The sequence below is a fragment of the Eretmochelys imbricata genome, chromosome 2 (assembly GCF_965152235.1).
Source record: "Eretmochelys imbricata isolate rEreImb1 chromosome 2, rEreImb1.hap1, whole genome shotgun sequence".
NCBI lineage: Eukaryota > Metazoa > Chordata > Testudines > Cheloniidae > Eretmochelys > Eretmochelys imbricata.
In genome coordinates this window covers 56,563,797-56,682,030 of record NC_135573.1, presented here as the reverse complement: position 1 = coordinate 56,682,030, position 118,234 = coordinate 56,563,797, and the positions used below count along the sequence as shown (strand labels likewise).

General features: G+C 41.8%; 3 protein-coding genes across 7 annotated transcripts; 1 reads left to right on the top strand and 2 right to left on the bottom strand.

Moving 5' to 3' along the window:
- Positions 1-32,705: 32,705 nt before the first annotated feature.
- On the bottom strand, positions 32,706-58,447 carry UBE2W (ubiquitin conjugating enzyme E2 W). Of its 4 annotated transcripts, none has more exons than XM_077810139.1 (7): positions 58,361-58,447; positions 49,300-49,391; positions 47,185-47,287; positions 44,218-44,373; positions 43,062-43,155; positions 34,873-35,001; positions 32,706-34,213 (listed from the first exon to the last, which is right to left on the bottom strand). In XM_077810139.1, exons 1-7 carry the CDS (start codon positions 58,373-58,375, stop codon positions 34,200-34,202), a joined length of 603 nt encoding a protein of 200 aa, XP_077666265.1. In that variant the 5' UTR covers positions 58,376-58,447; the 3' UTR covers positions 32,706-34,199. The 4 variants fall into 4 exon arrangements, with proteins under 4 accessions (XP_077666265.1, XP_077666267.1, XP_077666268.1 ...); XM_077810141.1 differs by having other exon boundaries at positions 43,062-43,137; XM_077810142.1 differs by lacking the exon at positions 34,873-35,001.
- A 15,213-nt stretch (positions 58,448-73,660) lies between these two features.
- On the bottom strand, positions 73,661-100,859 carry ELOC (elongin C). 2 transcript variants are annotated; one of them, XM_077810126.1, is made up of 5 exons: positions 100,708-100,776; positions 90,911-90,978; positions 83,601-83,660; positions 81,494-81,637; positions 73,661-75,521 (listed from the first exon to the last, which is right to left on the bottom strand). In XM_077810126.1, exons 3-5 carry the CDS (start codon positions 83,602-83,604, stop codon positions 75,331-75,333), a joined length of 339 nt encoding a protein of 112 aa, XP_077666252.1. In that variant the 5' UTR covers positions 83,605-83,660; positions 90,911-90,978; positions 100,708-100,776; the 3' UTR covers positions 73,661-75,330. The 2 variants fall into 2 exon arrangements, with proteins under 2 accessions (XP_077666252.1, XP_077666250.1); XM_077810124.1 differs by lacking the exon at positions 90,911-90,978 and having other exon boundaries at positions 100,708-100,859.
- Positions 100,860-105,098: 4,239 nt separating this feature from the next.
- Positions 105,099-108,037, top strand: TMEM70 (transmembrane protein 70). The gene is made up of 3 exons (XM_077808962.1): positions 105,099-105,398; positions 106,331-106,442; positions 107,376-108,037. The coding sequence occupies exons 1-3, from the start codon at positions 105,150-105,152 to the stop codon at positions 107,804-107,806; spliced, it is 792 nt and encodes a 263-aa protein (XP_077665088.1). The 5' UTR covers positions 105,099-105,149; the 3' UTR covers positions 107,807-108,037.
- Positions 108,038-118,234: the final 10,197 nt, after the last annotated feature.

Here is a 118,234-nt window from a genome sequence, read left to right as displayed (position 1 = left end):
ATGTTAGCTTACCTTAAACAAAACACATTTTCTAGTCAGTTTTCCTTTTTTGGTCTTTGAGCACCAGCACAGACCTGCTATGTTTAGAATCAACGGTTCTGGGGAATATTTAAACACTTTCCAATTATATTTTTAAAAGTTCATAAAAACATTTATGCTTGTTATGTTTTGTAAATTCCTTTTTCAAACATCCTAAGTGTTGGGCCTAAACTTTCTCCCTTTTATGTTTTTCTGATGTTAGCATACCTTTTTAGAATGTTTGAAACAAAACACAGTACAAGAACTTTTTGTTCACTGCATTCTGCAAAGACAGACTTTGAAAAAGAAACTCTTGACGCAGGTGATTGTCAGCTTGTAAAATCTCTGTTCTGTACCAAATTAGGAAATAGTTTTGGAGAGGCTATGTCTAACACAATACTTTACTTAAAGTCCCTCAACTATTGCCACTCCACAATGGTATGATGAAAGAGCTAACAGACATTGAAAGTGTTGTGGTGGTCTATTTTTTTTATGTAAACTATGTCTTAATTTAGAAAGTTTTAATAGGGTTACAATCTTGGCCATATAAATATCAGAAACAATACAATACAATAATCATTAGAGAAACAAACAGCGATACAATCATTGGATCTTTCTACTTAACAGGGTGTTACCATGTTACAGAATGAGCATGTTTATAGTACCCATGACATGTTATTTCTAGTGATTTTATTAAATTGAGTGAATTCTGATTACACATTTAACAAACCAGGCATGTCTATCAAATGTGAATATTCAAAAAATTGGATAGGTTTGCTTGGTTGTGGTGGGTTGTTGTTGTTCGGTTTTTTTGGTGGGGGGGAGGGAGAAGAGGAGGGAATGTACTTTGGGTATTGAATAAATGGTAACCAAATATCTAAGTATCTGTTTGTACTCAGTTTTTCCCATAACAACCACTTCCATATTTTTTTCAGCTATTCCTCTACATTGGACTATTTGTCTTTTTCCAGTAGGAGGCTATCACTAGCCTACCTGTTAGTGTTTTAATCACTCTCTTCGCTCGACCAAGTCTCAGCGAGGTTACATGACACTGGGTAAAAACACCAGCCATAGCACAGGATGTTGGACTTGGTGACTTCCTGAGGTCCCTTCCAGGCCTACATTTCTGTTATTCAGAAGCCAGATCACACTGGCGCTCTCACTGTGTACCTGCACAGGCAATATCCACAGCGGGAAATTTCAAGAGTTAAAAAAAAAAAGTAGGGCTGTCAAGCAATTAAAAAAATTAATCGCGGTTAATCGCACTGTTAAACAACAATAGAATACCATTTATTTTAAAAATTTTTGGATGTTTACTACATTTTCAAATACATTACTTTCAATTACAACAATATAAAGTGTACAGTGCTCACTTAATATTTATTTTTGATTACAAATATTTGTACTGTAAAACCCCCCAAAATTGTATTTTTCAGCTCACCTCATACAAGAACTGTAGTGCAATCTCTTTATCATGAAAGTTGAACTTACAAATGTAGAATTATGTAAAAAACAAAAATGCATTCAAAAACAAAACAATGTAAAACCTTAGAGCCTACAAGTCCACTTAGTCCTACTTCTTGGTCAGCCAATCACTCAGACAAACAAGGCTGGTTACAATTTGCAGGAGATAATGCTGCCCGCTTCTTGTTTACAATGTCACCTGAAAGTGAGAATAGGCATTCGCATGGCACTGTTGTAGCTGGCATTGCAAGATATTTACATGCCAGATGCGCTAAAGATTCATATGTCCCTTCATGCTTCAACCACCATTCCAGAGGACATGCTTCCATACTGATGATGGGTTCTGCTTGATAACAATCCAAAGTAGTGTGGATGCATGTTCATTTTCATCATCTGAGTCAGATGCCACCAGCAGAAGGTTGATTTTCTTTTTTGGTAGTTTCAGTTCTGTAGTTTCCGCATCAGTGTGTTGCTCTTTTAAGACTTTAAAAGCATGCTCCACACCTCATCCCTCTCAGATTTTGGACAGCACTTCAGATTCTTAAACCTTGGGTTGAGTGCTGTAGCTATTTTTAGAAATCTCACATTCGTACATTCTTTACATTTTGTGAAATCTGTTGTGAAAGTGTTCTTAAAACTAACATGTGCTAGGTCATCATCCGAGACTGCTGTAACATGAAATATATGCAGAATGCAGGTAAAACAGAGGAGACATACAGTTCCTCTCCCTCCCCCCAAGGAGTACAGTCACAAATTTAATTGATGCATTGTTGTTTTAATGAGCATGGAAGCACGTCTTCCAGAATGGTGGCCGAAGCTTGAAGGGGCATACGAATGTTTAGCATATCTGGCATGTAAATACCTTGCAACACCAGCTAAAAGTGCCATGCGAACGCCTGTTCTCACTTTCAGGTGACATTGTAAATAAGAAGCAGACAGCAGTATCTCCCGTGAATGTAAACAAACTTGTTTGTCTTAGCAATTGTCTGAACAAAAAGAAAGACTGAGTGGACTTGTAGGCTCTAAAGTTTTACAGTGTTTTGTTTTGAGTGCAGTTATGTAACCAAAAAGATCTGCATTTTTAAGTTACACTTTCACAATAAAGAGATTGCACTTCATTACTTGTATGAGGTGAATTGAAAAATACTATTTCTTTTGTTTATCTTTTTACAGTGCATATATTTGTAATCAAAAATAATATAAAGTGAGCATTGTGCACTACATATTCTATATTGTAATTGAAATCAATATTGAAAATGTAGAGAAACATCCAAAAAGATTTTTAAAATTTCAATTTGTATTCTATTGTTATAAGTGAGATTAATCGCGATTAATTTTTTTTGAGTTAATTGTGTGAGTTAATTGCGATTAATTGATAGCCCTAAAAAAAAAACAAAAAAACCCCTATTGTTGAAGGCCAAAATATCTTGTTTGCACCTTTCAGATTCTTGCCCATGTCATCTATGAAGGACAACGGTAAAAGGAAAAAAAGAAACCTGATCAGGAAGAGAACCACATATGTGATTTAGCATGGCCTAGAATCTGGTTTGGTTGCTTAACATGACCACTCAGCTCCTAGGAAACATGAAGTCTTTGCTTTTCAGGACTAGGTGACTTCAAATTGTAGTCTTCTACTGGAAAGAAAAAATGCAATGGAGAAAGTAAATCACTGTGGGAACTGGGAAATGATTAGATGGGGATGCCATTTAGGCAATGTCTGGACTGGCTGGGAGAAACCTATTAGCTCATTTTTACCACAAAATCCCAAATCAAATTTAAAGCACAGGAGGGTGCCAACAGTTTTTCCTTGGGCAGAGTAGACAGGGCTGAGAGACACAAGGCAAATTGCTGGAGAAACATCCAAGGTTGTAATAACCTTGCTCTTGGGGTATGTCTACACTACGGAATAAGGTCGAATTTATAGAAGTCGGTTTTTTAGAAATCGGTTTTATATATTCGAGTGTGTGTGTCCCCACAGAAAATGCTCTAAGTGCATTAAGTGCATTAACTCGGCGGAGTGCTTCCACAGTACCGAAGCTAGAGTCGACTTCCGGAGCATTGCACTGTGGATAGCTATCCCACAGTTCCTGCAGTCTCCGCTGCCCATTGGAATTCTGGGTTGAGATCCCAATGCCTGATGGGGCTAAAACATTGTCGCGGGTGGTTCTGGGTACATATCGTCAGGCCCCCGTTCCCTCCCTCCGTCCGTGAAAGCAAGGGCAGACAATCGTTTCGCGCCTTTTTTCCTGAGTTACCTGTGCAGACGCCATACCACGGCAAGCATGGAGCCCGCTCAGGTAACCGTCACCCTATGTCTCCTGGGTGCTGGCAGACGCGGTACGGCTTTGCTACACAGTAGCAGCAATCCCTTGCTTTGTGGCAGCAGACGGTGCAATACGACTGGTAGCCGTCATCGTCATGTCCGAGGTGCTCCTGGCCACATCGGCTGGGAGCGCCTGGGCAGACATGGGCACAGGGACTAAATTTGGAGTGACTTGACCAGGTCATTCTCTTTAGTCCTGCAGTCAGTCCTATTGAACCGTCTTATGGTGAGCAGGCAGGCGATATGGATTGCTAGCAGTCGTACTGTACCATCTTCTGCCGGGCAGGCAAGAGATGAGGATGGCTAGCAGTCGTACTGTACCATCTTCTGCTGGGCAGCCATGAGATGTGGATGGCATGCAGTCCTTCTGCACCGTCTGCTGCCAGCCAAAGATGTAAAAGATCGATGGAGTGGATCAAAACAAGAAATAGACCAGATTTGTTTTGTACTCATTTGCCTCCTCCCCTGTCTAGGGGACTCATTCCTCTAGGTCACACTGCAGTCACTCACAGAGAAGGTGCAGCGAGGTAAATCTAGCCATGTATCAATCAGAGGCCAGGCTAACCTCCTTGTTCCAACAAGAACAATAACTTAGGTGCACCATTTCTTATTGGAACCCTCCGTGAAGTCCTGCCTGAAATACTCCTTGATGTAAAGACACCCCTTTTGTTGATTTTAGCTCCCTGAGGCCAACCCTGTAAGCCGTGTCGTCAGTCGCTCCTCCCTCCGTCAGAGCAATGGCAGACAATCGTTCTGCGCCTTTTTTCTGTGCAGACGCCATACCAAGGCAAGCATGGAGGCCGCTCAGCTCACTTTGGCAATTAGGAGCACATTAAACACCACATGCATTATCCAGCAGTATATGCAGCACCAGAACCTGGCAAAGCGATACCGGGCGAGGAGGCGACGTCAGCGCGGTCACGTGAGTGATCAGGACATGGACACAGATTTCTCTGAAAGCATGGGCCCTGCCAATGCATGCATCATGGTGCTAATGGGGCAGGTTCATGCTGTGGAACACCGATTCTGGGCTCGGGAAACAAGCACAGACTGGTGGGACCGCATAGTGTTGCGGGTCTGGGACGATTCCCAGTGGCTGCGAAACTTTCGCATGCGTAAGGGCACTTTCATGGAACTTTGTGACTTGCTTTCCCCTGCCCTGAGGCGCATGAATACCAAGATGAGAGCAGCCCTCACAGTTGAGAAGCGAGTGGCGATAGCCCTGTGGAAGCTTGCAACGCCAGACAGCTACCTGTCACTTGGGAATCATTTTGGAGTGGGTAAATCTACTGTGGGGGCTGCTGTGATGCAAGTAGCCCATGCAATCAAAGATCTGCTGATATCAAGGGTAGTGACCCTGGGAAATGTGCAGGTCATAGTGGATGGCTTTGCTGCAATGGGATTCCCTAACTGTGGTGGGGCCATAGACAGAACCCATATCCCTATCTTGGCACCGGAGCACCAAGCCGCCGAGTACATAAACCACAAGGGGTACTTTTTGATAGTGCTGCAAGCTCTGGTGGATCACAAGGGACGTTTCACCAACATCAGCGTGGGATGGCCGGGAAAGGTACATGACGCTCGCATCTTCAGGAACTCTGGTCTGTTTCAAAAGCTGCAGGAAGGGACTTTATTCCCAGACCAGAAAATAACTGTTGGGGATGTTGAAATGCCTATATGTATCCTTGGGGACCCAGCCTACCCCTTAATGCCATGGCTCATGAAGCCGTACACAGAGAGCCTGGACAGTAGTCAGGAGCTGTTCAACTACAGGCTGAGCAAGTGCAGAATGGTGGTAGAATGTGCATTTGGACGTTTAAAGGCGCGCTGGTGCAGTTTACTGACTCGCTTAGACCTCAGCGAAACCAATATTCCCACTGTTATTACTGCTTGCTGTGTGCTCCACAATATCTGTGAGAGTAAGGGGGAGACGTTTATGGCGGGGTGGGAGGTTGAGGCAAATCGCCTGGCTGCTAGTTACGCGCAGCCAGACACCAGGGCGGTTAGAAGAGCACAGGAGGGTGCGGTACGCATCAGAGAAGCTTTGAAAACCAGTTTCATGACTGGACAGGCTACGGTGTGAAAGTTCTGTTTGTTTCTCCTTGATGAAACCCCCCGCCCCTTGGTTCACTCTACTTCCCTGTAAGCTAACCACCCGCCCCTCCTCCCTTCAATCACCGCTTGCAGAGGCAATAAAGTCATTGTTGCTTCACATTCATGCATTCTTTATTCATTCATCACACAAATAGGGGGATGACTACCAAGGTAGCCCAGGAGGGGTGGTGGAGGAGGGAAGGAAAATGCCACACAGCACTTTAAGCACAGCACTTTAAAAGTTTACAACTTTAAAATTTATTGAATGACAGCCTTCTTTTTTTTGGGCAATCCTCTGTGGTGGAGTGGCTGGTTGGCCGGAGGCCCCCGCACCGCGTTCTTGGGCGTCTGGGTGTGGAGGCTATGGAACTTGGGGAGGAGGGCGGTTGGTTACAAAGGGGCTGCAGTGGCAGTCTGTGCTCCAGCTGCCTTTGCTGCAGCTCAACCATACACTGGAGCATACTGGTTTGGTCCTGCAGCAGCCTCAGCATTGAATCTTGCCTCCTCTCATCACGCTGCCGCCACATTTGAGCTTCAGCCGTGTCTTCAGCCCGCCACTTACTCTCTTCAGCCCGCCACCTCTCCTCCCGGTCATTTTGTGCTTTCCTGCACTCTGACATTATTTGCCTCCACACATTCGTCTGTGCTCTGTCAGTGTGGGAGGACAGCATGAGCTCAGAGAACATTTCATCGCGAGTGCATTTTTTTTTCTTTCTAAGCTTCACTAGCCTCTGGGAAGGAGAAGATCCTGTGATCATTGAAACAGATGCAGCTGGTGGAGAAAAAAAAAGGGACAGCGGTATTTAAAAAGACACATTTTATAAAACAGTGGCTACACTCTTTCAGGGTAAACCTTGCTGTTAACATTACATACATAGCACGTGCTTTCGTTACAAGGTCGCATTTTGCCTCCCCCCACCGCGTGACTACTCCCTCAACCTTCCCCCCTCCCTGTGGCTAACAGCGGGGAACATTTCTGTTTAGCCACAGGCAAACAGCCCAGCAGGAATGGGCTCCTCTGAGTGTCCCCTTAAGAAAAGCACTCTATTTCAACCAGGTGACCATGAATTATATCTCACTCTCCTGAGGATAACACAGAGAGAGAAAGAATGGATGTTGTTTGAATGCCAGCAAACATACACTGCAATGCTTTGTTCTACAATGATTCCCGAGTACGTGTTACTGGCCTGGAGTGGTAAAGTGTCCTACCATGAAGGACGCAATAGGGCTGCCCTCCCCAGAAACCTTTTGCAAAGGCTTTAGGACTACATCTAGGAGAACCGCGAATGCCAGGGCAAAGTAATCCTTTCACATGCTTGCTTTTAAACCATGTATAGTATTTTAAAAGGTACACGCACCAGAGGTCCCTTCTCCGCCTGCTGGGTCCAGGAGGCAGCCTTGGGTGGGTTCGGGGGGTACTGGCTCCAGGTCCAGGGTGAGAAACAGTTCCTGGCTGTCGGGAAAACAGGTTTCTCCGCTTGCTTGCTGTGAGCTAGCTACAACTTCATCATCATCATCATCATCATCTTCTTCTTCGTCCCCAAAACCTGCTTCCGTATTGCCTCCATCTCCATTGATGGAGTCAAACAACACGGCTGGGGTAGTGGTGGCTGAACCCCCTAAAATGGCATGCAGCTCATCATAGAAGCGGCATGTTTGGGGCTCTGACCCGGAGCGGCCGTTCGCCTCTCTGGTTTTCTGGTAGGCTTGCCTCAGCTCCTTCAGTTTCACGCGGCACTGCTTCGGGTCCCTGTTATGGCCTCTGTCCTTCATGCCCTGGGAGATTTTGACAAAGGTTTTGGCATTTTGAAAACTGGAACGGAGTTCTGATAGCACGGATTCCTCTCCCCAAACAGCGATCAGATCCCGTACCTCCCGTTCGGTCCATGGTGGAGCTCTTTTGTGATTCTGGGACTCCATCATGGTCACCTTTGCTGATGAGCTCTTTATGGTCACCTGCAGCTTGCCACGCTGGCCAAACAGGAAATGAGATTTAAAAGTTCGCAGTTCTTTTCCTGTCTACCTGGCCAGTGCATCTGAGTTGAGAGTGCTGTCCAGAGTAGTCACAATGGAGATAGCTCCCAGAGGCCAATACCATCTAATTGTGTCCACAGTACCCCAAATTCGAGCCGGCAAGGTCGATTTAAGCGCTAATCCACTTGTCAGGGGTGGAGTAAGGAAATCGATTTTAAGAGCCCTTTAAGTCGAAATAAAGGGCTTCATTGTGTGGACGGGTGCAGGTTTACATCGATTTAATGCTGCTAAATTCGACCTAAAGTCCTAGTGTAGACCAGGGCTTGATGAGGAGCAGAACTAAGGAGAAATTAAATGAGGGTGAACAATTCCTGGGAAACTTTTGTAGTGAGAGACAAGATATATATGTATATATATATAGAGAGAGAGAGAGATCACTTTGAATAAAAGAATTAACTTTTTTATATCATGTAATAGAAAAAGTCATTCACTCGTTAATAGTGCTAAATAGCATTACATTTTGAAAAATCACCAAATGTATTAACCATTAGTCCAGACTTGCAGTAACTTAGGAGAGAATTAAAGAATCAACAATATTTTACTTATCAATGATCATGACAAAGCATGGATAATAGATTGCATGCCTAAGCCAGTAAATTTTCATAACAGCTTTGCAAGGCTGCAGTAGCTCAGCTGCTTGGAATTTCAAATAAATAAATAAATAAATAAAACTTTGAAAATGTCTAACTTCATATAGAATCACTTGCTACTTAATCATTTTATTTGGAACTTTTTAGCATCCATTCTTTGAATTAACACATTAGATCTAGAGGGCTGTGGTTTAAAAGCAATTTAAATACTATTTACCTGAAACCACAATTAGTCCACAGACTCCACAATTCTTTGAGAACAGGTTGGTTGGAAATAGATATTTTACAACTCCATGAGAATTTTTAAAATCATAACTTGAACGAGTAGTAGATTTCTATAACTGCCAACAGCAAGAAAGTACAAAATGCCATCTCTATCAGGCTTTCCAAGTACTAATGACATAACTGCATACCACTTTGATAGTATCTGGGGGAGGACACTATCAAAAGTTGCCTAGGTGTTCTGTATATTACAGGGAATAATTTAACACCCGTTATACAACTCTACATAATAGAATCTTATCCAGGCATCTTAGTGAGAGCAAATTTTTGTTCATATTGACAGAACACCAAGATGATTTTTGTAACTGGTTTAAATACACTTTGGGAACATGGCATTTAATACAATTGCGTGGTTACATACCCACTAACCCTTAAATCTTGGTGAGATGTCATCTTAGACTCCTTATCTCCACCCCTTCACACTTGTCATTCTCCCTCCATAGCTTAGTTTGTTTGAAAAAATTGTTCACAAAAGTACATAATACAATTTTCAATGTAGTTTTCCGCTATCACTTGAAATTAGCATGTTTGATAATACAAATACTCATTTTTATAAGCCTATTACAAGTATTCATATATTATAAATAGGGTTCATTCAGTTACTGAATCAACACCCTTTTATTAATACTGTTAGAGGATTTATAGTTAATCTAATATTGTAGAAACATGTACTACCCATTTTCTGAATTATGTCAGATTACAAGGAAATAGCATTCTACAACATCCTATAATATAGGATGACAAAGTTCCAGTGTCACTAAGATTCTCAGTGTGTGAATTTTAATAGTTTTATACATTTTTGTATTTAATAGTACAATTTTTATAAATATTTGCACATCTTTAAGATTGGTAAAATGTAAAACAAAAAATGGTGTCTTGTACCGATTACAAACCTGTTCTCTGGTAACCAAAAGACAATTTCCATGTGATACTTTGCTATATAAAGTTATATTTTAATAATCTGAACTTTTCTTCAGTAAATATTAAGGAAACCTAGCACACCAGTGACATGATGAGCTTCATCATGGCTGACCAAAGAAAATGTTAAGAACATGTGCTTTATTAATTTTAAATACCATTATCACACTATCTGGGTGCCCACCCCATGGCAGACTCCCCTGAACTGGTAGTATGTTCTATAATTGAATTTTACCAAGCCAGGAACAGATGTGAACTCCTGGATCACTGTAACAATTTTACAATGGAGTCGCAGATGGTCCCCTTAGATTCTCTAGTCTACTTTGCTATCCAGACAAAATGGACTTAGTGATTGTGATATATGAAGGGGTGGGGGGGAAACACACCTTTTTATGGACACCCAGCCAGCCAATTAGCTATAAAGTCCCTCTTGGAGGCTGCTTCCTTTATCTGTAAAGGGCTAAAAAGTCCCCAGCTAAAGAAAAGGGAGTGGGCACCTGATCAAAAGAGCCAATGTGAAGGCTAGAACTTTTTAAAATGGGAGAAAAGCTTTCCCTTTGTCTCTCTGGGCTGCAGGGACAGAGCAGCAATGGTGTCAGCAGTTTTAAGCCAGGTATGATCATAAATCATCAGATCATACCTTGAACTACTTATCTGAAACCCCAAATGTGTAAGTAGATCAGACACAGTTGGAGTTTCAGAGAAGTAGTTCTAGGTATGGCCTAACAGTGCAATCCTTGCTGATCTTAAACACAAAAAAGAAGCTTACAAGAAGTGGAAGATTGGACAAATGACCAGGGAAGAGTATAAAAATATTGCTCGGGCATGCAGGAGTGAAATCAGGAAGGCCAAATCACACCTGGAGTTTGTAGCTAATGAGAGATGTTAAGAGTAACAAGAAGGGTTTCTTCAAGTATGTTAGCAACAAGAAGAAAGTCAAGGAAAGTGTGGGCCCCATACTGAATGAGGGAGGCAACCTAGTGACAGAGGATGTGGAAAAAGCTAATGTACTCAATGCTTTTTTTGCCTCTGTCTTCGTGAACAAGATCAGCTCCCAGACTACTGCACTGGGCAGCAGAGCATGGGGAGGAGGTGACCAGCCCCCTGTGGAGAAAGAAGTGGTTCGGGATTATTTAGAAAAGCTGGATGAGCACAAGTCCATGGGGCCAGATGCACTGATCCGAGAGTGCTAAAGGAGTTGGCGGATGTGATTGCAGAGCCATTGGCCATTATCTTTGAAAACTCATGGCGATCGGGGGAAGTCCCGGATGACTTGAAAAAGGCTAATGTAGTGCCCATCTTTAAAAAAAGGAAAGGAGGAGGATTCTGGGAACTACAGGCCAGTCAGCCTCACCTCAGTCCCTGGAAAAATCATGGAGCTGGTCCTCAAGGAATCAATTCTGAAGCACTTAGAGGAGAGGAAAGTGATCAGGAACAGTCAGCATGGATTCACCAAGGGCAAGTCATGCCTGACTAATCTAATTGCCTTCTATGACAAGATAACTGGCTCTGTGGATGAGGGGAAAGCAGTGGACGTGTTGTTCCTTGACTTTAGCAAAGCTTTTGACATGATCTCCCACAGTATTCTTGCCAGCAAGTTAAAGAAGTATGGGCTGGATGAATGGACTATAAGGTGGATAGAAAGTTAGCTAGATTGTCGGGCTCAATGGGTATTGATCAATGGCTCCATGTCTAGTTGGCAGCCGGTATCAAGTGGAGTGCCCCAAGGGTCAGTCCTCAGGCCAATTTTGTTCAATATCTTCATAAATGATCTGGAGGATGGTGTGGATTGCACCCTCAGCAAGTTTGCAGATGACACTAAACTGGGAGGAGAGGTAGATACGCTGGAGGGTAGGGATAGGATACAGAGGGACCTAGGCAAATTAGAGGATTGGGCCAAAAGAAATCTGATGAGGTTCAACAAGGACAAGTGCAGAGTCCCATGCACCACTACAGACTAGGGACCAAATGGCTAGGCAGCAGTTCTGCAGAAAAGGACCTAGGGGTTACAGTGGATGAGAAGCTGGATATGAGTCAACAGTGTGCCCTTGTTGCCAAGAAGGCCAATGGCATTTTGGGATGTATAAGTAGGGGCATTGCCAGCGGATCTAGGGACATGATCGTTCCCCTCTATTTGACATTGGTGAGGCCTCATCTGGAGTACTGTGTCCAGTTTTGGGTCCCACACTACAAGAAGGATGTGGAAAAATTGAAAAGTGTCCAGCAGAGGGCATTTTACCCAACAATTTGCTGATACAAAAATATTAATACAACTGGGTGCTCTGGATCTAATGCTGTCACAGATACAATATACACATGTATCAAATGTTTCGCGGCCATTATAAATTAATGTTAAATAATACTCATCTACTTTGACAGACATTTTCTGTGCCATTAGTGCTTCTTATATGTGAACAATTAACAGACTACTGGACAGTCTTTAGTTATAGCATGCTTTTACTGTTTTAGCGTTTTGCTCTTGAGGTCTGGGGTTCAGAATTTAGTCATTCCAGTAAGACCTAGAACATGCTTCCAAGATCTTAATTTTTCAAGAAAGCACACTTCCAATATACATATATATGTTCAACTGAAGTTGTGGCTAGAACCTTCTTTGAAGAAGAACCTGCAGTCCTCCCCTCTCAACACCACAGTACGTGGGTTACACAATAAACATTGTTAAGGTTTTAGTGAGTTTTGTTTGTTTTAATAATCATACAATGTATTCAGTTAAATGTATCAATGAGCAAGTGTCAAATACAAGTATTAACCGTTTTGACTTTTCTTAATTAACACAGCATCAAGCATTTTATTTATACAATATCCAAGTGCACCTATTATTTGAAGTCACTTGGCCTTTTGAGCTCTACTCTCAGGCTTGACAGAAATAGATGTCAATGAATGTTGGTGTTTGTTGATTTGACGTGATAAAACCTACAGTGCCTTTCCATTCCCATTAATCAAATTTTAAAACTGTGACAAGGTTTTAAAAGCCCATCATGGAGTGTCCATACATAAACGTATATTGGTCTAATGAGTGAGTCTAGAAAAACACGGTACCTTGATATCACTGATAAGCAGGAGACTGAGGCAACTGCTTATTTCCAACAGCACTATAGCAGGAGATTGCTTGTAATCAGTTTAGTGATCATGTGTTTTTCTTGGCCATACATTTAAAAACATTTACAGTCATAAAAATCAGTTAATAAATTACAAATGTTGATATTAAAATTAAAACAAAGTTGAATCTAGCTGAGTCTGTTCATAATACACCAATGGAAAATGTATCCTTAGTGTTAACATACATCATTATTGCTTATATTTCATAAACAGTTCAGAGAGACAATACTCTGAAACCTGTAAATCTGCTAACATTAGAAGGAAAAGTTATTTAAATAAAAAAATAGTGGTCTCTAACAAACAATTAAAGGTGGAGAAGGAAAGCCAGGTGTTTGGAATCATGCCTAATTAAAAACTGCAATTATTAAAATAAATCTAAATCATCTCATTAATCTGCTATTTCTTTCAGTTATGGGGGCTGCACAGTAATAACTACGAAATATGATAAAGTGTGAGTGGAAAAGTAGATTTTTGATTTTGGGATGTTTTATACAGTTAACTAAAATATTACTGTGAACAGGATATAGGATGAGAGATGCTTTGACATACTATACATACCATAAGCTGCGTAGTTTACAAGTAAATACACGATCTCTAATGCAAGATCTCTTCCAGTTAATTGAGAGAATTTGTTTCTTATATTCCTATGAAAGAGTTGTGAACAGTAAACTTAAAAAATTCTCAACATTGAATTATTTTAAAAGATTCACAACTAAAAGAATGTAGGCTTCCTAACCCAGATGTATGTTACTGTATGTTCAGCTCTTCCTGGTTCTTCCCTAACCTACATTGAATGGAGAAACTGTTATTATGGATCTTGTATCTTAAAAAATATGCAAGTTCCTACCAGGTCTCAATCTCAGTTGCCTAAGAAAATTCAATTTGTACATTTTTTTAAAATATCGTGAGTTACAGAACTATTTAATCCAGCGGTTCTCAAACTGAGGGTCAGGACCCTTCAGGGGGTTCCGAGATTATGACCTGGGGGATCGTGAGCTGTCAGCCTCCACCCCAAACCCTGCTTCACCTCCAGCATTTATAACAGTGTTAAATATTTTAAAAGTGTTTTTAATTTATAATGGGGGTCGCACTCAGAGGCTTGCTGTATGAAAAGTTTGAGAACCACTGATTTAATCTAACCAAGATGAGCTGATTTTATAGTCACAGGCTTTTATCTACGCTCCTTGTTCTTCAAGTGTATCGAACTTGAGTGGCCTGATGGCTCAAATTCAACACTTTCTTCTGCGGAGTCAAACATTCTACTGTAATAATTTTCTCTTATCACCCATCTACTGAAGTGGTAGAAAACAGTATTTACAAGTGCTGCAATGAAAACATGATGGCCCTGTCTGCCCATAAAAGGTATACCACTTCAATTATACCTAGTGTAGTTCAACTGTACTATCTACAGTTATATTGGCATAAAAATGCTTGTAGTGGTATAACTTACTCCCATACAGGCAGGGGAGTAAACTTTGCCAGAGATATTAAAATATCTACTCCTATCTTATTTATTTCAGATCTTATCATCATTTACACTAAGACCACTTGACATCTCTCTGGCTATGAAAAGGGGCCTTTAAAATGAGTGTAAATGTACTTTGAGGTGACAAACTGCCAGAGTGGGGTGAAAGGGCTTTAGGGTATGTCTAAACCAGGAATATTTACTGGTAGAGCTGGATGCTATACAAGCAAAGCACTCCTAGCATGGATGCAGCTTATTATACCAGTAGAGTGCACTTTTACTGATATAGCTTATTCCCACCCACCTCACCCGAGCAAAACATGCTATACTGGGAAAAGTGCAATTTTGCTGGTATAAATTCTCTATGTTAGAGGCTTTTGCTGGCATAGCTAAATCAGTTAGAGGTCACACCTTATCACACCCTGATTGAAGACTAGTGAAGATATAATCAGTGTAAATTAGGAGTTGATTTTTTGATTTGTTTTTTTTTTTAAAGCCAAAACAGTTATACAGTACAACCCCTAGCATGGGGAGTTATATTGATATAAAGGTGCCTTAGAGTGGTATAACTTATTCCCCTTTCCATATGGGAATAAGCACTTTTATAAAGACATAACTACTCCCCCACTATGGGATTGTGCCTCTTTAATTAAAGCAGTACAACTTGTGTACAGACAAGACCAAGCGTTCATAGAATATTGTTCCTGCTAACATAGGACATGGTGTGCGGAATGTTCAAAGAAATACAAATCCCTTGCATCAGGGGTGATCTCGTTGAGTCGTTTTCTAGAAGTATGAAAGTCCCTTAAGGGCAACTGCACAAGATTTGTCCTACTTAAGTGATAATATTTGAAATGGAATGGTCTTATGATAGATTTCTTTGTCTTGTACAAGACAAAGAATAGTAGGTATTAAACAGGGAGGACTTCTTCATCAAGAGGTGTATTTATTAATGACTCCGGCACTACTGAGCTTTATTTTCTGCAAAGAGCTTCACAAAACATCAGCTGATGATGCTACAAAGTGGATATAGTGATAGAGGCAGCATTATTAAGTTATGCATAGCCTGCACCTACAAGCAGGCTAAGTATGATGAATGAGGAGACCTATACAAGGATTACTGACTGCCATACACCAAAATCTGAACAGTTCTACTACTGTAAGCCACAGCAATAATGACCTGGGGAGGTCACCTTCTTCTGGAGCATATAGCATGGGCACTTGACACAACTACATAAGTAGATCTCACTTAATCATTTCCTTGCCACTGCACTGGAACACCTCACTCCCTCATATTCTATTATGTGCCACAGGCAGACCCTTGGCTCCTGTGGGCTGTAATACTTCGGTATAATTTCAGCTGTTGGGTTTAGTATGTGGTGCTATCAGTGGCCTGTGATATAGGTCAGATAGATGATTGAGTGGTCCCTTCTGGCATTAAATGCTATGATTTATTGCAATAAGCCCCCACTCCTGAATGAAAATTTTGGATGCTAATAATTTACTACAGCTAAGTCCCTATTTTCTTCACTAAATGGCTGGCCTAAATTCCACAGCAAGATTTTTGGATGATGTGGTGCTTTAATGTTGCAGACTGGAAATTCTGCAGCAGCTTAAGTAAAGGTTTAAAAGGGAGATTTTTAATGAACACCACACTCAGTACAATAGTCCCCATTACTAATTTTGATATTCAGTTCCATTTTATACTGTCACTACATTTAATTTTCAATATGCAGTTATGGATTGGCTACACTTGTCAATACAGCCACATCCTGAAAGTTGGAGGCTTTGACCGGGGGGAAGAGAGGAAGAGTTGGAACTTTTGTGATCAGGTGAGTTTGAGGATATGAGGTAAGCACAGTAGTTGGATGTTTTTGCTAAAATAGCAGCAAAGTAATCCATGTTAGCACTTAAATTGTCACCTTGAGGTTTTGGATTTTTAAAATTTAAGACCAACAGGGCAACTCTCATCTTTCAGAACTCTTGTTTCAGGTTATCTGCTGGTGCAGAATGATAAACTGTCAGGGTTCCCTCCCCAATCTGAACTCGAGGGTACAGATGTGGGCACCGGCATGAGAGACCCCCTAAGCTTATTTCTACCAGCCTAGGTTAAAACTTCCCCAAGGCACAAATTCTTTGCCCTTGGCGGGTATGCTGCCACCACAAAGTGATTTAACAAAGAATCAGGGAAAGGACCACTTGGAGCTCTTATTCCCCCAAAATCTTACACCCCCTTTCCTGAGGAGGTTTGAGAAAATATCCTAACCAATTGGTTACAAAGTGATCACGGACCCAAGCCCCTGGGTCTTAGGACAATAGAGAAATGAGTCAGGTTCTTAAAAGAAGGATTTTATTTTAGAAAAAGGTAAAAACCACCTCTGTAAAATTAGGATGGAAAATAACTTTACAGGGTAACAAAAGATTCAAAAACACAGCAGAACTTTCTCTAGGCTTAGTTTCAAAGTTACAAAAAATGGGAATAAACCTCCCTCCAGCAAAGGAAAAATTCACAAGCAGAACAAAAGATAATCTAACATGCCTTGCCTGGCTTTTACTTACAATTTTTGTAATATGAGAGACTTTTAGGATGGTTTATAGGAGAAGGAGTTTTCTCACCTGAGGCTTCTCTGCTTCCCAAGAAAACACACAAAAACAAAGCCTCTCCTCCCCGCCCCCCACAAGATTTGAAAGTATCTTCGTTCCTCATTTGTCCTTTTGGTCAGGTGCCAACCAGGTTATTTGAGCTTCTTAACCCCTTACAGGTAAAGAGGAATTCTAGGCTACCCTTAGCTGTATGGTTATGACAATAACATTGCATTGATTTACATTCAAGATTTTCTTTGCAGATGTAACAGCTTTCTCTCTCTCTCTCTCTATATATATGTGCACGCGCAAAGAAAATCTTGAATGTAAACCAGTGCAATGCTGTCATCCTGTGCCAGCAGACAACCTGAAACAAGGGCTCTGAATGATGTGAGCTGTCCTGTTCATCTGAGGTTCATACATGTATAAATAATAAAAAAAATAATAAAAATAAAAAACTTAAGTCTAGAACAGGGGTGGTTATTTTTTGCCAATGTCCAAATTTCTTGGCCAAGGTATAGTCAAGGTCCTGACTCCAAAGTAACATTTTTCACACCGCAATAATGATGATAATAATCAGTAAATAAAAAGGTTTTGTAGTCCATTCAAAAGCAACCGGCAGTCGAGATTTAGCCCACAGTCTGCCTATTGAGTACCTCTGGACTAGAGCATGATGCTATAGCAAATTTTGTGTCTGCAGAATACATGGTATTATAATGTCCAAAATTAGGTAACATGAGACTTGTAAGAGGTATTATGCCACGCTACTACACAGAACAATAGTAAACAAATGCTATTAAGTTATTCCTTTAATAAGGGAAACTTATCTACCTTATCTTTCTGCCTCCCAGAAGGAGAAAAAAAACAGGATTCTAACTCCTGGATCTGATCCTTTGTGAAAGATTGCAAAACTCCTTTTCTTAAGCTGTTTTGAACCTTCAAGGCCACGGCAGGAGTAGAGCATGAGTTTGGCCTCTTTTAGCCATTTTAGTGCAGGAGGGGAGGTTGGCAAGTATAAATGCTGCCCTAGCATTTTCGAGTCATCTCCTTCAACTGCACCTGAAGTGAAGCTCCCAGAGAAAAATACCAGTTCAAAATAAACGTAAGATCATAACAGCCTCGAAGAAGAGAAATGAAAAGATTAAAGAGAAATTTGCAAAACAGTAACTTCCAAACTCTGAAGTGAGACATGTAGGCAAGTGGAATCCTGCAAGGTGATATCTTGAAGCAGAATTACAAGGTAAGTAATTTTCCCTTCTCTAGAGAGTCCATATTTGCATGATTCTAAGAGTGAACTCTTAGAAGAAAAGCTTAAAAGGATGTCTCAAAAGATAGAAAGAATAAGGTTGAAACCATAAGTAAACAAAGCCAATACCAACAGTGTACAAAAAAGGGTTTTAAATATTTTACACTCCCCCCTCCAAACTCATTAAGTGCAACGTACAAGCTGTAAAATGAGGTCATAAACAAAACACACCTGTAAAGACTGATCAGCTGAAAATAAGGAATATTGTAAAATTAAACTTTCTAGGAAACAACATCACATGCTTCCATGTAAGGGAAGGCCAAATCCTGGGGCACAGAAGTCAAAGCAGGATTCCCTCCAGCGGGGTCAAATCAAAGCAGTAGCGCTTTGCACATATACATAAAGATGATGTAACTGCTTTGCAAGAGTCTGCAATGGAAACATCCGAGGTATGCCCATTAACAGCCTTACCTCAAACTAAATGCGGTATAATGACCTAGTTTCAGGCCAGCCATATTAAAGCTATGAGATATGCAGTCAGACAACAATCTGTACAAAATCCTTTTAATATTACTCAACAAATTGTCAAGAAAAAATTTGAACAGGTTTTAGTTCACTCCACTCTATGGAGAAGGGCTGCTCATCATGGACCTGTTGGAATAAGACGACTTGCCCGGATAACAGACTCATTGATGTGTATCTCTGAACTCACATTAGACAGAAGTTTCAGATCAGTCTGTCACTGGGACCTAAAGCTCACTTACTCTGCAAGCTGAAGTCACCGTCACAAGAAAAAATGGTTACTAACTTTTCTGTAACTGTTGTTCGAGATGTGCTGCACATGTCCTTTCCAATGCAGGTATTTGTGCCCCCCAAGCACAGTTGCCAGAAATTTTTCCCTTATTGGTATCCATTGGGTCAGCTCTAGCGCCCTCTGGCATTGCACGCTCTTAACGTCAGTATAAAGGGCCCCACCGGCTCTGCCCTCCTTCAGTTTCTTCTTACCAACCACTTCTGAAGAGGGGACAGAGGGTGGGTTTTGGAATGAACATATGCAACACATCTCAAAGAACAGTTACAGAAATGTTAACCACCATTTAATTCTTCGAGTGCTTGCACTTGTCCATTCCAATGTAGGTGACTCACAAGCAGTTCACCCAGAGGCAGGTCTGGAGATCAAATACAGTCTGCAAAGGTGTCTCCACAGACATGCCCAGGAAGGTGGAGAACCAGTGCTGCCTGGGCCATGCTGAGTCTATGAGGATGACCTGTGCTCAGTCCTGCTTAATCTTCATCAGAACTTTGTGAATCAGTGGGATAGGCAGGAAAGTGTAGTGCCGGTGCCTTGTCCACGGTAATAGGAACGCATCTCCAAGGGACCCCAGGCTGTGGCCCCCGAGGGAGCAAAACCAACGGCATTTCCTGTTGAATCGGGTGGCAAACGGGTCTTTCAGGGGAGTCACCCACCGTCAGAAGATGTCCCTTACAATGTCGGGACAGAGACCACTTGTTGTGAGAAGAGAAAGACCTGCTGAGGTGATCTACTAGCTGGTTCCGAGCCCCAGGAAGGTAGGATCCTTCGAGTGTGATGTCATGATCGATGCATAGTAATCACAGGAAGATTACTTCCTGACATGGAGGAAAGAACATGTACCACCCTGCCTGTTTACATAGAACATGGCCATCGTATTGTCTATAAGGACTGAAATAGATTTGCCAGTCAAGTGGGATAGAAACATCTGGTATGCTAGACGTACTACCCTGAGTTCCTGGACATTGAGTGTACAGGAAGAGTTCATCTTGGGTCCACAGGCCTTAGGTTCTGATGGGGCCCAAGTGGGCTCCCCAGCTGAGGTCTGATGCATTGCATACTAGAGGCGGGGATGGGTGAGGTCTCAAGGCTACTCCTGTGCATACCACGTGTCTGTCCAGCCACCACTACAGTGAGACTAGAACCTGCCAGGACCATAAGAACTGAGTCCAGAAGATGCCAAGAGGGAGAGTAGACTGTGGCTAGCCAGGCTTGTAGAGGTCTGAGTTGTAGCCTTGAGTGTTGTACTACATATGTGCACAATGCCGTGTGGCCCAAGAGGCTCAGGCACTTTTGTGTGGTCATGATCTTTGGAGAGATTTTATCATGGACGCAATCACAAGGAACCAGTTGGGTGGAAGTAGAGATCTCACTTACACCAAGTCCAGTACTGTCTAGTACTAGTACTATGAACTCTATCATTTGGACGGGGATCAGAGTGAACTTCTGAAAATTCAGTAAGTCCAATGCATTGAAGGTTGATTGTATGAGCTGGATGTCGGCCTCTACTTGAGCTCTGGACCGGCCCCTGATCAGCCAGTCATCAAGATATGGGAACACATGGACCCCCTCTTTTCCTTAGGAAGGCTGCTACTACCGCCATACATTTCATGAAACCCTGCAAGGTGGCTGACAGGCTGAATGGGAGCACCGTGAACTGATAGTGACTTTGGTTCACTATGAACCTCAGGAAACATCTGTAGCCAAGGAAGACCGAAATATGGAGGTAAGCGTCCTTTAGATCAAGGGCGGCAGAGCAATCCCCGGGATCTAGTGAGGGAATGATGAAGGCCAAGGAGACCACGTGGAACTTCAGGTTCTTGAGATACTGGTTGAGACCACAGGAGGGAAGTGGGAAGGTGAGGTGGACAGGAATTGGATGGTGTAACCTAGTGTTGAGGACCCATCAGTCTGAAGTAATCTGGGTCCAGGCATCCAGGAAATAGTAAAGGCGGTTGGAAAACATGGGGGTAGCAGGATCCAATATAGCAGGGATTGTGATGTCACCCTTGAGTGTCTCATCAAAACAAGTGTTTTGACAACCCAGGGAGTCTGGAAACTGGCTGTGTAGGGCCTGTTGAGGATGACTGAGGTGGTGGCCTGTGCCTAAATCCTCTGTTCCTTCTCCTCTGTTGATCCTGCGTGATTGTTTGAGGGAAGTAACAGGTGGACTACTGTGGTCTATATCGTTTCTTTGTAGTTGCCAGTATGTAGAGCCCATAGGATTTCAAAGTTGCCTTGGAATCCTTAAGGCTCTGCTGCCTAGCATCCGTCTGTTTTGAGAAGAGCGACGATCCCTCAAAATGGAAGATCCTAGATGGTGTGCCCCGGGGATTGCAACCAGGAGGTCCCATGCATCATCACCACTGATCTGGCTGCGGAGTCATAGGCGTCCAGGGCTGCTTGTAGGGAAGCTCAGGCTACAGTTTTCCCTTCCTTAGTAAGGGAGGAAAACTCCTGTCTGGAGTCCTGGGGGAGTAGGTACTTGAATTTAAGCAACAACTCCCACATATTAAAGTCATAGCGCTCCAGGAGGACCTGCTGGTTTGCTATCTGAAGTTGCAGGCCCCCTGAAGAGTAGGCCTTGAGTCCAAATCTTGGATCATATTAAAGAAGTTCTGTATTAAAATCACAAATGAGTTTGATTCCCCATAGTTTAAATTCCAGGGTATTACTAATTAAGAGGTCTCTTGGTTTTTGGTACTGTTTCTCTCCCTCTATGTGTGAAACTTGTAAGCTGCTAATTGAGTTAGTACATTCTAAGACAGAGTCTGTTCTCAAAGCAGTTCTTTGTAACAACCACTCAGACAGAGAGAGACTCAAAGCAATACCCTGTAACAACAGAAACAGCACCCAGAGTCTCCCCGCCCTTTTGTTGTATTAACAATTGAGATTAAAATAGAGATAGAGGATGTATGTGGATGGATGTTTGGTGTGGATAATAAACTGAATGATCAGGGAAGTGCCAGCCTAAGAATCCAGTGTCCATCGGCTGAAGAAGCCGTCAAGTGGAAATAACCAGAGGACCCCCAGAGGGCAGACTGGAATCCACCCAACAGCCCCAAGAATGGGAGAATCATAGAATCATATAATATCAGGGTTGGAAGGGACCCCTGAAGGTCATCTAGTCCAACCCCCTGCTCGAAGCAGGACCAATTCCCAGTTAAATCATCTCAGCCAGGGCTTTGTCAAGCCTGACCTTAAAAACCTCTAAGGACAGAGATTCTACCACCTCCCTAGGTAACGCATTCCAGTGTTTCACCACCCTCTTAGTGAAAAAGTTTTTCCTAATATCCAATCTAAACCTCCCCCACCAAAGAACCAAAGAACAAGATAACATCTAGCAGCACGGAGCCGTCAGGAATGTGCTATCTGCTGATTGATTCAGCAACAGCATGATGAAGCAATTCCCATAGACTGGCATAGGAAGAAATTCCTATAAAAATGGACTCTAGAAAGTGAGAACTTTGTGGGGTCTGATTCTGCAAACCAACTTCCAGGAGCATCAGATGAGCATCTAACAAGGCCCTGCTCCCTCCTCATGTCCAGGCCACCTGGCCAGTGGCTTGGCATGAGCAACTTTAGGGCTGGTAACTATGATAACAACCTTGCAGAACCTGTGTGTGTGTGTGTGTGTGTGTGTGTGTGTGTGTGTGTGTGTGTGTGTGTGTGTGTATATATGAATGAATGTGTGAATAAATATGAAATTGAATGGAATGTTATAGCTATAACTAACTGCTTACTATGATTCTTTCTGTATTCACAATAAATGTGGTATTTCGCCTTTTCCCCTTTAATAAGATCCTGCTGGTTTTTGTTTTTATTGGTACAACACAAAGAGGTTCAGGTTTTTAGGGTCCTTTGGCTTGGGCATAGAGCTCAGTTGTCCCTGGCGCTCTCACTCACTAGCCACTGCAACCAACAATGATCCGGGGAGAGGGGGGGTAAAGAGGAACTCCTTAGTCAGAACCAGATATTTACACCCTCAGCATTTTGCCATTGCTGGAAGGGAAGCAGGGGTTTGACACAGGGTCTTAAGGTCCATGATGGCATTGTGTAGTGGCAGAGCCACTCTGGATAGACCCTCTGGTAACAGAATATCCAGAAGGTCATGTGTCCTCAATCACCTCCGCTTGGACCCCTAGGTTTGAAGCTACCTGCTTCAGTAGGTCCTGATACACCTTATGGTTGTCTGGAGGTGGAGAGGCTTCAGGTGCCAGTGCCTCATCTGGAGAGGACAACAAGGAGGCTAGAACCAGATGGGGAGCCTCAGTTGGTGCCTCGCCATGAGCAGGAGCCTGTGAGTCTTCTTTTTGGGGTTTGAAGCCCCATGTTTGGTACTGGAGTCCGGTTCTAGGGTGCCTTTACACGGTACTGGGAGTGCTCTAGCCTCCAAGACAACCAAATCAGATAGTCTTAAAAGGATCCCTTCAAATGGTGAAAACCCCCATGGGCTCCAAAAAGGGCACTAGATGATGGTTGGGCCACAGGGGTACTGTGGCCTGGCCCCCCGGAGGTGCCAACAAGCTCAGTGCCATAATAGAGTGGGAGCAGTCAGAGGAGCAGTGTGGTCGACTGCTTTGATGGTGGGAATACGGTTCCCCCTCCAATTCCTATGAGGACAAAGAGGTGCGCTGCAGAGACCAGAGCGGTGCCGTGCCACTGGGTGCCAGAGAAGGTCACGTAGGGGACATTGAGGCTGTCAGCACAGGTGTCCCCTTGGACAGCTGATGAGGTGCTGGCACCAATTCCCTGTCATTTGGGGCCACCAGTTGTGCCGAGTCCTGATCCTCCAGGGAGCCCAGTACTGGCAGGGTCATAAGATTTCTTGCAGCCACAAAAGCTTTTGAGACTGAAAATTGATGACTATGCTAGTTTTGAATGGGCACTGTAGAACACTGCAGTGCTGGGGCTGTGGGGACCTGGCGATGCAGCTCTGGGGATGAAGAGCAGCCTGACAAGGGTCTTGCTCTGTGTCCCCTCTGTCACCACAGACTGGCTCTTCTCTTGCTGTTCGCGGTGTTTCTTCTTAGTCACCAGCAAAGATGATTGGTGCTGAGGGACTCTTGTTGATGGAGGACCACTCTGAACCAAAGATGAGGTGCTCAGTGCCGAGTCCGAGCGTGGCCGAAGGCTGGTCTTAAGGCTGCCTTCATGAGGAGGACCTTCAGGCAAGTAGCATGGTCCTTCAAGCCCCGGATCTAGAATTTTTTACAAATTTGACAGCGGTCTTTCCAATGAGCTTCCCTGAAGCACTTGAGCCAGCACTTGGGTTGTTCAAAAGGTACAGACTTGCTGCATGAAGCGCACGGCTTAAACCCTGGCAACCGAGGCACGTCAGCACCAGGACAAAGAAAAACTCTGCTATCTAACAGCAGGAGAATGTCTCCTGTTGACTCAGCGCGGTGCAGACACTACTGTAAGTTGACCAGTTACATAACTGAAGTAGTGTAGCTTAGGTCGACTTACAGCCTTAGTGTAGACCAGCCCTTAATGTAAGTTTTCAAGTCTATATGGGGGGTTTGACTTGACACATGAAGAAGGTGCAGAAACCTCAGCCTATCTTCAGTTAGTCTGTAATAGGGATTAAACAGCTGACAAATGTACCTGGACTCAGTCAGTCTTAGATTCTGAGAAATGAAGCTGGCCAAGCAGTTTTTGTGCATGGTAAATTAAAGGGTCCATTTGGGTCTAATAACACCATACCACAAATCTTTTCTTCTTGGTACTATAGATCCTTCTGGTAGTTTCTAGGACATAAAGAGAACATGAACCAACTATCCAAACATGATGCCAATGAATCTCTATTCTGTCAAGAACCAAGCTAACAGAGAGGCCTCCTGGGATGGGATAAAAGAAAGGTGCCATGGTCCTGAGAGACTCAGCTTGATGAGATCAGCAAGAGTTCAAAACCCTATGTCTGGGACAGTATGGGGTTACAATTAGGATCAAACTTTAGTCTCTCCTGAGCTTTGCCAGAACCTTTGCTAGCTGGGGGACGAGTGAAAAGGCATACAGAAGCCTCCTCTTGCTAATTTGGTCTTTACTCATTGCCAACAAACCTTGAACTAAGTAAGGTCCCTCATTGGGGGATGATCTGATCTTCCACTTGCTGATCCAGAGATCCTTTCCAAAAATCCATTATGGATCAATAGTGTGTGCAACAGAACTCTCCTGTCAGGCATACAGCTATTACAAATGTCTTGTGGGTTAGAGCCTTCCTGACTCATCTGAACCAGAAACATCTTTTGAGATCTGCAAAGATTCTTAGAGCATACAGGACCAAACTAATCTTCAGAAGTGTAGAATTGCTGTTCCTGGAGAAACCACATAGCTTGGATATGGAGTCCTTCCACATGGCTTTCTTATCCCAGGCTGGACACATCTGTGGTCACTGTCATTTGGATAAGTAGTGTTTGGAAGTACATTACTACCAGACTCTCTCTCAACTGCCTCCTGGCCAGGGAGGCCCAGAAGTCATTGTTACTCAGATGTGATGGAAGAATCCCTCTGTTGCTGCTTCTGCTGGGACCATAAGATCATGTTGCAAACATGTTATAGGTAGTACAAAAAAGTTGCAGCCTTAAGGCCCAACATTCATAGTACGGTCCAAGGTGTCAGTTACTAGCTTATGTTTTTTCTGTAGACTACAAATGTCTTGGATCCTATCCTGAAGCAGGAAGACTTTGAATCATTCTGTGTCTAGCAGACATATACTTCAAAATGTCTGCTGGAGACAAATTAGGACTTTGGGTATTTTATCAGCCTTAGTGACTCCTACATGCTGTTTAGCTTGACCTCCTGTATAAGGCCACAGAACTTCCCCAAAATAATTCCTAGAGCACATCTTTTAGAAAAAACACCCAATCTTGACTGAAAAAGTGTCAGTGATGGAGAATCCACCACTATTCTTGGTAAGTTGTTCAACAGTTAACTAGACAGCTAACACCTTATTTCCAGTCTGAATTTGTCTAGCTTCAACAACTTCCAGCCATTGGATTGTGTTATACATTTCTCTGCTAAATTGAAGAGCCCATTACTCAATATTTGTTCACCATAATGGTACTCAGATTGTAATCAAGTCACCCTTTACCCTTCTCTTTGTTAGGCTAAACAGAGTTCCTTGAGTCTATCACTATAAAGGCATGTTTTCTAATCCTTGAATAATTCTCATGGCTCTTCTCTGAACCCTCTCCAATTTATATACATCCTTCTTGAATTGTGGACACCAGAACTGAATACAGAATTCCAGCAGGGGTTGCACCAGAACCAAATACATAGGTTAAATAAACTTCTACTGAAGATTCCCAATTATGCATCCAAGGATTGAATTAGTCCTTTTGGCCACTACGTCACACAGGGAGCTCATTTTCAGCTGATTATCCACCAGGACCCCCACATCTTTTTCAGAGTCATTGCTTCCCAGGATAGAGTCCCTCATTCTATAAGCTGGGACTATGTTCTTTGCTCCTAGATGCATACATTTAGATTTAGCCATACTAAAATGCATATTGTTTCCTTGAACTCAGCTTTCCAAGTGATCCAGTGGCCTGTCTTCATTATTTACCACTCCCCCAATTTATGTCATCTATTTTCTTCCAGGTTATTAATAAAAATATTAAATAACGTAGAGCCAAGAACTGATTCCTGCAGGACCCTATCAGAAACAAACTCATTCGATGATGAACACACCTATTTGATGACATGGTTTGATTAAAGTAGGATCCTTGATGACCCAGTTGTCCAAGTACAAGAACATGTGCACTTCCAGCTTGCACAAGTACCAAACATCTTGTGAAGACATATGAATGGCTCCAAAAACATTGAATCGGTAGTGCTGTTCCCCGGTGAAAAATGTAAGATAGTTGCCAAGCACTAGAACGGGGTGGGCAAACTATGGCCCACGGTACAGTCCTGCCTGGCCCCTGAGCTCCCAGCTGGGGAGGCTAGCCCTCGGCCCCTCCCCTGCTGTCCCCTCTCATCCGCAGGAATGCTGCTGTGCAGGCAGCGCGGCTTGCACCCGCCCACCTCCCAGGCTTTCAGATAAGCCTGTCCTGCCACTCTGAGCAGCATGGTAAGGGTAAGGATAACGGTATGGGGGTGCTGGATAAGGGGCAGGAGGCACTAGGGGTCAGTCAGGGGACAGGAAGGTGGGACGGAGGTTTGGGGGGAGGGCGCGCGGTCAGGAGACAGGGAACGGGGGGGTTGGGTAGGGGGTGGGATCTGGGGGACAGTTAGGGACAGGGGTCCTGCGGGGGGGGGTTGGGGCAGTCAGAGAACAAGGAGCAGGGGGGGTTGGATACAGTTGAGGTCCCGGGGGCGTGGTTAGGGGCGGGGGGTCCTGGGAGGGGGTGGTCAGGGGACAAGGAGCAGGGAGGGGGTTGGATGGGTCGAGGGTTCTGAGGGGGGCAGTCAGGGGGCGGAAAGTGGGAGGGGGCGCATAGGCGGAGGGGCCAGGCTGTTTGGGGAGGCACAGCCTTCCCTACCTGGCCCTTCATACTGTTTCACAACCCTGATGTGGCCCTTGGGCCAAAAAGTTTGTCCATTTCTGCATTAGAAGTATACCTGAGTCCAAAGTCCAGAGCCAGTCACTTTACCAGAGTCAGGATGAAGACCAAACACTTCTTGGACCTGGTATTGAATCAGTTCCCTAAGAGGTGATGAGTCAGAGCCTTCTCATCTTCTAATAGAAAATATCAGGGGGGAAAAAAAGCACTCTACACCTTTGAACGAGATCCCTGAGAGAGGAGACTAGACAGAGTGTGGCCTGTGTCTCATTTGCCCTTTGCAAAGAGGTCTTCACCTGCTCCCTAAACAAGTTCTCTCTGATGTCAAGTTGATCCTTGAGTTTGCTCTGGTCCACCCCAGATGCTTGCAATCAAGCAGACCTGCTGGCATCAACCCCCAAGACAGCAACACATATCACTGTTACCTGCTTTAAAGAATATCCATACCAGGCCATGACTGTGGCCTCAAAAACTAGTTAGTTCATCACACTTCCCATGGGGAAGAGAATCTACCAGACTTGAGCCTTTTTTGCTCCACCTGACCTGTGGCCATGAAGGCTGGCAGTCCATGACATGAAGAATTGCAATCATGGACTGGCCAATACTTCATTGAAATGACTCCTAACATTGCAGCTCAGAAAGTGCTCTTGGACTTCCCTCTAGACATAGTGCCTTCATCAAACTATCAGGAGATCCCACGCAGCACCCTTTAGAAGGATATACTTCTTCTGAACCACAACATTTATGCAAGGAGTCTGCCACACATTCATCACCAGCCAGATGAAAGGGCACAACAATGCTACTTGACCGAAGATTCCTGGGCCAAGTAATTCATTTGTGCCAGAAACTGTTTAATAGAAAATCAGCCATCTGTGGGCACCAGCACTGAGACTAGAACTTCCTGCACTAGAATGCCAAGATTCAGGGAACAAGTTTCAACTCAGCGCAAAAAGTGCTTCAACTTCACCAATACAGGACAACGGAATGAACAAGGCTGATATTGTTGACTTTGTGACAACCTGACAGAAGACCAAGAGTGACTGAGACAGAAACAGTATACATGGAATCACCATCCTCCTCTCCACTTTTAGGACATGAACACAGTAGGAGAAAAACAGAGACCTTGCTATGGAGCTGCGAGCAGTCTGAGGCTTAAACAGCTTGGGGGCTGCCAGCTCTTTCAGCACCTTCAGACTTAGCCTTTTTGTACGGAAGACCTGTCTCATCCCATGAGCTAGAGCTTAGTATCAGTGACTTCGCACACCAGGTTCTGAGAGCTTCAGGAAACCTTCGGAGATGAAGCCACCTCTCTGGGCTTAGTAGGGAAGCTCGGTTTGCACCAACACAGACTCACAGAATTCAGTCTTGGCCAACTCTGACTTCCACTTTGATGGGTTTTCCCCTCCCAGCACTAAGGCCAGCCTTTTGCTGGACTAACAGGAATCTGCCTAGAGGCACTGCCCACATTTCTTGTGCTCAGGGCAATAGTTGCAGATGTATCTTATACCCCTTCACATTGTGGTTGACTTGACCGTGTGGCAAATATGATTGCCAGTCTTGGACATTGTTCTAATGCACTGATGAGGTTTGAAGGTGCTGGATAGACATTCTCCCTCCACCGATATCATATCTGAAATAAAAGGGGTAGGTGGGAAAGTACTGCATCAAAGAAAGCAGCAGATCAGACAACACAAGCAGCAAGCCCAGTTAAGCATGGAACAGTAAGATATCAAGATGCCCAACTTTGGTATCAGACACCTAAACTCAAGACAGCAGTGCACAGAGAATATTGGCAGCAATGCCAAGATGCCGGCCAATTCCCCCTTCCCATCTCCCACCTCCCTGAGAAATTGTCATGGTTTACCTGGGTCCCAGCATTCCTTCAACCATCCCAGCTCATGGGGGAACACTGGGATCCAGTGAACAGCTGGAGTAAGGTGCAGTCTCCCAGAGAGCTCTTTCACCTACTGAAGTCAAGAATGAACCAACTATCTTTTGGAGGACAACATATACATACGACTCCATCGTAAGTTGTCTCCATGATGGCTGTATCCTTTTTGAGTGTCCTGAGATAGGTCATTCTTTGCCCTCCATGCCTTCTCTTCCCTCCAAATAGAATCCAATTTAAGATGTACCTTGTGCTTCTACCATAGGGTAGCCTAATGAAATGACCAGACCACATCACCATCTACATCCCATCATTGAGCCCACAGTCTGCTGACTCTTGCAGTGCAGCACTTCCACATTGATTACACAATCTCTCCAATGAATTTACAATATTCTTCTTAAACACCACCAGTGGAGTGCATTCAGCTTCCTTTTGTGTACTTTCACCATCTGCCACATTTCTGAGGTGTACACTAGTGCTGGAAGGACAACAGAGTTGTACAATCTCATTTTAGTGTGTAGATACTTTTACTCTTCCAGATGTTTAACAAATAGGAAAATGATCCACTGCCTTTACCAATTCTTGCCTTCACTAACAAAGGGAATTGTTTTCCAAGGGAGCAGTTTCACAATGTTTATTTTCAAATTACAGTGTTTTAAAATAATCTTGACCTATACGTTTATTTAAAAAAAGGAATACAACATAAAAAGCTCCAAAGATGTTTAATCCACTATGGAAAATTAAACTAAAAATGCCCAATAATCTGATGAATATCCTTTAGAATACAGAATAGAGGATCATAACGGGAAGAAAAATAAAATGATGAAAAATATGTAAGCACAGAATATACAGTACTGCTATTGAAAAAAATCAAAATTAAAATATAGCAGCAGTAGCCAAACATTTTAAAATTTGTGACACTGAATTATTTATTTTGAGAGTTTAAAGCACATAATACCTTTAATCTCTTACAGTTTTACAAAGATATCCAAAATTCCATTCCCTTAAAATTCCCATTGTAGGAGTTGTGGAAACATTAGGCTGCCACACGATTACATATCAACAACTAAATGTACATACATATCAACCAAAGTCACTCTTCTCCTCCCATTGCTCAGTTTAATTAACTTTTGATCCTTACAAAAATGAGTTGTAGGAAAAGGGAGTTCAGCTGTCATTTGGTTTCTGTTATAGAACATACAGTAAAGGTCACTTTAATGTACACTCATTTCAAATTTTAACTATGTTGTTCTAGATTTTAAGAAAAGAAAGATAACAAACACCAAAAAAATCTAAAATAATATGTCATCACCAATCACAAATATTGAAAAGACCTTACTTTTTACAGAACTCGTTTTTGGATACTAAGAGTTTTCCCTTTTCCTCTGAAGTGGAAGATGAGTTTTCATGCCTTTCTGAAGTAGGAACCACACAAAACTATGAACAAATTTATTGATGTGATGCAATATGTCTTCCCAGAACAGTCCAAAAATGTGCTCTGAAGTAATATAATCTCTCTTCCCACAAAGCAAACAAAAGAGTCTACAATATTCCTGCTCCCCATTCAGTATTTAAAGTGCTTGCCAAAAGGACACCAAAACAATTACATAAGTCTATATAAATATCAACACAAACTAAAAAATAGCCCCAAAGCAGCATGATAATCTAGTGGGTATTCTCCCTTCCATATTAAAGTATTCAAATGTAAAGAAAGTATTTCCTTAGACCTTTGCAATATATAGTTGAGGAGGAGAAGGTTAAGCACAACAGTGTTATATAAACTCATCTCGATTTCCATTGCATCATTTTGCAATCACTCTGACAGCTGTGTCAGACAGCTAAATGAAGTACGGGAAATGCTTCTGTACTTCATCATGTAGGGGTCACGCTTATTTCCATTCAAGGGCACTGATCTATTTTAAAAATAAGTATTTATTGTGTTATGGTATAAACACACCAAACAGAAAACAAATGTATAAACAATCTGAATATTGATATAAAAGCAAAGCAAGGTAGTTTGGAGCAAATTCTGTTGCCACTTCATATGAGGAACTCCCACTGACAGACAAGAGTTCAACACACAGGGCAAAATTCACCCATGGGGAGGGCCAACACCTCTTACACCTAATGTAAATTCTATTTTGAGACAGCACAGCACTATCAGAGTAATTTCACTATTTTCAGGACGTAAGTGGTGCACAGGCTTTGTGCTGGTCCTCTCTATAGGGTGAATTTTATTTATCAAACAGCAACAGCACTCAGAATCCACGACAGTTAACTTGTTATGCTTTCTCTTCTAATATACCTTGCTTTTTTGGTTTTAAATAAGAATATCCATGTTACTTTAACACGGTTTTCATATTTTCTTTTGTTTTAAAACAGCAGCATAAATGAGGCCAGCTATTTGATTATTTACTTATTCATCTCTATGTTAATCCATACAATGGTGCTGATAGGTGAATCAAAGTATAATGCTAAACACTACAGCATGTATCTTTGATAAGATGCAGTGCATTATAAAGCTTCTTCAAACCATTATATTGTATTATCACAATCCACAGTATGAAAACAATTACATCAATCTTTGACATGATGCACTGTAATAATTCTTTCAGAGGCATTAAGTTGTGTCACAGTACCATTTCTTTACTGTGGATTAGCAAGTGAATATTTGACATGATCCATTATGTGAACCAGCTGTAGGAAGAGAAATACATGGAATTTTGCAAGATACATCAATCAAGTCAATCAGTAATACAGAGCAAGTAAGTTAATAAGAAATAGATTAAATATTCATAAAAAGTTACTGCTCATGCATAGTAACAGTTTGCAGATACTAATAACTGGATCGTTATGATTAACTTACATCTGCAAATTCATGCTAAATACAGGTTAGCTATAATTAGGAGCACAACTGTTTCAATTCTGAAAGTGATTTTTGGCTCTTAACAGAAACTGACAGATTTTTCCCCCCTTTAAAAAAAAGTGTTTATTGTGAAAGTATATGTACACCAAGTTTATATACACAACTACTTTTTACTGTTGAGTTTTAAAGGCCAAAAAGGGTTTCTAATATAATAGAAAAGATAGTAGAGTAGCCCTACTTTACTGATAATATCCATAATTCAATGGCTGTACAAAGCTGATCCATTTGATTTCTACCCACCCTGAGTGCACCATTTACACTTTTTAAAATTTATATTTTAAACATTAGATAACATACAGAAGTATGTACAAGGCTATACAATTTGTCGATTATACAGCAGTAAAAAAATATTTGAATATTTTTGGCCAATTTTTTAGTTCTATTTTGTTTTTTTAAGTTTAGCTGTTTCTGGTTCTTATTTTAAAAATAAAGTAAATGGTTATTTGATTTAGACATTTGTTTATTGACTACATTTTTTTTTAAGGAGTCAACAATAAGGCAACAGTAAAAACAGCATTGTTATAGAAATGTTGCATATGTGTAAAGGTAGTAAGTTTATAAAAGACATCAGTGTTTTCTAAAAAGACATCTTAGTTGTAGTATCATAAAATTACACAGTGGTGAGAACAATTACCTATTTTTCAACAATTATTTCTCTGTAGAAAAAAGTTAATCTAGCTGTAATTAAAGTTTTGTGAAGAAAAAGCTGGAAAAAAATTGTTATGCCTATAGGACAAGCAAGTTAAGAAAATATACTTTTGTCTAAACTTAAATAAAAAGGTCCACACTTTTGTGTCAAAACATTAAGCCTCTGTCAAAAATGTATTTCTTTCTTTATAGTACAGGATTAAAGACAAGATGATGCTTACAAGGTAAAGAAATAATTTACAAGAAAATATATTCTGACAAAGCTTTTCAATCAAAATATTGTTTTGTAACATTCAAACATGACATACAACAACAAAAACAGCAACAAACAAAAATGTTATATGGATTGTTTTCAAACACATAAATAAATGAAATATTGTGTAGGCAGTAGGGCTCATGCTGATGGCTAGCAGGAAGTAACAGTGTGCAATCTACATGGAAAAAAGTTGTAATGTACAAATTACAGGCCCAATTGTGGACTGCAGCAAATTTAATTATATCACTGCCATTTTCTTGTATCTCCAAAAGTAAGTCTTGATTAAGCCATTCATACCCAATTATTACTCATATCTTTGCTTTAGAGATATGAGTAACTACCATACAAAAAAGGTATTTTTATTTCACCATAGGGATAACATTGTACCTCTCTCCCAATGTCACTTGAAAACCTTCCATGTCAAAACAATTTGACAGCAGATAAACAATTTAATAAATATGATCTTATTACAGTCCTTTAGCGAAGCACGTTAATTATGCTGCTAGTTTTGCGATCACATGGCACAGAATCCAAATATAGAAGAATGGGATGGTTTCAAAGTAATGTTGGATCCCTTGCTTATAATCCCAAAATATCTGAAACTTTCCATAAGCCCTACCATCCAATCAATTTATTTTGCAGCAGGATCAAAACTTTTCTTGGTATAACATCCATTGCCGGCAATGGATGCCATAAAACTGCCAAGGAGTTCAACTGTTATTGCACAATACATGAAGACCTGGATTTCTGCCAAAAGCTTAAAAATAAAAATAAATGGAATTTTTCTGACATTTCCAGACACCTGCATTAATACTGTATGACTAATAAAAGCATGTCAAGTTGCATGGACTGAACCAGCGATCAACATGCGCCCAGAATGCACACTAGTAAGAATGCAGTCAAAGGAAGTAGTCTTCATTGTCTATAGGTCACTTCCAGTCAAAGGTTAAAGTTCAAAGACTGAATGATCAAAGTGCTCATTTTCTCAGTAGGACAATCTTCTGCTTGGAGGATCACAAAGTGGTGACATCAACAGGTGTCATCTTTAAAACAAAAAAAGATTTATGGAAAACAAATATACATTCAAATCCCAATTTTCTGAGAGGTACAGATGCAGAAGCAACTCCTAGCATATATGTTACCACATACGTGAAAGTACAACAAATGTCTAACACTGCTGTTTTAAGGAAATTGAATTCAGATTACAAAGCAAGATAAAAAACTATGAAACTTTGCCCAGTGATACATAGTGACTTTAGGAAAAATGTGTTTATCAAAATTATGATTGATTAATGTTGGTATATACTAATCTCATTACAAAAGACCGTTATTTTTCACATTAAATATTTTGTATTCAATATTTAATGATCCAGACAATCCATTGTAAACCTGAAATTAAAAATCTGTTTCTTCTCAGCATTTTGCCCCTTCACTGTACACACTACGCATCTTAGTTTTGATGCTTTGAGCTTTTGATGACTAAGAAATGCTCGAGAGATTAAAGAAATACACAGACTTTGCAAATAGAAGAAAAAATACTAGGGAGGCCACATTTTGAGCAAACCATACTGTCACCTACAACTGAGTTCAAACTACACAAGATTTTTCACCATTTATTTGAAAAAAGTTATTTGACAAGCTGGATTACTCAAGAAGTGGCTTCCTGACCAATATAGGCAAGATATATTACAAAGTTACGTACAGTTGTATGAGAAGGTGGTAAGCATAAACTTCAATACAAGCATGCATCCGACGAAGTCGGTCTTCACCCACAAAAGCTTATGCTCCAATACGTCTGTTAGTCTATAAGGTGCCACAGGACTCTTTGCCACTTCAACAGAAGGGGAGAAGATTGCTATTCCCTGCCACAAATGAGTGTGTCTTAGGAACCACCACAAAAACTGTAGTTGGTGTAATAAAGTTGACATTGTAAACCTAAAGTCTTTCACATACATTGAATTGATGGAAAAAAATTCTATGTAATTGCTCCCACACAATTCCCTAGTAAAACACAATATTAATGGCAACACACTAACTTTCAGATGTGTTTCTTGTTTCCGAATATTCCAAAAGTCGTTGGAAGACTTTCAATATGTCCACAAAAATGGTCTAAGTTATAGACAGTTGAATAAATTAAGCTTGGATCTGTCTCAGAGGATATGTCTACATGTCAATAAAACAGCTGTGGCTGGCCTGTGTCACCTGACTTGGGCTCAGCCTGTGGGCTTTGGGATCCAGCAAGACGGGATGGTCCCAGAGCCCAAACTCCAGCTTGAGCCCAAATGCCTACATTGCAGTGTTATAGTCCTCCAAGCCAAGTGAACTGACATGGGCCAGCCACTGATGTTTTACTTCAGTGTAGACATACTCTAAAGCACACGGGGGGGGAAACCCATTCATACTCTAAGGGAAATGCCAGTTTTGTCAGGCTTTTTTTCCCCTCCCATAGTTCCCAATGCTACTGCAGCTATTTCTGCCTTTTAAAATCTCTTCCAAATCTCATCTTACAGTGGAGTTATTCACCATTTTTTAGAGAACTGTGTAATGAAATGTCTTACTCAAATATATATGTCAAATAATGTTAGAGAAATGAATGTTATAAATGTAGTATTATAAGAATAAGAATATATAAAGGAATTTTGGCTTTTTGAATGTGTTTCTACTGATGCAGCATTTCAGAACTCAGCTGAAACTGCTTCAAGGTTGTGTAAACTGTGACACTTGGGTTCTGTGTCTTATTTGTGAAACTTTTGGTCTATGTAAATAGCAAGATGAAACAGAGTGACAAGAGGGCTCCAGGTGTGGCCCCTGCAACAAGACAAGCTAACAAGTAAAAGCTCAAGGCCATAAAAATAGATCAGTAAGAAGGATAACTGCTATTGTAAGGTAAGAACTGGATAGAGCCAGAGGTGGTGACAGCAGAGATTAGATAGAAGTAGACAGATAAAAGTAAATTTTAGCAGGATAATGCAAAAATGTATTAGTTCAGGTTAGTTATTGTGATTTATGCATGAGAATATTTTAATTATATAGGTACACAGATGAGGTAACTTGGTAAACAGAGTCTGCACAACGTTATCAAACAAGGGATACAAGATAAGTGATTAACAACAAGAGAGTGGAGAAGACACAGGGAAAACATACCAGAGATCTGAAAAGAGTCTCTGTCCTCAGGAGAGGTAATCTGGCCATTTACTTTTCTTGCCTTATCTGTTTTTGCATGTATATCTAATTCTGAGGTGAGAATAGTATTGTCTTAAAATGTACATAATAAAGGCTACAAGAAACTGTTTAAGCCTAAATAAAAAAAATGAGTGTTGACCTTATCAATATTTCTGTACACACTAAACTTAAAAAAAGTTTATATTTTAAATTAAATATATTCCCCACTCCATCCTGATGGCAAGATACTCTGTCCTTGGTAACAGTACATGAAAAGAAGATTTCATAGCACCAGAAGGAGGGTGAAGAACTAAAACTCTTCGTTTACAAGTTGGACAGGATGCATTGGAGGTAAAGAGCGAGTATCTGAACCATCTACAGATAGTCCTGTAAGGGTGTCAGGAAAAGCACTTCCCAGGAAAAGCAGCAGCAATCAACAACACTGTTTGGGGACAAACACCATCCAGCTTCCACAGGAATCTATGTCCTGCCTAGGTAGGCGAGGCTCATGAACACACATCAAACACCTTAAGTGACACTGTTTTTTTTGGAATCGGAGACAAAATCCCCGAAGAGCTACAATCAGATGGGGTGAAGGCAGATCTGAGAACAACCATATGCCTGTGTCACTATAAAGGCTCCCACTTAAGCGTTATTCCAACTTGCATGGCTATGATCGGAATACCAACTACTTCTTGGAGAAGGGGAAAATGTTTCGTTCCCCTGCAATAGGGAGATGGAAAAATGGGACTGACTGCTTCCTCTTCCTTTGAAAAGGGCAGATCACAACAACTTCTTAAGAGTATATAAGGCTGAGGACAGCTCTTCTGCAGAAGCAGGAAGATCAGCTCTCAAGCTAAGCTTCCCAACTTCCCACAATTCAGCACATCTTCAATCAAAGGAATTAGATTTTAAACAATCTCCTTTTAACTCCCCCTGCTAGTGCCATTGTCATATAGCAGCAGCAGAGGATTTTTAACTACAGTACGTGCAATTAAGAAGAGAGGATAGTAAGGGCAATATAGGATACTCCTGAGGGAATTCTGGACCAAAACATTAAACATTCTGTGCCAAAAAAATAAAATTTCTGAACACTATATTCTAAAATTCTGCAAAAATCTGCATATTTTATTCATCAATAAATAAATGTGGAGGCTCCAGCATAGTAGTGGGGAGCAAAGGCCACTGGCTGCACAGCAATGGGAGATCACCCCGCTGCCCCTCACCTCCCACCGAGGGACACGGACTCAGCAGTGAGGCTGCACCTGACCCTGACACAGGCAAGGGCTGGGTCTGCCACAGAAACATCCCAGGGCCCTGCCCCTCCATGACTGGTGCACCAAGATAGTAAATGGGAGGGACAGAGTCTCACACTTGCCCAGCTGTGGGGCAAGCAGGCTTAACCTGGCAGGATCCAAGTGTGGAGGGGCTTAGTGTGTGTGGGGGGGATCCAGGTGTGGGGTGAGAGAGTTGTGTGTGTGGAGGCAATCTGGGTCTGGGCAACTCAGTGAGGGGTCTGGGGGGGGGATGTGGATGTACAGGGGCTTGTTGGGGTGTTCTGAGTGCAGGGGGAATGGGAGTCTGCAGGGGGTCCAAGTGAAGGTGGTTGGGGCTCAGCAGAGGGGTGTTTGGGTGTGGGGCTCAGGGGGGGTCTGCATGTGAGGGGGCTCAGCAGGGATGTCTGGGTGCTGGGGGGAGTGGAGGTCTGGGTGCAGCTGGTTGGGGCTCAGTGGGGTTGGGATGCAGGGGGATCATCTGGGTGGTGGGGCTTGTTGGGGTGAGCTCAATAGGGGGTGGTCTGGGTGCAGGGCAGGGGCTCAGCAGAGCTCTGGATGCAAGCGGTAGTGGAGATTGGTGGGGGTTGAGTCCAGTGCGGGGGGGGGGGAAGAGGAGTCTGGGTGTGAGCGGGGGTCCAGACACAAGGATTTGGTGGACAGGGGAGCACCTCCCTGAACAGTGACCCCTCCTCCTGTGGCTGAAAATGGGGGCAGGAAGCGGGGGGGTGGGGGGTAGGGTAACTTCCTGCAGCCAGGGAGGTTTCAGGGGGTGGGTCTGACTCAGCCCAGTCTGCTCCTTGCAGGGGAAGAAGTCGTCCTATCTTCCTCTGCCCCCAGCCCAGCCAGGACTAACAGCTGAGCCCAGCGCAGGGTAAGAGCCAGCAGCTGGGATATCCCCAGCCCCACTTCCCTCCTGTGGTGATTTACCTCTCTGAGGGCTGCTCTGCGGGCCTGAAATGACACACTCACGCTGCTGAGGAGGGGTGCGTGACTGCTCTTGAGGCTTCCCTTTGCTTCCCCATCTTTTTCTGCGAGGAAGCAAAGAAATCTGCGGGGGACATTAATTCTGCACATGCCCAGTGGCACAGACTTCCCCAAAAGTAATAGGTTCTCTTGAAACCTGAACACCTCAAAGCACACTACGGTACATTTAGTAGTCAGTAGCAGGTTTCACATTGCCAGATAGTTCGCAGCAAGCTAGTGTTCTGTAAATTCACATTCTGGCTTGCTATGCAGTAACTCACCAGATAGACAAGCTCCGAGACAAATTTAAAATTTAATAGTCCAGTATTGCTCCAGAATTGACACTTACTTTTAAAGAACTGAGCAAAGAGGAGACCATCACATCTTTGATAATTAGCAACTAGGAAAGGAAGTTAAAATTGATTTAGGTGTTATATATGTGAAAACTTTCCAATTTCAGCAGCATGAGCCATTTTTTTAAACAGACTTGTCCTTTCCTGACTGTAACCTTCCCAAGTTTGAGTTGATCTCTCTCTATTTTTATCTACTGTTACCCAGTTTTGTTCTGCAATTACTCGATTTTTCTGCCTTTCAAGCAGAAAAGAATGGCTGGAGAATTTTCCACTGTGTAAAGAACCATTTATCTGGCAGGTGAATCTTGCCCATATGCTCAGGGTTTAGCTGATCACCCTATTTGGGGTTGGGAAGGAATTTTCCTCCAGGGCAGATTGGAAGAGGCCCTGGAGGTTTTTCGCCCTCCTCTGTAGCATGGGGCACGGGTCACTTGCTGGAGGATTCTCTGCTCCTTGAAGTCTTTAAACCACGACTTGAGGACTTCAATAGCTCAGACATAGGTGAGAGGTTTTTCGCAGGAGTGGGTGGGTGAGATTATGTGGCCTGTGTTGTGCAGGTCAGATTAGATTATCATAATGGTCCCTTCTGACCTTAGTATCTATGAATCTATTTGATGACTAGTTGAATGGAAATAGAAGTTTAACCACTATACAACCGCTAGTGATCAACTTTCAGAATCAGATAATCATGTTTATTTTAATAGCTAGATTTTCACTCTCAAATCCAATTTTTCACTTGTAGGAAAACTGGAGTAGCACCTAGAGATTGCTACCCTGCAGAGACTTCAGCCCTAAATCCTAAAGAAGAGTCTCATCTTCTCTGACACAAATTAAGATTAAAATTAGAGCAGATCTCATCACAAAATGAAAATTATTAACTAGTCTTCTTGGAAGATGACTACCAAGAGGAAATAAGATAATTAAGAAAAAAATCTTCCTTGTGTCAATTCCATCAAATCCTCTCGCTCTGTGCTCTGTTCAATGCCATATTTTATTTCACATCATACCTTAACATCTTCCTTTATGATATCCCTCCACTTCTTCCTGGGTTGGCCTGTCATCTTTTTCCTTCAGTCTTGTTCTGTTCCTTACCCACATAGTTGTCAGAATTGCTTTTTACATAGTTGTCAGAATTGCTTTTTACATGACAAAGCCACATGAGCCTGCACTCCCTCATTTTTTTGTTTATGGGCGTTACCTTTGAGTACTTCTCTTAACACACACATTCCTCACGTGTTCTTGGTTACGCCACTCATCTCTCAACCTTGACATTTCTGTGGAACAGATTGTTTACTCATGTTTCTTTGTTGCCCAACACTCAGGGCCATACATTAAAACTAGAAGTTTTATAGACTTTCCCTTTCAATCTTACTGGTTTCATCCTGTAACATATTACACCACTTATAGCGCTCCATTTGAGCCAGGCATTTATTATCTTAGCTCTAATTTTATCCTTCATTTCCCCAGATTCTGGAGCCCACACACTTGAAACTTTGCATTTTTGGTATTGTATGCCCATCTAGTTTCAGGGATAATTCTTCAGTGCTCACATCCTCAAGAAAAAAGTATTATATATTTCTCCAGAATTAACCAGAGCAACAGAAAAAACATGTTACAAGAGAAGAAAGGGGATGTGATTATTGAAATGTTCCTGAAACATCACATTAGTCTTGTGGATGACAGGATTTCTATTCTTTAACTCTGGGCTCAATTTTTAAACTGAAAATAAGATAATGTACATGCAAACGATAAACAGATTAAAGTTACAAAATATATATCAGTGCAGCTGATACTGTTCAATTCTCATTGGAAACAGAGTAATACCCTACGTCAAATTCTGCTAGAAAAGAGTATTTACACTGAAGAATCTTAGCCCTGGTCTACACTAGGACTTTAGGTCGAATTTAGCAGCATTAAATCGATGTAAACCTGCACCCGTCCACACGATGAAGCCCTTTATTTCAACTTAAAGGGCTCTTAAAATCGATTTCCTTACTCCACCCCTGACAAGTGGATTAGCGTTTAAATCGGCCTTGCTGTCTCGGATCTGGGGTACTGTGGACACAATTCGACGGTATTGGCCTCCGGGAGCTATCCCAGAGTGCTCCGTTGTGACCACTCTGGACAGCACTCTCAACTCAGGTGCATGATTGTTTGCCGTTGCTCTGACGCAGGGAGGGGCGACTGAGGACACAGCTTACAGGGTTGGCTTCAGGGAGCTAAAATCAACAAAGGGGGTGGCTTTACATCAAGGAGTATTTCAGGCAGGACTTCACGGAGGGTTCCAATAAGAAATGGTGCACCTAAGTTATTGTTCTTATTGGAACAAGGAGGTTAGCCTGGCCTCTGATTGATACATGGCTAGATTTACCTCGCTGCACCTTCTCTGTGAGTGACTGCAGTGTGACCTAGAGGAATGAGTCCCCTAGACAGGGGAGGGGGGGAAGCAAATGAGTACAAAACAAATCTGGTCTATTTCTTGTTTTGATCCACTCCATCGATCTTTTACATCTTTGGCTGGCACCAGACGGTGCAGAAGGACTGCATGCCATCCACATCTCATGGCTGCCCGGCAGAAGATGGTACAGTACGACTGCTAACCATCCTCATCTCTTGCCTGCCCAGCAGAAGATGGTACAATACGACTGCTAGCCATCCTCATCTCTTGCCTGCCCGGCAGAAGATGGTACAGTACGACTGCTAGCAATCCGTATCGCCTGCCTGCTCACCATAAGACGGTTCAATAGGACTGACTGCAGGACTAAAGAGAATGACCTGGTCAAGTCACTCCAAATTTAGTCCCTGCGCCCATGTCTGCCCAGGCGCTCCCAGCCGACGTGGCCAGGAGCACCTCGGACACGACGAGGACGGCTACCAGTCGTATTGCACCGTCTGCTGCCAGAAGGCAATGGGTTGCTGCTACTGTGTAGCAATGCCGTACCGCGTCTGCCAGCACCCAGGAGACATACGGTGATGGTTACCTGAGCAGGCTCCATGCTTGCCGTGGTATGGCGTCTGCACAGGTAATTCAGGAAAAAAGGCGCAAAACGATTGTCTGCCCTTGCTTTCACGGAGAGAGGGAGGGAAGGGGGGCCTGACGATATGTACCCAGAACCACCCGCGACAATGTTTTGCCCCATCAGGCATTGGGATCTCAACCCAGAATTCCAATGGGCAGCGGAGACTGCGGGAACTGTGGGATAGCTATCCACAGTGCAATGCTCCGGAAGTCGACTCTAGCCTCGGTACTGTGGAAGCACTCCGCCGAGTTAATGCACTTAATGCACTTAGAGCATTTTCTGTGGGGACACACACACTCGAATATATAAAACCGATTTCTAAAAAACCGACTTCTATAAATTCGACCTTATTCCGTAGTGTAGACATACCCTTAGGAACTCTAATTCTGAAAATCAGGGGAAAACAGCTCCAGGGTGCACTTTTTTGGGGTGAGTTGCAGCAAGTCTTCCAATGCCAAGTAATGACAATCATCCAAGATATTTATTCTTCAATTAAAATATCCCATATATACTTATTTCAGAGAACATTGTATTAAATGTACTTTACCAACACATGATTATATTTAATAGATCAGGGTTATCATATTAAAATAATTACATTCAAATTACATAGAAAAGCATTCTGGTTTTGCTAACCTCTTTAGTATTCATCTAGAATTGCTATAGCTAAGATCTTTACTCAATTTGTTCCCAAACAACTTTAGAAGCACTAATCATCATACATCTTTTCTTTTGCATGTCTCTTACTTTCAGCTTCTTTTTATTTGTATCAGCAATTTCCAAAATCTGTTGCTCATAAAAATTCACAATGCGAGTAGAATCAACCAATTATTCTGACTGATTTTCTCCACTCTTAAACTTCTGTTTTACATTCTGATCTGGTCTACAAACATCCATTTAAGTTTGCATATTTAAAACCCTAACTCAGTTTTCCTACTAAAATATAATTTATTCTTTTACAAAAATCTTTTATTTGGTGTCCCGGGAAAAGTTTTTATGTTCCAAATTCGCTAAGCTTAAGTGTTTAAAATTACTTAAAATCCTACTTTGTATTGTTACTCTTTTGCACTCAGCCTAGCAGTCCTCTGAAATGCCTACTCCAAATTACATACTTACCATGATACCACCATTTTGTTTTCTTTGGATTTTTGTTACATGTTCTTACATAAAATGAATTATCTGGAGGTCGCCTCTGCAATAGAAAAAAAACCTAAAAATAATCAAATAATCAATATATCACTTACAGTATATTATCTATTTAAATAAACTTTTACATTCAAAAAATAAATGCCATACATTTTGTAAAATGTGTTAAAAGTAGGACTAGGCCCTGTCTACACTGATCAGGAAAGTCACTTTAGCACCCTTTTAGCAAGAACTTTAAGCAGAGATACCCAGACAGAGCAAAAAAGTTTGCAAACTTTTCAGAACGTTTGGACAAAGAAAACTAATTATTCACTCTTATTTGCAAAAGCAAATGTAACTAAAACCACCATCAAACTAAAATACTTCTGAATTTTGGCTTCAATGTGTCACAAGTATAGTTTTGAATCCCAGTCTATATGAAGTTTCTCATAGCTTGGTGAGATTGACCAGATGGACTTGGGTTACACCTTCACTCACGAAGATCTGCAGCCTATCAATAACCTAACGAGTAGTGCACTTCTCTGAAAAAAGTCACGGGGTGGTCACAGTGAAAAGGGAAGAGTCACAGAAATAATAAATAGTTATAAGCATTGTTTTGTACCCCAATAATATATATTTTCCTGCAAATAATCAGAACTGAAATTGTGATGTGGTGAGAATAGACATCTGGCAAAACAGCATCATTCCAGAACTGACTGCTGTAAAACAAATCTTACTCTGAAAAATTTTTATGTAAAAAAATTGAGCCTCAGTGGATCTGCTCCATGTGCCATATCTGCTTACTTTAGAGACAAAAATTTACTGTCAGCTGTGTGGGCTCTCCTGTGCTAAGAAAACAAACTGGAAAAATGAAGGATGAGAAAAAATAACCTATTAATGTATCCTACTTCAATTAATTTGGTTCTTTACAAATAGAAAATTGTTTCCTCCTACAAAATCTTTATAACAAGTCAACATCTGCACTACTCAAAACATTTCAGTGTTTTAAGTTATGGTATACTTGTTTGCATATTAGAAAAAAGGTAATATTATTCAAGTGTGAGAAATATAGACTTTGGAAAAAGTAGAAAACTTGCAGCTTTCATTTATTTTACTCTGAGTGCATTATAAAAAAAAACAAACATACCTTTTCTTTGCAGCTGGAAAGCATGCTAATAATGCTAAGACAAACTGATTGCACTGAGAGAGCTGGGGACCAGTCTTCTGTTAGAATGGATAAACAGATATGACCATTGCTATAAACATGAGGATGAACAGGAATATTGTCACCAGTAAACATGACCTAAAAAAGAATAAAATACGGTTAGCATTTGTTAACATTTAAATGAGAAACAGACGTGCTTGTGTCTTCTGGAAACAGTAATGCCTTATATTCAAAAGCCAGATTGTGCCATCTGTTCTTACCCTGAGAAGTATCTTACTCTGTTTGTAGTTCCATTGATTTCAGCAAGACTTTTTGCTGAGTAAGGTTCTAACTAACATAAGGATGGCAGAATCTGGTCCAAAATGACTTGTACTTATGACAGAAAGAACTAGTGTGAAGAACTGAAAGGTTAAATGTAATCACTACTTATAAAGAGCAGTGCAGCACAGAAACGTGCAAAGACAGCTTCTCTAAATTATAGCGATATAAAGATATCACAAAGCTTTCATGAAAATTTTTTCAGTCTTAAAGCCTCATCTAATTCTTCTATAGAGAAAGGACTATGGACTGGCTACCCACCACACTGTGTTTCAGTGGTTCCATAATCTACAACATTATTCAACTGGAAATACCACGAGATTCATAAATGAGTAAGTCTCCTAACAACAAATACAATAGAAATGTAAGTTCTGGGAAACTGATTTTCCCAGCAGAAAAAAAAACCTTAGTAATTAATGCTACAGACTAACAAAAAGTTGTGATTTATAAAACCACAGAATGCTGCCACATATGAAATATATAATTTTAGATTATACTCTATCTGAAGGACGATTTTGAGGTGGACAAAATAACACAAGAAAAAAAAAGTGTTCAGAAATAGACAGGAATCAAATTAGAGTCACGTTGCCATGGTCAAAACAAGGAAAGAAGAGTGATCGTGGCAACTACTGCCCGTAAGTCAACCTTCTATCACTAATCAAATATAAAATTGACCCAGAATTCAAAGACGGGACAAGGGAAGTGGAGGGAAAGAAGCACCCTCAGCAGCCAGCATTACTCAACTCTTCATCCAATCCCCTCACCCAACCATCAACAACTTCCCACAGTATTCACCCATCACCAGATGATGTAATAACTCCCTTTTATCTATATATTTTTATGGCCTACTGTGTGAGAGCTTCCCAAATATTTTATGGATACATTCTCACAACATCCCATAAGGTAGGGAAGCATCCTCATCACCAGTTTATAGATGGGGAACTGATACAGAAAAATTAAACAACCTGCGCAATGTCACCTAGGACCTCCCTGTTACAGGAAATAAAGTCAGATCTTCTGAGTTCCAGCCCAGTGCCTTAACCACAAGACCACCCTCCTCACTTCACTTTGCACTTTTATACTGCTATTACTGGTATTCCTAAAATACTGAAAGTTTTATTTTTTCAGACATCCAGCAATATATTTCTTTTTCAAACTAATGTCTCTCCATTCAAAAAATAAAACCTATGCACAACTCAGTAAGCAAATGCATGCACACTATGAGACAACATACATTTGAGACAGAAAACAACTTAGTGCTTAAGTGACAGAAGTTTAAACTGTTATTTTACACTATATATGCACTTTTTTTTTTAATCAAGGTGTTAAATTATACAAGACGCACTTATTATATGGCAGAATTTTTATTAAGGGAGTTCTGGCTATCTTCAACAGTCAAGCATCCCTTACTTAAATACTTAATTGTTTTCTGTACTAACCAGTGTACATGTATTGGTCTGTTTACTGTTTTACAATAAGTTGCACACAGCCACACACACACTTTGGGTAATGAGTACAAAGAGTACCTACTTGGAACCAAATGAAAGTGGCTACCCTCTTGTGGATCACCTATGAGTACTTCACTGCAAACCTGATGGGTGCAGATGTGCAGGTGCCAGTTTGTTCCTTAAAACCTAAGACTGAAAAGTCAGCATTCTAGTTTTTACCACAGTACCTAAACATATCTTTGTGGTTAAGCTTTTCGTATGGCTTTTTGAATGAGTTGCAATAAATATGTCTCCATAGAAATCACCACAATTCGTACTAATTCACAAACTCAGAACTTTCAGCTGAGAGGTCAAAACTGAATGGACATGAAGACTAAAAGTACTCTCACTCCAGGCTTTTCCTCCTTTTTTCAGGGGGTAGAGAGAGGGTTTTCTGCCTACCCACCTTCCCCTTGAAAGCCACACTTTGTAACCTTCCCTCTGGTTGTGGAGGGTGAATGTAGCTCAGCATTGAAATTGCTCCTTTAGTTGGTTTGATGTCACTAGAGATTAACATAGCAACCTTTCCAACAGGACAGTGTACTTCCTCTGCAGCTCCTGCTGCTGATTCAAGAAAAAATGAACCAAGTTTGTTCCTTAACTCATGTAGTACCAACAGATTATCAAGCTTCTCCTACCATGCCACAACACCTATGTTTGTGCTCCCCTGCCACAATCACAGCTGTGGTCCTACCTACAGTACTTCCCTAGCAGTACCGACAGGAGCAGCAGAGAAACTGCAAGGAAAGTGACATTAAAGAGCAGCACCGGGGTTTGGAGGCAAGAATAGAGGAAAAAAGAAGTTTATCATCCACTCTATTTCTACATTCCAAAAGCAGAGAATCACTGCCCCTGTGTTGCTCTTTCATTGGTCAGCAAAAATCCCCAAGAGGATTCAAGCGACACTCAGAAATGTCAGATTTACTCTGTTCTTCCTAGGAGAACAAGTGGACATATTTCTCCACTGCAGAAACATGTTTAAAAGAGGTGGCAACTGCACAATTGAGTGTACAATTGAAACCCATGTAACTAACACAGAACCTTAAAATTACGAGAAGTGTGGATAATGCATATTCAGCATATACCATGCAGTTATAATCTAAAAAAATGGGAGGTAAGCGGGAGGGAGAGAGAAACTAATTACCTGAGGAGAATCAAAGGGATATCGACTACTGAACTTAAATAGAAGCTGAAATTTCTCCCCTTCATATAATGTACCTGGAGCACCTTCCATATCTACGATCCACCTAAAAAACAGACAGAAATCTTTAGTAATATAATCCAGCAATTTAAAATAAAATATAAAAGAATAACGGAATGAACTACCTATTATGGCACCACTACTGAACTATGCTTCGGTATCACAATGACCATGAAAGCAAAAGTAAATACAAATGGAAATTAACACCAAACCTCCGTATGTGGGAAACAAGTTTGGTATTTTATAATACTCAATCTTTGTTATAGTGTTGTAGATTATACAAGCAGCAATGCCTAAGGAAATAAAATACAAAATGTGTTTCCCTATAAAATGCCTATTTGTACTCACAAGAGAAGTAAAGCCCAAGTTGAAAGACTGGTAATATGTCCACCCCCCAGTCTCATTACCAAGTCTACAACTTGTGTGATGATTATTTCTATCCCCTTCCACAGATGAAAGCAGACTCCCTTTCCATTTTATTTTACTTTTTTGCCAGGGAAATTTAAGAATAATAGAAATGTCACAAATAACATGCAGTTTACTAATATTAAATCAGAATCAAAAGGGCCATGCTCCTTTCCCTGACTCACATCTGCAAAAATGTCACTTATGATGCTATACAGAACTTAGCAACAAAGAGAATGTGAAGGTTAGCAAGACAATAGCACACTACAAAAGTAGTAACTGATTTGCAAACTAATCTACTTCAATCACTGAGCTCCTCTTTAAAGGTTGTGCAATAATAAAAGAAACTGATAGGCCAAAAAGGTACCTGTAAAATATATATAATCAGTAACTTAAAGGGAAAAAAACTGTCTAAAAGGCAGGAAATGCATAGTTAAAGTCCAACTATTTTGAAAAGTAACTAAAAATGGTGTCAGAGGGTTGCATGTCTATATTGTCTCAATTATACATGTCAGATATGCTCCAAGTTTTATCAACATTCCCTTATGATGATCTACATATCTCACTTATGGCTTTGCTGCTTAATGTAATGGACACCCAACATTGATGCGAATAAAACCTTTCTAGTGTACACATTTTTTTCAGACATACAGATACAATGGCAAATAAAAGCATATACCAGCTTATACGTTATTTCTGAAAAAACATAAAAATATTCAGATCAAACCATCACTCTCCATAATTAGTTTCCTGAAAGAGTCTGAAGATTTGCTCTTGGTTCCCATCATCTTACCCTCAAGCTATTTTAATATTCATGTAGACCACTCATCCACACTTGCTGTAGTTCAATATCTTACTCTCCTCTATTCTTTTAACCCATTGCCACATGCTACAAGGGCCACACAGAACATGGACCTTTCTCTGGATCATACAATAACCATGTGACATTTCAATAAATCACAATATTTTATTTCCTTCTGCTTCAGTTTCCCCCGCATCATGATTTAATGTCAAAATCTACCTTGATGGCAGTGACTGAGGTATTTAGAAGTGAAAGGTATAGTTTGCTTATAGTCTTTTCCCCATTCCTGTTGATGTCAAAGCATGGACTGATCTCTCATCACCTTCTCTACAGTTTTAGATAAAACTGAATGCTTAGCATCCCTTCAGATTTTGCTCTCCTGAGTTCAGAATTGTTTGGGCACACCGAACAGACAAAGGAAATCCAAATGAGAGATTGTTGACTAAGAGGGATACCCACTTGATTTAATGCAAAATGTAGATAATGTCAAACTACTTTAGACTTAATACTTTTGATCTAGAATGGTTTGCCAGAATTTAATTCTGTTCTGTCAGATAATGCATAGGCACATTTAGGCTGATTTTTAAAAAATTCCAGACAAAAAAGTTTTTTATTCTATAAAAAAAAAAGTGCAAGCATCATTGACCCAGACAGTGAAATGTATCGTACTGTAGATTATAACCCAGTTTATCAGTTACTAGTAAACATATTAAACAGTGTACTTGTGAACCATATCACTTTTTTTATATCCATGGATCAACAGGAGCAATTATTACTCTAGAAAAAATAATATTTCACTTGTCTATAATTTGAGCTAATGTAGAAAATATGAAAAGTATTTACACACTCACTGTGTAATTGAATTTTGAACACTCTTTTCATTTAAAGTCATTCCTGGAGGTGGGTCATTCTGCAAAGCCAACAGTTCTTTTTGTAGTCTCTTCTAAAAAGAATATAAATAGGATTTGAAATATTGCATAAACTATATATTACAATAAAGCTAATTAATTTACAGTACATTTTGCTGTTTAATAAAAGCAAAACAATAAGCTCTTTTTGCCAACTATCTTCTGAAAACTTGAAGTACAGAAAATGTGCCTCAGGAAGAAGAAAGGGAGCTAGCTTCCTGCCACAAAAATTAAACAATCTATTATAATTGGTTAGATTCAGAGAAAAGTCATAAGCCTCAAACTCAATCATGTTCTCGTTTATATAAATTCCAATTATATTTACAATATATTATTGGCAACTGTCAATCCAAACTGGATTATGGTATACGCATAAAAGGCCTAATTAGGTGCCAGATGAATCCGCTTATGGCTGACAAACCCAATTTGAGAGAGAAACAGCTTGTTAAATATATTTACAATATATCAGAACAGTTCTTAAGTTAAAGCAAGAGAAGCAGATAACATAATGATACTTAGCAAAGACTTTGACACCTCCATAGTAAGAGCAATCATGGCTCCTTACTTAAGGTGGAATACCATTTTGCACTTAAAGCCGTGATTCAGACCTGTGTATAAAAATGCAGCACGTCCTCCCAAGTTTAAAGCACTGAACAGAGAATGAATTCTGCAAATTTAGAAGAACATCTATTAGTTTAAGTGAAAAAATGGGTTCTTTAAGAAGTTTGGCATCTGCATCAGTCTTTTCTTCACCCTAACGAGCCTAACAGAATAACGTTCTTCAAATATTCCAGAGATATAAACTAAAATCTTGTGCATAGGTCAAATGTAAAGCAATTAGGTCAAAATTAAGCTATTAACTATAAACATGGGGAAATAGTTTTACTTTGTGTAATGACCTATCCGCTCCCAGTCTCTATTCAAGCCTAAGTTAATTATATCCAGTTTGCAAATTAATTCCAATTCAGCAGTCTCTCGTTGGAGTCTGTTTTCGAAGTTTTTTTGTTGAATGATACTCACTCTGAGATCAGAAATCGAGTGACCAGAGAGATTGAAGTGTTCTCCAACTGGTTTATGAATGTTATAATTCTTGACATCTGATTTGTGTCCATTTATTCTTTTACATAGAAACTGTCCAGTTTGGCCAATGTACATGGCAGAGGGGCATTGCTGGCACATGATGGCATACATCACATTGGTAGATGTGCAGGTGAACGAGTCTCTGATAGTGTGGCTGATGTGATTAGGCCCTACAACCTATCCTGAAGGACGACCCATCACTCTCACAGATCTTGGGAGACAGGCCAATCCTTGCTTACAGACAGCCCCCCAGCCTGAAGCAAATACTCACCAGCAACCACACACCACACAACAGAAGCACTAACCCAGGAACCTATCCTTGCAACAAAGCCTGTTGCCAACCGTGTCCACATTTCTATTCAGGGGACACCATCATAGTGTGGCTGATGTGATTAGGCCCTATGATGGTGTCCCCTGAATAGAAATGTGGACACGGTTGGCAACAGGCTTTGTTGCAAGGATAGGTTCCTGGGTTAGTGCTTCTGTTGTGTGGTGTGTGGTTGCTGGTGAGTATTTGCTTCAGGCTGGGGGGCTGTCTGTAAGCAAGGATTGGCCTGTCTCCCAAGATCTGTGAGAGTGATGGGTCGTCCTTCAGGATAGGTTGTAGGGCCTAATCACATCAGCCACACTATCAGAGACTCGTTCACCTGCACATCTACCAATGTGATGTATGCCATCATGTGCCAGCAATGCCCCTCTGCCATGTACATTGGCCAAACTGGACAGTTTCTATGTAAAAGAATAAATGGACACAAATCAGATGTCAAGAATTATAACATTCATAAACCAGTTGGAGAACACTTCAATCTCTCTGGTCACTCGATTTCTGATCTCAGAGTGAGTATCATTCAACAAAAAAACTTCGAAAGCAGACTCCAACGAGAGACTGCTGAATTGGAATTAATTTGCAAATTGGATACAATTAACTTAGCTTTGAATAGAGACTGGGAGTGGTTGAGTCATTATACTAAGTGAAAAGAAAAGGAGTACTTGTGGCACCTTAGAGACTAACCAATTTATTTGAGCATAAGCTTTCGTGAGCTACAGCTCACTTCATTGGATGCATACTGCATCGGATGAAGTGAGCTGTAGCTCACGAAAGCTTATGCTCAAATAAATTTGTTAGTGTCTAAGGTGCCACAAGTACTCTTTTCTTTTTGCGAATACAGACTAATACGGCTGCTACTCTGAAACCTATAACAACCCCCTTGCAGAACCTGTGTGTGTGTGTATGAATGAACGTGTGAATAAATATGAAATTGAATGGAATGTTATAGCTATAACTAACTGCTTATTATGATTCTTTCTGTATTCACAATAAATGTGGTATTTTGCCTTTTCCCCTTTAATAAGATCCTGCTCGTTTTTATTTATTGGTATAACTTAGTGATACGTTGCTTTAGTCAGATCCGATGAATTTCCTATTTTATCTATAAGATTCTATCTGTACCTGAGGTAAATGGTGCTAATAAACTTCTGATTATAAAGGCGTTTTTGCCTGAGTCGAGCACTCAGTTGTTCCAAATAATCTGAGAATTGGCCCACAAATTGTCAGCCTGCACAAAGTTTTTCTTGAAAATATATTAAACAGTAAAGCCACTTTTTTTTGGTAGCTCCAAACCAACCATTTAAAAAATCTCAGCACTTTATTATTATTATTTACAGCAGAACAGTCAGTGATTTTTCTCTCTGTGTCTTAAAAGAAATCACATCAATGTTAGTAGGCCCAAAATCTGACTTAGCTTTCAGATCACCTTCTCTGCATATAAAAGACCTTGTAATATGTTTTGTCACACCCCCCTCCCCCAGAAAAATCCAATAAAATCCATTTTAAATTATTGCACATTACTAATTTCATAGTCTACCCCTCCAACCACCACTCCTTTATTGCTTTCTGTCTATAAATTCCACCCTCACCCCTTGGTTAAACATGCTGTTTCAAAGAATTTAACTTCGACCTAGACTACATTAGGTCTCAAGGTGAATAAAATCCTGGGGTTTTTTTAATATTTTCATTTTGTTTTTTCTTAATTTAAATTTACTCTTTTTCATTTACACATCACTAGTTTTTTTTACTTTCTTCAGATTTTATAATCTTAGGCCTGGTCTACACTAAAATATTAGATAGACCTAGCTCAGGGCTGTGAAAAATTTTGCGCTCTGTGTGATGTAGTTGGGTCGACCTAACCCTCACCACAGATGCAGTTAAGTTGATGGAAGAATTCTTTGTTGACCTAGCTACCGCCTCTCTGAGAGGCGGATTAACTATACTAGAGGGTCTCAAACTTCATTGTACCGTGACCCCTTCTGACAACAAAAATTACTACACAACCCCAAGGGGTGGTGGTGGAGGGGGCAGAGCTGGATCGAGCTTTTTTGCCACCCCAAGAAAAAAAACAACCAACCAACCAACCAAAGCAAACCGCCGCCCAGACTGCCAAAGCAAAAAAAAAGAAGGGAAAAAAAATGGTGGCCAGAGAGCTGCCAAAGCGCTGCCCCAAGATTAACTGAAATGCCGCCCCTTCATATGGGCCGCCCCAGGCACGTGCTTCCTTAGCTGGTGCCTGGAGCTGGCCCTGGGAGGGGGAGACAAAGCCTGAGCCAGCCCCAGGCACAAAAGGGGTGGGGGAATTTTCATCTAACAAATTTCACACCTAATCCTCATCTATTCTGCAAAAGGCAAGTCCAGGGCCTCATTAATATCCCTACTGTAAGAATGCCACAAACTCTGACACAGAAATGGTAAGGAAACACACCATGCTATTTTGAACTTCCACAGCTCAAGAAAGCTAAAACCAGGCTCAACCAGGCTCTCTCTCTCTACCAGAGTTTTCAGTTTCAAGTCAATAAAACTTGTGCTCCTAAGTAACTTCGGTACATAAATATGCTCTTTAGGTACACCTCTACCCCGATATAATGCGGTCCGATATAATGCAGTCCAATATAATGCAGTCCAATATAATGCGACATTCATAACTTTCAAATAACTTCAAATTCAAATAATTTCAAACAACAGGGGGCGGAGCAGAGCTGTGGCTGGGGTCAGAGCTGGGATGGGGCCCAAGTGGACCTGGGTGGCACTTCCTCACCACCCCCACATAGGGGTGACCTGGGCCCTGCCGCACACCCCCACAGGACAGCATGCCCCAGAATTTGGGGACCACTGATGTAGTATAATTAAATATAGGATCATTTCTTGAATAAGGAATGTCTAATACATTGTTATATTATATACAACAGCAACTACATCAAGATATCTTACTATAACCAAATAAAATCTCAATAAGTTTGTGGATCAGAGTTATTTTAAAATTTAAACAAGTCCCCTGATAATCAGGTCCCAAATAAAAATAGTGGACAACCTACTGCAGCGAGAACTAGATTTAATACTTAACGTGATTTTTAGAATCAGACACTGGAGATCGAAAATGTCACATAACCTATTCTCACGTACTTGTTCCAGTCTAGTTTTAAAGATGACCTAAAAAGGGTTTTTTTAAAAAAATTTTCTAGAGAATCTTCATCATTAAAGGGACCTGAAAGGTTTGTGGGAGGGTTTTTGGTTTTGCTTAAAGGTTTTTCTCCTGCTCGTTTTGTACCTCAGAAGGAATGAGGAATAACAATTCTGATCTTCCCTTGTTTGCTGCAGGTACTGAAGGCCTCAAAATCTATATTATCAACTTTCACACTTTAACTGGAGTAACTGGGCTGTTCAATATTTACCAAAGACTTCCTCTAGCCAATATATTAGTCATTAAAGTTAAACAGATATCAACAAAACACAAAGTATTTTAGCCAGTTTAAAGATCCCTTCTGTTCTTAATTGTTTAACATTCACTCTAAATCAAAAGCTTTTCTTCCATTTTGTAGACTTTTCATTAAATAACTGAACAGAATCTCTCAACTTCAAGAAAACGTTACAAAAATGTGCTCTAAAAATGTGTTTTAAAAGGCTTCATAATTAGTAAGATGGAAACAAAAACAATGCTTCACTAGCTCCCTGGATTCCCTGATCAAAAGGCCTAGGGAAATAAGGGGTCCCTTAGACACTATCAGTAAGTTTAACAGATACCCTCGAGATTAACATCTATAATATAAAAACAAGCACTAAATTAGACTTTCCCACTGCCATATTTTCCAAGAAACAGACACTAGCTAAAACATTATTATTAATACTAGATAGCACTTTGGATCTGTGGATCTCAAAGTGCTTTACAAAGGCAGCAGTCATCTCCCTTTTACAGACAGGCAAACTGAAAAACAGGTGTGCTCTTGTGCAGATTATTTCACAACACAGACCAGTGGCAAATACATGAACAGAACCCTGGTCTCCCAAGCCCCAGGTTGTATCTCCTTAAAGCTTCACAACAGTCTCTTCTACATAGTGTTTATACCTCTCTACAGACTTTTTTTTTTAATAGAAACTTTTGGGGACATAATAATTTGTAATTAGTCAAAACTAAGATGCAGAAAGTATTCTGAAGGTTAAATAAAGACCAAACTGCAAAAATAATCTGGCATATAGATTCTTACAGAAAAAGGAGACAAAAGATCTATTAGCCCATCTTCCTGATAAATTGGGATTGTCTGGTACTGTATGTTCTCACGTGCTTTATCCAGTCTTGTTTTAAATAACTCATAAAACTGGACTTCCATTACTTTCTTGGGAGACCATTCCAGAGTCTAATACATTTCACTCACATAATTTCCTAGCTTTATTATTATTTTTTCACTTATTCATATTACTCCAAGTTATAAACCCTGAAGCTGGGTATCAGCACAGCCATATGTGTTTTGCTCCAGTTGGTACATCTTCTCTGTGGGCTGTCTGAGTGGTAGTGTAGAAGCACCACTATAGTTAAAGTTACCTCATGACATTTGCTGAAAAGTCAATGTTTCTAGGTCCTCTAAAAACATGCTTAGTTGGATCTTTTTGAAATTTTGTGTCTCTCTGGAGGGTCAAGAGTCAGTGACCCAAATTTGGAGTCATTTGATCCAGGAGTTCCAGAGATATCAGTCCCCTCAAAAACAGCCATTTTAGAAAAAGTTTCTGGGTGTTTTTTTTTTTTTTGCCCAGCACTGGAGACCAAACTATTACTGAGCTATGAGTCAAAATGGTTTCAACCTGTCAAATTTTACCCAAGGTAGTGCATGGCACTCACTAAATTTTGGAGGAACCCAATTTGAGAACAGTAGTTAAGAAAGTGTCTATTTTTACACTGTGCATGCACCAATACAGAAGAACAGCCAGCGCAGGGGTCTCAAACTCACAGCCCCGCGGGCCATCTGCCACCCGCGAACGTCCCCAATGTGGCCTGCGGGGCTCCAGCAGTTTTGGAGCCGGGTCTCTCCCTTGGCCCCACCTGCCGCCCCTGGGTGCTCACCACCCTAGGTGATTTAAAATGGCCCGGGGCCCCAGCAGCACAGCGGAGCTAAGCAGTGTCTGCTTGCTTGCTCCGCATGTCTTCTGGCCTCTCCCTAGGGCTCCGGGGAGCGTTGTGCCTCCACATGCTGCCCCTGCCCCAAGTGCCCCTGCAGCCAATGGGAAGCCACCGCTCCCTGATCCCCTCCCTCGCAGAACCTGCAACCCCACCCCCTTCCCACTCCAAACTCCCTCCCAGAGCCCAACCTCTCACCCCTTCTGCACCCAAACTCTCCCCCAGAGCCTGCACCCCAATCTCCTACCCCAGACCTCCTCCCCCACCCAAATTCCCTCCGAGAGCCTTAGGCAGGTGGGGGGCGGAGTTGTGGGGGGGCGGGTTCTGGGCAGCATGAGTGACATTATTGGCCCGCTGGGAGGATTTGAGGACTGGCCCTAAGGTAAATTGAGTTTGAGACCCCTGAGCTAGAGGGTTTCCACTCCTGCCATTTTATATGCTGTAAAATTCTAATTCTTGTAAGTACTCTACATTCCAAATGGTGAATGGGAATGCCTTTGGTGTGTCTTTCAGGGTGTAGGTTAACAGTAATGATCCAAACTTGGGGTAATCTGACCAAGGGGTTCCCATGTTGCAGCGCCTCCCCTCCCACCCTCTCCCAAAAAAACAAACAAACAAAAAACCTGTTTCCTTCTACTGCCTTGTACTGTTAAATTGAATGATACAAATGACTGGTTGAATCACAGACCTCTGGACTTTTGGGAGCTCACCCTTCAATTAACAATTAAAGATAAATTAATCACAAGTCCCACCTTAGATAAAAGGATAAAAGGACTTTGGGGCTATGTGGCTAAGAGACTGCCATCTATAACTCTCAAATTGTACAAATGTGGGGGTAGGTGGGGCCTGAATGTAACCAAAGTCTTTGGGAGAAAAATTAGACATGAATGGTTTTGAGAAGGAAGGGGGCGAAAGAGTGGAGGAATAGGGAGAGAAGGGTTTGGGGCTGCCGTGAGAGGAACCAGGTTATGGCAGGGGCAACAAGAGAGTTGGGGGCTCACAGCACCATGCCAGCTCCACCAAAACACCCTAACACTATTCCATTGTAACACAGTTGTACTTTGCTCCAGGCACTGGATGAGTCAGGTTATAAGAGGGGAAGAATTAATAAACAGAAATGTTTGTACACCATGGAGCGCAGTTTTCAGAGAGATGCATTCCCTGCTTGCAGTGGTGAGGCCTAGGTACAATAGTGAGGAGGTGGCCAGGTTGCATGGGCAGCCCTAACTGCATTTCCTGGTTTTCAGACGTCTGAGTTTGACATACCACCAGGCAATCTTAACTCATGGTAACAGGGTTTTTTTGGCCATTGAATTGGTTTGTTTCACTTTGAAGTCCACTGGCTCAGAAGGTAAGAGTAAAAAACAAAAGGGAAAAGATAAGAAATTGGGCAAAGGACACTGCTCTGGAAAAGAAAAAGAAAAGGCAAAAAGAAGTATTAATTTTTCAGAGATAAAGGAGATGTGAAAATTTGTTAAGAAAAAAGGCACCACTTTGTTATGAGTGAAATAATTCAATTCCATGACTGTTCATGTTTGTTATCACTTGTCTTACTTCTCAGAACATTTCATAACCCTGTCCTAACACTGTAAATGTGGACACTTCTACCTTCAAATTTAGTGTGTTGCACAGAGAAAGTAATCAAAACCTCCACAGCTGTTTCAACTACCACCATCTAAAAACTTATCCACAAAAGGTAGAGAGAAAAAAGAAATTCTGGTAGAAACCTGTCACAGCAGCAGGACATTTCATGTGATTACACCCACTGCAGCCAAGCCCAAACAGCCAGTCAGCCATCCTACTGTTCCCTCTTATTGGGAAGACTCCCCTCCCCACCCACCACCGACTCCTGATATCAAGGCTGTCTTTTTGTGAGACCCACCCCAACCTCAGGCTGCCATGCCCTCTCCCATCTTCATAACCTCCCTTAGGAAGACATTGGGAGTCTCTCTGCAGTACCCCGAATGATGCTTACATGCACCTAGGGGACAGGAAGGGGGTTCTCTCTATCACATCCTCCATTCCCTACAGACTCCGGGGGGTGGGGGGAGGAGAACCTCATCCCATCTTCACACACTCTCCAGGGGAGCTGGGAGGGGGAGGTCTTCTCCACCATACCTCTTTCTCGCAGACTAGGGGGGGGCGTCTCTCTGCCAGAACTCCCCCCACTCACACACACTCCCCCAGGGGCGGGGTGTCTGCCACCCCCCCCCCACACACACACATGGTGTGTGTGTGTGGGGGGGTGTTTATAGTGCCCCCCATGCCCGAGGAGAGGTATCTTTCTATTTCCCCCCCCGCCACCGTATCCACGGACACCCCAGAACCTCCCCACCAACCGCCGCCCCTCCCGCAGCTTCCCCAGCCCAGCTGCCCGAACCTCCCCACCCGCCAGGGGCTGCTCCGGTCACCCGGAAACGCCGCTCTCCCTACTCCAAGGTCCCGCCCGGCGACCCTCCTCCCCGGCTCCGCCGCTAGCTCCTCACCTGCATGGACGCCATGATGGATCCGCGCCCCCCCTCCCCTCTGCGCCGCCGGCGGGGACCCGAAGAGAGAGACACGCAGCGACGTCCCCCCCCCCCGTCACGTGGGGCCACAAGCCGAAAGCGGGAGGACGCATGCGCCACAGCGGTCAGAGATCGGGGCTGTGCTCGGTACCGGCCGCGCCCGACAGGGTGTCACATCACAGCGAGGCGAGCGGGGCGGAAGTAGGGAACGTGCCGCGTCGGCCTGTGCGCGGCGAGGGGCCTGGGCCACCCCGTGCCCCGCGGCGCGGCCTGCGAAGCGCTCGGCCGCTGGACTGGAGCCAGCGGAGCGGTAGCGCGCCCTGAGCCGGGAGGGGATGGGGCGTTGGGCGCTGCGCCTCTGGGTGAGCCTCCCCGCAGCGCCTGGGCGGGGTGCTCGGCGGCAGGAGAGACCCCGGGCCCGCCGGGTGCGGGGCCTCTGGGGAGCAGGAGCTCGCCACCGCTCTCCAGTTCTCTTCGCCCCCGCGGCTGCTCCATGCGCGGAGTTGAGCGGGATTTAGGGTTGCCAGTTCTGGTTGCACGTGTTCCTGAAGGTGTTTTCACACGATGTAATCTTTAATTCCTGGAGACTCCAGGCCAATCCTGGAGGGTTGGCATTGTATCCCCTATCCAGCCCCCGGTGATTGCAGGGAAAGCTGCAGCGAGGTCACATGAGCGTTTAGTCACTGTCTACTTCTCTGAAACTCTAGCTGGTCTCTACTGAGCATGTGCAAATTGTGATGTTTCAAATGCTTAAATTATAACTTTGCTAAAGGTGGGTAGATTTTCCTGGAGGCAGCACAACCCTGAGATGAAGGTCATGTCCTCGTTAAATAGTCATACCCCTGCTCCAAAGCACAGGGATGCTAGAGCTTCTCAAAGAACAGGGCATCTGCATTTTGTTAAAAATGGTAGAACAAGGTATTTTTCTTTCATGTTTTCAGAAATAGCTGAAATTTTCCAGAAGGCTTCAGCCGGAGGGGAAACAGTTGGCTGGAAGACTTCAGCCTAAAGGGTTACATTTTGGTAAATTTATATGCAACCAAAAACAGAGTGAAGTGTGGGCAGCCTTCATAATAGGTAGTGCTACCAGTCCTGCCTCTAATACTAGTTATTCCCCCGCTGTCCCTTCCCAGGCTGCAGGTTAGTGTCTGGGTGAGTGCATGAATGTGTCTGGCAGATCACCTGTGAGATCCCATGATTTCCATGAACAAATAATCTGGAGAGTTTCTAGTATGATGCTGGGCAGCTCATCCCATTAGTTACTCTAAAAAATCTGCTGTGTCATCATCTAGTTGTCTGTAGACCATTTAAGTCCTGGGTTCTTTTTGTCCTTTGTGTTGCGGATCATGTAGATGCAGTCAAAGATTTTGAGTACGTATGGCCAGACATTTTTGAGTGGTGCACTTTAAAAACAAATTTTACATGTGTATACATGCACAAACACCCCCCTTTTAATTGTGCAAGTATTTTATTTTTTAAAACCACCTGTAGTGTGTTGGATTGTCTATTCTGTGATTGGAGCTGGTCCTGTTACCAGAAGTTGCCATCTTAATAAAGCACTCAAGATAGTTGAATCCAAAGCTGACTGCACGGACTTACAAAGGGATCCCACTAAACTGGTTTCAGAGTAACAGCCGTGTTAGTCTGTATTCGCAAAAAGAAAAGGAGTACTTGTGGCACATTAGAGACTAACCAATTTATTTGAGCATGAGCTCACGAAAGCTATGCTCAAATAAATTGGTTAGTCTCTAAGGTGCCACAAGTACTCCTTTTCTTTCCACTAAACTGGGTGACTTGGCAGTATCCGGAATATGGCATACAGTTCTGGTCACCCCCTCTCAAAAAAGATATATTAGAATTTGGAAAAGTACAGAGAAGGGCAATGAGAATAATTAGGGGCATGGAACAGCTTCCATACAAGGAGAGATTAAAAAGATTGGTTCTAGTCATCTTAAAAGAGACATCTAAGATGGCGGATATGATTGATTGCTATAAAATCATGCAGGTATGGGGAAAGTGAATAGGGAAGTGTAATTTACCCCTTCACATAACACAAGAACTAGGCGTCACCCAATGAAATTAAAAAACAGTGGGTTTAAAACAAACATAAGAAAGTACTTCTTCACACAATGCATAGTAAACCTGTGGAACTTGTTGCTATGGGATGTTGTGAAGGACAAAGGTATAACTGGGTTCAAAAAATAATTAGATAAATTCCTGCAGAATAGGTCCTTCAGTGGCTATTAGCCAAGATGGTCAGGAATGCAACCCCATGCTCTGGGTGTTCTTAAACTTCCAAATGCCAGAAGATGGGACTGTGACGGGTTGGATCACAGAAAACCCCTTGGGAATTGCCAACTGATGTGCTGGGACTACCTCTGAGCCCGCTTTCCCTGTCACCTAATAGCTGTTGAAACTCCCTTCTCTGCAGCCGATGAAGTGAGCTGTAGCTCACGAAAGCTCATGCTCAAATAAATTGGTTAGTCTCTAAGGTGCCACAAGTGCTCCTTTTCTTTTTGCGAATACAGACTAACACGGCTGTTACTCTGAAACTTCTCTTCACTGAAAGCATTTATGTTTTGAGAGCAAAGGTATGCCAATGGCTGATCAGCACATGTAAGTTTTAGAAGGGAAAGGAGCCAGTAGCCTGCCAAAAGACTGAGAAAGAGGCTTTGAGATGCAATCTAGAAGCATTTTCATGCTAAAATAAATGACAAGGTCACATTTCCAAGTGAAATCCTTGTGATAGTGAAGTTAGTGGGCGTAAACAACTCGAGGAGGGATTGATGTAGGGTTAACTCTGCTACTGCCCTTTTGTCACAGTTAAAATATTAAATTGAGCACCATAATTAGCTTTACTAAGTTGTATTATTTTACATGAAACAAACACCTTTACCCTAAAATGTTTTTAATGCTATATGTTATACACACAGCAAGCATATCAAGTTTAGGCAATGGGCATGTGTTCAGCTGTAAACGTGCATATTGATTAGTCAACAGGGGCATAAATACAGTGCAATAAAACTGATTTGAAACCATGGTAATGAACTTCTCAATCCTGTTCCAGAAAATCAAGGTCAAAAGATTGTGTGTGCGGCTGCCAGCACACACCCTACAGTGCAAATTAGATTTTGTTTTGTATGTTCTACTATATAAAGTACATATTAAGGCCAGCTTTGTAGGACTTTGAGTTAGGTGTTATAAATACTAATATCACCCTCCATTCTGTAATAAAAAATGACTAATTTCTCTTTCATGTCTTTTGCCACTACAGGCGCTCAGCTGCAAAAATATACAGCCCTGACATGCCCCTGAATTTATGAAAAATCTCTTTCCTGTATTTAGTTACACTTATGAAGGTTTTTAATCCAATCCAAAACTGTTTTGTGTTATTTACTAAGGTATACTCATGCAATATCCAGTGCTAACTCAATTCTGTCCTCACTCCTACACAACCCCATGGATATCAAAAGTAAGCAAAAGGTACAATTTGGCCCTTAAAAGGATCATTGTGTATCTTGTTTAGGAAACTGTTAATCTGATTCTGGCCCTGCTGAAGTCAATGGCAAAGCTTCCACTGACTTCAGCAGGAGCAGGATCAGCTGCTTTATAACTACCAAAGGTATTATTTATGCAAATTTGGCCTCCTACTTTTTCAGCAGTGGCACTGGATAATCCTCCTCTAGTTTTTATGCGAAGAAAGCTTTAGCACCCTTTGTTGTCCTTGGATTTGAATGGAATATGGGCTATTTGAGTGTTCCACATATGTTGTACTGTTGCTGTATACGCTACTTCCCATCCCCCAATTTGTTGTTTCATCTGTGTGTGATATTGTAACCTAGATTGCAAACATTTTCAACATGGTGTCTTTTAAAAAGTGTTGTTAAAGTGCCTAACACAGTGGGGCCCCATACTCAGATTAAGGCACAACAGTAGAACACGTTGGAAAGAACTCTCTGCTGGTCACAATAGAACTGAGTAAATAGAACACAATGACTAGTTTATTCAGCAGATAATTTCAGTTCTCTCAATTTGTTCATGAACAGGTCATGGAACTCTTTGTTCTAAAGTATTCACTAATTTAGACAGTGAAAAATTCTCTTTTGGAAAATGGTTCACAAACGGTAGCACAAATTCTCAGTTTGCATTTCACCCCAATGCTGAGGACTGGCACAAGGCCCTACGTATGGGCTGTGCAGGGGAAGGAGGGCTGTCTGTGTGCATTGAGAAGAGACGTCACACCAGCCCTGTAGAAGATTATACCAGGGAGTAGGGCAAGGGAGGGACAGTGGATCTTCATTTATGCTTGTATAGTGACGCCAGTACTCTGTGTAAATAGTGCAGAGGGACAGCTGGAAGACCAGCCTTTATAGGAAGGTGGGGGGTACTAAGTGGCTGCTGAAAATATCCAACACAATGGATGAAATTCATTTTACCTATATAAAGCTTCAGTATTGGGCCTCAGGTCTGACGCTGCACCAGCAAAGTTAACAGTTTTGCCATGGACTTCAAGGGTGCACAATCACAGTCTTAGAATCTAACTCCAAATTTTATAGAGACAGAATGAATTTCAAGTGAGCTGTAGCTCACGAAAGCTCATGCTCAAATAAATTGGTTAGTCTCTAAGGTGCCACAAGTACTCCTTTTCTTTTTGCGAATACAGACTAACACGGCTGTTACTCTGAAACCTGTACTGTGGTGGTTAGTTTCATAAATCATTTGGCATTGCTTCTGTTTCTTGATTAGTTACATAAGACATCCAACCACCACAGTGCAAGTCATGAATGTTGTACTTGAATATACAATTTAAAACTTTTTCAGTAAAGATTCAAGCATTTGGTGTTAATTCACTTTTCTTGATCATTTCTGTTAAAGCTTCAGGGGTTGAATGTTTAGAGAAAGCAAACCCAAAAGGTTACAACTATAGTCAATCAAAATTTGCCTTTGAATTCAAATGGCTATTGGTATAAATTTTTTTCCATTATTTAACATGGTTATAATTTTCTCTCATGGTGAGCATATTGTTTTGACTGTTTACAATATTTTGTGATGTGTATAAGCAGTAAATAAAGATTAAAAATAAAATATGAAACAAGTTTACTGAACATTAATTTCTGATTTTAGTGAATATTAAAAGTGTTCATGTTAGAATTTGACAGGAAGTGCACGGAATCACAAGCATCTTTGCTGGGTTTTGTCCAGACCAGTTTTATTCCACCACTTTCCATCCCCCATTATTATCTATAAAGTGTTTTTGCAAGAGAGTTATAAAATGAACCTTTTACTTAGGTATTACTAGTGTCTTGAATATTTCAGATACTAAACTGCATCTTAATGTCTGATTCCTTGCAAATTCTACCACTTTGGTCATGTTGCACCTTGTTTTCTTTTGTCCTGCCTCCTCCACCTTCCCATCAGAAGTTACTTGTACATTCACATTAATCTCCCTTTGTTAGTCCAGTGGCCTCACAACCATAATCTGCAGTGCCAGGAGGCCACATCTCACAAGTGAGGAGGACTGCATACTTCACAAAGGAATTCTGTTTGTTTCCCACTTGACCAGATTGGTTATTTAAAGAAGGCTATTGACCTCTGCAATGCATTAGGAATTTCTCAGGAACAGGATCTTTTGAAGAAAACAAACTGACTTCACCTACATAAAACCACTGTAGCTCACGAAAGCTTATGCTCAAATAAATTGGTTAGTCTCTAAGGTGCCACAAGTACTCCTTTTCTTTTTGTGAATACAGACTAACACGGCTGTTACTCTGGGACCACTGTACCTGCGTCTCCAGCAAAAGAGGATGAGAAGTGGAATCAAACCAGAAAAGAAAAAAAATGAAATACATGGGAAATAAAAGACAGCTAGAAGTAAGAAATACTCCTGAGTTTATGCTGTGACTAGTGTGTCTTTAAAAGGCATATTGTTTTGCTGCCTGTTGAAATGATTGACCTACCTCAAGCTAAACAAAGATAGGTAGGTAATCCCTTGTGCAATTTGTGCCAAGCTTCTAGGCTGGGATTTTAAAAGAGAAGGGAATTAGGCAGCCAGGAGAATAGTACTTCCTTACCTCACAGGGGTGTTGTAAGGATAAATGCAATTAAGGATTGTGAGAAGCTCAGATATTTTAGGAGCTATATAAATACCATAGAGAGCTAGTGAATGATGGAATAAATGAAATAGTAATCTTGAGTATTCTGGGATGTAAGGAGATAACCAACACATTAGCGATTATCTTCAAAAACTCATAGAAGACAGGAGAGATTCCATAGGACTGGAAGAGGACAAATAAAGTGCCAATATATAAAAAGGGGAATAAGGACAACCCAGGCAATGATAGACCAGTCAGCTTAACTTCCGTACTCAGAAAAATAATAGAGCAAATAATTAATCAATTTGCAAACAACTAGAAGATAAAGGGATAAGTAATAGTCAACATGGATTTGTCAAGAACAAATCACTTCAAACCAAACTAATAGCTCTCTTTGACAGGGTAAGAAGCTTTGTGGATGGGGGGGGGGGGGTGGAAGTGGCATATCTTGACTTTACTAAGGCTTTTGATACTGTCTCACAGGACCAATTCATAAACAAACCAGGGAAATACAGCCTAGATGCAGCTACTATAAGGTGGGTGCATAGAGGTTGGAAAACCATTTCCAGTGGTTCACAGTCAAGCTGGAAGGGCATACTGATTGGGGTCCTGTAGGGAGTGGTCCTGGGTTCAATTCTGTTCAATATCTTCATAAATTATATAAATAATGGCATAGAGAGTACACTTCTAAAGTTTCAGAGTAGCAGCCATGTTAGTCCGTATCCGCAAAAAGAAAAGGAATACTTGTGGCACCTTAGAGACGCTCACGAAAGCTTATGCTCAAATAAATTTGTTAGTCTCTAAGGTGCCACAAGTACTTCTTTTCTTTTAAAGTTTGTGGATGATACCGAGCTGGGCAGGGTGGCAAGTGCTTTAGAGGATAGGATTAAAATTCAAAATCATCTGGATAAACTGGAGAAATGATCCAAAGTAAACAGGATGAAATTCAAAAAGGACAAATGCAAGGTACTCCATTTAGGAAGGAACAATCAATTGCACACATACAAAATGGGAAAGAACTGCCAAGGAAGGAGTACCGTGGAAAAGGATCTGGGGTTATAGTGAAGAGCAAGTTAAATATGAGTCAGCAGTGTAATGCTGTTTCAAAAAAAGCAAATACTAGGGTGTATTAGCAGGAGTGTTGTAAGCAAGACATGAGATGTAATTTTTCCATGCTACTCCACGCTGGTAAGTTCTTAACTGGAGTACTGTGTCCCATTCTGGGTGCCACATTTCAGGAAAGATATGGACAAATTGGAGAAAATCCAGAGGAGAGCAACAAAATGATTCAAGGTCTAAAAAACATGACCTATGAGGAAAGATTGAAAAAATTGGGTTTGTTCAGCCCAGAGAAGACTGAGGGGGAACATAACGCTTTTCAAGTACATAAAAGTTTGTTACAAGGAGGAGGAAGAAAAACTGTTCTCCTTAACATCTGAGACAAGAAGCAACAGTCTTAAATTGCTACAAGGGAGTGTAATGGGGTGCTCACTGTACCCCACTGGTTTCAGCCTCCTGGCCCAGCTCTCCACTGAGTCAGGACTACTCCAAACTGGTGCAACACCTGTGCTCTTTATTCCTGTGTCTAGTCCCCACCACCAAACTCCAACTATTTACAGCTTAGGCCTAGCACAGGCCTCAGTGGGTACAGGGTAGCAGGCTCCTGGCGAGCCTATTCCCCCTTCCTGGTCTCTGCCCCCTTGGGCTCACTATCTCCCAAGCTTTTAGCCCGTTAACGAGGCTGGCAGGTGTGGCCAGTTTCCAGGCCAGTCCCAGCTAGTTGCCCAGCCCCAACCCCAACCCCTTTCCCCTGATTGGGACTGAAGTGGCAGGAGCTGATTAGGGCTTCCCCTGCAGCTCCCTGCCACACACTTCGCCCACTAAGTAACCCCTGGGGGGGCTTGGTTCGGCCCCTTCTCCCCTTACCCGGGAGGTGATTTCGGGGCAGCCTTTGGCTTCTGCTAGGAGGTCCCCTGGATCCCCCTCACAAGGTTTGTTGGTTCTCCACCCACAAAAGCCACAGCGTGTGGGGCAGATTGCTCCATAGCTCTACTCCTACCTAGAGGTCTGCACCCCAATCACAACTGGGTGGTTGCTCTCCCAGCTGCTCCCCTTTCTTGACTGGCAGGGGAGCTGGGTGGGCCTGGCACCCGCACTGGCCATCCTGGGCCTCTGGTGCAGGTACCGAGCCCGAGGTGGCCTGGCCCTCATTGCCTGAAGAATGCCCCTGCAAGCATTCCCCAGAGCCTTCTCCCTTTAAACCTCAGACCTCCTCTCCTGCGGTTTCCACAGCAGGGCACCCCTTCAGTCGCTCGCTCTCCCCTTCTTACCTGACTTTTCTCTGCCTTTGTTGTCTAGGACCTGCTTCTGTCTTGTGGAGCCCTAGGTCCTCCCCTTCACTGGGGCTGAGGGATTCACCCCACTTTTTCTGGGGGCTCCCTCCTTCTCCCACCCAAGGGACTCCTCCCACAGCTGTTTTTCTGTCCCCCGCACGGGGTAAAGCAGCCCATCTACTACCCCCACCCATTGCCAGGCAAATCTGCCCGCAACCTCCTGGGGCACCTGTGCTACGGGACAAAGCCTCCAATCCCTATGGATGCATTCCAGCATAATTTGTCTCCTGGGGATAAACAAACCAGTGCAGTTTTGACAGCCCACGCTGAACGAGGGAGCGGGCCGAGGCCGTATTGACCAAACCTCTCTGGGGCTTCCTCCCCACCCATAAGGGGATGGTGGCCAGCCCTCGCCCTCGGTTCTTCTCTCCTGCACTCCTCCAATCACAAAATTTGGCAAGCTCGCCCTCCATCACCAGGCAGTCCTGGGATTTGGGACCCTGCTGCCTGCAGTGCCAGGAGACCAGTTGACCCGAGCGAGTGGGGGCCCCCTTAGCCTCCACTCTCTTTTTCTCTAGGCCACTCCCAGGGGGGAGACTTTCAGGACTTCTTCCCCCAGTCCAGGTCATGGCCTGTCTGCACCTCCCTGTGGGGAAAGTCCACCTCAGACTCCTCTTCTGTCATTTTGACGGCGGCCTCCATGGTCATCAGCTGGTGCCTCCAGACTCAGACCCACATGTTCTCTGGGAGGCCCTGCACAAATTGCTCAAGAATCACCTGATTCATTATTTCGCCCACTGTCTGGGTGTTGGACCGTAGCCATCACATAGCCCAGTTGGTCAATATTTTGGCAAAAGCTCAGGGCTGAAAACCCCCTGTCCACCTGAAACTTTTGCCTGTACTTCTCGGCCAACAGCCCCGTCCGTTCCAGGACAGCCACCTTCACCGTCTTATAATCTTTGGCCTGGTCGTTGCTTAAGGCCATATAGGCTGCCTTGTGCTTCACCTGCCAGATAAGGAGCCCATCTTAGCGCCCACATTGCCTTATCCCAGCCTACGCCCATGGCTACCCATTCAAAAGTACATAGGAAGGTGTTGGGGTCATCGACAGGGACCATTTTACAGAGCCCCAGCCCTGTTGCACAGTTTTCATCAGTGCTTGGGGGACTCACCACCCAGTGCAGGAGCTTTTTCTGTATATTGGCCTGCTCCCAGATGAAGTCATGGAAGGTTTTTTGTTGTTCAGCCTGCCACACAAATAAGGTCTGCCTCTTGGCCTGGTGGGACTGGTGAAAAGCCTGCAGGGTTTCCTGCAGATCCTCCAGCTGCTTAGCCAGCCACTGCACCATGCCCTCCATTCTCTCGGGTTGCCACTCCGTGGTGGCGGCTTTTGGCTCCTGGGCAAGCTCTCATGTGTAATGGGGTGCTCACCAAACCTCCCTGGGTTCAGTCTCCTGGCCCTAGTCCCTAAAGTGTCAGGACCACTTCAAGATGCTGACGCACCTGTGCTCTTTATTCCTGTGTCCGGTATCCATCACAAAGCTCCAACTCTTTACATCTTATTTACAGGTTTAGCCTAGCACAGGCCTCAGTGGCAACAGGCTCCTTCTGCACCAGCTTCCCACTTCTGGTCTCTCCCCACCTTGGGCTCACTGCTTCCCAAGCTTTTAGCCCCTGTTAACAGGTTGGCAGGTGTGGCCAGTTTCCAGGGCAGTCCTAGCTAGTTGCCTAGCCCCAACCCATTTCCCCTGATTGGGGCTGGAGTGGCAGGAGCTGATTAGGGCTTCCCCTGCAGCGCCCTGCCACAGGGAGGTTTAGGTTGGACATTAGGAAAAACTTCCTGTCAGGGTAGTTAAGCACTTGAACAAATTGCCTAGGGAGGTTGTGGCATTTCCATCAGTGGAGGTTTTTAAGAACAGGGTAGATAAACACCTGCTAGGGATAGTCTAGTTATTACTTAGTCCTGCCTTGAGTGCAGGTCACTAGACTAGATGACCTAGAAGTCCCTTCGAGTCCTACCCTTCTATGATGGATACATCCCACTGAAAATGAATGTGAGGTGTGTACCTAACTCATTTTTGCCTTTGAAAATCTTCTTTCTAGTGATTTATGGGGGGAGGGGAACGGATCAGTATGCTGAAAAAGCAATTATGTACATAGTTCTTCCAAAAATCAGTTTTCATACTTGATAGAGTCAGTTGAAGAAAATAACTTAACCTTTTTCAGAACCTACATAATCAACTATGTAAATTATGGCATATGTTGAACATGAGGGCTCAGAAGTTACTCATTGTTAATAAATAGCTTTACAATACACTATAGAAAGTACAGCCAGTTCTAAATAAAAGTAAAAAATGTAAGTAAGTTTATGAACTAAAAGCCTTCCACATAAATCCAAAAAGTGTATTTAAATGACTTGTTAACTGCTTAATTGTAAGTGATTCCAACCTTGAAAATGAGGAACTGAGAGAAATTAAAGATTTATACAGCTGTTTCATATGGCTCGTACAGAATTAAGATAAGATTGATGGAGAAAAGATGACAAGTAATTTTATACGGCTGTATAATGGACTAAAAGTTTATGAAACTTCAAAAGATGGTAAAGACCTCACATAAGTACCAGAAAAGATCAAAAAGGACTTTGCAAAGAGGAGACACTACATATTATCAGAAGGAAAACAGAATTGTGCAGTGTTAGCCAACAAGGTTACACCACCCTAAACAGAAGTACCCCAATTAAATATTGGCAGAGACAACAGAACAGCATATGGCAAAACAAGAGACCCTAGAAAGGGATGTTCTGAGCAAGTGTTTATTGGCAGCATAAAATGCTGAAATTCCAAAAGCAGAAGCAGGATGCCACACGACATTTGCATGAGTTTAGGTTTTGAGAGCAAACCCCACACTAAGTGTGCAGTTACAAATATGAAACCACAAAACAGATGCCTTCTTCTCTCATTGGACTATGAAAAGTAAATGCATAGAGCACAACTAGTATTTTAAATGGACTCCAATTTATAAATGGACTCCAATTTATATAAAGTAAGATTTGGGTTTTGGATTAAAACACATCAGCTTTTCAAAAAGTGAAGCAGTCAGATAGCCCATATGAATAAATCAATTCTGATGCTTTCAACAAATAGCTTCTCACAAGCCAAACCATCATCTGGACAAGAAACAAGATGAAACATTTTTTCTATAGTAAAAGAGCTACACTAGTTTGAAGTTAGAAATTTTTAAATTTCTATTTTTTAATTCAACTGGTGCGTGTATATGCACTTACACCAATTTAACCTTTGCTTAAATCAGTTTAGGTTAATTCTGTAATTTACTGATGTAAATCAGAATGAACCTAAATTGACTTAAGCAAAAGTTAAACTGGTGTAAGTGCATGTACATTAGGGGCCAGAACCAGTTTAGCTCCATCTATTTTAAATAGCTCTAGTTAAACTGATGCAATTTTTCTACTGCAGACTAGGCCACATAGCTCTTACTAGTAATTCAGCAGCGGGCTAAGATTGATCACAGATTAACATCTTGCTAACTTTCTGTTGATTCCCTTAGGAAGGACCACAGAAATACTACAACATGACTACAGTAATAATATTGCTGTGAACTGAGGTTATTATATCTATTGAGATACCATCTTTTTTGAAATCATCCGACCTACAGTGCATCTTATCTACACACCAGCTTCACTTGATAAGTAACTTTTAGACACATATCCTTTTACCTAAATCATAGTTTGTTTATTCTAAGTTAAATACTTCTCAGAGGGTACTTACTTAAATTATGAAAAACTTGAAAGTGACTTAGATGTTAGTGAAACTTTCACCTGCAATCTACAAGTTTCACATAGATCTACAGAAATAATTCTGACGCAAATGATGGATTGCTTAACTAACAGATTTTCCAGTCCATTGCACAACACTACTTCTACAGAAATAGTGTTTACATGCACTAAGAAGATAGCTGAAAGAAAGCATGCATGCTAAAAAGCAGATAGATCTTAGAAATTTTTCAGATAAAACATGTTTTGTGATATCACACCAAACAGAGCTTTTCAGAGCTCAGACAAGAGGTACTGAACTTTGGGATGGATGACATGGGCATGTGCAACACCAACAGACACTCGTGTTTTAAAAGATTCTGATCTCAAGTGCATGTGCACCTAAGAGTGGGGTCCACGTGTACGGAACATCTCTAAGACGCACAATTGAGTTTTTAAGCCAAAGAATTCACCCATGTTTTAACGTTTGGTTAGAGTAACAGAAGAGTTTATAAAAAGAAAAGGAGCACTTGTGGCACCTTAGAGACTAACAAATTTATTAGAGCTCTAAGATGCTACAAGTCCTCCTTTTCTTTTTATGGATACAGACTAACACAGCTGCTACTCTGAAAGACGAGTTTATGGCAAACTAAGATTAGAGTTACATATTACCTACTGTTACACATGGTGGTTTTCAAGAGAAGATATTTACAATCTTCAACTGTTAAACGAATATGAGAAGCTGGTGATATTTCTAGTGTGAAAAGAAAAGGCCTAACTGGCAAATTAATAAAAACCTGAATTAAGCATCTACAGTTCCATATTGGCTCCAAAAAAATCAATTCCCAGAGTAGTATTGAATTAGAATAACTACCTGTGTAGTGAGATTTTGCTTTGTTACTTAACAGGATATTAAAATCATTCATTTCAACTTGGTAAACACTATCATAAAGATTAATTACCAAAACCATAATATGGTGTTATATTTGTATTAAATGTACACATTTCTAAGAATTCTCAAGTTTGTACTTTAACTAAGCAAACCAAAATTCAACAAATTCATTAATGGTTAAGTAATTTTAATTTCCCAACCCTACTCACAAACTTATTACCCTGCATCCCTTATTTCACAGCTCTCTGAACTGCCATTTACAATATACAAGTTCAATAACCATTTAAAAAAAAAAAGGGGGGGGGGAAAGTATTCTGGACTTGCCAGAAAAGAATTGTGATTTTACATCCTTTAGTTCTTCCAGCATCAAGATGTATTCTGTCCACATATAGAATTAACCTCAGTAGCAATGACAGGACACTATAATGAACTAATGCAACTGTGTCAAACTTCCCAATTTACATTTCTGGATGGGAAGTACTCAAACTTTAGGTTCCTGGCACATGATTAGGCTGGTGAAACTAGTATGGTTTAAAAGGCGTTTGTTGATTAGATAAAAGGTAACCTTTGTGTTTTCCTTGTGGCTGCTCTAGTTAGGTTACTCACACAATCATCTCTCAAGAGTGAGTTGCCAGAAGAGCTACTACTTTTTAAATCTTCTTGGATGTACACCTTTCAACCATGTTCAACACAGAGTTCACGGCATTACTATTTTCTCATAACATTGCCAGCCCATAAGCTGCTTTTAAAAATAAATCTAATTCTAACAGAGTTGATCTGTTGTTTGTCACAAAAGCATTCTTCGAAGCTGAACTACTTTTTCCATGGGGGGGAAAAAAACCCCAACCCAATGACATTTTACCGTTTACTGCAAAGCTTTGGTCCTTCTGTCTTAAAAGAAGATTGTCAAGTAATTTAAACCCAAACCTGATTCACCTTAAAATAAATAAATAAATAAATAAAAGTTACTAGCATATTTCTCCCACTCAGTTGTCAAGATTAAGTTACACCCTCCCACTACCCTCCAATTAGAAGAAACCACTATTTTTGTAGGACCCATGTAAGAACATTGTGCTTTTGCTAACTTGGTAGAAGCAGCTGAACTGTTCTAAAAACTGTTGACACCAGATACACAAAAACACAACATTCATATGTTGGGATGTAAATACTAAGTGAAAATTAGAAGCAAGTTTGCCTCTGTTCCATTAGATGAAAGGTGTGGAGAACATTTACCATGTATGCAGAAGATCTATTCAGATGCTGGGAAGAAAACCATTTTTTCCAAGCTTAATGGATATTACAAACAACGAAGAAAAAGAGCAGGTAGTACCCCTTGACCAGTTAAGAAGAAACGTACTATACAAACACCAGCTGAAAAACTGAAGTGCTCATATTCCACATATTCTGAGATCATTTGGCAATAAAAGCCACTTTGAACTTTGGCTATTTGCATAAACATTCACGCAGCTCAAAATGGTGGCCTAGTTAAATCTTGTGGCATGTGTCCCTTGAACCTGGAGATTTAAAATATATTTCAGCCAGTTGAATGAAATTCTGATCGTTCAAGTGCAAAGCTCCTTTTGTGGCAGGCCATCGTAGGTGGAAGATGATCAGTCATGGACAGACAAATTACTCCATTGTAACTCATAGAATTCTATTGTGTCCTGTAATCAAACTGGAAATATACACAACCAAAGATTTATTCCCCAGCTATATATAGCTGATGACTGGACTTGGGTAAATATTTATCACATGCTTTCAGTTATGGCAAAGTTAGAGATGAGCATACCTCAAAAAGTTCTTTTTGGCACCTACCAGTCTAGATTCTTGTTAGTACATGGGGGGGAAAAGGTGAGCTGAATTTAAGAAAAGGCTCATGTTAATTTTTTCAATATTTTCCACTTCTAATTTAACTGGAAATGTTACAAGGTCAGTTTAGCAGTAGTTGGCTGCTTCGGTTACAACAAGCAGCGCTTAAACATGGGGGAGGAAAGAATTGAACATCCTAAGGTCTGTAAATGATTTTGTTGAAATGTTTTGGGTGGGATCTTTTATCCACACTAATTTGCCCATCTGTAACCCAAATATCAATTTTATATATTTACAATTTATTCACAGCATAATTGTGAACATGTGATTCCGCATATAAAAATCTGCTTACAGATAAGCAGTCACAAACCAACAAAAACTAAGTTTTAAAAATTTTTCATTACGAAATTTATTTTGAACTCAGGGAATAAGTGTTGCAGGTTTCCATTTGTCTATTATCATACCCATGTCACTATCAAGTAGATTGCATTAGCTTCTTCCCCCGCACACACCTTTATTTGTAGGTTAATTTTCTTAACAGCAAGAACATTCTGCGCAGTGCATTCTCGAACACTACTCCATTTCCTGGGGTGCTCAAAGCCATTTTAGCTTCAGCTGAATGTCTCATACCAACACCCAAAGCACAAAATAATTACACAAGAATACAATAGCTATTGCATCTTACTGCTGAAGTTAGATTTATCATCCTCTTCTAAGAATTATTTTGGTAGTAGAATTCTCCAGCCTGCCTCTTAAAGAAAGAGACTTATTGTCACACTGTTCACCATGTTTGTTTTATGGAATCTTGTTTTGTGACATGAGAGAAGAATGAGTATGACAGGCAATTACCAGCAGGAATTGAACAACGGACAATTACATGTTCCACTCAAAAATGAGTAAATATCGTTGGCTTGCCCTCTCCCCTTAAAATCTTAGTGGAAACATTGGATATATTTAAGAAATCTATGAAAGATTCTCAAACATCTTTTTAATACCCCTTTACTTCAACGAAGAACAAAAAGGCCTCCACTATTCAGCTTTTCTTGTATATGCAATGGGGAGGCAGGGGAGAGGGAAGGAAGAGAAAAAAAAAAAGAGGGAAAAACTACCTCTTTGGTAGCCATATTTAAGAAGTTTAAAAGGCTTTGATCTGAGAGTAAATACAGAGTTTACATAACTGATCACAAACAGTGGAAAAGAGCCATTATAGGCTATTATTAATCTTGTATATTAGGTCAAGTGACAGTACATTATGAATAAACTTACATTTTATATAGAACAGAAGAGAGTATACAAACACTAATTATTATTAGTTACTAACATGGCTATTTAATTCTTTCTAGTAAGCCACTATCAGAAGGGATGCATTTTTATTAGACAAGTGACCTGAACATTTTAAATTGATCTAAGGGGTAAATTAAGTTATGACTGAAAAATAAACCAGGTATACTTTTCCATTTCTAAAAACACCGCTAAATTTTGATTAAAACAAAACAAAAAATTATCCTAGATACTGTTTTCAGCCCAAAGTGAATGTTTGCCAGTTTACAAATCCTTGAAAAAGGGGATTTATAATGCAAGTGCTGATATAACTTAAAGTTATAGCTATGCTAAAAGGACAATTACCCTGTAAGGTGATCAAGTTCAGAGATTTAAAAATTGCGACAATGAGAGAAAGTTAGAAACGCTAAACACCTACACATTTAGCTAATATTAGCTTTTAAGTAGCATTGGCCTAAACTCCAGTATTTTAAATGAGTATTGCATTAAAAGATAAAGTTCTGCCATACCTAAAGGATAAGGCATAGCCATCTACCAATTGGCATATTTATTTATTTGTCTGTTTGTGAAAAGGGCCTTATTTGTGTAATCAGCAAAACAAATTTAAACTTGAATGATTGCTATGCAACAGATTTGAAGATAATTGCCTCTGCAGTGAACTTTACAGTTCTCAACCGCACACACGCAGCATGCTATATGAAAAAAGTTACTAACTGAACTACAGGTATTAAATACTGAAAAAAGTTTTACATTTTTATTATAATTTATTTTATTTAACAATCTAAGAAGTTTGCAGCCATCAGCAGTTCCAGTGCAATTTCAGGTGCAATTGGGAATTCAGGAATCTCCGTGGAGCTGTTAGTGTAGCGAACCTTGTAGGTGAAATACATGCATACTTTGGATAGGACGTGGGATGGAATCTCTCTAAAATTCACCTCATTTGTTTCATTTTCAGCAAACTGACCTGTTAAAAAAAAGGAAGAAAGAATCAGCATCAAAGTTCCCTTGATAATGAATATATTTGTATTGCATGTGTGCAAACTCATATAGAATACTTTGTCAGTGTAGTCTCTTGTTAGGAATTAGACATTTTCAGTGTACAAGCTGTATAACAGTGTGTTAAGACATGCCACAATTACTGGAGCCAAGGACAACTTCCATCACCTTTCTTTAAAAATATTCTGTTCGTTTTGGTTAATCTGACTGCCTACAAGCAATATGTGGAGCAAAGATTTGATCCTGATCTCAGTCTGTGCTAGGAGTGCTCTCTGAGAGTTCCATACTCAGCCCTGTGAGACCCACACTGATGTAAACACCTACAAGAAACAAGGTCTATCGATGATGACCACGTGGCCTGGCTGCTAGGGAGCGCGATTTAGTTTGGTTTTAATAAACCTTTCAGATGATTTGAAAACATCCGGTTGTAAAACAGGGGCACCACATAACCTAATTTTGTTACCATTACACTTCCTTCCTTTGTACAGTTTGTCATTTGCTTGTTGTGTCTTGTCTTTAATTATATTGTATGCTCGTTAAGGCAAGAACCATGTCTACCCTTTGGGTGTTTGCACAGCACCTACCACAATAGGGCTCCTGTTATCCCTGCAGAGCCAATACAGCTTCTGAGAGCGAAACAGCTTCTATTCCCATCTTGAGAATCATCAGCAGAATTTATTACTAATTTCCAATCAATTACATCTAGGCAAGACTACTGAAGACAATCCAGCCCAAATTTAATGGGAAGGCAATGCAGATTTTAAAACGCACTTCGTAAAGCCATGCAACTTAAATAGGGAACATCCACATCAAATAAATATTCAAGTATCATTGAAATCAAGATCCATTAAATGTTTTCACGTTTCATAATCTTCTATTATGTCTGAAGAGGTTTTTTTGTGTGGCTGGAGGAGCAGTTATTTACCTTGCTGCAATTGTGCGTCTTAGAGATGTTCCGTACACGTGGACCCCACTCTTAGGTGCACATGCACTTGAGATCAGAATCTTTTAAAACACGAGTGTCTGTTGGTGTTGCACATGCACCTTGTATGCTCCCATGTCATCCATCCCAAAGGCATAAAAGGCAGAGCGTCCCCAAATGCTATTCCTGTCTCCTTTGTCAAGATTCTGGGCTGTAAAACTCAAGCTACAGGCAGAGGGTCCACATAGGATCCACATGTACAGAACATCTCAAAAGAACTAGTTATTATAAGGCAGAGGTCCCCAAACTGTGGGGCATGCCCTCCTAGGGGGGCACGGAGGAACATCTGGGGGGGCACAGGGAGGGAGCGCCACCCAGCTCCGTTTCTGGCCCCAGCTCCCTGCCTGGAGCTCCACGCTAGGTGCCCTAGTTGCCAGCCCCTGCCTGTCAGCCTCGGCCCCCAGCCTCCTTACCCCATCCACATCCCCCCGTCAGAGCCATGGCCACATTCCCAGCCATGGCTCTCGGGGCAGGGAGAGGACATGGATAGAGGAAAGGGTGTGCGTGAGGTAAAACATTTGGTGACCACTGGAGGAATATCTTAGATCTCCCATAGCTGGAATTTGCACAGAAACCACATGGAACTCCATTCATACATTCACCAACACTATTCAGTGGTGTCAGCCTCCAGATCTGATACTTACTTTGGTTGGGTAGTACTACAGTCCTTATTTAGATAAGCTCTGAGATTCCCTCCTCCTAGAGAAGTGGACTCCTTACTGATCACCAAGAGTGGGATCCATATGTACAAATTCTCAAAGAGAACGCTTGGTTGATAAACAGACCTCAGTCACCACTGAAATGGTCTTAGGCAAAGCCTGGCAAACAGTGTCACAAAAGTGTACAAGTCCATATGTCCAGCAATTAGAGATGTTAATGGATGATTCTGAAGTTGATTTTGACTGGCACAGGATTGGTTCTCGTTGCTGAATGTTATACCAGCTTCACGGCTACAGATTTAGCCAAATCTCTGGAATGAAGATTCCATGGGTTTTTCTTACATGGTACTGGAAATTCTGAGCAGTGCCAAGGACCAGACTTGGAGCTGTGCTCCCTTCTCCCATGGACAGGGAGGATAAGGAAATCTGAAATTCAATGTCAAAGAACTCAAAGACTGAATGAGCTCTCTTTGTTCTCTGGGAACCTGGAGTGACATCTTTTATAGATGGAGCACTCTCTGAATGAGATTCTGAAGGAGATCTAGGAACAACTTTTGAGTCAGATGCTCCTCTCACAGATTTCTCCATCAGGAAGTCCTTCACTTTAAGGGCATCTCCCTGGCTTACTAGACGCATTTTGAAAAAGATTTGCAAACTGCACACATTGCGGAGGATATGGCCTTTTCCTAAGCAAAAAAGTCATTTGATGTGTCCCTCATTCAGATAAATCATAATGTTGCATGATAGGCAGGATTTAAAAACTGGAGATTTTGACTCAGTCATACTGCTGGCAGCCACAATACCATGGCAGCTAGCTAACAAAAAACCTACCTAATTTTGAGATTTTTTTTTTTTTTTTTTTTGGCCAATGGGCTGCTAACAACGAAGCAAACCACAAAACCACCACCACAAAGTTGTAGAGAAAAAAAAATATATGAAAGAATTAGGTACAGTAACAATGTAACAAGATAGGACTACTGTAGGTCAGAGGACAATGAAGCTGTTATGACTCACGACCAGAGGCAGCAAGAAGGAACTGAGTAGCAGCTGGGGTGGCTTTGCCCTTTATTGTCTTGGGAGGAGCAGTGCAAGGGCATGCAAGATGCATGCATGACCCCAAGGAAAACTGCTGGTTAAAAGATTCTCATATCCTGTATGGTGGTGCAAATGCACCAACGAATGAGATCCATGTACACAGATATTCAAAGTTTAGTTAAAAAAATTGGGTTTTGATTTAAATGGCACTGAAGACTCAAGTCTTGGACTAGATGACCTTCAGGGGTCCCTTCCAACCCTGATATTCTATGATTCTAAGTGTTTTTGTGACACTTTCAGCCAAAAACTCACAATCAGCCAAATGAAAGTTGGAGGAGGTGTTTTGTATTGTTTTTTGTCATCTTATGATGTAGTCTTTACCACGTCTGGACCAGACTCTTGCTCAGGATATTCCAGCAGAAGCTGTTCAGCAGGTGTTTCCACCTATTTTGATGGTATTCAGAATGAATATTTTTGGTGGGTTTTTGTTAAAGATGTGACAGAATGGTGAATTCAAAAATGTGAATCTAATCACTAACTAGAGAACAGCCAATGCGGTGTAACTAGCCAATATAAACCCCCTTGCAGTTTTGGATGAGGCCCAGAATCGGTCATGAGATGACTTCATATACCCAAATCTAAGTCTGAATGCCCTTTTGTCCCCGAAAATTAAGAGGATTCGGATGCACAGTTTGGTTTTGGCCCCTTTAGTTTTAATATAGGTTCATATTCACGGACCATTTGCTATATCTCCAGATATAATTTGTCTATCTGGCAGCTAGAATCTTTTCACTTGTGAACAGTTTTACCTTGATGATTTTTTATACACAATGTGCTCAGCCATGGAACCTGATTATACTGGACTCTTCCTCCTTCCTGCTGCTGTAGCCCTTTTTGATTCTTAATTGGCAAGCCTCGCCCACAGAGTCACAGCCATGTACTACTAGTTGCAGATGTGGGACAGGCAGATATAGGCCCACCTAAAACTAAAGGACCACCCCCTCAGCTAAGGGGAGGAACCACTCAGCTCAGGCTACAAGTGAGTGCATCGGACAACAAAGGGGGGGCGGGAGGGGGAAAAAAAAAGCTACAGGAGTGAGGTCAACGGTTGAAAAATCAGAGAACCAGAAGGGAACACCAAGCATAGAACTCCAGATAGCACCTGCTGCTCCTCAAAAGGCATCTAATGAGTCAATGTACACTCCCCAGAGGAGCTCTGTCCAGAGATGTGATTGAATGAGGGACTGGAAATAGACCCCACCCAGTCACAGAGTGCCCCCTATATCCAGCTTCATCCTCCTGAAGTGACAGGTGTGCACAGATCAGGAAATGTGGGGAAAAGTGAAGCTGGAACCTCAGTAAGAGGGGCTGCAAGATGATGCATTCTACATAGATGCGTGCCTGGGTCTCCCTCTCATCACAGAAGTGACAGGCATCAGGGGAGTTCGTGACCCACAGTAAGTACACGTTCATACTCATAACTCTCCAAAGGAGCTGCCAACAAATATACCCAGTGTATCATGGAACCAGAGTGGAGTACAGATTGGCTCAGAGTTCCTTGCCCTTCTCAGCTGGCCTCACAACGTGGTGTTGGGGCAGGACACAAGGGCAAGAAAGTGGATGGCATGATGCATAAGTGTACACAGATGTTTTCTGGGCATGGTTTGGAAGTGGACCAGCTGGATGTTGTGCAGCCAGCTCAGGCGCTTGTCAGGAGCAGCTGGGGAGACTCACACTGCAAGGGCTTAAAGAGGAGTTCTGGAGAGCCAGGAGTAAGGGGTGGGCAGGTAGCACCCTCCTGCAGAGCCAACTTGAGGAAAGGGAGAGAAGCAGGAGGCAAAAGGCTGCTCTGAACTCCCCCAGTATAGCCCGTGACAACAAATTAAGATTAAGGCTGTGTAACTACCCCAATATTGCCAAAAATAAAGTCATGAGTAAGCCCCCAAAATCATGAGATTAAAAAACAAAACAAAAAAACCTCTGTTCTGTGCCAAAAAGAGATATTGTTTTTTTGTTTTGTTTTTTAATTTTTGAACTTCCCCTGCCCAACCCCAGTGTGCAAGAGTTCATGTTGCCCACTCTCCCAAGTTTATCGGGTAAGGTGATTTTTTGCCCTTGCTACACGAGCTCTCACCCCATCATTTGCCCATCCCCTACTCCGCAATTAGTTCTGCTCCCAGTCTCCTAAGTCAATCCTGTCCCCACCTCCCTCATTAGTTCTGCCCATTCCCACCATCAGCACATTACTCCAGCCTCACCTCTGCTCTCCTCCCGGGATTCTTTACCCTCCTTTCCCAGTGCTGGTGGCTGCAGTACTCTTCACCTTCCAGGACTGGGGGGGGCGGGCAGCTCCAAGGGCTCTTCACCACCCCACCCCCGGCTAAGTGTTGCAAGAAGGGAGAGGGGAGGTGGGGGAAAGCAGAGGTGCTATCCTGTCCCCATTACTCATACAAGAGGAGAGGGAAGGAGGGAGCAGAGCTGCCCTGAGTTGCTGGGCTCTTTAGCTCCCATGCCCAATCCCAAGATAACAGCTTTGAGTTACTGAGTGATGGAGGCGGGGGGAGAGTTCTGCCTGCAGCAGCTCAACTGATTGTTTAGACCCAGGAGGTGGGGAACTAGAGTAGATGACCAATCAAAAGACTTGTCTGTTAAGGGTTACAGCTTGGGCATCCTCACAAGATTAGGCTCCAGCCGTGCCCATCACTAGCAAAAGAAGTTGGAAACAGTGCAGAGCCCAGACTTCTCCAGAGCCCAGTGGTTGAGTAGGGATGGAGCAGAATCAGCACATCTGGGGCACACTCCAAGTTTCAGACTGTACCCACCCCAGTGATATCCAAGGGAATTTCAAGATGGGGATTGTAGCAATTAATTTTGGCTATCAGTAACTGAAAGATTTTAAAATGTAGCCTTCTCCTAATCTTAATGAATCCTCTCCCCCACCTGTATATGCCATTTGAAGGAATGGGAGGGGGGAAATCACTTCCACAGACAAAAATAGTAGTAATTGTAATTGCTTGTCTTACGATAGCACCCAAAGACTTCATATACAGTTGGCACATGAATATATACATAAAACTGATAATACAAGACTTGATAAAGCTGAATTGTTCACATAGGAACAGAAACCAATCTGGACTGGGACTAGTCACTATTCATAATAGAAATTCAACTTTTATATAACAGATTATACAAATCCAAACACTCCACAAAATAGGAAAGTGAAATAACTGAATTACAAGATGCTACAAAACACATTGCACCTACCTGGACCACTCAACATAGCTTTTATTGTTCCTGATGTTAACGCATGCTCTCTTTTTACAATAAACTCATGACCATCAGAGGATATCAACTTCACATACATAGCATCAGGGCCCTCACACCCACCGTATGTTTTCTCTTCTCCATCTATAACAGAAAACAGATTAAATGATACTTTCAGAATATCCGGTTAGTACTTTCATAGTATGAAGAAAGCCAGTACAGCTTATGCCTTTATTACAAGCATGAAGCCTCAGTGCACTTACTTCTGAAAGACCAAAGAAATAAAGAAATGCAAGGTAGCAAAGGAGAGGGTGGAGGATAAGACGAGGAAGTTGTTTGTTTCTTTTAAAGTTTAAGTTTTGCTATCTGCTGAATTTTTCAGCTTTGTTTCTTAGCAAGCTAATTTAGTTTTAATATACTGTTACTGATCTGTCCCCTCATTCCCTTGTCCCTGACCAATGGGTCAAAACATAATTTCAGACATTATTTCTTTTTCTAGCAAAGTCTATTCAGGGTTAATTTTTTCCTTTATATAATAAAAATAAACCCTGCCACTCAAATCTGAGACTATACTTTCTGCTTGCTCTAAAGTGGCTGTTAAACAATCCTCATGAATTCGTATTACCAGGGAAAGGTCATGTTTCTAGCGTTAATACATTAGAACACAGTAATTAAGAATTTGCCAAATGAAGAAGAAACATCTCTTCTTACAGGCATTATCTGTTGTCATGCTTCTAAGAGAGCAATTCACAGAATAAAAGTCTTTGCCTGCATTAACGCATTCATTTAAAAAGGAACCGCAACAACTTTAAAAAGTCAATTTGAGGAAAGTTTACTTATTATTGCAAGTAACGTAAGTTTACTGCAACAAAGAGTAAACAAAATGTTCTTTATTTTCAGTTTTTTTCTACTTTAGACAGCACTTTGAACAGTTTCCTCTGTTTATGTGACTCACATAACAGCAGGAAAAAAATTATTTAAGTAATAGTAAATGTCACTGTAAAACAACAAAATTAGGCAGAGAGCATAATACCTGAAACTCCTTTCCCTCTCTTACCCCTCCCGCACACCATTAATTAGATTTCAACTTGTGCCTTTGGGTGATCCAAGGGTAAGACTACAGAAAGATTCAAAAAAGTTTCAAAACCTGAAGTGATAAAAAAAGCAAAACACCACTTTAATCCAATTTAAAATTAGAAGCTGTATTTATAAAAGTCTATTTTCAGGTAGTGTGTGTTTCCACAAAAATAATATACATTTACATAAGTTACTATAGTAAATAGCATTAAAGTTTCTTTAAAGAGAAGTTAATGAACTGTATATTCTACATAAGATTCCATTTCAGGGTCGTATTAATGTGCTTATTTATTTTAATTTGTACATAATCATTAAGATGCTAGACACCCTCAATATCTGCAGTCAGTACAATAAGAAAAGTATGATTATAAGAAAGGTAGGTGATAAATTTACTTCCTTCCAGCAGAATCCAGAGGTGGTAAGAGAAGAGAGATATACTTTTGAAGATGGGAATTTAATCAGTAATTATTAGTAAATGTCATTTCTTCTGCCACCCAAAAACAAATCAATGATTTCTTTTGTTAAGGAAACATTAGAGATTAAGTGTACCAAATACGTACTGAACTTGTAAAGAGTCTTGTTAATTATGTCTTGCAGTCAGTTAGGAAAACGTGGCTTACTCTCAGGACTATCAGGGTTAATCAAAATAAAATTACTATATAAATTATTAGATGAGGATTTTCCACCAATTACTGTTAATGCAAAAGCTCAAGTTGCTAAAAAGAAATACAGCTGGGAAGGTGTCAGTGTCCATAAAAATAACTGAATCCACCCAAGCCCACGTTAAAAGCTGGCTATTTTCTCACTATGCAGTCATTTGAATGGAGAAAGATAGGGCAGCTCCAAGCATGTAAAATCAAGTTAATTACGATGACATAGTAAGCAAAATTAATTGTTACGTAAAGCTTAAAAATGCAACCTCCAAAATTCAGAGCCCTTTCCTACTCAATTCCATCATCATTCTAAAAGCCTCCCAATGTGTTTCATGTTTTAAAAATGTGAACAGATGTTTGTTAAAAAATTAACTTACCCATTCTCTCCTTATTAAATGTTTATTGCTTTGCGACAGCAGCTTTCACTGTAAGATGGTCTGAAAACAAGAAGTATTGACACAAGTGTCAAAATTACTTTTTAGTAGTCATTTCATAAGTCAGAGTTTAAGTGATCTACTATAAAGACTGATGTTCTAGGTATAAAGAAAATTTTCATGATGACATACAAGTCTGATTAGAAGCATTCAGTAGATTCAAGTTTCAGGATGTGTTCTCTATGCATCAGATTCTCACAAGCTTTACAAAGTGAAAGCTGACTATGTGAAAGATTTCACCTTACATGTTGTAAAAATAAAGTTTTAAACCTTTAGCAGTCAAGGTTCTTAGAAAAGCTAGTTATAGTTTCGAGAACTTTAGGGGAGAAATCTGTGTACATAGATTTTGCTACTACAATGGCAAAATTCCAGTAAGAAAAAAAGAGAAGAAAAATAAGCACTTTGTGTCACAGTGCAGTTAATACTGGTGAAAGGTTCAAGGCTAAACAAGTGTAAAAACTGAAGGCTTCATCTGCAAAATAATTCCAGTATGGACAACAGCAATTCCAGTTTTTTTGTATGTCACTCCAGTTATGCTCTGGAAAAAGACAACTCTAGGACAGCTTGAAAGATAAATTCCACTCACCCACTTACCAACTCCTTACATTTATTTGGGGGTAACCCTCGAAGCATGAAAATGAACACATATTAATAGAATGTTGTGGGCTTCCTAGAGACTCAGGAAAACAGCACCAGTAGCAGCGAAGTTAACAATATTCTGGTCAGTTTCACACATGCTACTCAGAACTCTGTGGACAGTAATGAAAATGTCAAGAATTCTTAGTGATTCTTTCTACTCCTTAGGAAAGCTGTGAGTAACAGCAGAGGCAGGCACTGGAATTATTCACTACAAAGAAGGACCATAAAAGGGAGGCTAGGGCAAAGATAGAGTACCAGAAGACATCTTTCTTCCCCCTCCCCCTATCTCCCATACTGATGGAGGGATAGAGAAATGGAGACAAGAAACCTTGTGGGAAAACGGGAGAAGCAAAGAGAGAGAAAGCCCCTTTTCCTTTCCACTAGTTTGGGAGTGGGATCATAGAAGCTTGACATTAATAATATACCTATTAGCCAGAGGCTGATAAAGAGAACTCTGAGCAGGGTAGAGACAAAATCCAGTAGAGAAAACAGTCCTTCCCAGTGACTAGTGGCAGAGACACTTCTCACCAGGGACCAGCTCCTGAACATTACTGGGGAACCTCCCACCTTTCATATCTACTTGCTGAGAAATATAACAAGGCCTGAAATTTGTCAGTCTCTGCATGAGAGGGTAGTTCAGTCTGCATACCTATTCATGCCATCTGTGTTTAGTGAGACTAAACAATGGTGCCTGGCGGTGTCATGAAAAGAATGGAAGCCACCGTTCAACTCCGTTTACAAAGGCCACCAAACAATGTATTATACCCATTTTACCGAGGAAAAAAATTAAAGGAAAATTTTTTTTCTTGTGGATCAAAGCCAAATTTGAACCAGTAATCTTATAGGTGAGACGCTCCTGACTATCACATACACCGGACCCTTGCTAGAACGCGGGATTTGGGATCCATGCCAAGTACTGCGTTATAGCAGGAACCGCGTTAAAATGAAATTATATTTTTGTGACTGAAATTTCAATACAGGTATATGTAGTTGTGTATTTCCAGGTTATAGCGGGCTAACGATAGCATCAAAACTCAGAACTGTCGCGAAAAACAAGTCTACAAGATACAGTACTTACCACGGGTGTCAGTGGAAATTGTGTTTTAAAATGGAAGCGTTTTTAATGGATTTGGTTAAATGCTTTGTGTGCTTTGTTTTGACTGTCCGCTTTCAGGTGCCATGAACTTCCGTCTTCGCGTATGGAATGCCATAGAGAAATTTATGTACACTATATATATATATATAAATATGCGTATAGAAATTTTTGTAGTGCTAATTACCTTCACCATCCATAAAGTATAGAAAACCTTAGAAAATAAACTCCTACTTGAAGGAAACAAACGAGAAAGAAAGTGTTGCTTTATTAGAGATTTAAAGTAGACATTACAATAAACTAGTCTAGTTTTTTTTTAAAAAATGTCAGTGAGTTGCTTTTGCTTCTTGCTGCTGTGCTGCTTCCGCTTAGCAAACTGTGTAGCTGCATAATTTTTATAGGTTCAACGTCTTGTGTCTCAAACCATCTCAAAGCAGTCTCTAAACCAACTACGGTCACAGCTGACGTTGGAACGACGTCCACTTCATCTTCCCCTTCTTCCACAGCGAAGGCCAATTCTTCAGCTTCTGGAATGTTGTTTGGTCGTACTACCTGAAGAATTCGGTCATCCGTTAGACTTTCAGCAACGGGACAAAATTCTTCTGCTTCATCGTCGCCTCTTATCCAGGACTCAATATTTTGTGGCTGAACAGTTACCCCAAGCCCAGACAGTTGCTGGGACAGCTCCTGAATCCACTTCATATCTGTTCTTCCAACTTTCTCCTCTGTAAATCCCTCGAAATCGAATTCCTCATCAGACTGATACAGTATGTGTCTTTCCTCCAGCAATCTTGCATGAATGATAAGGTAATGAACACAAGGTCACTTAAAACTCAAAAAAATTGTACTGTACTTAAATTTGGGATCCATGGCTGCAACCATGGTATATCAAAATTTGCGTTATATAGACGCGCGTTCTAGCGAGGGTCCGGTGTACTTCTGAGTCTAAAATTTTCTGAGGGTTAAATTGTGCACATGCTCATACAAATTCCCTATTTTCCCTGTGCTCACCCTGTTCTTGATATTTCCATGGGAACTCCCGCAGGGAAGCCATAAATGTTGCTATTCCTGCACATAGCATTTCCTCAGGAGCAGCGTAATACTGAAACAAACCTAATTTCACTTTATAGGCTAGAAGCATATGTAATGGTAGAAAGGTTAATGGTAGAAAAGTAAGGCAGGTGTCAATTTATAAAAAAAATAAAAATCGACAGAATCATAATTTCAGTGTTGTCACTCTATGGTGTTGTTGGAGGAGTCACTGCCCCCCTACCCCCAATCCTGGCTCCCAACTTCAGGACCTCTGGTTGGTGGAAATTTTGATAATGTTGTCAGAAGTGGGTTGAGTTGGGTATCACTCAAATGCCCTTTCTCCTACAAACACAATGGTACCAAACATGACAAACCTAGAACAATTGCATAGATAGATATTTGAAAAAATGTTTTAATTATACTTAACACAGGCATGTCACACATGCAGCTCTCACGAAGTTAAATTGTGGCTCTTGACTGACAGTATTGTATTACCAGTTAATGCTTAGAATGATACTTGGATTAATTTTTTTTAATGTTTCAGATTACTATATAAAACGGAATGAGTGCTTCAAGCTGATTTGCCATTATTGGTAAAAAAAGCAGTTCAGTAGTATTGATCATCAGCTTTGTTCATTATGCAAAGAATAATAATGAGGCACTGGTTAAGATGTTAGCATCTAGCCAGAAGTTAGTTGAATCCATCCACAAATGGTTTGCATATAGTTACATAACATACATGTGTTTGAAATCATTTACTAATGTGTACAGGACTTGCGAGACCAGTTCCACACATGCAGTCTCTCAATGACCTACTGCATATGATGGAGAGCTGCAATATCGCAGAACGGATCAAGCAATTTGGATCAGGTTGAATCGACAGCAAAGCCAACTTTTGGGATGATATGGTGATACATGAAGAGGGCTGAGTCTTTGCTGCTCTTTATTTGATCTGTGGGAGTGCTAATTGGAATTTGCACCTTGCAGCACTGGAAGACTACGTGACATACTTTTTTGTTTTAGATTTAATCAAACTATTCCGCAATGCTTGTCTGGTACCTTGCTAAAATAAGAAGTTTAGAAGAGTCTGATGCTGACATATGGGAAGAATTCTGAAAAGGAAATTGGGCTGTTAAAAGGTTATCAGTTCCCTTCTGTGCACTTGGTTCAGACGAAGTCCTAGAAAATGAAAACAGAGCAATGAAAATTGTTCGGGGTAGATGGCCATAACAGCAGCCCAATGCTCTTTCCTGACAACCCCAGAACTCCATCGAATTTCAAACCAAACATTAATCATGGAGGGATGACTTCCCCAGAAGTAACCAAGCAACATCTAGACTCATTAGGTAGTGTTAAATGCCAAGAAAGGGCAATTTTAAAGCTACAGGATGAGCTTATTCAAATTGTATTAGCATATGACAGAGCAGAGCTCATTAATATCATGACAAAAGCACTATTCAGTGATAAGATAGCTAAAGATGTCAGTCGAATGGATACTTTGGGTTTCGAAGGCTTCACACGAGTCAAGACCCAAAGAATTATCCAAGGTTCTGTCAATTTATGGGTCCCAATCAAGAACAGACTAAAGTTGTGTTTGTATGCAAAGAAAATCAAAGTGAAGGTGCATGGACTGTTACAAAAAGTTAACCATAGGTCATGGTTTGCTTCTTTCCTGGTCACATCCAGATCTCATCATGATGTTGATCTACAAGACTGGGAAAGTATGAGTTCTCCAGGGTACTACAACTGATGTTTGAATGTTACAGAACAATGCATACGTGCCAGGCAAAAAGAAAATTAATGCTCTTCTTGCATGGTCTTTCTTAGCCAGCACCCATAGACTACATGACCAGTACGTTATGCTAGCAAAGGCCTTTCAGTGTAGCAGTCATACATGATATGGCTGAGGAATAAGCTCTCGACAAACGAGGAACAGTTAATATCTGCCCACGATTTGACGAATATTTCATTATGAGGTTACAAAGAAAATACTGGACCTCTGACAAAATCCACTTCATGTCTGACACCTGTGTAGAAGAATCAATTAAAAATATTACTAGAAAGAAGACACTTTGTGGTCTTGTATCTGCCCAAAACAAAAATCATTGACTCAACAAATATCTTCAATGTCACAGTGAAGAAGCTAGTCTCATATTTGCATGAAGGAAGAGTCAACTGCATACTTTGCAGAAAAAATGCTCCACTGTGCCTTTGCATTGCTCAAAGAATTTTGCTGTTGCATGCAGTAATACAGGTATGTCCTCAAGCTCCTCAGTGGTGTTTCTTTATAGTTCCCATGAGGAGGTGCACACTAAAATTATCTTGCATGCCATCAAACGTCACAAAGAGAGGTGCTACTGTTCTAGTGCTCTGTGAGACATTACCCAAGACTTCAGCAAGATTCTGTTTTTGTACCTGCTGCTTAGGAGCAGAATCGCTGTATATCTTTCAGAGATGTGTTCCTATCATTTGAACCATTAAAAGCTGCCGCACTGCCAGGTTTCCATGTCCTTTCAGGATGTGACACTGGAAGGTTGGCTGGAAAGACCAAATTATCTTACTGGAGGGCATTTGATTCAGGCTCCAAAGACTCTCTCCTCATTCTAAAGGTGCTCAGAATGGCTGAGACAGTCACTGATGAGGTCAAATGGACTGTAGGCATTTCTATGCCAAGTTTACCATTTGAAGACCAACATTACAATGCTTGCAGAGCTACGTTGATGGATGTTTTCCAAGGAATGGACAAATGAAGAAAAACTGCCCCCCAAAAGGGGTGTATTTATACTTGATATCAAGATGGCAAATCATCAAGCAATGGCATTCTATAATGCTGGGGGGAACCAAAACTACCCTCCCCTAGTGGACATGGATATGTCTTTGGTGTGATCAGTATGAAGTGAGCTGTAGCTCACGAAAGCTTATGCTCAAATAAATTTGTTAGTTTCTAAGGTGCCACAAGTACTCCTTTTCTTTTTGCGAATACAGACTAACACGGCTGCTACCTGAAACCTGAAGTTACACAAGCTCCCAAAATCAATCCTTCAGCTAATCAAATACTTGTGTACAAAGACCAGATGATCACCACTCTGCAAATGTTCAGCCAGCAGCCTACCTTGTACAAAGATGTGTGACTGTGACGTAGACAAGGATCGGTGTGACATGTCTAACAGCATTTTGTAGACATAGTCGACACTGACAATGACTGATGAAAAACATGTTTTCAGTTCTACATGCCAAGGCTAGCTTCCCTAGGATTAGCCAAGATGCATGTCTTTTATGTAAGCAATGCATCCCTGTTGAAAGTATAATTTTTAAAAAAAGTTGACTTTTAAACATTTTCTCAACTGTTTATCTACATAACTGTTCCAGGTTTGTCATATTTTGTTCCATTTTGTTTGTGGGCGATGGCCTTTTGAAAGAAAGAAATGGGTTGAGTTGGTTATCAGAGGATATTATCTAAATTTCCACCAACCAGAAGACCTGAAGCTGGAGGAAGAGACTCCCAACTGCCACAACACAAAGGGTGATATCATAGAAATTATGATCCTGTAGATTTTTATGAATCAATTGGCACCTCTCTGTCCCTTCTACCACGAACCATGGAATGAGATTTTACCACAGTATATTCCCAGACTATTACAACTCCTGTTGCAGTATGAGGAAAGCATTCAGTGCAAGAGCCAAGTAGGTATGATACACAGCTGGAGATGGGGAAGTAATATTTACCTTTCTTTTTCGAACCCTCTAGCAGAGGATCTCCTGTGCTTCCTTCCCCACCCACAGAACCATTCCCTATACTTCAAAATCAGTAGCAATGAAACTGATTAAGACAGCATCAATTCCACTTTACTGCTAGGAAAGTACTACCAGCAGCAACAGCAGTGCAGGTGTAATCCTGAGTAGGAAAAAAGCAGGAGGGGTGGAGGAGTAGGAAATGGCAATGCTAAGACAAAGGAGGAAATGGGAGGAAAATAAAAGGGAAACTGGGTGAGTTGAACCCAGGAAGGACAGAAAATAGGTAACCTAGTGACAGCCTATTAGAATCCCTTACACCCAGTCAGAAGAGGCTGGGAGTGCTACACAGGTAGCACATAATCTCCCATAAATGCAGTATTTTGTGAGAGACCAAGTGCATTGTACTGTTTTCCAGCAACTACCCTCAGGATAACTGGAGCAAATTCAATATGATCCAGAGCAAGCTGCAACCAGCTTTCTTTCCCCAGCCAATGGGAAACAACGAGCCACAGAAAACTGAAAAATAGAATGAATGAAGGCAACTGTATTTGATGTTGATGCCTATCTAATTTGTTATTTTAATACCCCAGAAACAGAAAAATCCAGAAATAAAAAAATAAAATTTGAAAGTGATTAGAAGGGTGCAAGGGTGAAGAATGTCACAAGTTATAATTCAGATTTTACTGCTTTCAGACACCTTTCCCCATATACAGTTTTTGCACACAAAAAGTCTCACACAGAAGGCTGTACTCACAATTCAATGCTTTATCCAGCAAGGATTACTTTGAAGTTGTCAGCTATACCTAGTCTTTCCCAATTGAGCTGGAAGTGGTCATAAGCATTATTTAATTAGTAATAAGTTAGAAATAGGCAAGTCAAGTAATTTAAGTGCATCCCCTTATAAGAGCAGATTAATCAGTATATTTTCTAGTAGCAGTTTACATTTGTGACCCAGGGACCTCTTGATGCCAACTAGCAGAGTGCACTGAGGATGCAAAGAGATCCCCTAGGTCACATATATGCATAATAATCCACAAAATTACACCAAAAGGGTGGCATACGAGATCTGAGAGCCAGTACCCTACTGGCCATCATCTTTTCAAAATGTATGTACAGATCATATTAAAAAAAGAGTTATGTATCTATACCGGAAGTTAACTCAAAAGGTTTTGAGAATGTAAGGCAGGTAATAAGTAGTTGGGTTCCAGGTAGTGGGTAATAGAAGCTTTTTAGTGTGTATTGTCTACTTCACAATACAGGCCTATTTGAATATGGAGCCAAAATGCTAATCAAGAGAAAATGTACAGGAATAAAACAGAACAGCAGGAGGGGATCCCATTTGAGTAAAGAAAATGGATTGTTTAAGTATATCTGAGGGACAGAGATCCCCTCCTGGATTTTTTAACCACTGAGGAGGCAACCTGATAGCGTGACTTGTCCTGTGAATGAAAGATCACAGCCAAGCCTGGCTGTAATACACTGGAAGGATCTTGGGTGAGCTTTGCCCTATGAGACCTGAAAGTAACTAGGTAAACAAGTCTAGCTTCTAGAAAGCGAGTTATGATTTTATTTTATATGTAACTATGTTTCCAATATTTCTACTTGCTACCATTTGAATCCCTACTCATTGTTAGATATTTTTATAGTGAAAACAAGCAAAAGTTTATTTAAATGCTGTCTGTTAAGTGGAGCGGCAATCTAAGGTGCACTGGTAAGCTGGCAGGGTACCGTTTTAGAGAATTCACAGGTTGGCTACTCCCAAAGAGCATCCTATGGATCAAGGGCTGGACATTCTAGGGGGATGCTCATAGCATGTCTATTGCTAACCTGCAGAGGGACAGCGGAACCTGTGTTGGCTAAGAGAGAAGTGCTTGTGTTGCCTATGACCAGTGGAGTCAGGGAGCGGATGGACAGCAGACACAGACAAAGCTTCTTCAGACTAAGGGCAGGTGGTAGTGAGGTGCCTCACAACCTTGACTACCCCTGGGAAGTGTCATAACACTTAAATACCATGTTTCTTCTGAGAATCTGAAAGCACCTTACTTAAGTATTAACCTCACTTTACAGAGGGTAAAACTGAAACCAAGGTTAAGGGCCAATATTAGGGACCTAAATATGCAGAACAGGTACTTTTGAAAATTCCACTAGGAATTTAAATACAAATACACATTTACGGGACTGAGTACTTGTGGAAAACTTGCCCTAAGTGACTTAATCAAGGTCACATTAAGTCAGCGCCAGTCAGGAAGAGGATCCAAATCTCCTAACTGCTAGTCATCTGCTCTAGTCACTAGTCCATGCTGCCTTCCTTTATTATATGGCCTTTCCCTGCCCAGTCCGCCGAGAACCCACCTAAATAACAAAGATGAATACTAGACATTCTGTTGGTTTCCGCCTCTGGAGCATCTCTTTAGGGTAGAGGCTTATGTGATATTACCAAACAGGCAGCTAAGCAACCTTGCTTAACTCCCAAAGTGCACGCATGTTTGGTTAGCAACAATTCCGATACCATTTCCTTTACATAAACACAGAAAACACAAAGCAAAACATTTAGAGGCAAAACAGGAAAAAACCCTACAACAGAATTGTAAAGTGTTTACAAAGTTGCTAAACGATTCACCTTACCCAAAATAATATTTATATCTATTTATGATTTTCACAAAATTAATTATTTGACAGACATGGAAAAACGGTCACTGGTTTCTCTAAATTGAGTAACAAAATTCATCAGTAATTAAAAATTAGTCTTATACCAGTGCCTTAAATATGCTGTGTGGATGTTAAAATTCATGTATTTTGTAAGAGTAAGGATTTTTAATCAATTATTGTACATAATTTCCCTACGTCAAACTGTTTTGCAGCATAATGTATGCCAGGTGCCTGTTACCTTCTCCGCACACAGAAGTTGTTGCAGTTCAGCATTGTATACAACTCTGTACAGTTGTTTCAGAATCAACCAAAATTAAGGTTTCAGAGTAACAGCCGTGTTAGTCTGTATTCGCAAAAAGAAAAGGAGTACTTGTGGCACCTTAGAGACTAACCAATTTATTTGAGCATAAGCTTTCGTGAGCTACAGCTCACTTCATCGGATGCATACTGTGGAAAGTTTAGAAGATCTAAAGATTCTTACAACTACAATACCCACCTGCGGAAGTGAAGAAACAGATTGATAGAGCCAGAAGAGTTCCCAGAAGTCACCTACTACAGGACAGGCCTAACAAAGAAAATAACAGAACACCACTAGCCGTCACCTTCAGCCCCCAACTAAAACCCCTCCAACGCATTATTAAGGATCTACAACCTATCCTGAAGGATGACCCAACACTCTCACAAATCTTGGGAGACAGGCCAGTCCTTGCCTACAGACAGCCCACCTTGATTATCATACACATTGTAAGGAGAGTGATCACTTTAGATAAACTATTACCAGCAGGAGAGTGGGGTGGGAGGAGGTATTTTTTCATGCTTTGTGTGTATATAGTAAGATCTTCTAAACTTTCCACAGTATGCATCCGATGAAGTGAGCTGTAGCTCACGAAAGCTTATGCTCAAATAAATTGGTTAGTCTCTAAGGTGCCACAAGTACTCCTTTTCTTTTAACCAAAATTAAGAAAGCTGCAATGTAAATCAGAAGCCCACTCAACTCCTCTCTCAGTGTCAACATCTGACATTTGGGTTTTGGGCCTCCCCCTCCTCTCAACAATTTTAACCATTTCCTATCCACAACAGTATGGATCTTAGATCTGGTATATCCTTGCAGGTTATGTATTCTCTGCTGCACATACCAAGTGGAACATGGTTTAAGTTGTTGACAGTTTTGACCAGGAATTAATATGATTGCAAAGAATCCAGAGTCAATATGACATCCAGGATGGTTGATTTATACAGCCTCTTTTACATAGAGATATACAGGATTATTGAGATACAAGGACAAAGTTGAGGGACCCTAAACCATTAACCCAGCATTTTCTATATAGTAGCCACATTTTTTTCCCCTTAACTTGAATTTCCTAGCTTTCAGATGTTCATTTTGAAAAGCAAGGATACTCTTAAGTTATTGATATGTATTTAGAACCTTAACTCTAATTCAACAATGTTTGGGACTCTTGCAATAAGTCAACAGCTATGAACATTTCCTATTTTATTCAGAATTAACTGGTTTTTAATTAATATTATTTTGCTGCAAACCTCCCCAGCAGAAAATTTCTTAAATAAATTTTATCTAAATACTAGAGACTTTTCCCACATGTCTCCAGTCAGATACTTCAAAGAGGAATACATTTGTTACTGAATAGTGAACAGGTTTTTAGAAGATGCCAAGTGATCTGCTTGTAGCAAGCTCTCAGATTTCAATAACAGTTGCTCCCCGTAATAAGGATTATTGGAGTGGAGGGGGCAGCAGGGATTAGCTACTCCATACAGATCAATGAAAATTGTTTACTGTTAATTCCAAATCAGAAGCAGAATGTCAAACTATTCTCACATGAGGAAGTGTGCCATGAATTACAGAAATTTAATGCTTGCATAAGTGCTGAAAACAGTCAGGATTGGTCTTGCATGATTTCTCCTTCTAACAAATGACAATTGAGGCATTCAAGACTGTGAACGGTGAAATTAGTGAAGACAGAATAGCATCTTGTTTTTATCTTTCTTGTTGCAAAATAAGAAAGATGATGAAATTAAAAAATATATTCCGAATAATGAAAATAGAAAAATTTTAAAAGGCAGTCTCATGGCAAATCTACTGCTGAGGAAGGCCATGGATAAGCTGTAGCCTGATAATAAAGAGGGCTGAATGATGTTCTAAATCACTAACATTTGCAACTGCAAAAGTAATCAAATAATATGCTTCAGGATATTAGCCTGCAGGAGTCAAGAATTTTTTTTCCAACCTGTGGTACAAATATTACAATAGAGTAGGTGCTTTATATCTGTTCTTTGCCTCTCTGAAGCATCCAGATATGATACTGCTGAAGGTAAAATACCATATTAGATTAAAAAAAATAAGAATTGACATTGATTGGTCAAACAAACATGTAGGATTACAATATGACTGACACACTCCTGAGTGGGTATTTTAAAAAGCGCCCCCAATTACAGCCCTATGCAGACTACCCTGACCTTGGGTCCGGACATGCAAAAGTTGGAGCACAGTACACACTATAACCCCTTCAACACACATGCCTGCCAAGCTGTCAGGCAGGGACTGGAGGAAAATGAATAGCACCTTGGCACTATCATGCAACCCACCAGCCATTACCATGGGTGTCAATGTGCTTGTGGTATAGGTCAGCAGCAAGTTATTACCACACCCTCCCCCCATAGTAAGAAGAAATGGAGGGAGTTGTGGCTTGGAGGTATGTTTGAAGCACAATATCACCCACGCTATTCAGGAGATATGCAATTTACAGACCACCTTTTGATCAAGGTTGTACCTAGAAGCACCATTTAGCCCGAGAGATTTTCCCCATAAAGATGCTAAAAAAATTCATACTGGGATATGACTACTGGCAAAACAAGTCTTCAGTCTGCAAACTAAAATAATTTGAAGAGAGGTTTAGACAATATAGTTTTTTAAAACGGCTCTCTTCAACTGTCATCTAAAGAAATTCAGCATCAGCTGCTAAGCATATGCAAGACCAGACACGTATTTAAAAGTACTAGTAAGTACATCAATACTCAAAGTTTTACCCAGTTAGTGTTATGCATGTGAGAATGAAGACTGTTAGGCCATCTGGTAAATATCAGCGTTCAAGCAGTGGGCCACTTAGATGGTTCTATAAACCGGTGGTTCTCAACCCTGGGGATATTCAGATGTCTTTCAGGGAGTACATCAACTCATCTAGATATTTGCCTAGTTTTACAACAGGCTACAGAAAAAAAAAAAAAGCAAAGTCAGTAATAACTAAAATTTCATATAATGACTTGTTTATACTGCTCTATATACTATACACTGAAATGTAAGTACAATATTTATATTCCAGTTGATTTATTTTATAATTATAGGGTAAAAATGAGCAAGTAAGCAATTTTTCCAGTAACAGTGTGCTGACACTTTTGTATTTTTATGCCTAATTTTGTAAGCAAGTAGTTTTAAGTGAGGTGAAACTTGGGGGTACACAAGACAAATCAGACTCCTGAAAGGGGTGCAGTAGTCTGGAAAGGTTGAGAGCCACTGAAATAACAGTCAAATATAGATATGCAAAGACATATTTATCTGTTCCAGTAAAATAGTAACTACTGTGTCCACTGGATAACAAATTCATAATGACAGCATACTTAACTAATTTATGGTAATTAAAGACAACTGAGGGCAGATTTTGGCCACAGTAGTTTTAGAATATTAACATCTAGCTATGTGTGCTCCAACAACATATTACATCTTACTTTTAATGTACTCTATTATATCCATTTTTTCAATATACCAAGGAAGTAATATGAGTGCCTTCACCATCAGTATATTAGCATACAAGTCAAATATAATTCAGAGAGTTCACACCCCTAAAGTTTTCAAAATGTCATCTTTACACAAATAAATACAGAAGTGTGTGTAGGGACAAAATCAGAAAGGGTAAGGAACTACATGAATTACTACTAGCAAGGGACATAAATGGCAATAAGAAGAGTTTTGTAAATACATTAGGCACAGGAGAAAGACCACAGAAAGTGTAGGCCCACTACTTAATGAGGAAGGAGAGCTAATAGCACATGACATCAAGAAGGCGGAGGCATTTAATGCCCATTTTACTTCAGTCTTCACTATAGAGGTTAATTGAGATCAGATGCCTAGAACAATTAATATTAACAACGAGGGAGAAGGAACAAAATCCAGAATGCAGAAAAAACAGGCTAAAGACAAGTTAGATAAGTTAAATGTATTCAAGTCAGCAGGATCTGATGAAATTCACCCTAGGGTTGGGTATTTAAGGAACTAGCTGAAGCAATCTTGGAACCATTAGTAATTATCTTTGAGAACTCATGGGAGCACATGTGAAGTCCCAGAAGACTGGGGAAGGACAAACATACTACCTATTTTTAGAGAGGGAACAAAGAGGACCTGGGAATTATAGACCAGCCAGCCTAACTTTGAAACCTGGAAAGATATAATTATTAAACAATTTGTAAGCACATCCAGGATAACAGGGTAATAATTAATATCCAACATAGATTTTTTAAGAACAAATCATGCTAAACCAACTTAATTTCCTTCACTGAGCAGTCTAGTGGATGGAAGGGTAGGGGGGAAGCAACAGACATGATTATCATTATTTGAGTAAGACTTTTGATGCAGCCCCACATGACAGTCTCATAAGCAGATCACATTTCTGTAGTTTAGATTAAAATTACTAGAAGATGGTTGCATAACTAGTTGGAGAAAACACTCAAAGTTTATCGTCAAAGAGGGAGGATGTGTCTAGTGGCGTTCTGCTGGGATCTGTCTTGGGTCCAGTATTATTCAATATTCTCAAGAATGACTTAGATAATGGTGCAGAGAGTATGCTTATAAATTTTGTGGATGACACCCAGCTGGGAGAGGTTGCAAGCACCTTGGAGGACAAGATTAAAACTCAAAGTGACCTCAGCAAATTGGAGAGCTGGTCTGAAAACATCAAAATTAAATTAAAAAAAGTGCAAAGTACTGCACTGAGGAAGGAAAAAATCTAAGGCACAAATACAAAATGGTGAATCTTTGGCCAGACAGTTGTGCTACTGAAAAGAATCTAGGGGAGTATAGTGGTATGAGCAGGGTCCTAGAGCTTGGACTCCAACCCAAGCCCAGAAATCTACACAGCAACAAAATGGCCCAAGTCAGCTGGCACAGGCCAACCACAGGTTTTCTTCTGCTGTGTAGACGTACCCTACAAGGATTGCTAAGTACTGGATAGGCTTCCCTGTGGAATCCCAGTCACTGGAGGTTTTTAAGAACAGGTTAGACAAACACCTGTCAGGGATGATCTAGGTATTCTTGATCCTGCATCTGTGCAGGGGGATGGACTAGATGACCTCAATGTCCCTTCTAGCCCTATGTTTCTACAAAATATTGATCAATAAACAAATAGGCTAGGTGGAGCAGTGGGCTAATACATTAGCTTTTCACCTACAAAAGTATAGTTTTAAGTTCTGTTTACATTCTAGGTGATTACGTTTTAATGTTATTCTAGGCCCCGCTGTCATTGGTTTACTTCACATAGTTACCACACAATTTCTTGTAAGTGCTTTTACTGCTCAGGAGAAACAGAACTGAAAGATGAGTTACATCCAGATTCACAAAGTTATTTAGATTCCTAATTTCTACTGATTTCTATGGAAGTTGGAGTCTAGATACCTTTGTGATCTGGGCTTTTGTGCAGATCAGGACTGAAGTATATTAATAGAGCAGTGTGAAAGAAAACTTGCACATGTATTTGCAATTCAGCTGGCTCAAGGCTGAGGGGTGTGGGGGGTCCGAATGCAGCTGGTTGGGGATCAATGGGATGAGGGTCTGGGTGCAAGGGGCTCGTCAGGGTAGTCCAGGTGCATAGGCGTCGGGGCTTGTCGCAGTGGGGTTTCCTGTGTGTCGGGCTCAGCTGTTGGTGGTCTGAGTGCAGGGGTGGGGGTCCAGATGCGGGAGGGGGGACAGGGCTGGGGGTGCAGGGGCTCAGCAAGGAGGGCCGGATGGTGGGGGCATCGGGATGCACAGGGGTTGGGCAGCTGAGGGAGCAGCCCCCCATAGTGACCCCTCCCCCCTGCGGCTGAGGAGCGATGGGGACAGGAAGCAGGGGTGGGAGGTAGGAGAGGATTCTAGAGGTGGGTCTGTCCCAGACCCAGCCACTCCATGCAGGGAAAGTGCACTCCTTACCCACCACCAAGCCACCACCTGGGGCATCCCAAGTCCTGGGTGGGCTAGGGAGTGCAGGGTGCAGGGAATAAGTCTTGACAGGGGTGCCCAGAGCTTGGAGGGAGGGTCTGACCCAGAACCAGCCAGGGCACATCTGGTCCTCTCCTCCCCAGTGATTTACCTCTCCGCCAGCTGCTCCAGGTGCCTGAAACCACATGCCCCTGCGTTGCTGCAGAAGGATACATGAACACTCTTGCAGCTTCCCTTTGCTTCCCCATCAGAAAGTCATTTTTCTGCAGGGACGCAAAGAAATCTGCAAATTCTGCATGCGCACAGTTGTGTAGAATTCCCCCTAGAGTATTATTTGTAGCATTCTAATTACAAAGTGAACACTCAAATCTAATCTGCCTGCACACAACATGAGAAATATGAACAATGATACAGAAATATTGCATCAAGAAAGTCTTCAAAACCATTTACCCTTTACATAGACATATAGGTAATTTTGGGGAATGTGGGGGAGAACGTGAAGGGAACAGTCAAAGAAAATGATTGTGCATAAGGAGAAAACTTCTAGTACACTGTTCTTTAAATACCTCTGCCTTCAATCCTGGCATAAGTTATTTTCTGCCTCCTCATTTAACACAAAATTCTTTCTTGTTTTAAAGTAGAACCCAGCCACCCCTTTATTTCACTATACCAATGCCAAACCCAAGTCTTCCACACTCCTATCTCTAAGGCACTGTCTATGTGGGGAACTTTACAAAGCTTTTCCCACCTGTACCATTCCCAACTCACCTGATCAGTGGCAGCCCTAGTACAGAGAAGGTTCAAAAGATATCCAGCATTTTTACTCAAAGAACATTATGGTATTTGGAGATCAAAGCAAGAGGGGCCTTGTGCTATATAGGATTTTCTCCCTTCCCCCAAGCATGAACCCTGTAGTCTAAATGGTTTTAATGATCTGTAAGTGATCAGAAGTGCGTGAAATATAACAGGAAAGAAAGGTGTGTGGATATTTGTCCTTTCCGTTTAGTGCCAGTCTTCACTCACAAGCTGTAACACAGGTGCTGGATATTGCAACTTGTGAAAGAAGACTATCATTAATGAGAAACTTTAGTTTCTCTTTTCTTCACACAAATACATTACTTTACTCCCTACAGATATTTAAGAGCATTTAGACTATCAGGTCAGGTTTAAAAGGAAGGAGACAATCACATCTATCTCAAGGCAAATCTCACTTTGGTACCTAAGCACCGTAACCTACCTTAAAAAGGTTCCTAAATACCTCCATCCTTGGGATTTTTGTAACGGAATTATTTCTTTCTCTTTAGGGAGGGGAGGGGAAGGAGGCGGCTCCCCCACTGGCGGAGGAAGCCGTCAAAGCAGAGCAACAGTTACAGGACTGCTTGAGAGAGGATTTTTGTTGTCGGTGTGTGGATTCCAATGAGATTGTTCCTACCCCTACCCCTGGCACACCCCTGAGCCCTGAACACGCCCCCAGCCTCCCCCCGCCCAGGGATGAGTAATAAGATTTCCGCCCAGGGGGTGGCCGCTTCTCGGAGCGGGGCCTGGGCCCTGGCCCGGCTAGCAGAGGGCGAGGCCCGCTCCTCCCTCAGGAGGAAAAGCCTCGGCGGCGGTGGCGACCCTCCTCCCGCCGCGAGACAAAACGGGGGGGGGTAGCCTCTCAGCTCGCGCCCCCTCCATTCCAGCCGGCCGTGGCGGGGACTCACTTGTGTCAGCTTCGCTGCCTCCACTCCCTGCTCGCAGGGCCCCCTGTTCCGGGCCAGCTGCCTCACAATCACTTCCGATAGGTCAAAGGTTAGCGCCGCCTGCCGCCACCATAGGGACAGACAGCGTTCCAGCCTCCTGGCCTTGGACGGTTTACCAAGCCCAGGTCCCAGCATGCCACGGCAGCCCGTGTCCCCCGGAAGTATTGCATGCTGGGAGATGTAGTTCGCAGCCCGCACTCTACGGGCTTGGAGACAGCTAGCAGGAGCTGCTCCACCATGGTGGAAAAAAGGATAGGTAATCGAGGGCCATGTTGTGTCCCCAGTTGGTGGATGGTTGTATTGCCAGCTCGCCAAAGTTCATGAGTCCAGCATTCCTCCCAAAAAAATAATCACTGGCTTAAAAAAATTCCCAAGGATTTACATTTGGGTAGGGTGACCAGACAGCAAGTGTGAAAAATCAGGATGGGGGTGGGAGATAATAGGAGCCTATATAAGAAAAAGATCCAAAAATTGGGACTGTCCCTATAAAATCGGGACTTCTGGTCACCCTACATTTGGGTTCTTTTTATTTGCCATCTGGTTTATCAACCTTTAGGGCTTACATTTTCAATTTTTTTCCTGCAATGGTACAGGGCTAGAAAGTTACTTTTCAAAACAATAATAGCTGAGATTCAGCTCAATCTCCACAGATCAAAGGCTCAAGTTCTTGAACAAGAATATAATGCTCCCTACTCAAGCTTGATAGGAAGGCAATGACACATTGGGCCCATAGAATATGGGGATCATGACAAATGATCTGTGGTGCCCCTAAAATCAAGGTGAAATGCAAGGAGCACCTAGTTATGGACCAGGACTCCATTGTGCTAGACCAGATACAAACACAGAAAAAAAAGGTGATCCTCGCCTCAAGAAGCTTACAATCTAAGTATAAGATGAGACAACAGGTGGATGCAGACAGGCAGGAGAGTACAAGGAAACAATTATTAGCATGATAGGCAGTGATGTCAGCATACGAACAGCCTAATCATTGTCAAGTTTTTTGTAGGCATCATAGCAAAGGAGAGTTTTAAAGAGGGATTTGCAGGAGGATAATAAGGTAGGTTTGCAGCTGTGTATAAGGTGCTCCTCCCAAGTGTGAGGGCAGCTAGGGTTGCCAGGTGTCCAGTTTTTGACCGGAACACCCAGTCGAAAAGGGACTATGGCAGCTTCGGTCAGCACTGCTGACTGGGCCGTCAAAAGTCCAGTCAGTGGTGCAGCGGGGCTAAGGCAGACTCCCTACCTGCCGTGGCTCTGTGAGGCTCCCAGAAGCAGCGGCATGTCCCCTGTCTGGCTCCTACATTTAGGAGCTGTGGCCAATGGGAGCTGCAGGGGTGACGCCTGTGGACGGGGCAGCATACAGAGCCACCTGGCCGCACCTCTGCATAGGAGCCAGAGGTGGGTCATGCTGCTGCTTGTGGGAGCTGCTCGAGGTAAGTGCCACCCAGAGCCTGCACCCCTGACCCCTCCCATGCCCCAACCCTCTTCCCCAGCCCTGATCCCCCTCCCGCCCTCCAAACCCCTTGGTTCCAGCCCGGAGCACCCTCCTGCACCCCAAACTCCTCACCCCAGCCCCACCCCAGAGCTCGCATAACCTGCCAGAGCCCACAATCCCCCCATTCCCCAATCCCCTACCTCAGTCCTGATCCCCCTCCCACCCTCCAAACCCCTCGGTCCCAGCTTGGAGCACCCTCCTACACCCCAAATCCCCCTTCCCCAGCCCCTGTAGTACTGTATTGAACTGTACTAAAAATCTAAGAAATCCATTTTTTTTCTTTGATGTTTTTTTCTGTACTGGGATGCATGGGCAACCAAGTTCTTTCCTTATGCTTAGCCTAGTTCCACAGGCCAATGCATCTTTGTACTTTTAAGGGATTGCAAAAGCACTGGAGGAAGCTCAACACACAATGTTGTAGGTTTCTCCCTCCCCTCTCCCTCAAGAATTTTAGCAGGCTATGGTAGAAAGATTGGTTGAATAGGCTAAAGGCAGGTTCTGCCCATTTGCTGGTTCTCTAGCAGTTCAATCCATCGTAAAAATACCTCACATTTAATTTCTTTTGAGTTTCATCCCAAAAACTTAAAGCTAAATAAACCTGAAGTTAGTCCTCATTTTTCTGTCTCAACTCAAACTAACTTCTTTCCCAAGTGGAAAATGTTGGGTAAGCATGGAACGTGTGTGATTTGAGAAGGTAATGAGAACACAGGCCATTTCCTGCTGACAGTTACACCTGTGTAGCCTTATTGACTTCAGGGAGAACAGATTTTTGCACAATAATGGATTTTGGTCCCTTCTGCTTTTTCACACCTCATATAAGCATCTCATTCACTTTCCTCCCCTAAACTCTGAGCACTTTAAGGAAAAAAAATAAGAAAGGTCTGCTTGATTTACACATGCAAATGAAACAGGAGTCCCTTCATTCTACACTAGCCTTAAACAAACACCAGACCTGATGTAACAAGGGTGTTACTACAGCAGCCTTGGTTGGACGGTTCTTTTGAAAGATCCTTAATGGTTTTTTTAAGATGCTGATTTTCAGTGAAGTCTTTTTGTTCAGGGGGGCAGAGAACACAACAGGGAATAGCTCTGTTTTGTCAACTCCTAGTCTTTCAAAAGCTGAAAGGCTTTAGATTAAGTTTGTTTAATGTTTGTACAGTGATTTTGAAGAGCTAACGTAGTACAGAAGTGCTAAATATTATGACTGGGCAACCATCTAAAGATCTGTGTCACTTCTAGCTTACCATTTTCTTACAGGAAGCTTAAAACAAACAAATGCAAACTGCAGGAGCTGGAGCACACAGAACTCATGCTTAAAAAACCTCATGTCAGAGTTGCTGATCACACATTCTAGAATAGATAATACTTAGTCCTGGCATGAGTGCAGGGGACTGGACTAGATGATCTCTCTTGGTCCCTTCCAGTCCTATGATTCTATTCTATGATTCTAATTGTGGAAGAGCTTGGTGACAGAATGGCCTGATGTGGTGAATCACTGGAGGTTAACTACACAAACTGGGTATTATCCCACAAATAATATTTGGGTTCAATGTGAAAATAGTAATTTATTGCCCTCAGTTAGGGCAACACTGGGAGGCAGCTTTCAGAGCAAGACAGCCTAAAACACAATGCTACCCAATGACAGGTTTCAGAGTAACAGCCATGTTAGTCTGTATCCGCAAAAAGAAAAGGAGGACTTGTGGCACCTTAGAGACTAACAAGCTGTAGCTCACAAAAGCTTATGCTCAAATAAATTTGTTAGTCTCTAAGGTGCCACAAGTCCTCCTTTTCTTAATGCTACCCAATGTAATTTTCCCACTACTACTTCCTCTACTCCAGTGGATTTTACGCCTGAGTGGCTTTCTTTTACATGCTAAAAGCTGGCTGCATCCCAGACTGCAGTCAGATTGAGATAGGGTATGTGGTGTAGAGTCCATAGCTTGGGGAAAACACCTGCAGGGCTTGGCTTTGCACTGTGCCAAGTGGAGAGCTGAGGGTAGAAGCACAAGGTTGGAAAAGGTGAGCAGGATGGGGAATGTTGCAGTGTTCATCCTCATACTCCATTACTCCACTACTTAGTTCATCCTCCACTACTTAGGAAGAAGGAGGCCTAAGAGAAGGACAGTGTATCATCCCTCATGCTACCGCTTACTCAGAAGTATCTGTTTGAAGAATTGAGTGTAGTGAGAGTAGAATAAACTTGTTAATTTTACATAAATAAATAATATGTAAATATGTATGTAGAGAAATGTTTGATGACATAATTTTTTTTGCAATGTGTAATTCATAGGTAGGCCCTTCCCTCCCATTAGCCTTAGGCCCCTCATAACCTTAATCCGGCCCTGGTTGTAAATGGGTCCCCCCAATGTGGCTGTCATTGAAATGTAGCTAGCACATTATTAAAGTTCTCCTCTTAATGTTCATAGCACCCGGCTTTCAGACTGTTGGCAAACAGTTGTTGCAAAAATGCACTAGCTCACTGGTTTGACACAAGTGTGAAAACCGTGAGCCCGATCCTGCGCGCCACAGAAGTTAGTGGGAGTTGAAGTCACACAGCACTTGGCAGGTTTAGCAAAGCTCTTCCCAAATAACCCTGCAGGCACTGGGCTGCGCCTGTACCACTGAGCGAAGAAGCCAACGGGACTGGGTTTGCCACTGGCTTGAAGAGATTCGGATGTCTGCGAGGTGCGGCTGCCTCATTGCAAGGGGAACCAACGCGACAGGGCTGCCGGAGGTCTGGGTTTCTCCCCCTGGAAGCGCTCAGCTCCTGAGGAGAGTTACTATTGGAGGGGGAGAGGCAGCTGGCCCAATCCCCGGCAGCGAGAGAAGCGCCTTGGCTCCTCCCCTTCCTGGCCTGCCCCGCTGCGGGGCGCGGGGATCCGCTGAGCGCGGCCGGGACCGGGTGTGGGCGATGCCGCTCCTGGCTGCGGGCGGCTGCCGAGCCCGGGCGCTGGCGTTCTGGCTGCGGAGCGCTGGGCGGTGCGCAGCTGCCGCGCTTCCTGGTCCGCCGGGGAGCCGCGCACCAGCGGCGTGCGGCCCCCGGTGGGCGGCTCTGAACGACTCTCCAAGCGCGTCTAGTGGCGGGGTCCCGACGCTGCCGCTGGCCCGAGGTCCAGGAGCAGTTGGAGCCCTTCCCAGGGCTGAAGGGAGAGTAGAACAGGTGCAGGAGCGTGGGACGCTTTCCTTGTAGCTGGGCTGCGGGCAGGGGTGGAAACCTCCGATCAAATAGCAGAGGGAGCAGCAGGGGTCTTGGCTGAGGAGGCCGAGCCAGCGACATCCCCGCCCCCAGTGTACTGGATTAATTTCCTTGTTCCTGAACAGCAAAAGTAAATGCAAAATCTCCCCAATTTGAATCCATTTTAAATCTTCACTGTTAATGGTGCGTTTAACAAAGTGTTTGCTGGTGGATAAGATTAAAGGGGCAGAGTAGAGAATGTAAAATGTGTGAAAGATAAGGTGCTGTCTATCTACCTAGGTGCTTGCCAATACAAGTGTTTGGAACTCAGGAATCAGGCCCCCTAAATCATACAAGATTAGCTTAAAAATAACAAATTTTTAAAAAACAGAATCTGGGTTTGTTTGTTTTTTTAAACTTTCTGAGTTCACATTCTTTTTCTTTGTAACCGTGTGGGCTAGAAATTTTCTTTTAAATGAAATATGAGGTTCTCGTTTAATGGCAGGACTCTAGGAGCTGGGGATTCAAGTAAACCATGACATTTTATCACAACTCACACAGTATTTGAAGAGCTGGCAGTGCTGAGGATTGATAGATGGGTGACCAGAGACTTGCAATGAGCTTGGAATGTGTGGCCTTCTGTCTGTATACAGTGCACCACTGAAATGTCTAGGGACGAAGGGTTTTATGGCTGCATATCCCATTTCTAATCCCCTGAATCATTAAATCCTCTGTTTTCTAACATTTACAAATTAATTTAATTTACTGATATCTATTAAATTCTTGAGTTTAGTTGTAATGTAATTAATTTTTAGCCTCTATCCTGTTATAGATTCAACATCTATATCAGGAGAAATCTGAAATGTATGTATATGATGCTAATGCTTTATTTGCCATGTGCTGCTTTCATCCTGTAGATCATATTTTCTCGTGTGGCATCTGTTCGCTGCTTCAGCACCTCCTCCTTTCATGGGCAACCAGAAGATGGAAGACTAGTTTACACTGGGAATCTGGCAAAGACAGTGTTGGGTATGTGATTGAAATTGAAATGTATTGTTTGATTTATCTATACTTAAACATGTCTTTAAAACATAGTTTGCTGTTGGGAATGGAGCCCTCCTGTTTCTTCAGATCTGCACGAAGGGCCAGCTTGTGGTCCCCTATATAGTCGTATAACCAACCCTAAAGGTTCAAATAAAATGAGTCAGATTCTAAAAAATCACAAGATATGTTCAAAAGTGAGCCACACTCTAAAAAAGAACCATGAGATTGCCACCCCCACCCCGCACTATGAACTCCTCATTTCTGGTCCCACCCCAGAACCCTCACCCCCTCCCGCACCCCTGTCCCCACCGGGTGAAAATGAGTGAGTGAGGGTGAGGAGAACGAGCAACCGGGGGTGGTGGTGGAGTGAGCAGTGAGTGGGGCCTCGGAGAAGAGGTGGGGCTGGGAGTGTGACAAGGGTGTTTGGTTTTGTGCGAGTAGAAAGTTGGCAACCCTAAGTAGCGCAGTAGTGAAGACAAGCCCTAAGTTCAGTCCTCTGTGAACAAAGTACATTTATTCCCTCCCAGCGAAACTTAATGGAAATATTACTCTTCTCTAGCAATATACAATATTTGATAGTTATAGCTGAGTTCATAATAGCTATACTTTTGCATAAGCAGTCACTACGCTACCAAGATTTAACTTGTTACTTTGTGAAATGTTTTGATAACTAGAATATTAAAGGTGTTTCATAAGACCTAACTTTTAGTTTATTAACCATAGAGAAGGAGAAGGGCTGAGGGCTTTGATTTCCACATGATGACGTCAGAAGTTCCACGATAAGAAGGGATTAACTGGATCATCATTTAATTTAGCAATTGAAGTAAAGCAGTGGGTATATGAGAACAATGCGTATAAAGGACTGTAGGGGTAACTTTGATCATAAACATTAACCTATGATTTTCATCTCTTATACAGGTGTGAAGTTTTTCTCTTACTCTACGAGCATATTTAGCTTTTGCATGATGCCCTACATCATCTTCAAAACTGGCATTGGAGTTGAAAGTGTGATTTTACAAACTGCCTTTTACAGCATTGTAGGATTCTTTACCTTTATAACACCAGTTACCCTGCATCTACTTACAAAGGGCTATGTGGTTCGACTGTATCATAAGGCTGAGACGGACACATACACAGCCATTACATATAATGCTATTTTGGCAGAAAAAAGAACTGTATTCCATCAGAGGGATGTCAAGGTTCCAGACATCAGCAAGATGTTTACAACATTTTATGCCAAAACTAAATCAATGCTTGTTAATCCAATGCTTTTCACATATCCACAGGACTATAACCATCTCATGGGCTATGACAAACCTTTTTATTTTGACTTAGAGGATCAAAAATAATCCAGTGAAAGCAAATAGAATTAGATGATAGAGTGAAGATGACTGTCTTTTTTTGTATTTGTCTAGTGCATCATTTCTAAAACCACGCACAATTCTATAACGCGTCCATAAGTGTCAGCTAATTTAGAGTTTCTTTATCATATTTCAGAATGTATAGAAACCTGAAGCTTTTTTAATTTCAAACAATCTGAAGTCTCCTCAGATTTAAAATTAAAATAGATGCTTATTTTGTCTCAGTTTGATTTCTGCTGTTACAGTAATGAAGAGAAGGAAAATGGATTTGATTTTAGTTTTATGCTGCAAGCTCCCTAATACAGTATTTTAAAGGAACCATGCCTTAAAAAAAGCAACATTGACTAATCAAATAGACGAATAAGAATTTTGAAGCCCCAAAAAAGGGTCTGTGTCTTAAAAAGTGAAAGGGCCAGATTTTTTGGCTTGTCTTGTTCAGATGATATAAAGCAGGGGTGGGAGCTGCAGGGACGGGGCAGCACACCGAACCGCCTGGCTGCGCCTTCACGTAGGACCCGGAGGGGGGACATGCCACCGCTTCTGGGAGCTGCTTGACGTAAGCACTACTGCTTGAGGTAACCCCTGAGCCCCTCCTACGCTCCAACCCACTGCCCTAGCTCTGATTCACCTCCTGCCCTCAGATCCCAGCCCAGAGCACCCTCTTGCACCCCAAACCTCTCATCCCCAGCTCCACCCCAGAGCCTGTACCCCCAGCCAGATCCTTCGTACCCCCCCATGCCCCAATCCCCTGCCCCAGCCCAGAGCCCCCTCCCACACTCCGAACCCCTCATCCCCAGCCCCACCCCAGAGCCCGCACTTCCAGCCAGAGCCCTCACCCCCCTGCCCCAGCCCAGAGGCCCCTTCCATACCCTGAACTCCTCATTTCTGGCCCCATCCCAGAGACCACATCCCCAGCCAGAGCCTGCACCCCACTTTTGTGAGCATTCATGGCCCACCGTACAATTTCCATACCCAGATACGGCCCTCGGGCCAAAAAAGTTTGCCCACCCCTGGCATAAAGGAAGTAGAGACTGTCCATAATTCCCCAGGTGGGAATATTCCCAGCATGAAGGAGTCCCCAGGAAGCAGATAGCTACTGTTGCTGGCACCACAACTCCTTCCCTGCAGCTCTCTCTGGAAGGCACCGAAGGAGTATCTGGAGCACAATGCACTCTGGCTATCCCTAGTTGCTGGATGGTCCCTTGGGGATTGTGCAAGTTAGCTGGAGCAACTCCCAAGTTACTCTAACCTGTAACAAGACTGGGGTGGAGAAACTGTGAGCCCATAGCAATGCCTCAGTAGCCCCTCTGCTGTGCTCAGTAAAAACAGCTCAGCAGAGAATCTGGTCCACTGAGATAATGCAGCATGTATATTTTACAACAGAACTGACTGCAGAATGTAGTTAACTGGGGTCCCATTCCATGCTAATGAAAGCTCTGAAGCAAAAGAAATCTCCCGTGGAGTACTGCATAGTCTTTTGAACTCTTTCTTTGGAATTCATAACACTGCAAAGAAAACAGCTTGATTACGAAGGGGGTTAGGCCTCTGAATTTCTCTGTCAAAATGGATTGCTTAGATCAGTTTTACTCTGTACAGAAATTGGATTTCAGTGTTTCTTTTTTAGAAAAAACGAAGGTTTGGCGATGTAAGCTGATAGGTTTTTTGTTTGTGGATAAATATTCAATTCCACCTAAAAAATCAAGATGTAATGAAAGGCTTAAAATACTTTGAGGTTTAAAAAATTGATTGAATTGACAAATAATGTAAAAGAAATTCAGATGAATCCTTTTATGCCAGCAATACACTTTATATTAGGGCAGCGGTTCTCAAACTGTGGGTCGGGACCTCCTTTGAATGGGGTTGCCAGGGCTGGCTTAGATTTGCTGTGGCCTGGGACTGAAGCCTGAACCCCACTGCCCAGGGCTGAAGCCAAAGCCTGAGGGCTTCAGCCCTGGGCTGCAAGGCTCAGGTTGCAGGCCCCCTGCCTGGGGCTGAAACCCTTGAGTTTTCGGCTTCAGCCCTTCTGCCCAGAGCGGTGGGGCTCAGGCTTTGGCCCCTCCACCCAGGGCAGTGGGATTTGGGCAGACTCAGGCGTCAGTCCGCTTTCCTGGGGTCATGAAGTAATTTTTGTTGTCAGAAGGGGGTCATGGTGCAATGAAGTTTGAAAACCCCTGTATTAGGGGGATATCTTGGTGCTAACATACTAAAGAAGTTACCTTTATGAAGAAAAAATAATTAAGATTTTTTCTTTTTAGATTTCTCCTAAGTTCCAATTTGGCAAAAAGGCTTTTTGATTACAGTCTGTTTTCTTATTTTAATGTCTCACTAAAGAGAGACAAAGTATCTATATTTTTATATATTTTTATTCTATGTATTGATCTAACTCTGGACACATTTGTTGAATCATTTAAAAGCAAACCAAGCTATGGAAGGATTTTTGTGAAACTTTTCTTGTTTCAAAATGGTTATACATCTTAAAGACCTGTTCCAACTCTCAGTGAAGAGACTCCTCAGGTAAGCAATAAAATGCAAGAGGCGGTGTGTCTGTAAATGATGGTGAAAGAGATGAGACCAAAGACAAATGATTCAGACCACCTGAAAAGTATAATAATTGCTCTGAAATCCACTGTTTGAAGTGTTAGTACTGAGTGAAATAGAATTTTATACACAACTAAAAGAAATCTATACGCTCTTGCATTTGCTTGGTCTCCCAAAGGAGCTCCTAGTTCCATGCAATTTAGTATCTGCTGTCATGGAAATTTATTTTAAAAAGATATCAGCTATGTTCAGTCTCCTGCTCTCCTTTTTTGATACCTGTTTGCACAGGCTGAAGTTGGCTTGAGCTCTTTTAAAGGAGGGAGAAATGGGAATTTACAAAGGAAGGAAAAGAACATAGGAATTAGATGAAAGAAAGGTATTTAAATGCTTTAAAACATAGCAAAATAGTCAATTTTCCCTCCTCACTTCTGCAACAAAATTTTCACTGCCATTTAAAGATTTTTGACAATTCAGAATTTTACTGATTAAACTTAAAATAGCCACACTGAGCTATCAAATCCCATGACCAATTTTTAAAATGAGGGGGGAAAGTGAAACTATTTTATCTATCTAGTTGCATCATAGCTGTGACACATATAAACATAGGCTAGTTGTCATGCTCTTTACTTAGTGTATATATATATAAACTCATCTACACTAACAAAAGTCCCAATACCAGCAAGTGAAAAATGACATCTCATGACTATGGTGTAATCCAGGGGTTGGCAACCTTTCAGAAGTGGTGTGCCGAGTCTTCATTTATTCACTCTAATTTAAGGTTTCGTGTGCCAGTAATACATTTTAACATTTTTAGAAGGTCTCTTTCTATAAGTCTTTAATATATAACTAAACTATTGTTGTAGGTAAAGTAAATAAGGTTTTTAAAATGTTTAAGAAGCTTCATTTAAAATTAAATTAAAATGCAGAGCCCTCTGGACCAGTGGCCAGGACACACGCAGTGTGAGTGCCACTGAAAATCAGCTCACATGCCACAGGTTGCCCACCCCTGGTGTAATCCGAGGTTGATATATCATAGTTATGCCACTAATGATTGATGGCAGTGGTAATCTTGCAGCTTTTTTGTTAAATTTAGACATTTAAAACACAATTTTATTAATATCACATACCAAATATGTCTTTGCCTTTCAGCATTATATAAGATCACATTGACTAGACAAACAATTAAAACATCTTAGATGGTTTTTATACTGAGAGTTTACAGAATAGTTATAAACAAGTTATGGAGCAAATTGTGAATTCAGAAATATCTCAGCCAATTATAGTTGAATTTAATTTCTTGGCAGGCTGTAATCCTTTTCACAATTACAGGGCTAACTACACCTTTGAGCCCCCTCTCTTTGATCCCCTTCAGATGCTAGGTCCCTGCACCTGCATTTCTGTCTAGGTGGAATCCTGAGATTCTCCTTCTCTTAGACTGGATTCCCAGGTTACAGCACCTTGTGTACCAACTGTGATTATTCAGCAGACCTGACTGGTTTCAGCACCTGCATGTCTTTCCCTTCGGAGCTGTGACCAGTGGGGAATAGTGACCCAAAACAGCCTTTTCAAAACAAAGTATTGTTTAATCTTAACAGTAGGAACAAAACCCAGTAAAAGGCATTTTAACACAGTAAAAGTTCTACATGCATATCTATCTAATCTAATTGTAGGTAGGACTGTCTTAACCTAGACTCCCCAACCTCTGGAATCTAAGTTCACCTTAGCTCCAAACTGTCTGCTCACCCCACTTCACGGAGTATGTATCTATAACCCCAGCCAAAGTCCTTTGTTCTCTCTTGTGTTTCCTGAGCCTGGGCAAATTGGTTCTGTCAGCTCCACAGGTTATTGGAAGCATGTTTCAAACTGGAAGGCTCTGTGTTGTGTCTCATCCCTTGAAATGTTTACCAGAAACCAACCCCTACTTTCTGGGTGTATTTCCTGACACAACTTGCTTGTAAATTAACTTGATGTACACAAACAGTAAGTATTCAGTAACCCAATATAACCAATAACCAAGTTACATAGAGGATTAATAAATTACAGATCAGCCCATGTTCTTTAAAATCTTAAGTACTGTAAATTGTCATCTCATTTAAAAACTTTTTATAGGTATGATATAAAATACAGTCCTAGCAACATCCATAAATTATTAATTATATTTTCCCCACTAGCTGCCAACATGATTTCTGTGATATCTGTAACATACATAGAGCCTGTGTACATCGTGCAAAGACCAAAAAGTCTGTAAATTATGCCTAGAGAATGTTTTTGGGGAATTTTGCAGCAAATAGTGGTTTGCAAGCACAATCATTGAAATGTGTGCCTGAATTGGCCTCAGATTGTGGCTAATTATTCCATAAATGTTAAACTTTGTGTTTTTCCCTCACCATAATCAGTCTCTCATAATCTGTAAAGAAAATATTTATAAGCATATTTATATTTTTATTGTGAACAAAATTTTATTCACACAATTTGGAGAATGTACAGGAAATTGAGCTAAATAAGGTAAGATGAGACACTTCATTATTATTTTCAACTTGTTTCCTTTACCCTACTTTTTTCAGCTGCAGTCTTTGCTGTTTGTCCACTTGCCAAAGGAGGCAAAGAAATAAAATTCCAAAGCTTTAAATTAATTTAAACAAAAGCAATGAAGCCCCTAGCTGCTCTTGGCAAGGGAGTACTGCTGTTTCCCAAGCCCCTACCCGCACTGATTCTCTGATTTTAGTATGTTTACTAATTGCAAGTCCAGTTGCAAATATCTAGAACGGTAAGATATGTGGTAGAATTTCATTGTTAATTTTTTTATTTGCTGGCAGGGACTTCCTCATCTTGGAATGTGTACTGTGTCTTCCCCTCTTATTGGGGCTCATATCTTTCTCTCTTAGTCTTCACAGTGGGGCTTTCCTGTCTCCTTGCTACCTGGAGGCAGACCAGATCTTTTCTCTCAGCCTGGATTTAGGACCACCCATCAGGAAGAACTGCCCAGAATTCTCCTCCAAGCAGCACACATGGCAGACTCGAGGGTTCCTCTTGGAGCAGAGCTTTCAGAGGATTTTTAAAAGACTTTAAACTAAATATTTGATTCCTTCATTGGTTTTGAGGTTTTTCTCCTCAAAACTGCTAAATTCAAGAATATTTTTTTTCTTCTGGCTTTCGGAGGAGGGTTTGAAAGGCAGCACCTCTCTCCTCCCTCCCCATTTCCAGAATGGCAGAGATGGCAAAGAGCATTGGTAATCCCCTCTCGCGCTCGCAGGCTCCAGGGATAAAGACAAACCTGCCAGCCAGTGTGTGGGTAAGGTCCATCTGAGACAGTTGAGCAGGCGGCAGGGAAGCCTGGCTTTCAAGCTGACGAGTGGGTGAGAACCATGCTGCTCATTGAGCAGGCCTCATAGAAGCTTCCTTCACTGGTACCAGGCAAGCATCAGTGGCATGGAACCAGTGGTAAGTTTTTCAGTGCCTCCCTGCCTCTCTCCCAACCATGGGACCCCTATTTCCACAGCTTGCAGACCCCATAGGAAAATTTCAGCGGTGCCTCAAGGAAGACAAGTTCCTCTCCTCCTGACCCCATAGCGACCTGGAAGAAGAAATTCCTGCTCCCCGCCAGTAGGTAGACAAGGTCTGTGCTGAGACAGCTGCAAAGCATTCTCCCCCCCCCTCCCCCCCGGTTTCTAGAAGTTGGCAAGCCTCAGCTGCCATGAAAGGTGCCAGCTCCTGTCACCTTTCTGAGACCAGTGGGCCATTTGTCTCCTGTGGCTCTGGCTTACTCCTTATTCTGTGAGATCAGCCCCTACTCAGCTGGACCTAGCAGTAGGGACATGGGGTAAAGCAATTCAGATCCTCTTCCCTGGGAGATGGACCTACCCCCTGTCTACTTCTAGTGTCTGCGGGGTCCCCAGGTTATCATAAAGTGACTCCTGTCATTACCACACTTTGTAAAAAGAGCAATGATTTTCTGGGAAGAGACTGCTTCTTATGAGGAGGTCCATAAAGCTATTTATCACAGCCACTCTGTCTCACTCACCCACATTTTCCCAGATTCTGTAGAGTTGACAACCTCAGCCACGCTGATGCAGTGTTTTGGTAGAAGGTTGTAACTCAGAGTGCCCCAGTAATGCTTAAGTTCCTTTTTGATTCTACATGGGGAAGTTGAATCCTACCTCCTTACCTAGGGATGGCTTTCTGCTTTCTACATGTAAAGATTGTCTGACGTGGAAGGGACTGAGAAGGGAAAATTCTGTCTTACCTGTGGCTTTTCAAAACATAAGAATGTCTGACTCAGTACAGGCAATTATCCGTCTAGCCCAGTATCCTGTCTTCCACCAGTGGCCAACGCCAGATGCTTCAGAGGGAATGAATAAAACGGCAATTATTGAGTGATCCATCCCCTGTTGTGCAGTTGGAGATTTAGGGACACCCAAAGCGTGGGGTTGAGTCCCTGAACATCTTGGCTAGAAGCATGGTTGGACCTGTCCTCCACGAACTTATCTAATTCTTTTTGAACCCAGTTACACTTTTGGCCTGCACAGCATCCCCTGGCAACAAGTTCCACAGGTTGATGGTGCATTGTGTGAAGAAGTACGTCCTTGTGTTTGTTTTAAACCTGCTGCCTATTAATTTCTTTGGGTGACTCCCCTAGTTCTTTTGTTATGTGAAAAGATAAATAACACTTTCTGATTCACTCTCTCTACGCCATTCATGATTTTATAGACCTCGGTCATCTATCCTGCTTAGGTTGTCTCTTTCTAAGCTGAACAGTCCCAGCCTTTTTAATCTCTCCTCAATATGGAAGCTGTTCCATACCCGTAGTCATTTTTGTTGTCCTCTGTACTTTTTCCAAGTCTAATATATCTCTTTCTTTCTAGGACCTTCCATGTCAGACAGTCTGATCCTCCCTCAGAGGATTGCCTTATGTCCAAAGTTTTTTCTGGCTATTGCTCGTTTGTTAAGTAATTTAAAAGGGAAGTGTGTGTTCCTCCAGAGAATTCCTAAAATTAACGTCAAGGCTCTTTGCAAAGGGTTTAAAACTTTTATATAGTGATCTTCCAAAGATGAAAAATATTCTTTTTCTGGAGTTTGTCCTGGGGGGATGGTGCTAAGTCCAGGCTCATAGCAAAGATCTGGGCTGCCTCCAGTTGCCATGGAGACATGGAATGCCCTGCTGCCAAAACTGTCTGATCACCCAAGGTCCTAGAAAAAAAACGACAGGGAAGTTAGAATTTTCCCTGTTCTCACTGGACGAATAGATATGACCTCCTGCAAAGAGGTTTCCATTGCTAGGAAAGTGTGGGAGCTCTATTGTTCAAGGACTTGCCATAAAATAATGTAATGTACCACACTGGTGACTGGCAGAGGGAATGACTAAATACTTGCATGGACACTTCTTTTCACCTATTTATGCTTTAGGTGTAGAGCTCATTTTCTCTCTCATCTTGGAATACTGCCAGTGTTCTTTCTGTGTTGGATATTATAAAATAAAACAAAAACCTGTAGGAGAGTTCAGTAACTTTCTTGCGGTCAGATTATCGGTTATCCATCAGCAGCCAACAATTCAAATATAAATTATTATTTTGAAACACAATCAAATGTAAGTTAAGCACTTTTATTACTCCTAGATTTTATACAACTGTGGAAAAAAACCTGTTAAAATAAAATTATTGTTGTTTTTTTACCTAAATCAATGAGGAAATTCACTTCCACTCCATCTTATTCAGACTTCCACTTATTCATTCTATTGTCCCTAAATACAGTATTTCATATATAGGACCAATAGAAAGTCATGGATGTGAAGTTCACAGGTTCCTGGACTTAAATTTTTCTTAATGAGGTGATAGCTTGGTTTGACTGCTTCCACGTTAAGGGCCAAGTTCTGATCTTGAGTAGTCGCGTGTGCTGTCAGCCAGGGGAGCCACATCCATACATCTGAGAACAGAATTTGAGTTTTGTCTTTTCGCTCAAAATGATTGCCCAGCTCTAGACAATGAAGTTTAATAGTCCATTATCCTATGAACTTGTAAACACTCTAAAATATATCTTAATTACAAACTTGTTCTATAGCTCTCCTTTGTTCACTTTTGCATGTTGGAGCTACACTTTCTGTATGCAAACAGTTCTTTTTCTTGTTAGTTGAACACTACAGCTACATTTGGCATAGTCAATGTTGTTCCTTATCAGGTAGATTTTTTGCTGCAGGACTATCTCAGAGACCAGCTTATTAAATAGCAATACTTTCTGAGTTGTATATGTTTGGACTGCTTAAACTCCAACCCAGCAATACTCAGCATTGAAGAGCTGGAGATCCACTCCTCTATTGAATGCAGCCATAAAGAGCCACAGAATAACTCCAGCAGAATGCCACAAAGCACTGGTAAAACAAGATTATTTTCTGACTTTCTGCACCTTTCTGTCTCACTCATCAACACTCCTGCCAGGTAGGAGGACAAGTTCAGAGACTTTTCTCCTTTCCCTTTTCTCACGAATCCCCTTCATGGTAGCTTGAAGGAAGGGACAAAGAGTGATCTTATAGCTCTAGTCTGCTGTCTTCGTGCTTCTCTTTAACTTTTTGTGAGGCCTCTTGGTGTTATGTGAAAGCCGCTAGTGCGTGCCTAAAAGCCACATGCAACTAAAACTACTCTTGGAGGGGTGGTTTAAAACTTGATTTAAAGAAATTTTGGCCAGCCACTGTGGATAGGGCTAAGTATAAAAATTAAGTTCATAAACCATGTTTGAGCCCTTGAATAACATGAATTGTCCCTGTCCCCACTAGCCAGCCAGATTACTTTTAAACTGGGTTAGCCTATACTGTTTTAAACTGGTTTAAAATTGAATAAAGTGAAATGATCTAAGGAAAGAGTAGCAAGAAAATGCAAAAGTTTCCCCTGTGTATAACCTATTAGAGGGACTTATTCCTCAACCTTGTCCTACCCTGTAATCAGTACTGGGTTTAGAATGGCACCATCACACCAAGCCCACAGTTGGAAGGAGCCCATTAAGGTTGCCAAGCAGGAGAGAGGGAAGCTCCTCAGAAGTGGGCAGGGGGGCCCATCGGTGGCTGGATCGTGCCTCCGCCGCCTGCTCCATCCCTTTCTAGGGGCCCTGCCCATGTTCCGTTCCCTCTGTGCCCTGAGGCCCTGCCCACCGCTCGCTCCTCTCCCCCTGTCGCTCACCCTTAAGGCAGGAAAAAAGGGGGAGGGCATAACCCACCCACTTTTAAAAATGGTGGGGCCATGGCTCCCTATTCCCCCCTGTTCTGGCACCCCTGTTGCCAGGTGTCCTGTTTTCAACTGAAAAGTCCAGTTGAAAAGCAAGCCTGGCAGTGTCTGGATATTAAAAGTGTAGTTACTCCTGTAATCGGAATTAGCCTCCCCACCAGGAGGGCAGGAAGAGCAGCTGCTGCTGCCTGAAGAAGCTGCAGCTCAGCTGGAGAGAGAGAGAACTGGCTCCCACGGTCCTGGCTGTGGCAGAGAGAGGTAGGTACTGGCACTGCGCCACCCCGGGGTGGATCCTGTCTGCCCTGTCCCATCCTACTGTGCTTGCCCCTGGCCTCTGCCTCGCCTGTGGGACTGACCCTTTCCCCTGCCTTACTGTGCTCTAGTCCCTGCCTCACTCTGGGGACTGACCTGCCCCGTATGGCCTGCTGTGCTTTTCCTCCAGCTTCTGCCTTGCTCTGGGGACCAACCCCACAACCCTTGGGGGTCCACAAATATGTTTGGCACTGGGCCCACAAAACATTATTCCAGTCCTGCCTGTAATGGATATCTAAAAAACCCCAGAGGGCAGCAGAGGTTCAGCAGGAGATGCCTCCATCTAAGTTAAATGAGTTTTACTGCAGATGTCTCAGCTTTTGCAAAGTCTTTTCCAAAATCCTGTTTCACTAGTAAT

Bases quoted from the DNA above. Each gene is read 5' to 3' on its own strand.
- UBE2W (XM_077810139.1), bottom strand. The intron at 47,288-49,299 runs GTGAGTGTGTAA...TCTGTTTTTTAG, and splicing joins GTTCAAAATTCAATTACACA to GTGGATCGTAGATATGGAAG. The intron at 43,156-44,217 runs GTATGTTTGTTT...GATTATTTTTAG, and splicing joins TTTCCAGCTGCAAAGAAAAG to GTTTTTTTTCTATTGCAGAG.
- ELOC (XM_077810124.1), bottom strand. The intron at 75,522-81,493 runs GTAGGTGCAATG...TTTTTTTAACAG, and splicing joins AGCTATGTTGAGTGGTCCAG to GTCAGTTTGCTGAAAATGAA.
- TMEM70 (XM_077808962.1), top strand. From the start codon at position 105,150: ATGCCGCTCCTGGCTGCGGGCGGCTGCCGAGCCCGGGCGCTGGCGTTC. The intron at 105,399-106,330 runs GTGCAGGAGCGT...TTCATCCTGTAG, and splicing joins CTGAAGGGAGAGTAGAACAG to ATCATATTTTCTCGTGTGGC. The intron at 106,443-107,375 runs GTATGTGATTGA...TCTCTTATACAG, and splicing joins TCTGGCAAAGACAGTGTTGG to GTGTGAAGTTTTTCTCTTAC.